This window comes from Gnatocerus cornutus, chromosome 10, assembly GCF_029298725.1.
Source record: "Gnatocerus cornutus isolate USDA-ARS CGAHR chromosome 10, icGnaCorn1.1, whole genome shotgun sequence".
Classification (NCBI taxonomy): domain Eukaryota; kingdom Metazoa; phylum Arthropoda; class Insecta; order Coleoptera; family Tenebrionidae; genus Gnatocerus; species Gnatocerus cornutus.
This window is the reverse complement of record NC_142242.1, coordinates 7,405,852-7,507,894: the sequence shown is the minus strand read 5'-3', so window position 1 is coordinate 7,507,894 and position 102,043 is coordinate 7,405,852. Positions and strand designations below refer to the sequence as shown.

Genomic DNA, 102,043 nt, shown 5'->3' with positions numbered 1-102,043 from the left:
AGAATGTAACCGAAAAACCTCTAGAGAATGTGAAAATGGAGTTGAAAAATCAGTTTGAGTAACTTCACACTTGCACGTCTTAGTAGCAACATATTACATCGTTTTAGCACAACATAATATGGTAATGCACTAGCGTGAAAACAATAAAGGAACGTGAGAATACATGATAAACATATAAATCTTAGTTATGAGAATGCGGCGAACGGTCATGATGAGATACACTTGAAGAAATGTATGTGTTGGACACACTGTCAAGATTTGAGTTAATTCAATGTTCTCTAAACTGTAAAATTTCTTTAACGAAGTTATCGACTGGGGCAATTTGAGAAGTACCTGAGAGTAGGGTTCGGATTTGATCTGCTGTTGAAATGTCCGAAAATTGTCATAGACAGAAGCTGAAGTTATTTAGCGTGAATAATTAGTGAATCCCGTCAGAAATTACATCATAGTTACAAAGAAGCCGTGTTTGTAAAAGCAACAAAGATTTTCTCCGGAACGGTATTTGAATTTTCCACTTTTCAATACTCGTGTAATAAAACACTTCCTGACTAACGAAGATCAAAATTTTAATTAAAATAATTTCAAATGAATTTCACGTTTCAAAAGTTTGAAATAACTTTAGCAATAATATTATTTGAATATTCAGAAGTTAAAGTTCAAATCGGCTAACAAAATCAAAAGAAGGTACCGATACTGATTCCGCATTCATTATCCTTTGAATTTTCGATGACGCGGCGCTGCTCAACTAAGAACAGACGCTGTGACACACCTAAAAACATTTTTTTAAATGTGATCATTGTCCTGGAAGCGGCTCCTTCATAAAATTCTATCGTGCCACTCTCGCTCCGTTGGTTATAACACGTGCGCCTTTTTCTGGGATTATTTAGGAAACTTATTATTAATAAATCATCTACATTTCGTTGTAATCAAATTAATCGTAATGGACCGCACTTGGCATAAATTTTAAGAGCCGAGAACGTGCTGTAATGTCAAATTAGGGGGAAATCGAGAAAAAATGAAATATAGTTTCATCCATTTATTCACAGGGGAAAATACGAAAACGGAGAAAGGGTCGGAATCGCACTTATAGATTTTTAAATTCAGTTTTCTACGTTTATTATGTCTAAACGGATAAGTTAATGCAATGTTTTAATATTAGACGTTATAACGAGGACCGTTCATCTTCCGTTACAGTTAGAGGCTGCTTTATCCTTTGGGAATACCGACAAACATCCCGGACCCACTTTCCCTGCAGTATAAATCGACCCGATTCCATTTTTCATAATTTATTTATTCTCATAATTCCCACAGATTAACTCAAATTATCGGAAAAACAAAACAAAGGTCAATTGATATTTTTCTAACAACACTATAATCCCATAAAATCCAAAAAAGTTTTTGCAGAAATTTTCCACAACTAAATTCAAAGTAATAATCTTCCCATGAATTTTTCAGTAAGTTTGTCAACATTATGTCACTATCACTCATGACGCTTTAACATCACGTCTCTTGCAAACAAAAAAACAGTGTTTCAGTAAAGTTTATAAAACTGATTTTAGTTTAATAGAAATGATTTTAATTAATATACGCGTAATTAAATAGACTCTTGTGAATGCTCCAAAACTTTTCTGCACAACAAAATTCGTGAACTAATTATAATATCATTGCCGTGTCTACAATAAATAAACATAAAAATGGTTCCCTGGTGGTAATTTCAAGCCACCCCTCAATTCAAAATTTTAACATGAACCTGTTTAACATAATACAAATGTGGAAAAAATTGGTGGATGCGCGGGGTAATTCAGAAAATTTGAAAAACCTTAAACCCGAAACGAGTTCAAGATAAGACCAAAAACCGTTTCTTCTTATCTGTTGTAGATGTCGAGTATTAAATATTTGAAAAATGAAAATCAATTATCCGAAACTTTAATCGGCCATAACACGTTATTTTGTTGTCGGTCCTGAATTTCAATCCCAGATTTGGAATCTGCGGAAAATTCTGCGTAAAATTATGTAAAAAACGCAAGTTTATTCCAAAAAATAAGCGAGATATCGATATCAAAATTTTGGCATAGTTTTAGTCATGAATTTTCGCGAAAAACTGCAACTTTTGACTTTTGGAAAAATCTAAGAACTATTTCTTATGTAAAAAATTGCGAGAAAAACGATGGTGCATAATGACATTGTACGTAAAACGAGGCATTGGCCAAAAACTGTTTTGACGAGATTATTTTGGGGTGATTTTCAATCACTGTTTTCAAAATTAAAACGACATTTAATACCTTTGTGTTATACATCAACCGAAAGAGAAGCTCGAAATCTATCTACTGGCCAAATTTGAGATCGATCGGACAGATATTTTACGAGTTATGGCCAAAAAACAAAAAATTAAAAAAAATTATCGTTTGAGTAGGAATTTTTTTACGCGAAAAATCGACTATCGAATTTTGGGCTTTTAAGAACATTTTCTAAGGTAAAATAAACCGGGAAAAACAATGGCGCAAACCGCATCTAACTATCTATCTAATATCTAACTATCTAATAGTCTCAGAGATATTTACCTTTCAAAATTGGGAAAAATTAAGAAAAATGAAAATTAACTATCCGAAACTTTGATCGGTCATAACTCAGTTATTTGTTGTCGGATTCTGCGTACACTGCTGTATAATAACCCCAAGTTTACTCCAAAAAATAAGCGAGATATCTAATCAGAATTTTGGCATAGTTTAAGATTTTCGCGAAAAACTGCAATTTTTGACTTTTGGAAAATCCAAGAACTATTTTTAATCTAGAAAATCGCGAGAAAAACGTTAGTGAAAACCGAATCTTTCTTTCTGCTGTAGGAAATACTAAGCTTCAAAAATTAAATAAAAAAAACTCCTTGAAATAATAAGTTGTCTTGAATAATTAATAACTGAAAATTGATAAGTTACGTTAACTGCCAGTCTGCTTGAAAATGAAAATGTCAGATAAGTCGGTGCAAAGAGGAAACAAACCGAAAACTCTAGAGGTTTCTCTAACAGAAAATAGAACCTGATGAAAATATGAAAGGACGGGAACAAGTGAACTAATTTAAACCTCAATTTTTTAAAATTAATAATTTTGCATAAGAACACGATTAAAAAATATTTACTGTAATCCCATGGCGCTGAATAAAATGTATCTTCGCATTGATCGAACACGCCGTTAATTAAAGCATTCCGCAGAAACGACAAATTAATGGGTGCTTACAAAAAGTTGGTCAATATTCCACCTAGCCATGTGAACAAATGTAAAGCAATATATTATTAATCGCTTTAGAAATTGAACTATTACATGCTTCGTAATTACAGTTGGTTAGAATCGCAGCTGCTTCTCCCATACAACGTCTAATTTGGTCGAGCGTTGATAATATCCAATCATAATCTATTCAATGTGTAATTACGTGATTGTTAATTTTAAATTTGACTAACAATTAATTGTAAATACGTAATGGGTGCTTAATTATTAGCGATCGGGTTCGTTAATAAATTATATGGATGAAATGAGATTTTTTTTAATAAAGAAAACTATTATTTAGAAAGAATATTTTGAATTGTGAGTATATGAAAAATGTGGAGCAAGACACAATCACTTTGCATGACAGAGCTTAAATAAATTGTAGTTGTGACTGGAGAATATTTTGAAATATTTATAACATAAAAGAGTGCAGTTCTTATCCACTCAACTGAATTAACTAGACTGTTTCCGGAGTGATCAATATTTTCACTTTCCCTATTTTACAAACTAAATTTCCGTTTCCTCGATTTGTCCCACCTAAAATAAATGTTTAAATTCTTCTTACTAAAGTTAGAGTAAGTGGAAGATTGGCGGCGAACGCATCATATCTCTCAGTATTTTGAAAAGTATCTAAGTAATGGCTATTATGTAAAGCGTCGCAGCGGCGTCCGTCGCGCCTGTACCAGCAAGCATGTACTAAATGTATGAATTCTGTATGTGAAGGTGGAGGTTCTGTGTGCCCGGAATCCAAGAAACTGTACCCGGGGGACTGCCGCCTCTTCTACAAATGCGTCCCGGTGCCAGAGTCGGCGCAAGCGTACGTTTGGGTGCCCTCTCGCTGCACTGCGGGCCTGGTGAGCCACATTCACAATACGCTAATATCTCCGTGTCGTCGCTGATCCCTGCCCTGACCCCGCGTCCTAATCAGGGCCGTACGCACATCCCAATTACCTCGGCACAACAGCTTTTTCCATCCACACTAATAATTACCGACATTAACAAAATAATTGCACTACTTTACTTCGCACGCGATAAGACGCAAATGACCCACAATGTTGCATCTTTCGAAAAATGCTTATTATTTTTCCACACAGGAAATCCCCACAAATCCAATAAAAATAAATTCAATTGTAGATTTGAATTATGTATCGCTAGCTCCATGTGGCGTTGTAAATATTTTTATAAAAGTTCATACAAGAGATTCGTTATTTCGGAGCAGATGCGTTTGAACACAATAGATAAAAGCGCAGTGTCCGTTTTCAATTTAATTGGCGATTAAAAATGTTTTGAAGTTTGTTTAAATCAATTTTAACGGTCAGACCGGAGTCACTTTTCTAAATTATTAACGCTGATGCAGACATTGTTCGAATCGTAAAAAAACATAAAATCATCTAAGTATTCCTTTTACATCCCATTTCGAATCCATTTCTATTGTCGGCATGTGCGCACAAACGACCATTTTAAGCAATATTTTTTTATTATAGAACCTGAAGGGCTGAGCAGAAGTTAGCGTAACTTACCCTTTTATTTTCAATACAATAATGAAACTGATACGCAAAGTTTAAAGTAAATAGAACAAAGAGAGTGGCTTTAGACCGCTCAGTATTAAATAAAACATAAGCAAAGTTTAATTTTATTTTGTCGTGTAATAAATTTTATCACGAAGCTTTGGGTACTGACATCTCGTTTCTTGCACAGAGCTATCGGCAATGGTAATAAACGGAAGCAAAAAGCCCAAATCGCTTGTTAATTCTCCAATGCCGCCAAGTTTTTGCATTGGGAGCATTAACACTGTATTTTTGAATTACTTTCATATCATTATGCAACGATATTCAAGAACATTAGCTACGATTATTTCTGACAAATTACCATAACGGAATGGCAATTTGGAATTCCAAGAAAATTACGTGTAACTCTCAGTTTACTATCGATCACACTAAGTACATTAAACAAAAATTTCACGCCGCCTCAAGGCATAGAATTAAGTGTTAAGCTCCTGGAAATACGTCAAGTTCCCAACGCAATTCTCTGATTAAGTTAAACTGAAATAAACTATTATCGCTGAAAAACTAATCTTTATTCCAACGAACAATTCCCCACTTTTCACCTACAATGTTTTCATTTAATTATTTTGTTCAATTTTTAAAATTTAGAAGCATATTTTATTCGTTTTTTTGGAAGTGCCTAAAATAAATTCATAAAAACAATACAATTACAATTCGCTCCGATTTTGATTTTTTTTGGCAAATCAACAATCCGAAATTTCCGTGCGAACTCACATAAGCTAATTCGCTGAAATTCAGCACTAAATATACCAGTTTAATGCAGATCAACGAAGCGTGAGAAGTCATGAAAATAGATGGGATTTATTTCCAGATTCAATATTTAGTTAATTACAAAGAACGAACTCAACGAGGAAAAACTGAAACTGAAAGGAAAAGTGTCGCACAATACGATGTTTTTTACCACAAACGATTTGCCATATTCTGTGTTTTTGTACTTTTTTCTGCTTTTTTTACTAAGCTGATCCTCCCAAGTCATCTTTTCCATGCGTTTATAATCACTAAAAACCCGATAAATCACTGTGTACAAGTCATGTTTTTTTTTTTAATTTCGGCAGCTTTATTTTGCAAATAAAAATAGGCTTGGACCCTAAAATACATTATAGATAAGACTTTTCCAAGAAAGAACTTCAAAAGTTCGCGCCTGCTGTGACGCCACCCCTATTGGACCCTATTAGCCTATTATTTGTAACAAAGGTCAATTCTAATCTCCCGATCATAATTATTGAAAAACTCAATTTTCCCTGTTAAAATGTTGATGAAGGTTTTTAGTGCAGCAGAGCATCGCGTGCTGGTCAATTTTCTGTCACATTTTAAAATATGGCGTTAATAGCATTGCTAGGAAAATAGCTACAGTACCGACAGTATTGCTCCGGGGTTAGATTCAGTGATTAAAGCATACGTTGGATGATTAGTGTGAAAGCTTTAACGCTCGTTGTGTGATAATGAGCGTTATAATTTCGGAATTCCTTCTGCTTTGCGTGCGCTATTTTATCATATCATATCAGTTTTGATGTTATTGATTTTCGTTGTAATATTATCTGACCGTGCACTCTTCATAATTAAGTCGCAGGCCTAGAAATATTGGAATATCCAGATTACGTGATGATGACACAATTTATAACAAAAGTTGGAAGAACTAAGTACATAAAAATGAGATAATGACCTTTGTTACATAGATGGTGTTAAAATTCAGTCCTTTTGGCCTATATTGCCAGAAATGTGTCTCACCTTCTTTAATGGGTCTCCCAGTGCACGCTCATGAAGAGTTGACATAGTAAGCAGAAATACTGGACTTTTTAATGGTGTTTGCTTTATACCTCGTTAAGATTCGTAAAGGCTTGCTAGCGTTAAATCGAATGAAGAGAACCTCAACTTTACATTTCAATATGAAAATATATCATATTGGATTTAAAAAAAACCAAACTATACAAATCTTTGAAAAATGTTAATTTTAAAAAGGCCGTTAAAAACAGACGTAAAATGCTTAAAACAAAGTGTTCTGAAAGGGCCTTACTAGTAGTATCAACGACTATTGTTTAAACAAAAATCCAATTACGAATTCATCATAATAGATGTATTATTATCCCACCTACCCACGTTACATTCGTATTGTACCAAAACAATCAGCATCAACGTCAAATCGCTTTGTTCTTTGTGACTTTGACGGCTGGTACATCTTTGTGTATGTATAAATGCATGAGGAAAGGTTAACAGTATCATATTACGTTAATATCGTTGTCATAGTTGGAATCCAGTGAATCTCATCTCTCATTAAAAACTCATAATTGTAAACTTTTTACTCATCTGACAACTCTCTGTCACAAAATGAAGCCGGTAACACTCGTTAAAATTTTATTTTAAAATATTTCCTCCATAAAATGTTGCGAGTCGTAATTTTTCTAATAAATCTTCATGTGAAAATCGTAAACATTTTTATTTCCCCAATTATTTAATCAAGAGTTGAACATCATAAAATTTTTGATCAAGCTGGAATCCATTCGGTTATTTACAATTTATTAGCCGTACAATGTACAATTTACCTAACCCTAATTAAACAAATATTTCATTTATTGATAAAATCACACATACCAAACACGAAAAACAACACACATATTATTCTAACTTTTCTGAAACTATTTTAGCCAATTAAACGATTCTCTTTTTCTACGCCTTGTTTGCTTAACTCGGCTGATTTATAGCTCCGCATATTATGTGATTGTGTGCACAACAGGATTCAACCTGCGGATTCTATTGTACATACATAAGCTTGTCATTATTCACCTCTGTAACAGCCAACCGACTCGATACAGACCATCAAAATTTCACCAGACGGAACTACAATAGAAGAAAATGTACACTGTCTAATCCATTTACACAGCTCAATCATCACAATTCAAGTAGAAAAAGCTGAATTTATCCAGTCCTTTCAACGTTGGTGCATTCTAAATATAGAATTCGACCAACGCTAGGGTGACGAAATTTATATTTCAAAGTTGTACGCTGAATTTTTGTACACTTTGATTGTGATTTTTGTCGACGCGAGACAAAGTCTGCACATAATTTATGGAACAATTCGTCCTAAAATAACTTTTTTTTGACAAAAATCGCTCGAATAACACTAGTCAACTATTTTTGAACGAAATTTTGAATCCGAAGCCCTGTTCAGTTTTTTTCAGTTCAGTCAAATTATATAACTTTAAAATACATCATTGAAATGGTATAGATATTTACATAACAAGTACGGAAAGTGACCAATTTCGCACGAGTGTAAAAGTAGATGCAAGACACTTTCCGACGAGTTATGTACACTATTTTTCCTACGACCTTTCATCATCAGGAAGAAACCATGAGTTTCGACAATAGTTCATTTCTTATCTATTTTAAATGCCATTTTTCTACAACCTCATAAAAAATGACGTATTTCACATATTTAGATGGTTCATATGTTTTTGTACATCCATTTCCGAAAGTAAAAGTCACTAGTGTGATATGAATATATCCGCACAGACCTGTCAAAACTGATTTGTCAAAAACGACCTAACCAACATTTTTACCATTATGCATGTTGTTTTAGAGTGAATCGTCTAGATATTTGAGACAAAAATTCAGAAGTTACATTTGTATTTGAAAATAACTGTCAATTTTGACAGGTCTGTGCGGATATATTCATATCACACTAGTGACTTTTACTTTCGGAAATGGATGTAGGAAAACATCAACTTTCGGAGTCATTTAACTGTGTGGAAAATGTCACTTTCATATGGGGTCATAGGAAAATTAAATAGGCTTCCCAGGGAACTATCGAAGTCGCCAGAAAAGTTAGTTTTGCCAAGATACAGTCGAACTTCCGTAACTCGAAAACTGAAGGGAAACCACAATTGGTTCGAATTAAAGAAAAAATTCGCGATGAAAATGTTCCGATACGACCTCTGGTGGCGCGTTTTAACACTACTGAGAAGCATATTTGTTGTGAAGGTGCATAAGAAATAATGCATTTGTCGCCCAAAAAATCATCTTTCTCAGGTGTATTAACATTTTCAAAGCAGCAGTTTAATTCCTTCTAATGTATTTTAATAGATTCATGTGTTACTAACGCATGGTTTAACGTTATTACGTTGAAATGGCTCGCATTACAAACCAGCAAATCAGCTAAACAATAATAACAGTGCTACCAGAAGGTTTTTATTGATAAATCTACTTTTAGATAAGTTAATCAAGGAATAGTGAACGGATACATGGTGGGTAATTCGTTCTTTGGGTATAGTAAATGATTGACAAAGTGCAAACGTAACCTCAAAGAAATGTTAAAAGAAAACCAGTTAAATCCCATTAAATACCCCAAGTATGATTAACAAACTCTTTGGGTGTCGGGGAACCAATGCATCCTGAATTAACAAGAGGAGTTAACAAAGTTTTATAATACAATGATTGTAGTTTGCAATTTTGTCTCAAAACGCTTTAAATCTGGTACACATCGGTTTGTAGGTTCACATATAACAACAATTACACCCAACGATGTAAATTGACACTGAATATTGTAGATAAATTCATGTTTTTCTAATAAACGACCACAAAAATACACTTTTTCAATAACAGATTATGCTTCTCCGCTGCCATCTTTGCAACGATCGCAGCGCCACCATCGGCCATTTTTTTCGCGAATTAAAATTTTGTTGAAGTATCCGTTTGTTTTTACATTAATCATTTTTTGTTAAGAACTATAAATATAGTCAGTAGCACAGTCATAGTAAAAAAAGAGTTTCAATACTTCACTTGTAAATGTAAATCTTCAAAATCTACATCGTTTTGAGTTTTATAATTTTCTGAAATTTTTGTTAAAGATCTGATTTTGATCTGATATTTTAAGATATTTTTCTTCTTGCACTTAGAAATCTAACACTTTTGATAAAATCCTAGATTTATGGTGGCATTTAATGACATTAATCGACGTCAGAAGTTTCAGAAAAGTTCAAGCTAATTCTGAGAAAATTTTCGAGTTATGGAAGTTTACAACATATCGTATGTTGGCAAAATTTAATTCGATTTATAGAAATTTTCGAGTTGTAGAGATTGAAATCACATGTAATATTAAGGAAAACGCAAGGGGATAAAATAAATTTTGAGTTGTAGAAAAATTCGAGTAACAGAAGTTCGAGTTGAGGAAGTTCGACTGTATTTGAGAATAACTGATAAAATTTCGAAAAATGAACGGTTTTGATACTTTGTGACACCTGTATATCGATCAATTTATCAATATTTAAATTTCGTGTCTTGGGACGTTAGATCAATATTAGCCAACGTTGTAAGGGAAGAAATATTTTCCTTCCGATGAAAGCATAAGTTGAAGTTTTTTTTTTCTCATTTTAAGATAAAGAATTAAAATGAGGCAAAACTATGCAGTAGTCCTGCTGCATTTCAATCGGATTATCTTTGCATGTGAGATGGTTTTGCACTTTGTGTAATTGAAACGTAGACTTACAATAAATGATAGATGTGCACTCGGCGATCAACTAATAAATTTCATTTTCAATTATGTGTATGAACCGCGACGGCGACGTTGCGTGCTTGAAGAAGAGGGTGGGATTGTGAACAGAAGGTAGAAGATTTTGGAGCGTCGTTTTATTCATTAAAGTGAAGCGCCAGTGTGGAAGATAGCAGGAAAATGACAGATTACTCCGCAGCATCAACTGTCCAGAGTGGCAGCTCAGTATCAGGATTTAAGGACGATGATAAGTCGAGGAAAATAAATTTCATCCCGACAGCACGAACGAGCCGACGAGCTCAAATAGATCGTTTAACGCAACTAATTAACAGCTTGAAAGCGACCTCTTTTACCCACAACGACTTCGGCTATTCAGAGCAAAAACCATTCAAGTCCTCCATTCAAGGAAGAAGCGCGTTTTCCTGTTCAACAACTTAATCCGGTGCAAATTTACGAAATAATGACCCAGTTAAGATCACAGACGGGCTATTCCAATAGACGCGGAACTAATCTCGACTTTGGTGAGACCACAGACTAAATACTGTGTATAGTAGACTTTGGCTGATCTGGTTAGTGTTTGGAAGTATTGGAGCTAAAACTTTCTTCAGAAAAAAATAGGATTTTTGTTGGGACAAAGGGCGAAGGTCATTGTGTTCAAAAGAAAGTTTGTCTATCAAAAGCATATTGTCATTAATGATATATTTTATGTACAAAAGTAGAATAGTAAAAAGGTATATCATATAATGTTGGTCAGAGTCGTCTTATATTACAAGGAACACTTATAGACAAGACGTTAAATATTGAATTTTAATTATATTTAGCGTCAATATTAGAATACATTAACATACATTTATATTAAAAAACAACAAGATTGATTTATACAGTTTTCTTTTTAATTGCTTAATGGGAAGAAATTTTCAACTGACACATATATCTGTGATTGGAATCTAGAAAAGTATCCGGTGAATTACAAAATATATAATATGTATATATTAACTATATTTTAACATAATCTTTCAAAATATTGGCAAGCGGTATTGCATTGCATCAATTGATTACCGCTGTTGTGCAAAAGGCAGGTGCGAAATAAGAGCATGAACCTCCACATACACAAAGCTAATCAGAAAGTTATCACAATTTCCAATTTCAACACTAATACTTGAAATCAGTTACAGTTCATAATAAAAATACAAATTCACTTAGGTAGAAGTGTGATTCTGGAAAAACGTTTCATATTGTTGGCACTTGGGAGATGGAATGCCATCTCACAGAGCCTAAGTCTACCACATTGCTAACGGAGTAAGCACCACAGTACTAAGAACTGTTGCGCTAAATCTACATCCATTTACAAGGACACCTAACACAATGAAAACTGGTACGTAATGAAGTGGTCATATTGTATATGCGGTTAGGATGTAGCGATCGCATGAAAAAAAGATTTTAATCATGCGAAGGCTTCAGTGCTTACTCCGAACTACCACAAAAAATCCACGATGTCTCGAGGAACCGTCCTTACTAGGCTTATACTAGATAGGAATATAAAACACCCTAAAAATGCTGTGGTCAAAGAAGTATTGTCCCGTCGATAGTCTTGGCTCAGAAGTAGCACATACCACTGATTCACAAATCGCTATCCCTATTTGACACCACATAATTGGCAGTAGATTTCAAAATACTCTATCACTAAATAGAATTGCATCTAGAGTCAATAACAACCTTGATTTTTTGGAAAAATTTAACCGACATATATTTTATAATTAATTACAAATACAATTACTTAAATATGTAATAAAAAGAATATACAGGGTTTAACTACCCTCCACTGGAAGAGGCTCTCCACGTCCGCACTTGCCTTCACGCTTACACACTTTGTCTTACAATTGTCTTTGAATCTTTAAATGTACTTTTTGGTTCCAAATCATTACATGTTTATAGAAGCACACAAATCTGTTTCTTTTTCTGTTTTTGTTTCTTCTCAGGTGATTTTTTGTTGATTTGTCGAACTAGATCATAAAATATCTGAAAAAAAACAACACGTTACAACATCAAACTACTTTAACTTCTCAACACTCACATCATTAACATTTATTTTAGCTTTGGCAGAGGTTTCCATGAAGGCACAGTTGAACTGGCGCGATAGGTTGTTTCCCTGTTCTTTGCCTACCACTCTCTCCTCTTCCAGATCACACTTATTTCCCACTAACACCATTGGTACATCATCAGTGTCCTGGATCAAAACAACATTTCAATAAACTAATAATATACTACCTGACAAACCACCACCACTTGACAAACGATTTTGCAATATTTGATCACGAAAAATCACCAAAAACCTCGTTAACTAATACTAAAGTTCAAGTTACAATGACGTAAAGTAAAGGTAACGATCAGAATCAAATTTCCATGACATGGTTGATTAGTTCCTAAAAGGCTCTCGCAGATTTTTTTTTTACGATTGATTAAAACAGCCTCTAGTAGGTCTGCAGTAAATTTCTAAGTTATAATTTTCTGACGAGACTAATTTATACATGTGCTAATGACTTCAACGTCTTAAATAGTCCTTAAGCAGAAAACAATAACACTCAATTATCTGGTAAAAGAAAACAGGTGTTTAATAAATGACGAATCACGAATGTTTTGAAAACAAGTGAATTGTTTGTCATCGTATCTTTGCCTGATTTTGTAAACTGTCATTAACACCACCTTATCGACTATCAACTTACTATTACTTATAGTTACGCAATCACTTTTGTGCGTTTACGGCTTTGACTTTGTAAATTACATTTTGTTAGGATGCAGATTGATTTTACTACACTGAAAATTATGCGTCTAAAGTAAAAAATTCATAGTATGTATTAACAATTTTTAAGAGAAGATTATTTTTAGTTACTTAGCAACGTTTCTGATCGGTAAATTTTAAATTGCGTCGTTTGTAATAGGTCAACTTTAACTTGCTCTAATTTATAATCGAATGAGTTTAGAATCTTTTTCGCAGATTCACTTTCAAAATTCAAGACAAAAATCTGTGACAGTTCTAGAACACCTGTATATGCAGTTCCAATATTCGTCGTAACAAAAATTGATAAGGAAACAATAGACAGTTAAAAAAAAATTACAAGTTTTTTGGTTAACTGTTCAGTTTAACCATAATTACACAAATATAGGTAAGGCCTGAGTAAGAATATTAAATTTTCTACATAAAAATAGGAAAACTACTGAATGTATCGACAACAAAGACATTCCTGAATGTTGATAAAATTGTTCGCTGAAAAATAACCATTACGAATCATTCCAGACGCCTGAATCAAACTTGATTACAAGGAAATTATGATTTTTTAATCTTGAATCATTAAATTTAATCGATGACTGGAAATTACGTGACAGAAAAAAGGGAAAACAATTTTTTGTGTGGCAACAACGAAAAAAATTGATTTCTTAATGATTTTAATTATACAGCGCCCATTATCATCATCAAAGTCATCAAAATCTACATGTAAATGAATTTTCGTCGTCAAACTTCAAAATTTAATAAGGAAATAAAACGATGTCAGACATTTGGTTCAATCAAAAGTGTCAAAAGTTAAGAGAGAAAAAACGTTTTCTAGTTACATAATTTAGCAGTTTTAGCGACCTGTTCCAAAAATAAAAGTGATTACATTATCACCGTAAAACTCGTTTCAATAAAAACAAGGTGAAATTGATTGTTTTAAAAACAATAAATAAAACGCTCAAAACCGATGTTCTGCAGATTGTAGGGAAAAACACCCACAAATTAGTAGTTATTACTAAAAATAAAATTAGGAAGCACAAACAGGCCTTGTGAATCACGTAAAATAACGAAAGCTACATCTGTTGTTTAATGGGGTGCTATTAAAAATATTTACATAAAAGTAAACAAAATAAAGGGTTTTGAGCGTAATAACGACTTGTAAGTAGTTGAAGGGTGAATTGAGTTGAGTTGAATTTTACATGCAGATTATAGAGTATAATAAATAGTGATCCATCTCAAGCTGACCTTGGTTTTATTTTGATAATAAATGTAACGTTGATATGGAAATTGTTTGATATGTGATGTTAACTCCTGTAGAACAAATATTCTACAGGAATCTGAATCATGGAACAATGACAATAATGAGCGTCTTAAAATAGACGTGTTTATGTGTAAAAATAAAAAACGTGATCTAAATTGTGACCTTACAGACGATTAGTCATACAATTCAAGTGTGTGTAATTAATATCAATTAAGCTGTACCTTGACTCTGAGAATTTGTTCCCGGAGGTCTTGCAGATCATTAAATGTTGATTGTGCGGTAATTGAATAAACCAAAACAAAACCTTGTCCATTTTTCATATACAAGTCCCTCATCGCCGTGAATTGTTCCTAAAGAGAAAAATGAATAAATTGTGGGTTTTGGGAGGGTTTTAGAATACATACTGTGCCTGCTGTATCTAAAATTTCAAGCATGCACTGCTGCCCATCGACTTCCACTTGCTTCCTGTAGCTATCTTCTATAGTAGGATCATATTTTTCGACGAAGATTCCTTGTACAAATTGCACTGTAAGCGCCGATTTGCCTACACCACCCGAACCTAACACCACAATCTTGTATTCGCGCATTTTCCTTGTTGCACCAAAACTTCAGGATAGCTGAAAGTAATTATAAGATAAGACTCTTGCACTGACTTGAAGGAAAGTAAGCGATCAACTACGAAAGCAGGCTAATCTTGGTGGTTACAGTCAACCACAGTTAACCACAACCCAACAGGATGCTTGCTAAATACTGCACATGGAGCACACAGTGATCAACCCGAAGACATGCAGACTTGGCAGTCACAGCTACCACAACATTACTCTACGATTCAGGGCACTAATGAGGCTGGATTTGCGCTGGGCACAGCTCTAATGGCCCCAAGACAATGCTAATGCCCTCCTGTCACCAGCAAGTCAAAAAATACGTACATTGCCGCACTTTTCCGGTTTCTGCAGGGGGCGGCGCTGCCTCTTCCACCAACAAATTTGTCCACTGCACAGTCCGTTTTTGGGTTTTAACGTCAGAACGGGTCCGTAAAGCACTTCAATTTACACTGTCATGGCTCAACGCTTCAACAAATACTCACTAGGTGAAACTATCTATTTCAGTTTTTTTCTGCACTGCCTTTTCGAGGATATTGTCATACTCTCTTAGGTGCTCTGGATGTTGGGTGTGATTTACATGAAAATGGACAACTTACCGTGGTTATTACACCGTTACTTCGGGATCGGGCGATGCCGTTGATGGTAGGTGTATAGCTGCTGGCAATTACTATGCTCCCCTTCCGTTTGCTCAGCTTAGCAGCGCATGCCACCATGCCGCACCCGAGACTCGAACGGTCGGTAAAACAGCACGCGTATGACTCTACTTACCAACATTGTCCACAGAGTACGCCACTTGTACACAGTCTTCTGCCCTAATTACGGTTTTTTATTACCGACAGAACCACCCTTACTCGACCAATCAAAACACACACCGCACGCGCCGAATTTTAAAACACATTAGAGTAAAACTACCAATAATCCGCACTATTAGCAGATTTCTCAACTTTAGTTTGTTGTAAAAATAGTTGGCAACCAGCAGATAATGTTAAAAAATCGTAAATCTTCAAAATTCACAAGACAGCACTAAGCTAATTATGGGCACCTTTTTTGCCATTAGTCGGCACCGCTCTCGACTAATAGTGGGCCCCATTTCAAAACACTCTAAAGGATTACCAAAATTGCATAATAATAGTCATTATTCTAACGAAAATGATTTATTGTAAAAGTCTTTTGTCCTAGTTTTTTCTTTTTGGCCCAGAATAGCACATTTGCTTTCTGCTTCTTTTCTCTCTCAATTGCCTTTGTCTTTTTCGACTTTTGGACTATTTTCTTTTTCGCTTTCTTTCTTTCGTTCTACAAACAGTGTTAAATAAATGTTAAATGTTAATTATTATTTGGGAATTTTATCATAAGTAGGCATGCTGGTTATTCAATAATCTTCACTGCCCATTATTAGTTATGTGGTGTGCCGAAATGTGGAAGAACACATGGAATAACAAAATAGATTTGGCAAATGATTTAGTAAACAAAAGTTAACTAAAAGAAAACTAAAAACTTCAAACGAATCGAAAAATATCGTCATCCAATAGTGGGCATTCCCGACTATAGAAAAATAAGTTAGATTTTATATAATACTGGGCACACCAAATACTAACACTATTATTTGATAAATTTAATTAAAAAGTATCGGAATGAAAAACTAGAACCTAGGACAACACGTTGTCACGAAGAACCCAAAAAAAGTACGGATTGCAGGTCAAAAAAAAAAAAAAATAGCAAACAATTAAAGACAGCTCACTTCTGGCAACGTATGATAACCATCGAGTAAAATATTTTTTTTAGCTGTCGTCATACTGCTTAGAGGTGTCTTAAAGTACCAAAGGACTTCCCAAAAAATAGGATTTCCGTTTAGAATGTTCGGCAGGCTTTTACAATACACCCAACTCTTATTTTCGAAAAAAAAAAACGTATGGCGGGTGCCGACTATTAGTAATTTTACCCTATGATAAAATACTCCATAACCTTTTTGAACTATAATTTTTTTACATTCAAAGACTAGGAAGAACACACTAAAATCTGTATAAAAATAATCTGTATAAAACTAAATCCTTTCTTAAAACGTTCAATTTTTGAATAATTTTTTAATTATGAATAATAAACTGCTGATTAATAAATGCGTCAATGAAAAACATGATTCCGTTGATACTGATAAAATCGTTCTTTGAAAAGTAATCAGTGAATCAGCATTCCAAGCGACTTAATCAAATATAATTACAAAGAAATTAGCGTTTTTCAATCTCGTTCCAGTCGCATTTTTAAGGGGCACAACCACTGTGCCCCTCTTAAAAGAAAGGTAAATTTTGGGAATTTTTTTAAAGAAAACTACTGCATGAAATGTTTTCAAATTTGGAGGATACATTTTTACATAAATAATGAAAAAAAGTTGAAATTTTCAGGTGAAAATATTTAATTCTGCCCGAGTTATTAAGGGGGTATATATAAGAGCACGACAAATATAAAGATTTTCCCGATAGAAAAACCCCGACTGATTAGTTGTTAATCAACGACAAATTTAAATAACTGAACGACAGAGTATGAACGATGAAAAGAGGTGAATGTCAGACATTAATAATAATTTTAGCGACAAAAAAATATGTGATCGACAATTATTAATGTTTTCTTTGACAGAATGGCTAAAATCGGCGACGAACAAACTTCACCTCACAACAAGTAAATAAATTACCAATCGTGCAATTTATTAAAAACGGCAAACTAATGTTTTCCAACTGTCGTGCACGATATTTTGAAAATTTGTTTGTCTGATTTTGAGTTTTTTTCTATCTCCTACGTTCGGCCGTTTGCTGGTTTTATTTTGTTGTTCTGCTGTGCCTGTCGAGAAATTAAAATTTATGTCGTTAAAAATTGTTTAGTCTGCCATTATTGCATTATTGCATTCTGTTGAAGTTATTAAACAACCAAGTGGAATCAATTAATTGCCTGGCGAATATCCTTATTGTCTTGATAAATATAACTTGCCGTCCGATTTTTTTATTTTACTGGGAAAGAAAATTTCACGTCGTTCAAGCTTTTATTTTGTCGTTCTATATAAATAGTGTCTTGCAACTAATAATTTGGTCGATTTTTCAATTGTTTCCATCGTTAATTTCATATTATCTGTCGTGCTGAAAAATGCCACTAGAAAAAAAAAGCTCTCCACTGCTGCAGTGTTTGCGGCCTTCACCCTTGTAAAAATTAAAAAAATAAAAAGATTATTAAACTAGAAGATATTTCCCGTGGGATGAAATTCAATAGTGGAAAAATTATGAACTTTAAAATATTTCAAATTTTTGTGTTATTTTTAAACGTATAGACTATCGAAATATGCAAAAAAAAACCAAACAATTTTTGGTGGCCCTTTAAAACGTTCAATTTTTTAATTATGTTTAATAAACTGCTGATTAATAAATGCGTCAATGAAAAACATGATTTCATTGATACTGATAAAATTGTTCTTTGAAAGGTAATCGGTGAATCAGCATTCCAAGCGACTTAATCAAATACAATTACAAGAAAATTATCATTTTTCAATTTCGTTCCAGTCGCAATTTGAAAATATGTAACGAAAAATTGTGACAAATCGTCATTATAGTTTAAAAAAAATCGAAATCAATTGGAAATACATACTGCGAATAAAGTATTTTTGTCAAGTCACAGATAAACTCCCAAACCAAATAAAAGCATCGATCGTTGCACGAAACTTGAACACACTTTTATCGATTGTGGTCACACTTATGAAAACTGAATTATGTATACTTTGGCCAATCTTCCGCCTGTAGCAATATTGCACCTGCAAATATTTGTATCTCCACGTTCTCCACAAGAAATTTTAATAAAGTTAAGTTAATTAAAAATTATCTCCCTTCAACGATGAGTTAAGTGGGGTGAAATAATTCGGCTGTAATTTCAGTGGAACAAGAAATTAGATCAAAAGTGAAGGGAGGAAATACTTTTCAATGAGAAAAAAAACTTAATCTTTTTTTAAGGCGAGTTATACAGCGATTCAGGCGAAAGCACTGTAATTATATAATGTATTAAAGTTATTCCAGTATACCTACACCAAACACTTCCGAAGAAACAACAAGGTAAACGTGACGATAATACTAATCAAAACGGGAGCGAATTAATACGGGTTTAGAGATCCAAGCAAAAAATCAGTAGAGGTAGTTCACCTCATTATACGTAAACGTATCTGTTTTTGCCACCGCCAGAAGAACATTAATTAAAAAGCAGTGAGGAATCTTCGTAAAATGTTAAATAATTGCCTGTAAAAGAAAGTCATTAAAATGTAACTCCGTTTAGAAATATTGATCGAAAACCTGAAAGAAGGGTGGAAAACTTGATTTGTGTAACTGGGGGAGATCAAGACAATCTCTCAAGAAAAGAGTTTAATAATATAATTCTCTTAAACATCAAAACTATGCCCACAAGTCAGCATTATTGACCAGTTCGCCTCTACTATCAAATTTATCTGGTAATGACAACCCTTGAAAGCTTTGTTTGCAACACACAAGTCACTTTATTCTCCTATATTTTCCGTTATTAAATCTTAATTTCAGTAGTTGTTTGTGTTTCTGACATTTCGATAGTCGCAATTAAACCGTAGTTTTGGGATTATTATTTAGTTGAGGGCGACCACGTGGTGAAGTTTCTAGTTAGTCACCACGATAAAAACTCTTTTATCACAAAAATATTTGGGAAATGTACTTCCCGGAAAACGTATCTTATCATTGAAAAATCGGGTTTTACCAACTCTGGATATTAAAATCTCTACAATGGAAAAATCTGTTTTATTACAAGAATCAATTGTGACATTCCTGGGATGGTCGTGATTCAGAAACGTTAATAGGTGATTCATAGATGGTTTCTATGAAATGTTCGTACAGAAATCGGATGAGATACCTTGCAGGAATTCATCATAAAATCGCAGCGAACGCATAATTTAATTTATAAAGGTTATTCAGCTGCAAAGTTCCTAATAAAAATCGCAAGTAAATTCCTCATATCGTGAAATATGTGTTCATCAAAAGAATGGCATGCCGATATCCTCGTCGTGAATAAAGTAGTGTAAAGCGGAATAAAAGCGTGTTATGATCAATGATTAAATAGAAATTCTCCCATTTATGAAATGCATCACAAAGAGATTGATCGTGTTTTATTAGACAGTTCCATAAAAATGACGACTTTGTAAACGAGGTAATGAAGACAACTGTGTATTTGACAGGTTGAAAACGGTTGTCAGTGTTATTGTGCGAAGTAGAAATTTCTTAATAAATTACTGCGGTTATTCCGCCTGAGCCACGAGATTGAAAACGTTACGTTAAACTGTTTTTAATTAGTTTTTTCAAAGACGGAAATTGCCATTGTGCTCCATTCTCTGACGCAAATAAGAATATCTTCAAAATGTCAACGTTTAACTGAGTAAAAAAAAGAATCTGATTGATCGCCTTTAATTCCAAGTTTTTAATAAAATTTTTATCAATTCCTAATCTATTAAGAAATCGTAGGATTTCGATTAGTTTATTACGTCTCCAACGTGATGCGAATTTGATGTAAGCGCGTAAAATGAGTACGCTATTTAAAACCAGTTCTTTAATTAGATTTTTCCATCACAATTCTTTAATTTCAACGCAAAGATGAGCAGGTAAACAAATAAATTAGCTTTATTTTGAAAGGTAAATACAGGAGTTTTTATTACTGTGTTATTAAACAGTATTCACGGAAGCTTCTATGAGCAAAATCGAGTAATTAACTTAGCTGGAATGTAAGTTTTCGAGGAAATGTACCGTTTTCGTCAAAGCAAATCTAATATTTGAGTAAGTAAGCGTAGCCATAATCCAAGTTAGAAATTCGGCTGCGGTATTATTTAAATTGTCGTAAACTGAAATGATCGAATTATGCGAGATGTGTTGAAATGTTCATTGTTAAGTCCAAACACATGCGCAGTTATTTTTATTTGTAAGTTTGAAGAACACATGCGCATCTAATGAGAATGAGTGAAGAGAGGGAGAGAGCGCGGTATAATTTACCTGGCGCCTCCACCATTTTTGTAAACAATCAACTTTTACTAGTTTGCAAATTCCCTTCAGATCAATAACAAGCTAGATCTGTTTGGTTAATTGAGTGATTAATAGAATTAAAAATAGCAATAATTAGTAATGGCAAGGGCGGTTGTTTAATGAATTAGCATTGACGAGAAGAAACGTGACATCCTGTGGCAAACACAATTAAACTGATTATGACTAGGTGGAGATTATGGAATTTATTGAATTTGTCGTGATGGGGAAGTTTTGCAAATAAAGAGAATGTGACATAACTGTCTTTGAATATTGGATATGATAAAAGACGTAACGCTCCCCAGCAGCGCTGCTTTTATGTTATTAATGTATGCAAAGAGGGCGTCCTTAAACGCGTCGCTAGGTGTATAATGTACGATATTTTCCTATCTGGTAATGTCAATGTCAATATGGTGGTAGATTGATGAGTAAAAATTGTGGCGTTCTGCAACGAGGGGATTTAAAATTCGAGCTAAAAGCGCAGTACTGCGACAATGTTAAGTCGGTACCGATGTTCTTTGAGAGTACTATAGGGCATAGATGGGGTGATCCGGTCACGCTGCGACAAGGGTGTACACATGCGCCGACACTCATTGATCTGCAAGAACAGCATCCGTAGGAAGCTGCAACGTGCGTAAGGCCATTCAAGTGGAAGTATTATTAGGAATGAAGCGATGACGAGGACGGTGAGCTAGAAAAGCAGGCGCAAGAGTGGTTCGTGCGCGGTCCATGTGACATACAGCATCCCTGCTGCTCTGGTTCGGGCAGTGGGCTCGCGGTAGCGCAGTAGCACTTTGACGGAGGAGCATCCGACTCGCAATGGCTTTAGTATACGAATGTGCAAAGTAGGCACGAGATAGTAAACATGAAGTAACTAAATCTAAACCTTCTGGCGGTAAAACTAAACTATATGTATATACATGTGTATGTATGGTAGCTCTTGTACTGATATACATAGGTATATATGTATACACGCTAAACTTAAACTCATGAACCGAATATTAAACTAATTGTGTATTAATAAATAACGCTGCAAACGCTAAACCCGACTAAATAATAAACGATTTTAATATGAAACCGCAATAAACCAAAACCTTAAACTGAAGTCTAAACGATCGTTAGAAAACAGCACTGGCGCGAGCTCTTCACTGCTAATATCGCTACCCATGGACAGTGGCATGCAGCAATGTCAATTCTACTGCGGCCCACGAGCACTGACGCTCTTTGTCCTCTTGCACATCTGCCTGTCGCTACCGAACGGTAGGATAGCCCTTGGTCTTGCTTTACTTTAGTCTTTAGTTTATACTTTTTCCCCATGTAACATATTTAACGATCCAATCAGTATTCCTCTCCCGCACTCTGCCTCATCATAACAACCCTCTCGCTGCAAAATAAACATTATGTCGAACTAGAGACGTTCTTCCTTCTCTAAGCATGTACCTAATCAAACACCAATTTGGACTTTCCCTTCGCATTTATATTCTCGGCTTGAATCAAGGTCACGTCTTAAATCATTAACCTTACGCAACTGATGCAGTGGCTTTCTTTACCCTTTTATTTTAGAATCTTTGGCGGGATACAACGAGAAACGACTTCTCCACAAACTGCTTGACCACTACAACGTTCTGGAACGGCCGGTGGCCAACGAGTCGGATCCTTTGCAACTCAGTTTCGGTTTAACTTTAATGCAAATCATCGATGTGGTAGGTGTCCTTTTTCAGGAGTTTACCTATTTGAGCATTTAACGTTTATCCTTGCAGGACGAAAAAAACCAGCTGCTCGTTACCAACATTTGGTTAAAACTGGTGAGTTGTTGTTGTTTGTTGTTGTGTTGTATGATTAGTATCTAGCCCTTTGTGGGCACACAATTCCAACGCGCTCATGTGAGTGTGAGTGTGAGTTTTGAGGAGTGGAAATGTCAACGACGATAAGTTGATCGGTGTGCGAATAATTTGACAATCGTTGAATGCGGAGGCGGGTCGGTCGCGCCCTAACATCGGTTGACAGGTGGCCTATCACCTTCCAGATCAGCGATTCACGTTGGTCCGTTTCAGGAATGGAATGACATGAACTTACGATGGAATGCATCGGAGTTCGGCGGCGTCAAGGACCTCCGCATACCTCCACATCGGTTGTGGAAGCCGGACGTTCTCATGTACAACAGGTAGAGAACTCTAAAAGACACCCCCTCGCCATTCATGAAAGCACGTTACGATTTTTCTTTCCTCCCCCTCAGTGCCGACGAAGGCTTCGATGGGACGTACCCGACGAACGTGGTCGTCCGCAACAACGGCAGCTGTCTGTACGTGCCTCCTGGGATCTTCAAGAGCACTTGCAAGATCGACATCACGTGGTTTCCGTTTGACGACCAACGATGCGAGATGAAGTTCGGGAGTTGGACTTATGATGGATTACAAGTAAATTTATTACAAGTCTATGGGTCAATTTAGTAATAACTTGTTTTCAGTTGGATCTACAATTACAAGACGATTCAGGAGGGGATATCAGCAGCTTTATAACAAACGGCGAATGGGATTTGCTAGGTGGGCGAAAAATAACACAACGGCGGATATTAATGACGGCTTATTGCAGGAGTTCCGGGCAAACGGAACGAAATCTACTATAATTGCTGCCCGGAACCGTACATCGATATCACATTCGTCATCATTATTCGACGACGGACACTGTACTACTTTTTTAACTTGATTGTACCGTGTGTGCTCATCGCTTCTATGGCAGTACTGGGGTTCACTCTACCCCCAGACTCTGGAGAAAAACTCTCTTTAGGAGTTACAATTCTACTCTCTTTGACGGTGTTTTTGAATATGGTCGCCGAGACAATGCCCGCTACCTCAGATGCAGTACCACTCTTGGGAACCTACTTCAACTGCATCATGTTCATGGTGGCATCGTCGGTGGTTTCGACCATTCTCATACTCAACTACCACCATCGCAATGCTGACACTCACGAGATGTCAGAATGGGTAACTCTAATGTTGAGCGTTTCTTCATTTTTTGTTTTGTTTTTTTTTTCTTTCTATAGATAAAAGTTGTTTTCCTGATATGGTTACCATGGCTTCTACGTATGAACAGACCACACGAACCGAGCGGTTGTGAGTATGGGCAACAGCCGAGTCGACCCGCATCTGTGGCAACAGATCGAAAACCGCTGCACTTCCAAGACGTGGAGTTGAAAGAGCGTTCTTCCAAAAGTTTGCTTGCCAACGTGTTAGACATAGACGACGACTTTAGACACAACCATCGAGGCGGCGGCACGCCGACGCCGTTACCGACAGCGACGTTTTTCCGAACAGTCTACAGGTAGATTGTTAAAAAAATTTGCTAGGAAAGGAAAATTGTGATCGAGCATGATTGATTCTAGGCAAAATGAAGACAACGGAAATGGAGGTCGACTACACGAATCGCTCGTGTCGAACCACTCTTGTCTAAGTGCGGATTACGAGCTGGCACTGATACTGAAAGAAATTCGCTTCATCACGGACCAGCTGCGTAAGGAAGACGAGGCCGCGGACATCACCAGAGATTGGAAATTCGCGGCCATGGTGGTCGACAGACTGTGCCTTATTATATTCACTCTGTTCACGATCATCGCCACGTTAGCAGTGCTGTTCTCAGCACCTCACATCATCGTATCGTAGCTACCCCGGCTCCTCGCAAAACCCTCCCCGAAGCTAGTTGAAATAGCTGCTGATGATGATTTCGGAAAGGCCTCCAGACCGTTTCGTCGACTGGAGACCGCATCCGTATCGATCCTGACGCTCGCGCCACCAAAACCCATCAATAGTTGGCAGTCGTTTTATACGGAAATTTGGTTTTGTATCGTGTTCTTTAGGGTATTAACACAATCATACTGTGATAAATCAAGTTAAATGTTGAGTTAGTCAGACGAGATCGTGAATCGGCGCGGTGGCTTCACGGAGCGTCCTAGTTTCCTGCGGAGCGATAGGGACCCAGGGGCCTGTCGTCGCCTCTTGTTAAGGGACTTCTCCCAGAGAGACTACGCCGTTTGCGAACCCGACAATAGTAATGTGCAATGTTTTGTCCGCGAAGAGAGGAGCACGATTGTTTCTGTCGCTGTTCCCCACTTCGTATTGTTACTTGACACATTGTTAATGGCGTTTTATATTGTATGACGTGTAGAACTATATTTTTCTCGTGGAATTTGAGATAATTTAAAATGATTAAAATCCATTACTAAAATTTATAAAACAAAACGAAATGTTGGTATGATTAGTCTTACTCGGATGAAGTCTTAGAAACTGCTTCATCGTTTTTCGTTTTTCGTTTATCTTTCCGTTTCTTTTTTATATATACTTATATTTTGTCCGTCTAGCATGCTACGTAGGTTGTAACTGTCATTTATGGACTTCTCTATCCTGTACATACAGAACCTAACTTAGGAGCATAGCTGGTGAAAGCACTTGAAATTCTAACATATCCTTTCAAAGTCATGTAACGTACAGAGTCGTGTGTAAAAATACTCATGTCTCAAGTGGGAAAACGTCGTGCGTGTTTCCGGTGTCGCGACAATCACGCGGGAGTGCCTGACATCGCATCGCATCGCGTTCTTGTTAATTTCATCCCGAACATTTTCTCATTTTGGTAAATGTGTTTCGCTGATCGCAAAAGCAACGTCCGGACTCTTCGTCGAAAGAAGGAAGTTGCTCAAATAATAATAAAACGCCGAAATTGACGTCGACTCGAAACTCGAAATTCGAGTCCGGGAGTCCGGATGTGGCGCGCGGATTGTTTGCCAGGGACCCGGAACGAATCTGTCGCAACAATACATCGCCAACGTTCTTCCACTGTCAAGCAAGACAATATCTCGTCAGTTAGGGCTATAATTCTTATTCTTAGTCTTTATTTACATCTTAATATAGCAAGAGGAAAATAAATTAAATGCGGTGATTACCAAATCCTTTGCGAGTGCGAGTCCTTACCCGTTTATATTTTAGGTTTTAGGCAAATTATGACGAATGGCAGTTCGATTGTTATTGCTGATTACGCAACGGCGGAAACGCTTAGCGTCATCTATCTCTCTTAATGGCTTAAAGAGGCTGGCAGCAAAAGCTACAGAAGGGCATCATCTTCGGACGGTTGCTTCCATCGAGAACTAACCGTCCGAATTCACGTGACAGCGTGCAAATCTCTTTCGATGATATACATAGCATTAAGTAATAAATCTCGCGTTCCATTGTTATATAAATAAGTACTTCCCAGAGAAATATTATTCACTAAAAAATGCTAATCGGATTAAACACTATTTTAAAGAAACTCGACAATCCATTATTGGTCGCTAATTAACGACACGAGAGGGCCTTTGGGACAGCAGAAGATCCAGCTGTTGGACGAGGTTGCGACGGCGGTGATGCAACAACAACAACAACAACAACAACAGCGTCCTTCGTCGCAGCCTCGATCGCATCAAAGCGACAAGTACTGTTTTCTACCGAAATTGTTGTAAATTGTATCACAATGGATTGTACTTTGTTAAATGAATTTCAATTAAACTTGCAAATGCAGACGCCTCTCTTATTTAGCATTTCATAGAGCTCAAGACTCTCTTCTCCTCATCCCGCCCAATTTTCCTCTCTGATCTAGTTAAAACAAACAAAATTTCTGGCATCGCTCGAAGAATGTCCCTGAATTCCCACAGAGCTAACAATCCTGCAGCGACGCATTCTTGGAATGTTAAACGCCCTTTCGCCGATTTATCAGTGGCGGACGGTGTCGGTTAGTTCGTTTTCTGTTAATGTCGAAAGGCGTCTCGGCGCCTCTGACGTCGCGGCGTACAAGACGCATGCTTTGCGCTTCTTTACCGGTCGATAATAAGGTGGGAAGCTGCACGGATTGGTCCACAGAACAGTCCTGCGCCCTCCTCACCTGCCATCTAGTCACGATACTCATAATTATTTCCGAGGGGGTGGTGTCGCGCTACGTCCACGCTGACTTTCTCAGAATGACTCGGAGGGTGTGTGCGTGCCCTTGCTTAAAACGCTGAGTGAAAGGACATGTTGCGGCGAGCGCAGGATGTTAGGAACGCGTAGAGAGTGTCCGAGAAGCGGAAACACGGTTACAGCGGTGCGACGCCAGGAAGCTCGCGTTCCGACGTCCGCCCAAGCCATGGACTTGAGCTGTCGCGCCAGATCTCGATGATCCTGTAAGCATCCTCGAGTGCTAAGCACCACCTCGCAATGTGGACCGCGGCAGCCTCTCAGCTGCTGGCCCTGCTTTTCATCTCATGTCTCATCGTCATAGGTAAGGGCGCCGGCACACCCACTGGCATGCTGAGTGACATGTAAACACAGCCCCTCCCCTCTGACCATTGTTTCAAACAAAGGATTCTGGCTTCGTAAGGCCGCATTGTAACTTCTAGCGCGCTTTTTACGCTTTTAACGACTACCCAACTTTGGAAATTCACGGAACACTTGCCCGAATTAACAACCCTTAACTACACCCATATTTTAGACTCTTCTAACGTCATCATCCTATCGCGTTTAATGCCCATAATCCCGATGCGATTAAATGCAAATCAGTCTTTCTCCTCAGGCAACTGTTCTGAAGATGAAGAGCGCTTAGTTCGAGATCTCTTCAGAGGATACAACAAGCTGATACGCCCCGTTCAAAACATGACCGAAAAAGTCGACGTCAGGTTTGGCCTAGCTTTCGTTCAACTCATTAACGTGGTACGTCTTCGACCGCATACATCATCCAATTCGATTTAATCAAAACTTGCTTTTCAGAACGAAAAAAATCAAATCATGAAGTCCAATGTTTGGCTCCGATTGGTAAGTCGATTCTCATTTCCATTCATAACTTTCTATTCTTTGATCGGCGTAGGTGTGGAACGACTATCAGCTTCAGTGGGACGAAGCTGATTATGGAGGAATTGCTGTACTCAGGTTACCCCCTGATAAAGTATGGAAACCTGATATAGTTTTATTCAATAAGTAAATTACATTTGCTAAAAACGGGAACACTAGACTAATTTTTAATGCTTTTAGTGCTGATGGCAACTACGAAGTGAGATACAAGTCTAATGTGTTAATTTACCCCAACGGCGAGGTGCTGTGGGTACCGCCCGCAATTTATCAGGTGCAAACATAAATTCGATCGGCGGCGGCGTTCAATTTTAATCTCCTCCTTTTATTTGCAGAGTTCTTGTACAATAGATGTCACTTATTTTCCGTTTGACCAACAGACTTGCATCATGAAGTTTGGATCTTGGACTTTTAACGGTGATCAAGTATCGCTAGCTTTATATAATGACAAAAACTTCGTGGACTTGTCAGATTACTGGAAGTCTGGAACGTGGGACATAATTGAAGTGCCCGCCTACCTCAATATATATGAGGGTAACCACCCTACAGAAACTGATATCACATTTTATATTATCATTCGCCGCAAGACTCTATTTTATACGGTCAATTTAATACTTCCAACAGTACTTATCTCGTTCCTTTGCGTACTTGTCTTTTATTTACCAGCAGAAGCCGGTGAAAAGGTAACAAAACAACTTCTTTTTTTTAACTCCTTTTTTGATTTTTATATATTTCTAGGTAACGTTGGGTATTAGTATTTTACTGTCACTTGTAGTGTTTTTATTGCTCGTTTCGAAAATCCTGCCACCGACTTCACTTGTGTTGCCGCTCATTGCAAAATATCTTCTCTTTACATTTATCATGAACACCGTCAGTATTCTCGTTACGGTAGTAATAATCAATTGGAACTTCAGAGGGCCTAGAACGCATAGGTAAATTTATCAATTACAAATATGAATCGAATCTTGAGTTTCTCTCGCAGGATGCCTTCATGGATTCGTTCTGTTTTCCTCAATTATCTACCGGCGATGTTGCTAATGAAGCGGCCACGAAAAACACGATTACGATGGATGATGGAAATGCCTGGAATGGGCGTGCCACCCCACCCTTACGGATCTCCAGCTGACATTCCAAAACACATAAGGTAATTTTTTTTCTGCAATCGAATCGCTTTTATCGTTCGTTTTAGTTCAATTGAACCGCAAAGCAAAGTCGAAGTAATGGAACTATCCGACTTGCACCATCCAAATTGTAAGATTAATAGAAAGTTAAACTCGGACCTAGGTGTAGGTGTAGGTTCCGAGAGTTGTAGACGAGAGAGCGAAAGCTCAGATTCTATTCTTTTATCACCTGAAGCTTCCAAAGCTACAGAAGCTGTTGAATTTATCGCAGAACATTTACGCAACGAAGATCTTTATATTCAAGTGAGTGGAACGAGAGGAGAGGGTAGTTTAGTGTGTTGGTTTTTGTTTTTGTTTGTATTTTTCAGACACGTGAAGACTGGAAGTACGTGGCCATGGTGATCGACCGTCTCCAGCTGTACATGTTCTTTATAGTGACCACTGCTGGTACAGTAGGAATCCTCATGGATGCTCCTCACATCTTTGAATATGTAGATCAAGACAGAATCATCGAAATATACCGCGGCAAATAAAATCTTGGCTTTCCCCATCGCTGGCTAACAAATCATGTGGCTTCCATGCGAGACCGCACAAGGCCTACCCGGTTTGGTGTTCGGTAAATAGTGACTGGGGCAACGTGACATTTTTTGGTCTAGCCCGTTTTTGGTTTTTCTTTTTGAGACACTACAGCGACAACGCTTGGTGATTGTTATAAACCCACGACGTACCGAAAATGATTTCTTTCGTTCCTTATATCGCCGAGTGACAATCGTTCTGATTCCGCGTGTGCTAGATAACGGAAGGCCTGAAAAAAAGGTGTATTATCGATATCGTTTCGTTGTGGTGCCACGTGAGAACCAGCTGGTCCTTACGTGCACTGAATCAGTTGTTAACGGTGGCAAAGATTCGCATTGTTAAAGACCTGAATCCGTAGTCAGCTCAAATGCCAGATTGTAAAGTCAGCCGGAGCCCTCACACGACCAGTGGACACCACACCCTTCGTCGAGGACAATAGAGATCCGTGCGCGAGCTCCAGCGACATCAGTCAAATATTAACACTGTCGTATGTTTAGATTAGAGTAGAATGGATGAGACTTGGGCAGTGTTATACTGTAATGTACTGCATAGCGTCGTGTCGGCGGCCTGATTTAAAGGAAGTTCCTGCCGCCTCGGCGCCAGGTCCAGGTTCATCCCTATAATAGTTACACAGGCCCTCGACAGCAGACAGCCCGATAGCCGTTGACACCAACTCCTTGTACATACGAACATGACTCTAATCAAGCACTATTTCTTTTCACATCATATACGTTTAGTTAGATTCACTCACTCCTGAGTCAAAGCTCGTTTAATATAGGCCTAATTTCCTGTTGATCATTTCAACTTGTTTTCAACTAAACGTAAAAAATTGCTCAAACTCGGATGTGTACCTATGCAATCATCAATATTCAATAGACAGATTCAATGTTTATATAAATATGTACAGTAATGTGATTGATCACTATAGGCACGTCTTCGACTACCTTTTTTTCAATTCGTTTCGGCTCATTTTGTTTGAAAATTCGATCAAACAATATTAAAATATCACTATTTCATAAATAATTAGAGGTAATAATAAATTCTTTGGTCAAGTTCGATGCATGAATGTGTATATTACTGAATGGTCTTCCAAAGTTTTAATATTGTTTTTTTGAATTTTCATACACGCATTTGCGACACACTTTTTTACGAACTTATATACGCAATAACGGGTCATAGCTGTACATTAGTTAGCTACACGTGCTAATAGTTATCAGATGTAAAATAACGTTGTTACTGATAGTTACTAATATAGGAATCTGTACCGTATAGCACTGCCTGCCCGTGTTTCAGCACATAATCGCTTGGAACACTTATTGACTATTTAATACAATAAATAATCATTTACCTGTTATAATGTTAATGTACCAGACAGATGCATTTACAATAAAAATACGCAGAATAATTGTTACTTCTTGATATTTATTATTATTCAACGTTCCACTTCCAAATGTACAGAAAAACGAAGTTCACATCAAATGCATTTAATTGTTATTTATTGATATATAATTTTTATCAACCTTTCTCACCCAAACTCACAAAAAAGAAGTTCAAATCGTAATTGTTTTATTTTCCTTACCAGCTCCACTACCCGCATGTAATTCATTCCCATAACAGTCCAACACTCTTTTTTTATTTTTTCCGAAGAAATCTCAACGGTTCTTCATAATTTCGACTTGATTGTATTATTGATTGAAGCGATTTTGGCAACAAGAAAAGAAAAATCAAAAGTCTGACTGCCCAATTTAATCAATTTAAGTGTAAATTTACGATTTTCATCGATCTCTTTCCGGTGTTTAATCTTAAGTCATAAAATTTTACATGTTTCTTGAGACCAATTTTTGCGTTTTCGACAATTGTCACTGCAATCTTCTAAGCAATGGCATTGTTTGTAGAGTAACATCGATTTTGAATGAATTTAAGGACTTTTTCAAGAAAAACTTCAGAAATACATTTTTTTTACAGCTGGTTTAGCCCGAAATCTGACATTAAGTTAAAGTTGCTATTTTTTTTTTTGAAAACTAGAGCTGATCTTGAAAAACCGATTAGTTTCGTAATCAAAACGCCCTGTATATCCAAAAACCTTTTTACATCTTTGAACAAAAAGTACTGTTGGGCAATTCGTTAATTATTAATTCACAAATTCTATTTATGCAAGATAACTTATTCTTCCTCAACTAAAAAAAATCTAAAATATTTATTATTTTCCTGACTAATTAATTGCAGTATTAACATTAAATTTCTAAATTAACAAATTTATTAACTAATTGATGAATTTTTGGGCCCTGAAGTGTCCTCGCAACTCGAATTGGGTGGCTAAAATTAGCCCCAGGAGCCAATTAATTTCCGGCTGTAAAGCCATCATCAGCCAGTAAATCACACAGTTTAATCCAAACAAACTAAACTAAATTTAATGCAGTAAAATAAACCAATGAAAGTTAAATCAACACCATTCAAAAGCTGCGTTTCAAACTTAGCGCTTTCAGTCGCTCATTTGTGCTGGGCGTTCGAGAACGGTGCTCTAGGGTTGATTTCACACAAATATTCGTTCGAATACACTTTGAGCGACCTTCTAGAACGTCACTTTGGAGGACGCTCAAATTAACCTAGTCTAGACTCGGCTAGAAATCACACCGATCGCGCCATATGATGAATTGTAGGATAAGTTTGTTTGTTGTTTTGCAAAACTTGTGCGGTTTTTGATGGAAAAAATGGAAAAACAAACCCTGATTAAAACAGATGATAGCCAGTTTTTAATTTATGACCCTAAAATTAAGGACTGTTTAGTCTCAATCTCAGTCTTGCGTCAACATCCTTAGCACTCCAAACTCTACAATCTTCCTTCCATGTCCTTCTTTTCTTTCTCCTTCCTAAAAGAAGTATGAAATAGTTTGTTTCATGAAGAAGATTTTTGTTCGTTTACCTGAAAACTCTTCAATGTTTATGTATAGAAACAGCTGGGACCGACTTTCTCACTTTCAATTGTTTGCGTCTATTTCTTGATCAAGAGTAGAACAAAGTCCTGTTCAGCTGCAACTGAGAGAAGGTCAGACCATGATGAATGAAGAGAAAAGAAAACGAACCTTCCATTTTTCCTGAACAAGCAGCAAAGCATTCAGCATTGTAGGATCTCAGGATCTCGCGTTTTCAAGAAACCAATGAAAATTCTCCATAAACTTCCGTTTCCTGTACTTGACAAAATAGTTCACAGCCTTTGTATTATTTTCTTTCTTGACAACTGCTTCTTTCCTTTGGGTCTTCTCTGGAGGGACACTCTTCGTGGTACTCGTTTTCCGCTCCGGTGTGAGGACGCTTGTAGACTCACTTTGAACATTTCCCAATCACTGAACAACATCTTTAACAACTGGAAAAAAACATTTGACTTCGATTCAAAACATGTTTGAATTTTACCTTTTTCATACACCTTTTTCGTGGTGTTATGCTCCTGGATCACTTCACTGTACTCTAGGAGCGCTCTGGGAGGAATTTCTTCAATTGTGCGCAAGAATTGCAGACTGCTTCGATATTGAGGGACGATAAGATGCTGCAAAGCAGTCGTCATGAGAAGACCATCATCATTCATAGAGCAAATTTCTTAGATTTATTTATGTTTTTACAATGTTATGAAAGAACCTTTCACGTAAAAATAGTTTTTCGTAATTTAATTTGGTTACATTCAATAGCCTCTGTTGAATTTTAAAGCTGACATTTTTAAACCAAAGAATGAACACAATGAATTTAGGGAAACAAAACAAACCTTCTACTGGTCTTGCTTAGTTTCAACAAGGTCGTTGAAATCACGTTTCTGAAAATAAGAATACCAATTAGTACTTCTTGTATGAACATCAACTTATACCAATGCAAAAATGTAAAAATAAAAAAACTAAATACAGGGTGTCTCAAAATTCGCGAATTCCGAGTTCAGAGCGTTGTAGACAATCACTTCAGTAGTTCAAATATAAAAAAAATAAACAAAGATTCGGGACTTCCCCACAAAGATTGATTTGAATGTCCACTCTTTCAACTGCATTTTCTTCAAATGCAGGATAAAAATTTCAGTTTTTATTGTTATTTAGATAGGTGTAGATATTGTGGATGATAATAATGTAAAACAATTTCTTGAAGAATCTGCTTTATTTGGTAGTAAAAAAATCTTAAATTTAAACGGCAACGTGACTAGAAATTAGTCTGTCACTATGGATGCAGGCAGCTATATGATGAACTATATAATGGATTTTTATCCAAATAATGAATACGCTGATATGTATTTGTTTATGGAGGCATTAGATAACAGACCTGTGATAGCTGCTCGCCTATACCATGAGCGATAGCCCAATCGACTGCGTCATCCAACTCTAGAAGTCTTTCGTCACTGGACGCGCAAGCATTATGATGATTTCACACATGGAAAAGCAGATTATTACTGCTTACTGCAACGATCCAAAAATTAGCACACGAAACTTGGGTCGTCAGTTAGATGTGCATCTTTTTTAGTGGGCAAGCTGCTTAAAAGCAGCAAAATTGACATTACTTAACAATGTCAGTTATGAGGTTTCAAACGTATCTAAGCAATACAAATAGAAATCATAAGATAGGTCAGGATGTGAGTGTTGCAATGTTGTCGCATTGAACAAAATTAATGTGCTTACACCTTCTTGAGAAAGTGCGAAAAAAATTTTTAGTAAGTATTTACGAGCACTAATTCGCTAATTTTGAGACACCCTGTAGAAGTGACTTGCCAATTAATGTTGTTATTATTTCCCTTCCATGTATTTTTTCATCTTGCTCAAATTGACTTGTACCTCTGCAGTAACAGAAATCTCACAGTAACACGAACTCAAGGAAGTGTTCTACGATTGCAGTAAGTATATTGTTGGTATGGAATTCTCGCAGCACATGCATTTGTAAATAATTTTTGCTGTTGTGTCTTCAGACAATTGTCAAATGATGCTTCATCCTTTGGCAGTTTAGATGTTCTCAACATGAAGTTGGTACCTAAAATACCACAAAGCATTTTAAAGCTGTGATTCAAACAATTTTCAGCAAACCTGCGTTTAAAAATTTCAACGATGAATTCACCAACACCAACTTCAAACGAACTTGCACAATTTCTTTCGTACCATTCCCAGAAAAACAAGAAAGTCGAGAGTGAAGACTTTAGTTGGTTTCTGATCCAAGCAGCATCGTTGTTAATCATTTGTACTCTGAAAACAAGTCTTGATTAGTAAAAATTGGCACCTCTAAAAATGCAGTACATAGGCAACCAAATATACACCATAGTGATATCGGGCTAGCACAGTGATATTTGTTTTCTCAAATAAGGTTAGATCAAATCACCTCGGTAACGGTAACTTCCACTTACACATAACACCAGACTCTAAACTCAAACACTTTTTAAAAAGCCCCAACAAGACTAATAATCGATTTGAAACCGCAACTCGATTTGTAAACATTGCGAGAAGTTTTTGCATAAAAGCCACCTAGCGGAATAACGCGAAAGTTGATAGTTGACGCGTCCTCTCAGCCTCTCACCGAATTTAGCCGAGATTCTAACCATATTTTTGGTTTTTGGAAAACGGAATAAACACAGCGAATAGAAAAGGCAAACCTTCTAGGTGTCGGCCAACACCAAGGTTACTAAAATTAACAGGTTTGCTACAAAGTTTTCAGCCAATAGAAGCAGGCCTCTTGAACTGGCGCGAATACGTCATCGGAAAGCTCTTTTAAATTCCGATTTAATTTTTTTTATTGCTATTATTATTTAAAACAGCAATAATTAATTCTCTGATGTTTCTACAAGAACTTTTTTAAGCAACAATGGCGATTAACATTGTTTTTACACCGCAAAACAAATGACAGAACTTTCTTGTGACGTCATTTATGGCCGCGAGTCCCTAGCAACCAAAAGGGGGTGGAGTTTCAGCCTTAGTAACGAGCAAACCTGCTTAATTTAGGAACCTTGGGCCAACACAACTTCGTACCTAGGAATACCACCGCGTCTTGATTAGTTTTAAAAAGGCTGTTTCTGCGTCCACATCCTAAACTCCCAAATTTTCCAGCTCGATGCATGCAATCTCCATAATTTGTTAATTTGTTAAAGCGTCTATTTTCACAGCTTTCAGCAGTTTCCATTGCGCCTGAAAATTTGAAATCAATAAAACCAATAAAATACAGCGACTTTCTTTCAAAGCGCGTATATCCTTTGCGTTCAACCAATCAGACGCGAGCATTTTTGGTGAAGTGGTTGGAAAAGAAGTGAGAGGGAAATTTAAAATTCATATTGAAGAGTTGGTAACAAGACTACCAAATTAAAGTCCGCACTCTCCCAACACTTTACAACCGGCAACGTCGTCGATGGTGACTTTTTGGTGATAAAATCAAATTGGTTAGTTGCCTAATTGACAATTTGACTCCACAAAAGGGCCTTTCAGGCTGTGGCGAGTCTTTTCACTATTAAATCCTTTAGTTTAATCATCGCTCTGATGATGATAGCATTGCTATCGAAACGCGCGTCAGCATTTTTTGTAAAAATTTGGTGTTTGGGAAAAAATTGTAATTTTAATAATTTGTCAACACCAAGAATTGATCCAATAAATTTTCTTTGATTAAATCCTTTGATTTGCAATCCAACAGGCTGTAAAAAAACATTTTAACGGAAATACTGCCTAATTTTCAGAAATGTCAAAAATTTAACAATAATTTTCTCACCAAAAATCTTCCTAGGCAACGTTGTCGGTTGTACTGCAGGAAAAGATTACGGTGTTGGTGGTTTTTAAAAAAAAACGGACTTTACTACTTCTCCCGACAACTTTAGTCTGCAGCCACGTTCATCAAAACAGAGCCTGAAAAAGTTTAAAAATAAATAGCAACAACAAAATCTTACAAAAAAGTGACAAGGCACATCTGAACTTGGTTTTTGTTCTATGACATATTTAATGTATAATAGTGTCTAAAGATTGTAGTATTCGACGTAGAACGTTATTTGGATTCATGACAAAAACAATGCGCCTTAAAAAGTTTTATCGATTCAACTGAAAACATTTGCATTTGGATGACATGACCCTCCGAAATAAACAATTTATTTTAGAATCTTAAATAAAATCTAAACTATTGATAAAATACCTAACGTTTTATGTAAAATCGGAGTCTAAAGTGTGGTTCATTGCTATCAGTTCACTCTCCTGTGTAAATTTTCGAAAATTCTTGGATGTAAATTAAGCTTTCAATTCTTTAGGGAGAAAATTAGGGAAAAATTGAATGTAGCGATTTTTTAGGTTAACACGTTGTTAAAGGTGAGTGTATTAATCAATATTTATTTAAAAATTTGCTTTTCAATATAGATTTAACAAGCTTTGACAATCTTGCGCAAGACGATTAGCTTCTGCGCATGCCAGTTAGATCAAGGTCAAACGCTATTGCTGCCAACTATTATCGATAAAAATTGCTAAGGGCTGCTGCCAACTTAACTTTTTAATGAGTGGACCGATAGTAATGAGCTCTGGTATAAAACTCAATCGAAATTTTTGTTGATTTGTTTTGTGTTGTGTAGTTCGTTTCAGATAGCAGAGTTCTGCAGAGTTTCTCTGGTCATTTGTTGCGCCCACTACACCAGGGCTGGCTTTAGCCGGTAGGTCTAATAAAATAAGTTGTTTCTAGTTCTAGAGCACAAACTTAATTAATTACTTGTGAAAAATGGTGAATGCGCCGGGATATTTTTTAGAATAGAAATCTTTACGCCATTGTCATCAAAGATGTATAACTTAAGTGACAAAAACACAGAGGTCGCCATCATCGATCGATGGCTCAACTGTGGTTCTGTCAAAAGTGACAGTGATATAACCCATAACCTATATTTAAAAAAAAGAAACATAAGATGATTATTTCCGAGTAAGTTTGTTTATTTGCAATAAAAAATGTGTGTTAATTTCTATTTTCAATTTTTAGCGAAGATGTAATCGCAGCGTTGTTAAAAGACGCAAAAAAGTTCAAAAGCAAATGGGAGTTGCATACAAACGAACCCACTCGCGCAAAGCCAAATGTTAATTTTCTTCAAAGAACATTGAAAAATGTCGTTAAAGTCAATCAGCATCGGATGCGAAAGGAGCAAGACACAGAAAGGGTCAATACTTCATCTGGTAGTAAAGAAGCAAAGGACTTGACGCCTTCAAGTTCAAAATCACCATCTCAAAGGAGTTCCAAATCAAAACATAAAAACCTGAAGGATTCCAAAACCGAAGCACTGTTTTCTGAAAAGTCCAAGAAGTCAAGGAAAGGATCAAAATATAAAGACACGCGTCGTAGAAGCGAGGCTAAGAAGTCAATTTAAGTATTTTTTACATTTTATTTTACAATAAATCGGTTCTTTACAAATTAATCTTGCTGTCCCGCCCAGTACCCATATAGTTGGACATTACAAATCAATCTGACGGATAAGAAATATAAAAGTTCCATCAAGGATAGGACTGAAAATCCTGTAAAGAGTCCAAGCAAGCCTCCAAAATTTGCCAAGAAGTCTGTTGGTCCATAAAGTTCATGTCTCTGTGATCTAAGAAAATTGTCAAATTTAAAGAAGATCGTCAACGACGAGAGATGAAACCTTGAAAGAAGTTTTGTCTTCAGTTGGTTTAATTTTATCCCATGAAAGAACTCACTTTTTTTTACTGCAGTGTTTGTGCATTCTTCTGTCTGCTCTTTTCTGTTTCTCCCATTCCCAATCAGTTTGCGAAATTTCGACATCGTAAGTCAAATCAGCACAAATAGGTAGACAGTCACAATCAACTTTTAACTTCTTTGTCTTGTTTTTGTGGTTTTCTAGATTGTTTAGTTGCCCTTGGAGGTGCTTGATTTGCATGGCTGCTAAAATAGAAACGAAAATTTTTCACGACTGATTCAGAAGACTTACATTCAGCGTCTCTCATGCAGTCCATTTGATCCGTTCCACAGATCTTTGTACCATTCTCTCCTACAAAAGAAGAATCAAACTGAATTTATATGGAATTTTACGATTACTCGGCATAAAGAAGTTAACGCATCCACAAACATGGAAGGTGTAATTCGTAAGACACTCCATCATACAATTCAAGGAGGTGTAGAGTTTGAAGAACTTCAAGTATCTTTCCATAGGAAAATAGCACTGTCTTCTTCTGGGATTGTACGTTTTAACAGAATCAGAAGTTGTTATCATGACGGGATTCACAGAAGCTAAGACATTCTGGTCTAGAGGAACTTGAAAATATTCTTGACTAGGCCGTGGAAGGCGCATTGGAGTATGAAGAACCACTCTATACCCTTGAAGTGAATTTTTGCACGCGTAGTCTAAATCTTGTTTGGAAGTTATCATGTTGAAACTAAAACCATTTAAAGCACCCGCTAGTAGAGCCCTTCGAGGATACGCTTCGATTCCTGCAGTTTCACTGTAACCATCTTCCATGGTCCACTGATGGGCTGTGTGTGGGACGAGATGGTAGTTCTTATAGTGGATTCTAAACAGAAATGGTACCAAAAGGTTATTTTTCTTCGAAAACTTACACTTCTCTTCGAAAAATTTCGTTTCTTTTTAACATGTTGAATGTGTAGCACACACCCTCGTCCGTTATAATTGGGGTGAAAAGTTCGCTACAGTTTCTCATTTTTCCTATGTACCGGCAATCGGCTATGTTAAATTCTGGTTTAACTCTGTCAAGAACATCGAAGAACTCTTCAGGAAACGTTCCCTTGATGGTGTAATTCAAACTGCGATAATTACAGACGAGAGACATGTATTCAAATTGTGTTTGTCTAAAAATAAGAATCCGTCTAACACATCGGGAGGGCTAAAAAACTCACTCGGTTTTGTTTAAAGTAATTCCGTCTTCCTTCCTTTGTAAGATTTTCGTGTAATTGAAAATTCCCTGAACTGATTTTGACTCCGGGCAGACAGTTATTGAAGGAAACGGAATGTGATAAATTGGAGTTCCTTTCGTTGCAAAACTTACAATAACTGGACTTCTATCCCATTTTTTATACACTGCGTATATAGTAATAGTACACGCACATAAAGAAATGAGAAAAACGGTAAACCACCAGAATCTAGAAGAAAATGGTTGTTTTACGTAATATTTTTTTAACTTACTTTTCAAAAATCGTCCTTTTTTCACCGAAATATCTGAAGCCATGAATGCTGCTACAAATACAATATTCACGAAAATAATTTTGGAAACTTTTATAAAAAGAGTTGAGTTTATGGTTGCGTTTTGATTCATCCATAGCGATATAAAGTTAATCTTTTAATGGGGTAAAAGGTCTCCGGAGAAATTATTTGCACGGAGTAAACAGAAAGGTATCACATTATAATGAAGGTACTCATTAGATGGAGTGGATGACTTTTTGAATTATTAGATTGTGGCCTCCAATATTATAAATCGATTTTGTTAAAAAAAACTTGGAAGTTTTTAGTAAAACGGGTTAAAATATTTGTATACTTTATTGTAAACAAATCATATACAACTCTCCCTACATTAAATTTGATGAAATAATATTATCATTGCAAATTAAGATATTGTTAAATAAATAAAATGTACATAATACACTCTTAATAAAAATACACAGCAAAATCCGCAATGAGGTCGTCAACAACGTCAACATGTTTGTATAAAAATTTTCTTAATTTTACATAGAGATCACAGATACTTTTGAAAATTACACAGTTAAGATGGATAAAACTGTTATCAGATAACAAAATGTTGGGCCTTGATGTTAAAGATATGTTCCCAAAATGGACGACAACAACTTAAAGGTGCGCAATATCATCAAAAAGGACCTACAGACAGATCACACACAAACCAAAATTCCTCCTTGACCAGATACAGTGAACCCTTAAGTGTATAACTACGCTATTGCTTGAAAACTCGACAACAACAAATATATCAGCCAATAATGAGTTACTCAACGGGTTAAAAATATTGTCTAGTTCTAAATTGACAAAAATATAAAACCCGTATTATTTAAAAAGGGCGGCAAGTTGGGCAATCATATGTTCTTGAGCAAGGGCAGCAAGTTCTTTCACCCATTCGTCCAACAAAACCGCACAAAGCGCAACATGTTGCTCTTCCGTAAATTTGGGGTAAATGACATTACTCTGGTATTCTTCAGTTGGTATAAGAGCGACGCCATTTTCAGCAAGCTGGCTCGGTCTGCGGCCAAACATACTTGTAATGGATGGAAGATTCAAACTTCTTCGTTTCGGTTCGTTACGTTGAAAAGGCTCCGGTTCGGTGCTAAAAGAAGACGTTTTCTCGAGGATGTTCCTTCGCGAGTTGAGCAACCTCGTTTCTCTATCAACGAGGAACTCCCTTGCAGCCTTTATCAGTGCCGGACTATCACCCCGCCTACTCATGTACTCATCAATACTTTGTTTCAATGAACCAATAATCTAAACAAACAATCATAAACGGACGAAGAAGAGATAAGGATGACTCACTTGGAATAACGATGGCACGTTTGGTTGCAGGACTAGACTATCATCTAACAGATAAGTCCTCAGGAGGGGTTGCGGATACACTGCTAATCTTGAAATGAGACCAGTCACATGCAGATTCGTGTAGAAAGAATTGGATAAGAAATTTTTCAACTTCTCGAGGAGGATTGTGAGAAAAGCGCCGGCGCTTCCTGAGCTATTCAACTGGTCGTTGTTGTCGACAACCACGGGGTTGCTTTTTCGGAGCTTATTCGAAGAAATCTGCCAAACTGGGATCGTTTCTTCGTCGATTTTGATTTTGAGACTCTCGTAACCGCTGCTTTCACCCAAAGACGATAAGCTGTTACAATTATCTTCTAAAAAAAAACAATGAAGACAATAATTAGACTTGAGGAAACTCACCGGTGTTGGAAGTATCTTGGACAATTTCGTCGCAGCCAGTGTACGAGTTATTCCACGATAAACAAGCGGATTGGCAACTCGAAATTTTATTCCTAGCATCGTAGAGGTATGCGTGGTATTTCCCGCAAAGACTCTGATGATTACCATAATGGTTCCAATGGATGTCGCTTCTGGGTGAACTGGGCAATTCGCAACAACTTGGTGCTAAATTTAACAATTTCTCAAAACTTTGGCAATGCGGATCTAGCGGCAACAACATTCGTCTTTGAGACAACATCAAATGCAGACACGGCTGTAAGTGTTGGAAAACTAACTCAAGCATCAAATCTTCACAGTTTAAATTGACCATCGTCTCGAACAAAGACAGCGAAACTAAACACAACTCGCGGTCTGAATGAATTCGTTGTATTAAAATTTCCAAAAGCCTATGACCGTCGTAATCCATATTAATCAAAAATTTTAACAAGGCGTATAAAAGGCCCGGTTGCGTAACTGTGCGTAAAATTAATTCTAAATAAGCAGTGGCCGCGACTTGCTCATTTACGTTAGTTTGTAACAAAGCAGGACCCAAAACGGGTATCAAAAAACCCCGAAACAAAAATTCTTGTAGTTGTTTCCTTATCATGGGATGTGCTACTTGTGCGACGGCGTTACTGAATTCCAAAGAAGTCACGAATGTGGATAAACCTTTAATATCGTTAACATCATCGGGGGTTAGTCGCCGCCAATCAGGTACTTGTATATCGTCTAAAATATTTGGTAACAACGAATATAAGCCGTTTAATCCGCTAGCCGCTAAAACCGCGAAATTTGAGTGTTCCACGATGTATGTCGCTACGTCTTTATTTTTCTTGGATAAAGACATACACAATAAAAGCCCATCGCGGGCTCGCATTCCTATAGAATCCTCACGGTGCACGAACGGTATCAACAAAATAAAAATTATAAACCTACAAAAAAATATAAGTGCCGGCTTATTAATATTCAATCCAATGATTACCTTGTTTGATGTTCAGTCCTTTGGAAAAAAAGGTCAATTAAATCTATATTTTGCATGAGAAGGGCACACAATTGGTTTAACAAATCCACCAATAACTTCTCAATTTCTTTAGAAAACAACTCGTCTTTACATGAGTTTAGCAGCTTTAGTAAAGGTCTAAGAAAAGGTTCATGGACCAATAAAACATGTCTAGATCTGCTGATCAGAACTTCATATAACTTCAACTGTTCACATCTCACGGCATCTTTAAATCTACAAAGCAACGTTGTACTGTGAGTAACTTCACGTTAGTTGTCTTACTTTCCAGCGCGGATGCCCCATTCATATAATTTCTCTAAAATGTTTTCTCCTAACATGAATTCTAGACATTTTGACGATGACGAAATTGGCACTCGTAACTGATCAATTCTTTTAACATCGTACAATAACAAAGTAACCATTTGCTCTAAATTGCTGACAACTCCAAGAACATCATCATTTTTGGGCAGTTGCTGAAAATTTGACATTTACAACTAACATAACCTTACTTGAAACAAAGCACAAACCTGTGTACGATTTATTATCTTTAAAGCTTGATCCCAATGCCCTTTAAAACTGTCGTAACAAGCTTGAGGATCACACTCTTCTTCAGTGCTGCTCATCAAAGCCCGCGGTTGCTTATTTAAAATGTGGTAACTGCGTAACCACTCCATTATGATTGGGTCTATTTACCTCGCAGAAAACTCATATTGCTGTGTTCCAGAAAATTTAATTAACTGCGCGAACGGTGTGGTTATTTATCTCATTTTCATACACTTTGATTAAAAGTTTGATAACACAAATGTTGGCATTTGGACATATGTGGCTGACAGCATCTGACAGTAACAACTTTCCCTGGTTTCTGGTTTGAGGATACACTAAATAAGATGCGCAGCGCAACGCCAACAATAGACAATTCGTACTTAGAAATGATTTATCTTGATTGTGACATCAGCGGAATTTAAATAATTTTATAGTTTCGACGGAATTCCGATATCTAAGGCGGATACCTTGATAACTGAAGTCCTTCATCTGATGCGCCACTTGAGAATGATAAACTACAAACAACAAAACCATTTTTATTTCAAAAGAAACGAGAATATTTGACGAATTTGAACGGGTTTTGGTCTATTTTAGTTGATTGGTCAAAAATATTTTTTAATGTACAGTAGGACATCGATTATACGAAACTTGATTTTTTTGTATAAGGGTTTTTTTTGGCACCATAAATTACATAATAGTCTCAAACATTATTAACAATTACCAAAATTAATCAATAAATGTACCTTCAAAAATGATATTTTCATTTTTTACCTTCAATTTATGCTTGATTGCGTAAAACGCGGTTAATTAAGCGAACATGCTGCACAGGTACAAGTATTCGCGGTTCCATTGTAATGCGTATAACTGGTTGCCTACGCAACGTTGCGTTTTAAACGAGAGCGCAAAATGAGTAGTTTTTTAACTGGTTTTACTGATAAGAAATAAAAGAAAAATGTACATTTCCAGTCATGTTTGAATCGATTTTTTGAGCGTCAGTGAAAGTTGTTACGGATAAGAAACAGCACTTTATTTAAAAGTGTTTTTTATTATTATTTTCATATTATCATCGGTCTGTTTTTTTGAAATAAAACTCTTCCGTTTTGTTAAATATTTAATTGCTTAAAACATAAAATATACATAAACTAAGGAATGTAATAGTCTCTTTTTATTAACCTAGAAAATTTGTACATTTTTATTCGCTAAAAATTGTAATTTTCCCTCTGTGTTGACTGCCACATAAAAAAAAATAATAGGCACTATAAAAGGCAACATGATACATTTTAGACCTACAATTCACAGCCAAACAGATTGAAATAATTTCATAATTTTAAAGTTTAAACTAAACAATTCATAGTTATTTACAATCGCATTTACATACATATATCTAGAGTTAGCAACAAAACAACGACAAAAATTCTGTACCAAAGAACCCGATGATAGTACGAAGTTTTTGAAAAACAGATAAATTTACGAAGCCTCTAAAACAGCCCCTTGGTACAAAAATTGGTACATATAAAAATTTCTTCTCTTCTGTTTAATACTTGACAATACTGTAAAAAATTGTTTCGATAGTATAAGTTAGGTCATATGCCTTTAGTGAGTATCACAAAACACAAGTTCCACAGTCATATATACATAAAATTACGAATAAAACATTAAAACGTAAATAAAACTTTACGTTGTAAACATTGAGCGTGAGTTGCTGCCATCCATTCTTGATAGTCATGGAAAATTACCCTCCAATCACCAAACCGTCTATCCCACTTGCAGGTACATGTAAGAAAAAAATCCGCGTTCCTAAATATAAGTCTTTTTAATTTTTTGTAAAGTTCCATCACTCGCTATATTCAAGTCTTTCCCGACGTCAAGGTTATCTTTTTTCGGGGGCGGCGAACTACTCGACACATTCACAACTAAATTTACTGCTTTATTTACGCGCGGCGTCAAGTACCCCGTCTGATTGGCGCTCAACCTGCAAAAAAAAACAGCAATAAATTTGTAAAAATAAGCGATGATATGTGTACCTCTCTAGATGATTGTGTTGCTCAATGAAAGGAGCCTCTGGATACTGCGAATGGGAGTGAAATCTCTTGGAAAACAAGTACCCTGCGATAAAGCCAAGAAGTAAGCCCACGATGCTGACGACAACCACAACAATATGCAAAGTCCCTGCTGTGTATATAACGAGCTGTTGTCGCACCGCACATCCTCCAATGCTGTTCTCACTCAATGGATCGCAATCTGGATTGTCATCAAGACCAGTTCGGATAATCGGATCGGAAGTGTCAATGTCCTTGTCGTCGAGTGAATTTGTGATAATTTCCTTCTTATCTTCGTCGAACTTCTTATCCGAAGAAGAGCAGCGACTGCCGTCACCGCGGACCACATCTTGGATTAGGAAACGGTACGAAGTGACCGCATCCAAACTCACGCAAGTACTTTGTTTAAGATCCCATGCACAGTGTGGGTCTTGCAAGCCGACACATTCGCTAAAAACAGACGCAATTAGAAAAAAGTCGCAAGCTGAGGTTTTTCAAGATTAGAAACGTTGAGATTTGTAGGATTTTTAAAAGTCCAAGTGAATACATAACGAACCCGGTTAATTGGCAGAAAAACCGCAGAGTCTTCGTTGATTTACTATCTATTTCCGTACCTGCATCGCGCAACGCTGGAACAATGGTTGAGCGTGGTAAGCCTGACTTCGTCTTTTCCAACGACGACAATTTTCCCATATCCCGGAGCTATCTTTAGCTGTTTCACAGCCGCACCGTGAGGAAACACGGTATTTTCTGATATAACAATGGCTTTAGCGGTGTCTCCATTCGGAATATTCACGGCTTTTAGAACCTTTCCATCATCTATAACGCCGACGCAATAAAACACCGCTACAACGAACACAACAAAACTCACCTGTTCCAATATACAATACATCCAGATTTTGATTATTAATAGTTTTGACTTGTGAATCGACAGTTATGGCTGTAAACCGATACTGCAAACTCACTCTGACCAAAACAGGTTTACCAAAGAGCGCCGGAACAGCTTCCTCCATCAAAGAATGGGTTTTGATAAAATTCACGTTCTTGTCCGGCAAAATTCTACTGTCGCGGACACACTGACCCGGTCTTGGTAAAGGGACAATGTTTTCAGGCACTGGCAACCAATTCGAGTTTATGGTTTCTTGGTGCTTGAAACTTCCTTCAAAGACACGTAAAATGTCCTCCATGCGATAGGCGCAGATCGCGGAACCGCCGATGGCATTAACGGGTGTTGTGAGGATACCATAAAGGATTTTTTCCTGCTCTTCAGAATTGTACTTTCCTTCAACGATATCGCTCGTTGATTCTGGGAAAAAATCAAATTATTATACTATCACCGACGATTGGTACAAACGTACGGATTTCATCGAAATAAAAGGGATATTTTCCAGGGATGGAACAGTTAAGTCTCGCTTTCAAAAACGACGTCCAACGGTCTCTGGATTGATGAGGGCCTCCTTTATCGTCTTTGCAAACTCTGGCGACTCTGGAATAAATGACTTTTCCGCAATTCATGTATTCTACTGCTGTTTCCCGGTAAAAGAAGAAGACGTAGTCTCCGTAAGGTAACGAACTAACATAATTTGGAGCTAAAATAAATAACAGATTTGATGACGTGTTTTATTTGGAGTTTGATGATTTACCATTTAATTGCTTGAGATCAAAAAGTTCCGTACGTTGAGGTTCTCGGTAGATTAAAGGATCGCCTCCTGAAAAGTCCGCTACAGTCGCTGAAAATAATTGGCCATTGTAGTACACAGATGTGCTATTGTGCTCCGGATTGTATGGACAAAGTCCTATTCCTTCCACTTCTTTCTCAACGGAATACTTTCCATCCTGCAATGTGTTGTAATTAATGATAGGAATCGGCCGTTTGTCGGTAAAACTAATTGCAAAAGAGAAGGATTTGCGACGCAAATTTCTTACCTTGGAGGAATACGTCCGACACAAAGGTTTATACGAATTGGTCCCGCAGACAACCAGTTGTCCAGTTTCTGTGGTGTACAGTATTCTGATGTAGTTTTGGCAGTCATCTTCTGTTTTCCCCTTCAGTATGCATAACTGGCCATGTGCATCGGACGATGGCCAGTCGATTCGACCCTCTTTCCTTTCGTGGAAATCGTAGATACTTAAATTATATATCCTATTTCTACCTCCGACGATAAGGGAGTTTTCGTCTTGATTCAAGACAATAAAATGATCAGGGAAAGTGGTGTTTCCAGGAAAACTTATACTTGAAACAGACTTGAAACTGTTCACTAATTTGGAAGAACTGTCCGGCATCCAAGCGTGGCATAACGCGATAAAGCATATCGAAGAAAGCAAAATCTTCACCACTACATAACTACATTGTAAAATCAACGGGAAAGCCAACATTTTCACGGCTGTTTACGCGTTTACAACGCGTTTCAAAGCTTCGTCTTCATTGTAGCCCCGTCGACGATCTGCAACAAAGAAAAATCCACTCAATTTTTTTCCCAAAATTAAACTAAAATCACCACACCCACCCAAACAAAAAAGATTACTCCTAAATCACCTATACCTTGAACTTTGCCAATTAATTAACGATTTGCATATTAATGATGACGTTTTATCAATTGCGTTTCGTGGTTTTCCCACGATATTTAAAACAGTTTTTATAAACATACGAAACCGCTTTGTGACTCATCGCTGCACTTTAAAAAATTAAAGACGTGGTAGTAGTCGTTACCTTTTTGAGTCGCTTGATACACGAACGTATACAATAGTGTATTCACATCCAATTAAATAGTAAATTTAATGATGCAGTGTCACATCCTCTGAAACTGGCTTGGAGTGTATCGAACTCAAGATTTTCACGGCAAGATCATTGCCAATTCAAAAATCGAATGGTGTCACGTTTGCCAAGAGACGCGGGTCGTTCTAGACTACACAGTCGCTAAAAATACAGCGAATAATGCAAATGCAGCGTTTTATAAACATTGTGCTTAGGTATGATTGCTGCCAATAAAGACGATTCGGACAATACGGTTTTTTACCGCAGTTTTGTGCCGAAGAAGATACGTGGCGTTTCTAGACTTTTCTTATAACACGTTTGAGATATTTGCAAAGAAAATATTATTTAAAAATTTTAGACCACAACAGACTAGCATTAAATTTTAGAAATTTAATTTACAATCGGGCACTAACGAAATTTTGCAAGGTTATCACTTTTGACTTTTGAAATTACAAATTTCTAGAGCAAAAGGGACACATTTTAGAAATTTTTATTTAAAGATCCTCCCTTTCATCGCAACAGAATGGAGAATGTGATTGAAATCGGAATAAAACACAAAAGAGAATTCGTTTATTGGCTGGAATTATATTTATCAAATAAGTTTTAAGAACAAAAAACACAGCCAAACAACCAACTCGATCGTAACTTTCATTGGCTGGATGTGCAAAACTTGCTGTTTATTGGATACATTTCTAAACTAATGAAGTCATTCATGAAAAAATCGATTTATTGGATGTGAAAACGAAAAATGCCTTAAACAAATTAAATCGAAGTGTAGATTTGCCTCCTAACTTTTTCATGGGCTTTTGTTTATTGAATGGAAAAGAGAAGAAAAGTGCCAGATTACAAAATTCCAGAGCAAAAGAGACAAATTTGTATTATTAAAGATTTGAAAAAAGGTAATTCTGGTTGTTTTATTACATATTGCCAGTAAGGAAATTTGGCACGCTTACTACTTTTGACATGTTTATTAAACGTGCCCAATTATAAACTTCTAGAGCCAAAAGAACACATTTTAGAAATTTTTATTTAAAGATCCACCCTTTCTTCGTAACAAAATGGAGAATGTGTTGAAATCGGATTAAAACACAAAAAAGAATTCGTTCATTGGCTGGAATTATATTTATCGAATAAGTTTTTATAACAAAAAACGCATCTAAACAATCAACTCGATTTTAACTTTCCGTTCATTGGCTGGATGTCTAAAACTTGTTTATTGGATAAATTTCTAAACTTATCAAGTCATTCACAAAAAAAACACAACGATTTATTGCATGTGATAACGAAAAATGCCCAAAACAAAAGAAATCGAAGTGTGAATTTGCCGCGTAATTTTTTTTATGGGCTTTTGTTTATAAAGGCAATAAAAGTGCCCGATTACAAAATTCCAGAGCAAAACATTTTTGTTATTTTAATTTATACGATGCTCAAAAATATTTTTTTTTAAGATTTGAAAAAATGTAATTCTGGTAATTTTAATAATTCAGTGGGAAAATTTGGCAGACTTATTACTTTTGACATGTTTATTAAACGTGCCCAATTATAAACTTCTAGAGCCAAAGGAACACATTTTAGAAATTTTTATTCAAAGATCTACTCTTTTTTCGTAACAAAATGGAGAATGTGACTAAAATCGGATTCAAACAGAAAAAAGAATTCGTTTATTGGCTGGAATTATATTTATCAAAGGAGTTTTTATAACAAAAAACGTACCGAAACACCCAACTCGATCGTAACTTTCCGTTCATTGGCTGGATGTTGAAAACTGTTTATTGGATAAATTTCTAAATTAATCAAGTTATGCGCAAAAAAAATCGATTCATTGGATGTTGATAAGGAAAAACGCCCAAAACAAAAGAAATTGAGGTGTGGATTATCCGCGTAACTTTTTCATGAAATTTTGTTTATTGTATGGAAAATTAATGCAACAATCACATTAATTTTAACCGTCATTATGTGCTCTTTTAGACAGAAAAAATTCGATGCACTTGACTCGAAGTTCGCTTTGACAAGGTTCAACTTTTACAAACTAAATTGATTTCCACCATATGTTCAAACCGGTTGTTCAGTTTAGACGATTTTTTTTTAAGTTGACACTAATCCATTTTTTGTGTCTAATAGTTATAGGTGTTATTTGGTTGTAATGAAGTTCTGTTTATATTGCGTCGCGTTAAAATTTAATGGCAAATGGGAGAAGGGTGATTTGAGCAATTCCCTACGTGCGCCGCCACTGAGCATGTATAATTTAGTGGGTAGACTGTGAGCACAGTTCCAATTCCCGTCACATTAAAAATTGAATAAATCAACACTTTCCATTAAAGTCAATTAAAATTTGTTAATTTCAGAAATTAAAGCTTACGTAAGAATTAACGAGTATTTAATAAAAGCGTGTCGGTCTAATGGATTCCATAGCAAAACTGTTTTCGTCTAGGCACGCTTGTTACCTTTTTAATATTTCATAATTATTTATTTCATGCATGAACGTCGAAAATTATTGTGAGTCGGTTAAGTTTCTCCGTCAAAGATCAAGTGCAGAAAAGAGAATGTTTTATGGTCGAAAATCATTGTTTCGATCGTGGCTTGCGGGTTTATTACCTTGAATTTTTCACTTTTAGTTTTTATAAAGACAAGTGACAACATCAATGACCTTAAGCAGTCTTATTATTTTATCTGGTTTTAATGATTTGTGTGTCTTTTCAATCAGTCTAATTACCAAAACATTTAGTCAGAATCAGTCTATGAGTGATTTATTTGAGTAAACAATAATAAGACCATGACTAAATAAATTACCAATTATCACCCATTACAATCTCCAAGTTTCAGGTTGAAAAGAAAATATACCCAGCGGTTATTAAACTACCGTACGGCCGTCTTTACGAGCAAAGTGTAAATTACAGATGGCGTTTTATGCAATACCACCATTGCTCAGCCTAGACTGTAAATACACTTCATCCCACAACAAAGCGTTATTGTTTACTATTCTTCACTCACGTAATTGGAGTGATGCAGGAGTTCGTGCTTTAATAGTCTGGATGTTGATGTGGGAGTACCAGCGCACGTCGTCACAAAAGCGCTCTTGTGGTCAAAGAATCGCTTTTCCCACTCCATCACCATTATAAGCCACATCTCTCCATGAATCGAGAAGAACTAGATCTTCTCTGATAACTGATGTACAGTCATCGCGAAAATCAACCTCCTCATTATAGTAGAAGGCCTAAACCTGTTCTCGGCGATCCCCAACGAGATTAGTACCAACGCTGCACACTACCAACGCAGCTGCCACATCTTGTTACCCATTGGCCGACCTAACACAATTTTTAACAATCCAATGCGGAGGACAAAAGACACTGCCGGTGCACGCTCACTTTCCCCTTTATAACCCATATAAATATCCTCAATCGTTTAACTCCGGATTTTTAAAAAGCCACACAGGACACGTGGCTTAAAAAAACACTTCCTTTATCCAAGTTTTTTAGAAATGTGGATAATTCTATATTGTTACTGAGAGTGATGTTAACTTCCGTTGTCGACAGGAAATTTACTGATTTAGTTTAATGTTCGACAGAAAAATTACTGCCATTACACTGATCTACGGATACTCGCATTTACATTTATATTAGTTATTCATAAAGTGCAGTCATGGAATCAAGTAATTAGCAGCAAAAGAAAATTGATTCGCTTTTTCGAACATCTAGAAATCACTTCTCTTTCATTCGCAGGAAACTATAACCCAAAAAACTACCGCCATTAACCTGAACGACAATTAGTTACGAGTATTTACTGATCCGAACTGATGCACCAACAAAGAAAGTTCATCTTAAAATAATGTCGGCGAAAGTTACATGATTGGCACTTTTACGAAATCTGTGTTGTCACATCTATTACTGCAAAGCTGTTGACTTTCCTATACGAGAATTTTTATTTCGACAAACAACATTGAATAAGTGCCAACTTGCAATGCACAATGTTGTTCTTGTAACTGATTTGCATGTTAATACTTTTGAATAATGGTGCCTGTCTTTGCGGGGCTTATATTATAATTTACGGACGCACATTGGCCACAGACAGAATTGACAATTGATGACAACCCAGAATGCAAATGACGCACACGTTCTGTTTGCGATTCCAAAACTAAAAGTTGCGACAAGCGAAGAGTGCCAAGTGCCAAAAGACGCGTTACACATTCGAATTTCTACGTCCCACGACAAAACGGTCGTTCTTAATTTTTGTTTGCACGATGATTAAATCAATGACCCGTAGGAATAAGAGGAAGCGTTTTCTCACCTACTCAACATCCTCCGGCGTTCCAAAATTCGCGCGTAGTTCCACTTATGGAAAGCGACAATACTGACGCAAATGCATTCGCTAATGTTTAAACATACTGTAACATTTGATGACCTATTTGATAGAGTTTATGATTTGGCTCGCTTTGTTTAGAGTGTCATCTTTTATTAATCGGCCTTGTTTATTTCCAGCGCGGAAATTATATTAGAAACTTAGATTATGCAAAGCGTATATGAATGATGGTGGTACCACTTTTGGTTTCTCGGAAATGTCGTCATCAGGTAAACTGAAGGAGCGTCGCCGTCGCGGCAACAGGGTGCCTCCGTCATGAGAGACCAGATGGGAAAGTATGACTAAGATCTTGATTGTAGTTCTTCGAATGAGTGATTAGCGGAATTGATTTCTAGGAGTCATCGGATGAGATTATGACTCTAAAACCGGTCACGAATATGTCAAAATCTCATTAGTTTCAGGAGCGATGCCCGAGGTGCTGCTCCAAAGCCATATAAGTTAGCATAGAGAGTGGTTCCCACCGGAAACTGAAGACATGTTTTATGTGGGCAGATAGCTGGATCGGTTATATCAGGTCGTCCGTGGGAGTTGGATAAGTGGTGCGAACTCCCTGAATTTACATAAATTACGTTAATACAAAGTTCTTCTAAGACAAGTAAAGCAGAACGTGCCGAGTGCGTTTACCTTTACGACGCGTACGCCGGACAACTTGTAGTACCAGTTCAACAGTTATAGTTGCTGACAAACCGCGATCATCATATACTGAAGATGGTCGAAGCAAGTGGCTTGAAAAACAATACCAACGTCTACACTGACGGATTTCACAACGGATTGGATTACGCGTGAACAAGAAAATAATGCTTGGATGAAAGAAGCCGGCGGATTTTTACAACAAACAGGAGATTTGAATATATTTATACACAATTATCTGAGGAATAATGATCAAATCGATGGTTTCCATGACATTAGAGAGATAAAGCAAATGTAAAACTTGAAAACCATTTAAATATTGACTGGTTATAAATGTCAGAAGTGTGGGTTTAATGAAACAAAGAGTTTACAGCTACTGTTTACGCTGGAACCGCCCATAACAACTAGTAACTAGTAAGATTTCATTTTCAAAATCGGTGCAGGTTCGTGAAGTGCGTTTGGAATTACGATAAGTAATTTCATATGCAGATGATGTGCACGGTACACGTGTCAGCGCCATGTTTAATGGCGGCCGTGGTTTAAAACGGTGCGAATCGTGAATCTACTGCGGAAGACTAATAGAATCAGAGTTCAATGACAATTGGTAAACTTTTACGCCTGAACTAGATATGACCATGTATAGCGGTTACATGATTATTTTAATTTTGAAAGTAAAACCTTGGAACTGACTGGTCAGCCGTGCATACATGTGATATATCGTAGATATAGTCGTTGCTTAGAGACCGTAACGCTTTAATCACATATTTTCAACAATTACATTTTTTAATACATGCGACATGGCAATCCCAACAGAAACAATTTATTTAACAATGTCCGACACCAAATAACAGTACTGGCGCATTTTGTTTGACAATCATCATAAAACCAACCAATTATCATTCGCTAAAGAGCGACAAAATTAATTCTAAATTCATGTAAATCTTCTCCATTTAAAATCTTTTTAATGTGTCTGGCAAAAAATCCAAACAGGTGTCTCGATCTATGATAATCCCATCAACGGTTATCGACACCAACATCGTTTGAATCGCCACCAATTATGCAATTTCCACCATCACATAAACTTTTTAAAAAATGACGTAACCACCTCACTTTTGCAGTTTCAAGGTTTTGCTTTTCCTGGGAGAGTCAATAATTACTATAACCACTTCTAATTAAATAAAAAACACGTACCACTGGTACGTGTCAGAATTCACACACAATAGTCACAATTGTTAGTAAAAATTTAAAAAGACACCTCTTATACAAACAGTTTTTTTTAAATTATCCAACCTCCAATTAGACCACATCTTAAATTTATGTTTTGCAAGACAGGTCAACGTATTCTTTTTTATTGTTAGAGTCCGAAGGGGGTCATAGCTAACAAGTGACAAATTGACGCTAAAAATCCTTTGAATGGGAACTAATTTAAATAAGTTACTTTGACAGGATGACGGCTTAAAAAAACTATGACTAACTACGATTAGTTTTGGAGTTTTGTTTCGTGTGTCGTCCTGCAGGTCAACAAATTTCCACAACCTCGAATATTAATTAGAAAAAATGACAATTTAAAAGTTACAATAAACAGCGAGCTGTTCACCATTTAACATGTCGTTATTTTAAATTAACTTAGTCAATAGAACGGTAGATTGGGCAATGAAATAAATTTACAGAAAAATGTTTGTATATGCTACTATTTATTAGCTTGGAATGTTTAATTTATTTGTTTTCATCATTCAAGCTAAACATTGTTTAATTACAACCTCCCCTGCAAGAAATCCACAATTGCTTTTAGCACATTATTAATTCCTGGTATATTTGGCAATTGAGTGGAAACCATGATTGTGATTCATGGGGTTAAACATTCCACACACTAATTTGGAAGTTCCGATTTATATTGCCTAAAATCAGTCACGATTCGTCTTGGTTCGAACTCATTAGCAATTTTTTTTCACTTAAATTAGGCTCGGTCTACCTAGCTAAAAGGTCATGATTCACGTCTCAAAGATGCTGTTTTTACAATTGCCAACCCAAACTTGACTGTGGTGGGACATGTTATTGAAAAAGAACACAATTTTATGGTCACTGCGATGTTTGTTTTGTTCATGCTGTTTCCATAATGGTTTTTACTGTTTTCATGGGAAGATGTACAATCGAAAATGACCCCGACAGCGTCATTAGCAAGAGAAAAAACGAAAAAATACTTTGGATTTTTCAAAGATGCTTTTGTTGGTAAAGTTTACCATGGTTGTAAATTATGACTATAAAATCGCTGTCTGTTATCGTTTTGAAGTTGCCGGTTCTAAGTTCTGAAAAAATTTACGATTGCTCATTAAAGTAATCGCAAGGTGCCCACGGAGGTGACAAATAAAAATATCTCAAACGGCGATTTGTGAAATTTATGAGGGTTCGGGAGGTTAAATAACTATTAAGCTGATGAGATGAGTGAAACTTTGAGGAACGCTGAGAATGAAAATTGTGATGTAATAATGTTACTAATAAAAGTGTGCGTGAGTAAGTTTTTAATTCTATTTGACGATAGACAAGAATCAATATTTATTCAGCACGTTCGAATTGATTTAACTAGTAATTATGAATCTTTACATTTAGAAAGTGGTCAAATTTTGTTAATTAGAAAATGAGCGGAAGTGTGGTTTCTCACAACACTCAAGTTCACATGAGTTTCACCGGTCATCACGCAAATCGCTAGTTTTGTCAACAACAAAGAATCAAGTAGACTGTGATTTTTTTACTACGTAAAGGAAAATCCTTGTAAGTTGCACAGATGTGCTCGATTAAAGATAATTTTCTAATGCTAATGGAACAAGTTTGTATAATGGGATAACTCGCGCAACGCAAATTCCATTGTTTACTTCTCACATGATGTAAATTTAGCCGCGTTAGAAATTTTGACGAAATATTCCGCGAAAAATGTCTGCGATCATTGACGCAAAATGCATGCGTGTGTATAATCATCATGGGCGTGTTATATATATTTTTGTAATCCTTGAGGATTAATTAGCCACTTCGTGATACGGGAAAATTTAAAATGGAATAACAAGTGTGTCCAGAGGCTATGGAATTAAGCGAGTGCACGAAACGCCCCGAGCTAATATACAAATCTAATGTAAAAATTATGAATTGTTCAATCTAGATCATTTCTGAAATTACTCGAGCCGTTTTGGCACGTTTACAAATTGTTGCGATTTATAACGGAAATAGCTTTGTTGCGATAAAATCACCGCTACTTACGACAAAACGTATTTCTTCGGGTTTGATTATATTTTCATCTTGAATGGTTATTGCCGGTTATTGCGTTCGCCCTTCAAGTGCACTTTGATGACCCCTAGAAGGGGTGCACTCAGACGACCCTCGTATTGATGTCACGGGGGACCCAGACTGTATATGTAAAATAAATTGCGTGCTGTCATGCATTTTAGCGTACGATATTTTACCTGCGAATAGCTTTTCTGGAGACTCAAATTTCTAATTTTAAATTTTATGTTTAATTACTACAACGAAGAATAGAAAGTTTTACTAAGCTCCTACTGAAATTACACCTCATTTCAATTTGATAAACTGTTTTCTCCGTAATCAGAAAATATTACAAGTTTAATTACGACACAGCTAATGGCTTCAACCAATAATTTCAGAGTGAAGAGGCAGTCTTACAAATGCAAATTAGCAAGATCCCTTCCTCTTTATAGCGGTATCCGTCGGTTTGTCTTTTCGCCATATCGAAACTATTTAACATACGCGATTACAATAATCAAAACCACACCGCCTCCCAAAACCATTATCCGATTCACCTCGGAAGACCTCACAAAAGTGTGACCCAAATTCAACGTAAATGTCAAAAATTCTCCTACCTCTGTCACCCAAATATGCATACCTTTGTCCCATCACACATGGTTCGCATGCTAAAATGTCAAGACTATAAAAATTTCACTCGGGTCAATTAGTAGCCAATAAACCACAGAATTTGGAAATTTGAAGTCATCCGGTCGTAAATTGAGATTTGTCGGTATCGCAATTGCCTCAGTATCGAGAAAAATTTACATAAAATTCTATTAAATCCACTTGACCATTTTTTCCTCTTCATTATTCTTTATTTGTTTCTTTCACGCTATTCACTTATTTCAATTTCACAGTAAAATCATTGGGTGGTCTGTACAGAGAACACTGTTTCATTTTGTTTGTTTCTTACATAAACAAGTTGAAAACTGAAAAGTATGAAAGGATTGTTGTCCTTCCTAAAGTCGTTAATCTTCAAGTGTACACCTCGCGTGCCAAAGGATATGTAATGCGACACTGATAATCTTTTTGCTTGCTAAGTGTCTTTAAAACAATCAGGCGTATAATTGCTGGGTCGAATTCCACCATTCAGCAGAAAAAAAATTGCGCGTTTCAAAAACTGCCGTCACTTTTCCTAGAAAGATCATACGGGTGTTCTACGTTCGGAAAACGTGACTTTAAAAGATTTTGCCCTCTTAAAACACCCTTTGTGTTCGAATATTTTCTCAGTTCGTGATCTAAATGTGGACCGTCTAAGCGACCTACTGCTGTTAATTGTTGTCGGTAAAAAGTTAATTTCCTCGAGAACACAATCTAACGAACTGAATCTCATTTATGTTCCCTGAGAACGAATCTTTCATTTTGTTATTTTTTTGTCGTTCTCGTGCTACTTTATATCATTTGAAAATGAAAACCTCATGGTGTCACGGGTGAAACTGGCCATCTGTGACTCTTTTAATAAATTTAGAAAAAGTGGAGGTCTTTCTGCATGGTTTGAGCAACTCATGACGAGATTCGGTGTCCCTGTAATGGCGACGTCACGGCATTGTTCGGGCACTTGTTCACATGTTTAGAATACAATTATTCAACAACGTAATATTTATTGGTCGTACCATGAAACGGGTGTCCTTTCCCAATTTAAAGGAATTTTTATGTGTGCTAAGATATAATTATAGGTACGAGTGAAAGTTGAAAAGGTCACGCAGATATTGTTTATTTATTTCGTATCGACATTTACAATAAAACATAAATATTTATATCAAAACGGATTTATTTGTTTTTAAAATAATTTCCACTAAAAGTGCTGATGGGAGATTCCGGAGTTTTGCAAGATGAGCTACTTATACGATTACTGTCCTGCAGGACATTTCACAACTGGTACTTTCACATTATATATGATATTTTTATGTTCATTTATATGCACGCCTCTAAGTCCAACCAGATCAGGCCTTTGATCAAACGACCAACACTTGTCGGAGAACAAGGTGGACAAAATCCCACGTAAGCAGAGTATCACAACCTACATTCAATAGACTTGAAGACGACATTTACCATAAAACGCTCTCTTCGTAATTGTGAAGATGAGACTATTAAGTGCTCTAGGCAAGCCGTGTTACATCACGATCGGCACACCTCGATTATTATTTTTCTTCGTTTATCCTTTTGCTAGTTGTATCGACCGGACATTGTGTTTGTTTTCGCACAAATGTCACTGCGTTATGCAAACAACTGTACTAAAAGAATCAATGCCAGGATTTGGATGCACTTCACTTAAATGCCACAGGACTCAGTGGGGTATTAAATTTGTCACTGCCCTCCGTGTATTACCACGCATTGATTTTTCCCAAACAAAGTTCAAGGAACCACCAAATCGAAAAAGTCTGCATGGTCGGTCTTTCAATACTTATCACGACCGAGCTGACATTTTATTAGTCTCATCGTTAATCTGAGAACTGAAAAAAACTTGTTAGAAATTCTTTTATAGTTTTTCAACGTGGATGATCGAATCCAGAACCGATTGGATTTCGAAAATCACAAACCGCTAAATTTATATAGAACTTTGTGTCAATGGGATCAAGTACTGTTAATTCGGAACGAATTATTCTTAGAAAATCAATGAATAGGGATTAATACGTTTTTCGTTTTTTCCTCCAAATTTTTATAATATGGTTGGTTGGTGTTGCACCCAGCGGGGAGGTTCATTCTGTCTTCTTGAAAAGACCGGATTATAATAAAATTACAGTAAACGTCTCAAGTAGTTGATTTATAACAGCACTTTTACAACTCAGATATTTGTGAGAGGAAAATAGGGATGTTATGGTGTTTAAAACGTCAAAATTCTTTCGACAATCAAAATTTTATGACATAATATTCGCGGTATGGCTAATTTACGCATACGCAGACGGCTATACTTACTCCAACCTCAATTCTATTTTTAATAGTTCACAACGTCTGGAAGCTGAAATTGTAAATTGACCACGTGGATATACAATCCACTTGAAAACATTTTTGATTAGTGCTTTAAAAGCAATTGAAAAAAATCGCTTATTTTTAGCTCTCTGCATGATCCGTACAATAAAAGATTTTATTGGCGTTGGGCCATGTATTTATTCATTTTGACCCGAAAACAAATCTGATGTTTGTCGAAAATACAACGGAAACGAACGTCATAATCCTTGAGAAAAGCGGTTTCGCCGAATATTTATTTTTGCAGTAAAATCGCTATTTCCTCCAAAAAATTCCTTCTCGCTGTACGTAGCAATAAATGTTTTATTTCTGCTGTTACATCGACACCACAGCTGCGCTTTTTAATATTCTCGTTAATTTTGAGGGTAAACAATTTAGAGGCGTGATGGACATGATCTAAAATACCACTCTTCTGGGGAGTTTTATTTTTAAAAACTCATTCAACTGTCTGCACTATATTTAATTTCGAGATACTTTAAGAACGCTTTTAATTTATCAGTGTTTTAAACCTGAATAATACTACGAGTCTGACGCAAATTTCTCATAATAAAGTGTCTCATTCGAAGTTTCCTGCATGTGCCACTTTCACGTTACGTTGCATACGAAACGCTTGAATAAAAAATAAAATTGTCGACGGACTTTTATTGCTCTATAATTACAACGAAAGCAAAAAGGAGTAGCCACAAATCGTGACAGAGTATTTTGTAATAGCTTTTGGTGTTACGGACTGAGGGTTAGACGTACAAGAAACTAATGCTCGCTTTAGAACCAACGTGGGTGAACGCGGTTAATTCAAGATCCTCTAATTGAACTGTCAAATTATCCTAGTTATCCCCTTAATGCGGCCAAATTGAATTAAGCAATAGGGCAATTGAGACCGCCAAGCACAATAAAGAAAAACATCAAGAACTCACATCACCAAGCCGAGGCAGCGGCCACGCTGAAAAAGTTATCCCAAATATGAGACCACAAACATTTTAAAAACCACTCAAAACAATTGTCACAACACAAACAACTTGGCAATTTGTTCACAACTTTTGTTTACGATGTATTTCAAAGTTTAAATGTACGCTCCGTAAACAACAACGCTCGAAAACTCGAAACTTGATACTAACAAACTTGGTGAACACGCCGCTCTAGGCTACCTAGCGGGACAACATCTACTGTTAAGTTGGCCTCTCTCGTGAACCGACTCGGGTTAACTCGTAACAACTTTCAAATCTACTGAACTGACCGCCACGAAGTCCACTTCCACTGCTTTCAGTACCATTGATAAGTTTATTCATTGTTTCAGACACACTGCTATATGTCAGAGCTTTTTTCATGGCGCTTTTATGCAATCAGACGACAAAGGAAATTTTCATTGCGAAGACTTGCTGCTAAACCGACAGCTGCCAGTAGACAAAGGCACTACCTAGCTACAAGCGGTACTAACTTCATACCCAAAAAAAATATTTCGAAGCTTTCCGTGAATTCTGCAATTAAATTGACAAGTTACTACTATTTATTTATTATTTAATTACCGGTTCAAGCGTAAATACTCAACTTCAACAGGTACACCATATCGTTTATTCCCAGTTATAAATTATAGAGTGAATTAATACACTCTATTAACGACCACCCACGTTTTTCACACGTCACATTAATAAGTTCACCTGATCCAAGAAAACTTCTGATTTCTATAAAATTTCCAACAAAATATTTCCCAATACCAATCACATCCTAATGCGATTTTAATTGTTAATATTCCTCGGTGTAAACTATGAACTTGAGTAAAACTACAAGCGACTAATAGCTAGTTAATGGCGGAACACGAATAATTTATAATTGTCCGGAGCCTTTTTAATTTTTTGTTAGAAAGCTGTAATAAAGACCACTTTCCTTACTCAATATTTGTTTTGTGGAAGTAAACAAATAAGATAAAAATTGAACCAGAAACCCTTTATTGTATTTTTTCGAAGCGAGTAATTGCTGTTAAAAATAAAATTCATGCAACTTTTCAGTGCCTGTTCAGTCACTTTATCGAAAAAATTCCGATGGCAGTAAATAATAAAACCAATCAAGCGCAATCCTGCTTAATCATCGCGTTAGCATTTTAACCACATGCAAAAAGACTGAAATTCAAAAGCCCAGAAAGAAGCTAATTACTTTATAATCTTTTAATTCAAATGAATTTTGGTGAAATCATAGAGTAGCGCCTACAAGATTTGTTTCTCACCTAATTTGAATAAATTTCTGATAATTAACACAATTTCTGTTCGTGAACACCTACCTTTTACTATTACGTATTTAAAGTTGAAAGTAAACGAAAAAAAAATCTTATTTGTTTTACATTAAATTTTTATGTACACATGGTTCAACGACGGTGCAGTGAATAATTCAATATTTGTTATACTCTTCTCCAAGCAAACACACGCGCTATTTTTGAAAAACAACAAGGATTTTTGTGCTCTTTATCATAGACAATATTCTCTTTCAAGATTATTGAATTGTAAATGAGCAGTGAAGGACTTGATGTTTTGATTCCTTAAATACACTCGATGGTTCATAATTAGTTCTAATTAGCAAAAAAAATCGAACCTGCGATAAAAAGTGAGTGGATGGTAAAATATTTCACTTTTGAACACAAAGGAGTGAATAATAACTAATTTCAAAGTCATGGTTAAAAATTAAAGTTGTAATAATAGCGCCAAATAGAAACTTTCTCAGCACATTTAGTTTACTTAGCACGGTACTAATAATAGTAATGTTAATAATGAGACTTGCATACTTATGTTATTAACCAACTCATACTAACAACGATGATACAATGACTAGTAATTGCGATTTACATCATAGATCAAATTTGAAACCTACCAACTATGGCTATAATATGAAGCTTTTCTTTGTTTTGTGAGCGATAAACATAGAAATGAAAAGTAATCGTTCTTTTTGTTCTGATGGCAGTACTGAGTTATGCAATGCCGTAACTACGGTAATTTAAATATCTCGAAGCAGTATTTTCAACAAAATAAATAATTTTCCGAGTTATTATTTGTTCACAATTAAATATGGCTTCCCTACCGTTTTATTATACAGGATGTGGAAAAATAACTACATATCCCAAGCAGGTGCATGGGGCTTAAAGCTGACCTGCAGAGATTATGTATCATTCCCGTGATTTGAATAATTCCTTTCTCATTTCAAAGTTTACTTATAAAAGATTGGGTTTGATCCAGATCGGTCACGTTTCAATTTAAACTCTCAAAAAAGGAGAAAATTGCCGAACCAGTATCTTGTTTAGTCAAGACGATTTGTGTACTGGGTGTTTACATGAGATAAAAAACAGTAATAAACATTGTGGTCACGAAATGTTGTTTTTGACCAAAATAAAGCCACAGGATCACCTGAGATAATTTTGCGAAGTAGATTCTGTTTTATGTGGGAAGTGAACGACAAGTGTTGGTTAAATATTAAAATTTTATTACCATGTGATTTCAATAGTGGTCAGCATAATTAAACCCAACACTAACCTTGATATTTCAAATCTGCCTTTATAGCAGGACAACATAATATGCTAATGATAAAAGTAGTTGGGGCGTTTAAGCGGGTTATCAAATCGGTGATGTTTTTAGCTTTCGGTTTCTGGTTAAGCTCTTGTTGATCTTCAGCCCATCATGTGACCGTGACAATTCTACCTGATGGAACCTGGTTTACCTGTTCTTCGTGCAGGTAACAATAAAAAAAAAATCACTTAAGAAGTATACTGGATCTAACCATCTTTCTTTAGCGCAGACAGAGAACTTCTCCTTCATCGTCATGCTGGTTTTTATAGTAGCCCCCGATATTTCTAGTATTGAAAATGATAGGAATTTGCATTTACCGGAAACGGACAGATTTGCACATTTAATCTGTACTTGGATAATGAAGAGGAAATTGGCGTAAATTATCTACATTAGCGAAATGTTTTTCAGTTTTCCTCTTCCGTGAAAAAACCCTCAATGATTAGAATTACGTTTGATGACACATTAAATTATTGACTGCATTGTCCAAGTCACTTTTATTTCTCATACTTCGTTGAATGGATACCAGTTTTTATTATGAAACCATTTGGAACATCTCCGTTAGAAAACTGCTCTTTAATTATACATTAATAAATATTTTACGATGTATCTCTGTGTCATTTTTACCAACTTAAGTGATAATTAATTACATAATACTTCAGCATTATCCACGGAACCATATTTCATCAGCGTTTGCATTACGCCATATAAGGACTCATAAATACACGTCATCACTGTTTGAATAGAAACAATTACGTACTCATTCCCAAATTTCATTTTCTGCATGATAACGATGTGTACTTACGATTTTCTCTCTTTCCCAATTTTCACCGACTTGTTACCAAACAGTATAATGTACGCAAAATGACTTTTGATGCTTGTATTATTGACTACACGCTGTTTGCTCATTTTGTACAGTTTTTTGTCACGCCACTGTTGAACACGCATGACACTCAAAACAGTTACATTTTGATGGGTTAATGAGAAGCTTTCAAAAATTGACAACCCATGAGATATTTTAATGTGCAAATATTATAACGACGTTTCATGTAAAAACCATAACATTTCTTATTTTGTATTTTTAGTATTGTCATAAACCTCATATGTGGTTGTAGTAAAAGTCATTGTGGCGATAAATATATACAGAGTGTTTTCTCACAGGCGCCACAACATTGTCTAATAAAAATAAGTTGCAGTAAATTCAGCGATTTGATGTGAAGATTCGATAAAAAATCTCAGTACCTACAGCGAAAAGCAATTGCATTATACATTAAGTTTTATATCGTAAAATTTTTATATCTGGATCGTTCAGTGCTCTCTTATCATTTACGACACAAGGTACATCCTGACAACGAAAAAGGAAAAGCAAGATTTTATTGGAATTATAAATTAACACAAGTTGTTGATCTAATTGCGTACGCTCACTTTTAGTACCATCTCATCTCAAAATGTCTTTTGGCAGAGGTTAAAACCATTCTTGTTTCTAAAGAATGGGGACATGAGTGCAAATTTTATTGAAATGATGCCACATCATGATGAGATAAATGACAATATCATATTGACAGACACGTCTGATTGGTAACGCACGCATGCGTTTTAACGCTACTATAATGCCACAAAACAAGTAGATAATAAGTGGGCAAAATAAAACTCGAAAGTGAACCAGTTGTAGAACCGGTCTATACAAAAAAATAAATGTAAGCACGTTATATGTCAACGTCTGAAAGCCGATTCAGTACTACAGACCAACACTGCCATATCCATATTGACTAAAATCAGTGCAAACCTGCCCCAAATTTCCATAATGTACTAATTTTACGATGAGACAGGTTTGGATGGGCGCAATAGCACACCTGTTCCACGACTTTGCAGTAATACTAATTTACAGAATTTGATTTCTTCAGAATAAATTACTGGAAGATAAATTCTCGTTTCATAAGTACAATTTTCCTATAGTATAATCGAGATATTACCCAATATTATCATTAAATCGGTTCAATAGGCTGCAGGCGGTATTTACATATTTATACAATAACTTTAGAGCGCCCAATTACGTTAGTTACGAATCTTTGTGTGTTATTGTCCTGAATTCTACTTTCAAAGCTAGTTCTTTAGATGTTTGAATAATTTTATCGTCTGTCCGTTGTCTGGTCAACTTTCTGTGCGAAATCTCATTCCAAATTCGACCGACATTCGATTATATAACGAGAAGAGTTCATGGGAGATTAGTAAAAATGAACAGTTTGCCAAGTCTTGGAGTTTTTTTCCAGAGAGTGATGACTTGTAACCATTAAGATAAAAATAGTGTGAACGTACAGTAACCATGGAGTCCATATTTATTTTATCAGGGTTAAAAATACGTGGTCGTTAAAACAGTATAGCCCTTGTGAAATATAACTGCTTTTAAGTATCGACCGACGAGAGATTAAAAGAAAAAACATGTAGATTGGAGAATAACCCTCTTATTGAAGTGCGTCTTGCGATGATTGAAGGGGTTCAAAGGTGATAATTTTGTTATTTATGGCAAATTATAGATGGAAATAACGTATTAGTGAAAGATTATGGAAACTTGGAAGGTACATGTTCAAGCAGCGTGACGATTAGATAATGGCGGTACTACTACAGTACTTGTTCAGACTAACATACGCTGATACTTAACAGATTTCTTAGTTATACAATCTCAGAGTTTGACCGAAGGCAGTAGTTAGACTGGAAAACAGAAAGCACCTGTCTAGATTGTGCGGTCGCTGATCTTGGTTCACTTCATTTATGTCCGTCAATGATGGGTTTCCATTGGATGCCGTCGGCGACACTAGATGAAGTGAGCGACAAACATAAAATATTACCGAAGTAACACCTTTTTATAGCGCTGCAAAAAGCTATTAATAATCACTCTAATCAAAATCTTGAAAAAAGCTATCTTCACACTTCTCAACGTACGCAAACAACTCCTTAGCAAAATATTTGTAAGGATTGTAAAAATCTGTCTGCGTTTATTTCCCATAGAGTTCAAGCCCCTGAGAAAAATTTACATAGAAAAAAATCATTGCTTGTAGCTCCACACGTGTAGACCAAAATAATTACCGTAACTTTCTAATAGCTCGGCTCCTCTACGTCTAGCAGGCACAAATTAAAATCGGTTTCCGGTGGCACCACAAACTAATAACCGAAACTTTCATGTAAGCAATTTGAAGTACAACTCATTAGATTTTACAGTCGTCGAAAAACAAGATTGAGCCAATTAACCGTAACGGCGCCGAAGAAATGGGCTAAGATGACCAAATTACGGACTTTCTTCACAGTTCACAGTAATGATTGAAAGCCACTTTCGGGCACAGATTACGATTGTGTGGTCTTAAGCCTTTTATATCATGTAAAATACTACACTGGTCGAGATAAAATTTGACATAGATTTCGACATGCTTTTTCGATTTGACCACGAAAAATTCCTAAATCAGCTCGAAAAATACCACCTACATTTTTGTGGTAATTAATTGACTAATTAAAGATCAATCAACATAAATTTTTCACAAAGAGTTCAACGAAATACGCAAAATCGAGTTTAGGATAGTCTATAAATTCTCTAAAAAAATCTATTTTTAATATTTGTACGGTGCTATCATAAGAAAATAAAGGTTACCTGAACTAAAACAGGTGGATTCCCAACTAATTATAATTGCTATGTTAATTTTTCAAATTTCAAGGTGGCCCGGAATAACTTAGTCTGCCATAAGTTTCACGGGCATATTTTGAATTAGATATTCTCTAAACTAAATAAATTTACATAAATTTGTCACCACCTTGTAAGGTAGACATCATGTCTTCTCATTTATCGATTTTATTTTTATAATTGTTCGACTTTTAATAGTATCCGTATTTTTCTTTCTTTTTTTTAATTCGAATTTGATGTTGTTGGGATTTGTGAGCGTAAGGTGAAATGTCAGAGACACTAATGTTGCGTTGGCAGTACTGGTGACAAATTATGTCACGTTTTAAAAACTTTTGAGTTTACGGTGCGATAGTCCTATGTCGAATACAAATATTATGCAACACGTGTATACAAAAGTGGCCAGTCCGGTTCTGCATTGAAATACACAAATCAAATATTTATTAGTTTCCTGTAGAGGGATATGGAGGCGTTTTTCATTCATAACAAAGGCACCAGATGGTTGAAATTGGGTTGTAATGCTGGAAAAATTGTCACCAAAATTGGTCATCTCGACTTCGCATAGTAACAGGAAGTTGACCCTTCCTGTGCATCGGATTAACCGTTAAACTATTACACTAATACGGTAAATTAATACGTTTTCAGCCAGAAGGTAAACTAATAGCAGATCGTCATTTTTAATTAATACTGTTATCGGTGTTGTATTTCAAGCATGATGGCTGACGAAACCCTACAAGACTTTAGAAAGGTGCGTGCCAGTCTGACTAAGAGCATTGCACGAAGGGTTAGAACCCTACTTCTGGTGAGTCAACAATTTATTAGACAATATGACTAAAACTTATTTTTATTTTTCCATTATCCTCGCGAAACCATTTAGATTGCATGTTGCTATTGTCATGGAAGGTGCGGCTGACAACCCAACCTACCACCACACGTTTTGTAACATTTGCATTTTTCGGTTTGTTTTTTACATTTACTTCTTGTTATTGTCCTCTCATACATCAATATTCAAATTAACACTTCACTTTCGAAGTCTACAGGGTTTTGACAGTCTTATCGACCTGACCTTGATCTAAATCACCACCGGCAAAAATTACCATTATTTTTATTGTTATTAAATCTGCATGTAAATCCAAAAGTCACGCCTTCTCATTCATTTCAAACACCCTTAAGGCTCGCGCACAGTGTCTACTCCTCTAATCATAAATAATTGACACTGCTGTGACAGTTACATTAACATTACTTACAGATTTAGCAAAAATGGTCATTGTTATTACAGCAAGTGCCAGGAAATGTAAGAAACTCAGACAAGGAAGCAATTCTGGTGGTCCGATTTCTCACCTTTGGTCCTCTAACTCTGAATTTTTGGCAACTGTCACGTTCCTCTCTAAAGGGCGCAAACGTGGCATTTTCTCCCTTTTTCAAGGTGTCACGTTTGTGCCCTGTGGCGAAACGCTTCGTGATAAAATTTGGATATTTTTTTTCAGAATGATGGTTCATCAAGAGAGATGTTATTGGGTACAGAAATTATGCTACGGGATGGGTCACGTCTATAATGATCTTTGCGCTGCGATGTGGTTTTCTTACACTTTGTTTTATCTGCAAATTGTTTTACAAATGGAAGCTAAAACCGCCGGTACTCTCATAATGACAGGTACGTTACTAATTGGGTTAAACTCGCTGAGTTAAGAAATCCGAAAAAGTCATTTGTCCAAAGTGGAAACCACAGACCTTGATTTTAAAGGTTTACTAAAATGGACACATCGGTGATATTTCCTACTTAAATTGATCAAGGTTGCAACATTTTAGTAAGAGAAAATGTTATTTTATCGTTTCGGAGAGAAACCCGCCATTGTCCGTGGCTTTTGAAATTTTCAGATCAACAAAAAATATTATGAAAGGTCTGATTTAGCAAACAATGATCCTACTTACGGTAGTATTGATTTAGTTACGTAAATTACGACGGCATTTGCAATATAAACGTATAATTATCATATGAATTGTTCGAACTTGTAGGCGCGATATTTTCATAAAATGATTTAAATAACTCACAATTTTCATATGATGAATAACAGCTGTACCTTTCCGATAAATGAAATCATAAAACAGAAGTAGCAAGGTTATCAAGTGAACACCTGCAAAATCTTTATTAAAATATAACAAACCCGAATTAATCATTCAAGGATAATGAGAATGAGCAATGTTTACATAAATCTATTGCCAGTTGTTGCAAATTCCTTTAGAGGTAAACAATATTAAATACCCACATTCTGTTGATTATCTATGAAATATATACGTCTTATTTCACAATTTGGTTCGCGGTTGTAATGTCAGATCAGGTTGTGTCCGCCGGAACATCCTGCAAATACAGGACTTCAATTACTTACCAGATCTGATAGGAAATGCGTACTTTATCCTCATACTGTGTGAACTTCCTTGCGTAATACTAGAAATACGTGTGAAACGAAATTTTAGTCGCAGACACCGTTTATTCAGGAAGTCAATACCCACTAAATATTTTTTTGCAAAATTTACGGTACGCGGTGTAATGAACGTGTCAACTGTTGACATAACATGAGTACAATCCAACCTGATTTAAATAAGTAGCTGACCATTCAATAGAGATAACTGTATTCGTTTGGCTTAACCTACAATTTAAACAAGTATACACGTTAACTGTCCTTAATACTAGAAAATGACATAAAGAAACACATACAATTTATGGTTGATCAGGCTGGTTTCTGTGTAATCAGAATTGCAAAACGTTTTTTCGAAAGTGAATTTAGTCTTGTTGTTCGGAACGGAATTTACCTGATTTTAATCAAATTACAGAACATTTTTCTTTATTTGTCAAGACAGAGATACGCTCCACAGAATTCATGTCGTTAATTCGCTTTGAGAATTTTACGCTGATCTTGTGTTGTAAGTCAAGTTGCGGCAAAGAACATAATAAAATTAACAATGATGTCAAAATTTTTCTAACAATGTCTTCCGCGTTTGGATGTTTGCTTATTTACGGCTATTGCTACACCTCATGCGGGTATTTAAATTTTTAGACGAAAACGACTATCGCTGAACGTAAACAGTATAAAATAGAGTTTTCGTTGAAATTTATGTAGTTGTTGAGAAAAAACAAGTTTTTAGGTTTGACACCAAATCAGAATAGTACAAATAAAATCCGACAAGGACCAAAACTCAATAATAAATCTATTGGAAAAATATGCCCACTGTTGCTTAACGATTTGTTTGTTTAATAATTACGCTTGAAGCTTGACGAAAGACGACGTAAGGTTAAGTGAAATATTGAAAAAAATTCACCGGTTAATACTTTTTCTTGGCAGTATTTACCACGGGCAATTACGTGAACATAAACCGCGAAAGCGCTCGATATTTCACTATTCTATTAATGTTTCTAATTTATATTAATGAGTTTCTCTCAGAAAAAACAAGATTTTGTGTACACTCATGAGTAATAGTGTTGTCTTTTATTTTAGGCCAGATTGTAGACTCGCTGGCTACTCCTCTTGTTGGTTGGGCTGTGGACCGATTTGGTTCCCGGAGGGCGTGGCATTTAGCAGGTGCGTCAAGTCATTATTCCGTCATCTTCAGGGTCATACATACAAGTCAGTGGCGTACGTCACAACCCTCCAGCTTATTTTTTATTATGCACATATATTACAATACTAAGAAATTTTTAATTTGTGTATATGTTATCTCCTCATAATATGGAAATTTATGCAAGTCTTCGATTGAATCGCGGCAGTTTCGGCAGCGTTTATATTGCATGTCCTATTGTCGCATTAATTCGCCTTAATCGACACACTAATTGTCAAGTCAAGAAATAAAAAACCTATTGACACAACTACAAAAACTTGTCTGTCTATATTAGCATATTTAAATGTATTTACATCTAAGCATTATGTTTCCAGGAACATTAGCGGTGTCTATTGGATTTACTTTGATTTATTGTTTAAAACCGACTTCACTAACCACAACGGTCCTCATTGACTATGGTTTGGTTATAAGTTTGTTCCAGATTGGGTGGGCTACTACCCAGATTTCACATTTATCTATTATTCCGGAAATAGCGACCACTCATAGATATACTTCTGATTTAACTTCAATTAGGTAACGTGAATCATCCATTGAAATCAGCACTTAATTGCATTGTAGTCATGCCACTGCTTCATCCAAGGCAGAGTTTCTCAAACATTCTCTGACAGCTTTCTTTAATGACACTTAAGTGATTAAAAGCACTCACTTATGATCAGAAGGTCCATGGGAACAAAGCGAGTACAACATTTCTTAAATTCAACAAACTCATTCCATTTCAAAAAAGAAATTGGGCTCGATTGATTAAGGGGATTCCAGTCGTATTTCGCGTATGGAAATTACAATTTAAAGTTATAACTGTAGTTACATATTTTGTCCGAATTCATATCGAGAATTAAGTGGTTGTTTTAATGTTTTTTTAATGAAAGTTGTAAATATTCTTTATAGGCCCATTTTCTAGACTTTGCTTAATTGGACCCATGTAGAACATTGTAAGCAAACTATAAAAAAATTCAATTTGCTGTCTTATACTTACTTCATAGTTTCTATCTCTAGAGTTTGCCAGGCTAAAAGGGATGATCATGTCAAAAATAAAAGGCATAATTATCTTAAAAATCCTCAAAATTGTTTGCAATCTTTTTCTCGTCCTTTTGTTGCTAAGAATTCGATTTTACATATCCTGAATTCGAAAATGCAATTATCTATTTCGATAGATATTTTGTTCGTAATTTTCGGTGTTTCATATCCCCGGAACTACGACGGTTAGGGAGACGCGGCATTTTGTTTGCTTAGATTTTTGGAACTTGAAACTTTTCTTTTTTTTTGAAAAAAATCTGACAAAAAATATGTAGAGCTAATTCGGTTGATATTTTGTTATTTTTTTGAGCAAATTTAGTTATAAGGCACTAATTTTACGCCGAGTTCAACTCAGTGCTCAAAATCCACAGAAGACAACAGAGTTATGGCGAATTAAAATTTCGGTTACATAGTTTGAAGAAATTTTCATGCTCAATATATTCGAAATTAACACTGATGTTTTGTTATTTAGAAGTCGTTCTCAGACACACAAATATCTATGGTCGTTTTTTTTGGGAGAAAAAAATCCGACTTAAACGATGAAAAAAAAATGAATTTTTTGTTTTGTGACCACCTATCCTAAACAATTTGTCTTACCGATTTGAAATTGGGCCTTAGAGCTGGTCTTACATATCCTTAATTCGAAAATTTAATTTTTTTAATTTATTTTAATTTTTGAAGCTTTATATCAGTTGCCGAATCCGAAATTTTAAATTTTTCGAAAAAATGATGTATCTAAATCTAATTCGGTCGATATCTCTTTTATTTGCGGAGCAATCTTAAATTATAGTGGTGCTCATGCGTAGAATGCAAAACTGTGCGAATTTTTTATGTACGTCTAAAAATAAAGGAATTAGCAGTGATTAAAATTTCAGATAGTAAATTTTTAGTTCGGAAACGTATAAAGCTCCATATTTCCGAAACTAAGACAGATAGAAAAATGCGGTTTTCACCATCGTTTTTCTTGCGATTCGTTGCTTAAATACAATTTTACAATATAGATTTACTTTCGTATATTTCGGTGCCGAACCACGACAGATAGAAAGATGCGGTTTTCACTATTGTTTCTTCGCATGTTAAGTCGACCAAAATTCGTGGCGTTTTCAAATTTACTGCGAACTTTCGAACAAAATTCCCTTTAAAGTCTTGAAGCCTAGGCTCTGACGATGCTGTTTGAGAAACTCTGACACTTAATTACTAGTTACACGAACTTAAACTATCAATATCAATGTTTCAGATACACGGCCACCGTTTGTTGCAGTATTTCCGTATACATAATAACTTTCTTTGTCTTGAAAAATGATGGAGACCCTGATAAAATTGGTCCTAGCGATTTTTACAAATTCAAGGTAATGTTGCGTGATTGATGTACCGCATAATTGTAACATCTGTTGCATGTGAAGGAAATCGCGTTGATTATAACATTAGTAGGGTTATTTTCATCGCTAATATTTTATTGTGGCACGTTTAATAAAGAGAGTAGAGGATACCAAACGATTCCGGAAAGCGACGAAGATTCCAATGGTTTAGTCACAGATGAAGATGTCACGCATTTTTTGAAATCATCAATTATATACAAGGTTTCGTTAATGTAAAAGAAGAAGATTATCGTAAAATAAATTTGTAAATTAATACTTTTCCATCAGGTATATGGCTTCAAGGCTATTCACGACGTTAACACTTATTTATATTCCATTGTATTTGGATGAAAAAGCAGCGAGTTCTGAAGACACGGGGGATGGGATTAGGCAGACAATAGCCAGTGTTCCTCTTGTCTGCTTCATCGCTTCGTTTTTGACTTCCATCATACTAAAATTTAGAATTAGGCGGTGTAGCGACAAAGTAATGTCGGCTTAATCTTGAAAATGGATTGTATATAAATTCGTTTTAGGTGGTTTATCTGACAGGGATTATTTTAGCTTTAATTGGAAGCGTTTGTGTAAAACTGGGGTTTTTGTTCCACTCGGATAGTCAATTATATGTAATTGCCTCGCTAATAGGTAATCGTCGGATCATTATCATATCTAAAATAATCTTGATCTGGCTGCAGGTATAAGTGGTTCTGCAACTATGGTTTCCAGTTTATGTTTAACAGCAGAATTTGTTAAAGTCAATGGCTATGGTGGGGCTTCTGTCTATAGCACAGTAACATTTACCGATAAATTAATCTCCGGCGGCGTCGTTCTTCTCGTACAAAACCTGTATGTTGGCTTTTTCTAATCTCATCTTATACATCGTTCTTATTTCAGGCAGTGCACACCGAAGGAGATGTGCCCACACTTTTACGAAGATGTTCTTTCATACGTTTGCGGTATTGTATCACTAATAGGTTTAATCTCACTAGCAACACTCCACTGCCGTTAATAAAAGACTTTTGATACTTTTCATGTGTTTATTATTTAAAAATCATAGACGTTCTCCAAACTCTTGGATTTGGGTAATGACATAGTCTACATCCGCATGAGTGGGAACAGGATGGCAAGTAGTAACCATGCGAAAAAAGTTGCACAAACCTTTATGGGCCAGAGGGGAATAACCGATCATCAATTTACCACTCTTCACCATTTTTTCTTTAATTGCAGGAGCCACCTAAAAAACGTCAATGACTTGTGTTTTAACATAAACCAACTTACATTGCTTATTTTTTTCCACCAGTCCTCATCCTCTTTTTTGCCGCGGAAACTCTTCGGGATATACCAAAAGCACACTGAACTTATCTCGAAATCATTTTGGACCAATCGGAAACCATCGAGCTTTTCAATTTTTGATTGAAAATACCTGGCGCACTCCACAGCGGTGTCGATAAGCTTTTCAAAGCCGGATAACCCTCGTGCTTTCCACATTACCCACAATTTAAAAGCATCGACCTTTCGACCACACTGTACGCTTTTATCCCCAGTATCGTAGGAGACATCGTAGAATTTATCTTGTTGGAATAAATATCTAGCCGATGCTGAATTACATTCATGAAGAATATTCTAAAAATAGCCCTGTTAATATAGGTACAATGAAATATTGCAACCTACGTTATGTCTTGTTATAAATATTGAGCATTGCAACGGAGCGCCTAACATTTTGTGTGGGTTCCAAGCAAACGAGTCTGATCTAGTAAAAATTGCACAAGCAAAAATGAAATCATGACTAATACAGTTTTACACTCACCTGTGTGATGCCGCCAGCCGGGATCTGTAATTTTTAGAAAGTAAAAGGGTGCCTCCATAACAAGCCTAAAACAAATTTAAATTTGCAACCTACACGACTCCACGCAGCCAAAATATAAATTACATCAATATGTAGCCATAAATCGTGTTTATCGCAAATATCAGATATTTTATCCAAAGGATCGATAGCTCCTAGAACAGTAGTACCGGCGGTGGCGTTAACAAAGAAAGGTACTTGTCCTTTCTTTTTGGCCTCGAGAATCTGCTTCTCCAAGTCTTCAGCTATCATTTTCCCACAATCATCTGTTTTTATTTTGATAACGTTATCGCTGCCAATACCTAACCAATGTGCAGATTTCACGAGAGAATAGTGTCCCTATAATTAAGTTCTTAACTAATCTTTCTTTGATAGTTTTATTTACTTGCTCCTTCTGAAGTGAAGGCCACGAGTACTGGCAATCCATGAAGACCCTTTGTTTTGACTTCTGGAAACTTTTGGTACCGTGCGAGTACCATTCCGTACATATTAGAAATACTTCCTCCAGGTGAAAAAATTCCATCCCCTTCTTCATAACCAATTAGTGCTTTAACTTGGTTAAGAATCTCCATCTCAATTAGTGAAAACGCGGGGGCGACTTCGAATGTGTACTGACTAGTGTTCAAGGCTTCCGACAACCAAGTCGCTCCAAGACCGAAAAGGTCCATTCCCCCAAAAAGTTGGTTGTGAAATTTCATACTGTTTGTTCTAATGCTGTATTTTATAACATTTCTGCAAATTGCCTCAAGCTCGTCCAAATTCGCGCACGGTTCAACCAAGGAGAAATCAATTTTGGTCTTAAAATTAATTACACATTTTATACCGAGACCAATAAATTTAACACATACCTTCAGGACCTCAGGATCTACATATTCAACAACTTTCGAGTCTTGGGGGTTTAACACGTTCTCCTCTTTCATCAGAGAGACAATTCTGTCCAGAAAATCTAATGTATCCATGGCAGGAACCATTCCACAACTAAAAGAGTGGGCCTGCATGTTAAATCAAATCAAGATGACAGGGACGTACTTAGAGATAAAATTTTGAATCGAAAAACGAGATTTTATCTAAAGATTTACCTATCGGCAAACCGAGGCCACAGTAATTGCAAGTGGGCGGTATCTTATCTCATTTATAAATTAGCAAAGTTTGCAAAAGAGTTTAGCCGAAAAATGTGTTGGCGTAAATCATCAAAGACAATAGTTACAAGCATACGTAGGAAAATGACATCATGACGAGGAAAATCAAAAAAGCTAGTCAGCATTGAAACAAAGTCACAGTTAAAAATTCATATGTTACAAACAATGTAAATTAAAATAATGGTAAAATGATGGGAAGTTTTGGATACAAAAGAATAAAAACGCCTCGGCATTGGGTTGGAGATAGCAAGGGAAAAAAATAAGGTCACTGTAAACACTGATTAGGGAAATTCACACAACGGACATTATAATAATGTGGATACAAATTATAAATATTAGTTTCAATAAAATTTAACGAATTGGTGCATTTAGATTGAAAACGAGTGTAGGTACATTATGTAATAGAATTTATTTTCTACACACGTTCATAGTTAACAAGAAAACCTCCAAAACATGTCTTGAAATTTAAACAGGTCGTAACACTTGATATAGTTGCAACAGTTTTAAGACTACGGAACAAAATAGATAAAAAAAAGGTTTAAACAGATAAAAACTAATTCACGCAAGAAAGTAAACGGCTTAAAACCTTCGCCAACCCTAAATATTTGTTTATGAATTTACTTTCATTGTTTAGAAAATCTTATCTTACCCATTTACGGTTTTTTGAGGGAAACTTGAATGCAGCACCATGTTGATCAATAGACGACACCCAAAATAATAGACTTATCTCTCAGACTAAAGTAATAAGTAAAGAATAAATAGGAAATTTTGATTACTGATAAATCTAGTTCACGATACCGCTCATATACAGGGATGTTCAAAGTTCAAATTATTGAAAACAACTGAAATTTTTCCAAGCGGTAATTTTCCGTATTTAGCAAGGTTCTAATTGGAGTTATCAATATTTACTTTACGAATTATTGTGGTACATTTCCGGTCAACTCAAATCATTTTATGTGAAGCACACTGTAAATAACAAAAACAACATGCTCACTTCGTGTGAGGTGGCTTTATCATATTTTTTTCATTCGTGATAAGTCCAGGATTGGCTGTGTAAGACCAACGCCAGCTTTAATTAATTTTGGGACCTGGAGTCCGATTAGATTAATTAATTGGATGGAAAAAAACAGGAAGACAGTAGTTTTATCAGTGTATATTTAGAGATAATTAATATTTCATACATTCGGTGAATATGGTGGGTAATATTTTGAATACACCCTGTATATAATTCAGTCTTTCATAAAAGATACGAGGCATTTCATAGAGCTTACGGGATTTCAGGATTTCCCGGTAAAATACTTGGCTTTTCTTCTCTGATTGCCAATAAAATTTCAAATAACTGAGATTCCAGGGTATTACTGGCGCTATTGGCAATTAAAAGGTTTTTCTCTCATTAATATTGTGTAGGAATGAGAGAGTATTTCGAACATTGGTAAAAATCTGCAGTAATTACAAATACCAGATTCTTAAAAACGATAACGATACCTGTGTGACCACCGTTCCGCGTTCAACAAAAAATAAAAAAAAAATAATAACTTCTGAAGCAATTTGGAAAAGTGGATTCCAGTTCCAGCAATTTCCACCAGTAGTAACTTATTTTAGCTGAAATTTAATTAAAAGTAAAAATATTTCTTCAGTGACCTGCGTTTCCCTTTTATCCCTAATTAAAAAAACATTAATTTACCTAATTATGAATGAGTGACTAACAGGGTGTTGGGTGTTCTGACATGCATGACAGTTGGTAGAATGACCAACCCAAAGATACAAAAATTGAGAATTTAAATAACGTAAAAATAATAAATTTACACGCACTGTAGTTGCCAGATCCTTACCAATTTATCCTAATCACAGAGGTTTAAAAAATGCGCCCATATGGTTGGATTCCAGGCAATTTTCAAAGCTTTTAAAATCAATTTAGGTTGGCGTCACTGTAATGTATTCGTTGCGTCTCTTTCTAACGATGACTGTTTTGATTGTGGTGATGGTACAATAAACGGTTGTTCTAATTTTTGTTGCCTTTATTATCTTATCTATGATTAGGATTATATGATTTGGTGAGTGATAAGTCTGATAAGTGTTTACAAACAAATTCCACCTGTATTCTTTGTATATTTATCTAATTGAGGTTACATTCTTCTGGTAGCCACCTGCCACTCCCACTGTTTTGGCGGATTTTAACACTAGAAAGTCCTGGTTTTTATTATAATGAATGATTTACAGGTATTATGTCCAGGCTGTATCTTCTTGGGTGCTGTGCACTCTTGGTTGCTGCACAAGATTCACAGTTTAACCAGGAGGGACAGCCCTATGACCCTCAGAATACTCAACTTAACGAACAAGGGACGTACAACCCACAAGGGCCGTATAATCAACAAGACTTGAATACTAACCAACTAGGAGGCCAATTTAATCAAGGCAACTACAACCAACAAGGTGGTTTATACAACCAGCAGGGTGGTTTGTACAATCAACAAGGCGATCCCAACCAGCAAGGTGGTTTATACAACCAACAAGGCGGTTTATATAACCAGCAAGGCGGTTTATATAACCAACAAGGTGGTTTAAACAACCAAGGGGGCGTCTATGGTCAGGATACACCGTACAACCAAAGACCGCAGTATGGGCAGAATAATCCAGGATATTTTAACAATGACCTAAGTAATGATATTTTTTATGATATCCATTGCCCAGAGCACTGGTTTCGGTTTTACCAGTCTTGTTACCGTTTTATTCGATCGCCGTTGCGGCCCTATGAAGACGCAAGACGGTTGTGTAAAGTATGACTTTTAATTTATCCTTATCAAAACGATGATAAATTTTATTTTAGACATACACTGTGGAGTCGGGAGGCTCAGATTTGGTTTCTATTGGCAGCTCAGAAGAACATGGTTTTTTGATCAATCAATTAAACGTGTTAGATCCGCAGCATCGCCGGTGGTACATTGGGGCCCACCAACAATCTGCTAACTATTGGAATAATGTCGATGGAACCCCATTCATCAACATGGAGAACGCTTTTCTCCCAGTCCCTGACCCGTATGGAAAAGATTTCCTCGCCTATAATTTTTCACGAGAACGAATGCATTGGGGTTTTCAACCCGTGCGAGGCGACGAGCACCTCCTTTTTATCTGTGAAGCAGACATTCGAAGCGTCCAGAGACTTGTTTCAGATGATCGCACCTACACGTACGGTATTGAAATTACAAATCCGGAGAGGATCCCCAGAGGACCATACTTCATTAAACAACCAGTGGATGCCACTTTTGACATGTCAAAACGCAAATTATATAACGACGTCAGTTTAAGTTGTCTGGCAGGAGGTTATCCTACTCCTACCTACGAGTGGTACAGAGAAGACTACGAAAACGATCGTCTTGTAGCCAAGAAAATCGATCCTCTTCTTGATTCTCGCTACACAACGAGTGGAGGAATGCTTATCATCAACGACCCTCAACAAAAACGTGACCACGCAACGTACCACTGCAAAGCCATAAACAAATTCGGCACAATCATCTCAGAGAGTGTCCAACTCAACTTTGGTTTCATATTAGAATTCGTATTGAAACGATCACCAGAAGCTGGGGACCAAAACTGGGGAAAATCAGTCTACTGTGATCCTCCTCATCATTTCCCTGCAGTTCGGTACTCTTGGTCCCGTGACTATTTCCCGAATTTCGTCGAAGAGGATAAGAGAGTGTTTGTTTCTTATGATGGCGCGTTATATTTTTCCGCTTTGGAAACGATAGATAAAGCAAATTACAGTTGTAGCGTCCAGTCTGCTTTTTCGGACGCCGGGAGAAACGGGCCGTTTTTCCCTCTAATGGTCAACCCTCACTGTGAGTTGAGTTCTTTTCTACGATTTTTGATTCATGGCGTTGATTTTAGCAAACTATCAACAACTGAAGTTTCCAAATAACTTTCCCAAAGCTTTTCCTGACGCACCAATCGCTGGGAAGGAAGTGAGAATGGAATGCATGGCATTTGGATAGTAAGATAAAAAATGAATCGTTTGATTTGATCTAATTCTTTTGTGTAGTCCTGTACCTAGTTATAACTGGACGAGAAAAGGAGCACCTCTTCCGAGATCTGCCAGACTTTCTAGTTATAACAGAGTTCTAACTATTCCTCACGTTCAGGTCGAAGATCAGGGCGAGTATGTTTGCCGGGCGTATAATGACAGGTCCAGCACTGAGAACAGTCTCATTCTAAATATTCAAGGTTTGATCATCAGAAATTTTGGCGAACTTATCTATTTAGGGGTTAATTGCAGCGGAGCCAAATTTCACGATTCCATTGACTGACAAACACGTCGATAGTAAAGGCGAAATGGTGTGGACTTGTGAAGCTTTTGGTATTCCAGACGTGAACTATACCTGGTGGAAAAACGGTCGGCAGTTAGTTATGGGTTACTTAGATCCTGAAGACCGGGATCGTATCCAAATTCAGGATAACGTCTTGAAGATTAATTACTTAAACCAAGAGCGAGATCCTGGAATGTACCAATGCAGAGCCTCAAACACTTTACGGACGAGGTACTCCTCTGCGCAACTGAGAGTTTTAGCGTTTAGACCGACGTTTAAAAAGCATCCTTTGGAGTCAGAGACTTACGCAGCTGAGCAAGGAGAAGTTGTCATAAAATGTAATCCAGAGGCAGCTCCAAGGCCGCGGTTTGTGTGGAAGAAAGATGGGAATGTCATAGGTAAAATAAATTCGGAAGTAGTCAAAGTTTACGCGGTTTGATTTAAGGGTCTGGAGGACACAGACGAATCTTAGAAAACGGCAATTTAGTTATAAAGTCTGTATCGCGAGATGATGAAGGGGTTTATACTTGCACTGCAAGTAACGAACTTGGAATGGACGAGTCGCGAGGTCGTTTAATTGTTTTACGTAAGTTTTATGACAAAAAATCTTTTATTGGTATAAATCCACAATTTAGGCGGCCCACGACTCATTGAGAATTTAAATCCTCGCATTGTAACCACCGTTGGTCGGTACTTCGAACTTAGATGTCTTGCAGAGACGGAAGAAATGTTAGATATCGCCTACACTTGGACCCACAACGGGATGAAAATTAGAGACTTAGATGTGAAGAACTCGAATAATAGATTGGTATGTTGAACGACTTCGGGGTTTAACTTTTTGATTCCTTTTCTCTAGAGAATCGATGGTGGATACTTGAGTGTCATCAACGCCACGTTTACCGACTCTGGTGAATACGAATGCGTGGTGAAGTCCACCGTTGGTAGAATCTCCTCCAAGTCAATCGTGATAATTGAAGGTCCTCCAGGTCCTCCTGGTGGTGTTCAAGTTACAATTCAAAAGAGCTCGGTCACTTTAACTTGGACAGATGGTGCAACTCATGGCTCTCAAATTAATAGTTACACAGTTAGTGGTCGAACGAACTGGAACCAAACTTGGACTAATATTAGCCACGGACTCTATGCCAGGGAGATTGATAGATACACTGGCCAGAAAGAGGCTATGATTGAGAATATTCTAACACCTTGGTCGACGTATGAATTTAGAATAGCCGCTTGGAATTCTTGGGGAATGGGATTATTCTCAGCACCGAGTCCACGACATTCTACTCCTCCAGATAGACCATACATCGCCCCATACAATATCGGTGGAGGTGGTGGTAAAATTGGTGATCTCACAATAACCTGGGCGCCATTAAAATCAGACGAACAGAATGGACCGGGGATTTATTACAAGATTTTCTGGAAGAGGAAAGACTTTGAGGCTGATTTCCAGAGTTTGGAGTTAAAAGAGTTCGGAAATACGGGGATGGCAGTCGTGCATATCCCCTTGGAATATTATTACACTGAATACGTGGTGAAAGTCCAAGCTATTAATGATATCGGTGTCGGGCCTATAAGTCCAGAATTTATGATTTATTCTGCAGAAGACATGCCACAAGTCGCACCTCAGTTGGTGGTGGCACGATCCTTCAACTCCACTGCACTTAATGTCAGTTGGGTACCTATTGAACAAACAAGGGAAAAAGTGCGAGGAAAACTCATTGGCCACCGTGTAAGTGGAGTTTTTACCAAAAAACTTTCGAAAATTGATGCTTTCTTTGCAGATCAAATACTGGAAAAAAGATGGCGCCGAACAGAGTGCAGTGTACTATTTATCGAGGACGACGAGACCTTGGGCTCTTATTGTCGGCTTGCAGCCCGACACGTACTACTTCGTTAAAGTTATGGCTTACAATGCAGCCGGTGAAGGACCCGAAAGTGAACGTTTCATTGGTCAGACTCTTAATTTCCTCCCTTAGTTTCTTCTAAATTTTTTTTACAGAACGTACCTTCAGAAAAGCGCCACAAAAACCGCCGTCATCGGTTCACGTCTTTGGTATCAACCCTTCGACGGTGAAGGTTGTATGGCGATACGTGCAACCATCCCTAGAAGAAGAACCTTTGAAGGGTTACAAGGTAAGTATCGAATTTCATTGACACCACAACTAATAAAATTCATTAGATTCGTATTTGGGAGTTTGATCAAGATCTAAGTACAGCAAATGACACAATTAAACCATTTGGTGGAAAACTTGAAGCGTACGTGGATAATCTACAACCCGGAAAAACGTACAGAATGCGTGTCCTTGCATTCTCTAATGGTGGAGATGGTCGCATGAGTTCGCCGGAAGTTAAATTTCGCATGGGTACGACTAGAACACGTTAATTTAACTTAGTTTGGCTTTGCTATGTTCATGTGCTTATTATGTGATTGTTTTGCAGGTCCTCTATCATATTACAGAAGTGCTTGTGAAGAGTTAAAACCATTGTCTGTAATAACCATCGCCATCGCATGTTTGCTGCATCATCTACTAACAACATGACATTTATTCTAGTGATAGTTATTTTGTTAATTTTTATATTTCTTACACTCACAGCCATTTCACCTTTTGATATTTTTTACTAAATTAAGATTTGAGTGCCTTAGTATTAACAGGACTGCTAAAGTATCGTTTGTACCTGTCTGAAAATTCTAGTAGGAATATTTTTTGAATGTGTTCAGGAAAACAGTCTAATTAATCATCATCATTGAATCCGTCCAACAAGGGTTGTAGATTTTTATATATTATAGAAAACAAATATACAGATTTTTTAAAATAAACTTGTGTCTTTTTTTCCACCCTTCAAACTGAGATGAACTCCAGACAGTTTCTAGTTTAAAACTCAGGACGCGCAGTAGATGGCGACACCACCTTAATAGTGAATAAATCTTCCTCTTCCAATAAAACGCGTCGTAAAATATCTCAATCTGGACGTAAACCAGTAAAATTTCAGTTTGTAAACGAAAAGTGATGTCGCTGTTGATTTGAAATGAGTCTCGCGCACACAATCACACTTTTATGACAACTTTATTGAGAAGGTGACAAACTTTCACCCTCGCTGTAAAATACGTACTCTAAAAAAGGTTTTTGATTTCATTAAAACGGAATGTGCATTAATTATTTTAAGAGACCGTTTCCCGGTGTCTTCTGAAAAGCAAACATTTATACATAATTATTCTGCTTTCAGTTTCAGATACGCGCTTTCGACGTAGCGTGTAACTACCTAACAAATTAGAATTGATTTAATTCAATATTTTTTCCAGACTGTTTAAATTTGCCCAACTTTGTTACTAGTTCTCGTGTTTTTGACGTTCCACGGCTCGTACTTTTTAATTATTTCTCGTACGTTGCAAGTAATTGAGCGAACAATGAGAGTAGAGTATATTTTATCTATTAAAAAAGCGCAAACATGTCTGTTTTAAAATGAGTTTTTTTTCCAACAGGATAAAACCGATCGTATCGATGATTGGAACTACACGAGTTAATTAAGGTTGCTGAAGGCTATAAATCGTATTTATAAGGAACAGTTTCTGTGCGGTTTTTGACCGTTAAAACAAATCACATTTCTAGTATAAATCGGTAATAAAAGCAGTGGATTGTTTAAATAACTTTGGATCCCCGAAAATTCCTCGAGTTGTCTGGTTTAAAGTTGGATCTATGGTTGTATGTTGTAAAACTTTACTACAAATGAAGCTTCGCGCAACTAAAGTTGTTACTTTTTAACTAGATTTTTGTGATAAAAGGACGATTCAATTAAAATTGCGAATACTCTCATTAATTTCCACAATGAAAGCTTTCCGAGAACTTTTCTGAAATATTGTATTATATGAAAACTAAACAGCGAATTTGATGTACAGATTGAATTACTAAAAGTTACTTTGTTGAGATGAAAGTGGATTTTCGGAGAAAACTGCAACGAGGGACGCTTTTTAAAATTTTATCGTGCGACCTCAGTAGGGCGTTTGTTTATGTTGTCCACACTCCACTACAAACTTTTTTATTGCGGTGCTGTAATTCTTAGAAACATATCTAGACGATTCAATAATAAAAAGTTACAAAGTTGCTCAAGACCCACAGTGGGATTTTTTCTGCCAACAACAAATTAAAATAACAAACGGCTCTAATTTGAGCAATCACTCTCAGACAATTTTCACTCGTGTCGTTTTTCATTAAAATCTCCCACCTGTTGACTTTATAAAAATAGAAGTTAAAATAAACTACTACTGTGCAATTTTATGAAACAATAAAACGCGAAACCGAAATCGTAATTTTAGATGAAAAGATAAAGGCGACAGGGGTTTGGATTTTTTCGGTTTTAATCATCATTGTAGTCTTTTAACTGGAGTTTTAGTCGTAATTTCGATTTGAAAATTTCAAATGAAAGACATCCAGAAGTTGCTGAAAAGAGTAATGTTTACGTAAGTTAAGTCAACTCGAGATCTTAATAACGCGTTTAATTCCTGAGAGATCTAGTTGAGCGCTTTGAAAATGTCAATATTGAAGCAACTCACAATAGAATAGTATTCCGTATTTGGTTCATCTCCTTGAAGGCATTATTTGACATTATTACATAATAAAGTTGTTAATGTGAATTCGCAAATACAATAACGTACTTTGTAAACAGAATTTTTTAATTTTTGCAAGTTAATTAATTTATTTTGTCCAAAAATGTTGTTTGAACACACACTTTTCTTCCAAGGAAGCAACAAACAATAAAAGAATGTAAATAACCATTTAGACTCATTTTAAAATTTTTCACGTCAAACGTTTCATTCAGACATCGTTTAATCATAGCAGCTTTGTTCTTTAGCTTCATATTTTTAATTTCGAACGTGATTTGTGCTCTAACGCCTCAAAGTACTCAAACGCTTTGATGTTTTACTTAAATGTATGTTTTACAAAAAATCGAAAAAGCTGAAAACGGGAACGTTGTACTCTGAGCGCCTTTGTATATTACCGTCAATTATTCTCACTCCCAAAACGAAAAAATATTTGGATGAGCCATTATTGGTTTATGCCACCATGGATCAAAATCGTAATTGAAGTTATTTTACCATCACTTCACCACAATAAACAATACTCGAATTAATGTGATTAGGATGTGGATTTCCGATTTTTGTGTCAACTGGCGATGTGTAATCTCCTGGATAATTAAATTAGGGACTACCTAACAATATAACAAATTTTTGGGGCCAAAAACTGAAAGTCTGACCTACATTTGAGTTGTTTTGTTATTAATATATTCTTGATGGTATTTCTGTGCGGCGATTGCAACTCGTGTTAGAAAGTGAAAGTACAGTGGAGGTGCAAAATCATTGATTGAATTGTAAAGTGGTGACAGGGGCAAGGGAGAAGAGAGTGAGCATGTCATACAGAATAGATGAACGAGGAGCTATCTGGAGCAAGAAATTGGGGCAGTAGGAACAGGGGAAACAGCTCAGTCAGATGCGCGTTGTCCATCTATTTGTAAAGTTAATACGGCGAACTTCGGATCGTTGTCTTAGCGAAGAATTAAATGAAGCATGCAATGTAAAATTTGCGTGTCTCAAAAGGAATACAACTATGTATGACCTTTGCTTGTTAAGATTCACGCTATGGGAGTAGTCTATACTTTTTATCCAAAATTTTTAAATAATTATGAAAATGGTCTGATTTGGAGCGTTAACAAACTCGCGAAAGTAACATCTCTTCAAATATTTAGTCACCTAAATAGATATTTGCATTTGATATCCAACTTAAATATTTATTTAGGCATCAAAATACTTAAATGAAAAACGTCACTTTTCAGGCATCGCGGTTAAATTTCTTCATATATAAGTATATTAAGGACGCTTCTTCCGTAAATGTTTTATGACGGAGAAATTTGTCCGTGGAAAATAAACAAAAATATTAAGACGTTGCGAATACGCTCGAGGGCTATCGATGAACGAACACCAAGACATCGAAATTAATGCAACATCAAGGACGCTTTTAAATTAATTACAAGACGCAGAAAATAATGAAATGATCGTAACGTCAATGCGAAGGGTCTTAACACGAAAGTGGAAGATCGAAAAATTATAATTTGCTACAATATAACGAGACGCTGTGGCCTTTACAATTAGAAATGCACAAATGTTCGGATGAGGAAATTAAAAACTAAAAGAAAAATTCTAAATTTCATATTCGCGAAATACTGCGAAGGGCAATTATTAGTTCCAATTAAAAAACTGAAATTTTATGTAAATTTTTCACAAAAGGTTTTCTCCTACAATTTTGATTGACTTTAAAATAATTTGCTTCGGGGGACGAGACTGATCGAAAGCGCAAAGTTAAATGACAACTGATTATAATTGATACGATTGCAGGTACAGCCAAACATCAAATAATTATCTCGTTAATTCCGCTAACTACATTAGTATGAAAAGCACGAATGATAACTAATTTATTCATAATTTAAAACTCTTTCCTTTAAATTTAACGATGCTCACGGTTTACTATAAAACACCCGAAAAAATAAAAAATTTATGCCGAAGAAAACTTCCACTTATCACCCTCACAAAATGAACGGTTTATCTTTAGACGAGTTTAAACGTGATTTTAACCTAACACGGATTTCAGCGTTCTGAAAACTGAGGACGTATATTTTTTATGATCGAGGGCAAGTTATTTGCGGACGGTGGCAATATTTTTAGAACGTAAATAAGGGCCTCTGTAGTTTGAGGAATTTAATTTATTTTTTCATCTAAATATTGCCAACAATAAACGAGTTGCATATAGGAAGTTGAAAATTCGTCCGTGGATAAATCTATTTATTTACATCAAAAAGTTTAATTTCCTTATGAGAACGTTTTCATGTCGGTTTTATTTATTCGAAATTTGGGGAAAAGTCACAGGATTGAGAACAATAAACAAGTCTAAATTGGGCATTAAAATGGTGGATGCGCCGGGTATTCAGTTGGAATTAATTCTGTTTTATATTAGTAATTTCCTCATGGTTTGTACGGATTTTCATGTAAATCATTGCAAAGTTGATATTTTTACAGTTGAGTAGTGTGGGTACAAGTTTTTGAAATTGATACATGTCATTTTCAGGATCGGAATTTATCAGTGCAGAAATATCAATTGGTTGTGACAGTGGCAAGTTTATGAAAATGGAATGTAAATAGTAAATAGGTATTCTGGAGACGATCGAAAATAGAAAATTGCAGTTGGATATTTATATATTAGTTGACAAATGAGATATGACGATATTAGCGGGAGTTGAATAGAAGGAATGCTGTTATGTGTGGTTGGAAATGACTAGAGGGGAAAGAAGGTTGGTTTATAGGTTGTCAGATACATTACCTACCACACATTTGAGTTGCGTTAGGAGTGTTATGTAAGGAATGCAATATTTCAGTACAAGAGTTGTATTGCAAGTCGGAAAAGCGGCAGTTCGCTTTAATATTAATTCTGGTTGGTAAATTTGAATGTGGGGTTGTAATCCTTTGTGTTGCGTTTTTCGAAGATTCGTCAAGTTTGGTTGCGACGAAGTTTCAGGGTGGTTGGTTCCGCAGTCGTGGCCGTAGGCAGTAGGGTTGGAGTTGCGCCTCTGGGGTCGTCTGTGTGCTGTGTGCGGCGGTGGTGTGTGCTGGCGGCGGCAGCCAGAATCGCATACCCGGGAGAAGCGCGCGCAGAGCCCCGGTATCGATCCGCCTTTGATGCGGAGTCGACCTGCTGAGCACGGTCAGAGCACCGAGCGGAGTCCGTATCTCGAGTGTTGGCGAGGTGTTGCAGCTGGTGTGCATTACCTCGTCTTGGTCCTCTGAAATGGCCAGTGTGGTTCCGCGAGTGGCGCCCGCCGAACTCAGCTAGTAGCAGTGGCCGCTGGGACGGTGGGCGTGTGTCTTCAGGACGCCCGGACGCCGACACTCCGGGGCATGACGGCCAAGTCCGGAGGATTGTCGCCGAAGACATGAGCAGCCCCACACCGAGCTAGGATGGTCCGGAGCGAGCAAGCGCTGGCGCTGCTGGCCACAGCCTTCCTGCTCTTCATCATGCCTCCAGGTAAACACTAACCATCAATCCCATTCAATTATTCACACCGACAAGCGCCTCCTTCGAGTCTCAACTCATCTACGATCTCATCTCATATTAACTCGGACGTTCTATACACAAAGCTGTCATCTGCAACGACCGCCCGACACAAAACATCTCAGAATCACGTCGGACTACCATAACACATACACTTTTAGTTCGGACTTTCTAGCGCGCTCCCTCATAAAGAATAATTAATAGTTTGGAGCAATAGAAGCATCACCTCACAAGATTGGCATGTGTCACGTACCGTTTAAATCACTTTCAACGTTTTCAGATCGATATAATCCCACAATCCCGTTCATGTAGGTCATACCCCATATTAACATCACTCACTGAAAAAGGGGAACTGAAAACTTTCAAAACGCTATTGATGAATTTGTCAACGTCGCGATTATAATTCCAAGCTCGAGTGCTATACGAAGTTAATTAGGCTTGACGTGATGGGACCAAGCAAGAAAGCCCCACTTTAAATTTTGTTTGGTTGCTGCTGTTATTAAAGTTCAGCAACTATTAGAAACTTTTCGATCTTTATGTGTCGTCGTAAATAAACAAATTCGACTTGAAGTTTTCGTGCCCCTTTCTTGGTTGCACCCGCGTTAAGACTCGTAATTACCTATGATTAACGATGTGCCCGTGTTTCTCCTAATGTGTACACTGTTCATAAATGATTCTAATATCCCAGTTGCTTGCGGAGCCGTCCAATAATCGTTTAAAGTCTCGGTCCTGCCCAATACTCGATTTCTTTGTTATTAAATTCAGTGTCGAGAAAATTTTACTCCAGCGATGTGACGTAATTTTTTCATGGTTGCGAGATCAAAGCCCATTGAGTAGCCTAAAATTAAGTCCACACGTTGAGCAGAGAGGGAGAATTGATTTGAAAATAGTTAATTTGTATTGTTGCGAATTTGTTGTGTTATCGATCGATTGTGATGATTTGTAATTTGTGAGAGTGAGGATTTCGGACTCGGTTGCAGGTTCGCAGCAGGGGCCGCACGAGAAGCGGCTACTGAACAACTTGTTGGGGCCCTATAATGTCTTGGAGAGACCCGTAGCCAACGAGTCAGAACCTCTTGAAGTCAAGTTCGGCCTAACTTTGCAGCAAATCATTGATGTGGTCAGTATACTTGTATTTTTGGCAGTAGTGATAATTTAAGAATAGGGCGTGAGAAAGTAAATGTAGAGAGACAGGAAATAAAGGAAGGGCGACACAATTAGTTGATAAGACGACATGAGGTATTGTTAATGGTTTCTCTGTTGTTTGGGGGTGAATGCTGTCTTATCGACGTATGTCGAGCCCGGATGGGTGCGATAGGACCTGTTCGGATGTAAATATGAATATCGGTCGATATCTGTTGGCGTTGTTAACGATAACCGATTAATTTGTAATAGTAGTCGTAAGAAGTAAAATACTCCACCAGAGAGGGTTCACTATAAGATACTGCCTTGTTGTTTTTATGATTGTTTTCCCCTGTGTAGGACGAAAAGAATCAGATTCTCACGACAAACGCGTGGTTGAATTTGGTAAGTGCCATGTGGTCCAGCCGGCCTCCGCAATGTTAAAAGCAGAGCGAACACTAGGTGCCCATGACTAGTGTTTGTCTCTGGGCTATGTGGCTATGGACGTATATATAGCTCCCACGACGGCGATGTTGACGTTCTTTCGGTCGTTCGATCATTCGGCCATTCCGTTGTCCGAAAGACTATTAACATCTCCGAGCACTGCCGACCGAGTTTCTGGATGTTGAGAAAAGACACCCTGAGACTCGACCGGTGTGTGCGATGCATGCCTTGTTATGTGACTAACTACCGATGTTTCCCTTTTATTGTTTTACCATAGGACGAGAAGAATCAACTCCTAATAACAAATATTTGGCTTTCTTTGGTAAGTGAAAACCAATTAAATAACTAAACATATCTACACACACGGCAGTTGGTTGGTTATGTTCAGTCTGTTTTCAATCTTCTTTCATTCCTTCTAGCTGGTCGAACCCACCCGAATGATGGTGTGCTCTCCTATCTGTATATATCGAGCTAGTAATTATTATTGTATTGCTGTGTCTCACGCCGGTCCCATTGGTCCTTCTAGCTGCGTATGCCAGTATGCCTCCTGTAAAGTTGAGTTAGTTGTTGCAGCATTGCCCGGTCCAGTAAAGTACAGTACCAGTCCAACCAGTACCAGAACCAGTGTCTTGAGTGTCACGGTTGCGTGCGGAATTGGACTCTCCAGTCCCTTTTGCCTGAGGCCGTTGCTGTCGAAGTCCGGCAAAACATCGCAGGCGATACCACGGTATCGGCAACGACAGCTTCGGCCGTAATGGTCCGAGTAGCGGTAGCGTAGTCGTAGCCGTAGCCGAGACCTGTAACTAGCGATATTCAGAAGAGTCGGTGTCGATGTGAGATCCGCTCGACACAGTATTTTTCATATCTGAAGCCGAAATTCATCAATTAATCCATTCAACAGAGTTCGTATGTTACTATGGTCTACTGCCGTGTGTGTGACATATTTTAAACTACATAACATAATTATGCTTCTTAACTAATCAACTGATTATGATGATTAGATTTAGGTGCGGTTTTGTTTTGTTCTTTAGCGATTCTGGTAAAAAATAGTTATAGAAATTTTCGTTTAGATATTTAGTTGAATTCGATTCTTCTGGGGCGCAATCCCGTCCATTTTCCATGTTTTAGTCCTTGGTTACCCCTTTACCTATTCTCGTTATACTTACATCCAGAAGATGATCGAGATGATTTTTGTGTTAATTTTGACCATATGCGGAAGACTAAACACCTTTGGTTACAATAAACTGAAACATTTCTGTAAAATTATACACTAAACATGAACCGCTAAAATCAAGATACTAAAACTACCCTCCCATGCATGTTGTCAGACCACTTCGTTAATGCTTGTTGCTAAGAAAAGAAGCCATTGTGCCAATTGTCTTTAGCTCCAGTTTCCAATTCGCATAATTTCAAATTCAGTGGAAACCGATGCTAGACAATAGTATTTACCACCACCAGCATGGAGCTTGAAGCCTTGTAACGCATTTGCCGAGCTTCCGACACTCGCAGAACTTGCACTAAATGTCGTCTCTATGTAGATGTCAAACAGGGAGCAGGCAACTTTGAGTATATTCCAGTAAAAAACGTATTTTCTTTCGGATAAAGGGATTCAACTCAGAGTTACCCGTACGTGTCTAGACCGTATCTGTAATAATTCAACATATTCCAAAGGCAAACGGAACAAAATTCTAATGCAATCGTATTGTTGGTTTTCATGCAGGAATGGAACGACTATAACCTTAAATGGAACGAATCGGAATACGGCGGGGTCAAAGACTTACGGATTACTCCAAACAAGCTGTGGAAGCCTGATGTTCTCATGTATAACAGGTAACAAGTTTAGTGGCATGTTTCGAATGGAGTTTTTGTTTCGAATCGTGTGTGCTTTTTAGTGTTTTAATTTTATATATGCTAACATCACTTTACTTCGAAATTATATGCATGGTCAGTAAGGCAGTGAGTTCTGAGAGTTGTTAAAACTTGTTGGTATCGATAGTTTGTAGGGAGTGTAGAGTAGTCGATACATCATTGCTGGGGATCGTCCTTCTCTACATTGCTTTTTATGCTCTTTTTTTGTTGTGTATGTTTTTAATTAGTCCAGTAGTGATGTAGGCAAGGACTTTTCCGTTTTCATGCGAGCTGGTATTTTGACCATACATGATCGGTGGTTCAATTTGAATTGAAAGTCTGCTCTGCCTGCTCTGTAAGGGTTTGAGAAGAGAAGATGATTTATGTTGTGACGCATTTAGTTAAGCTCGCGACAAAGGCAAAAGGCAACTGAACTGTCAATGTCGCTTGAGGAGCATGCAGATGCAAACGGCAGAGTGAAAGAATGCTTCGTCAGAGTGTGTGTTGCGAACGATGAAAATTGGGCGGGAAGTACACAGACAGCTAGCCGTTGCTGTAGGCCACAGCTACTTCCGACCCTCTGGAGTCGAACGACAGGTTGATACCTCAGCCGCACTCTTTTCGTTCTAATCTAGCTTAAATCACCCACTTTATGATCTATGTTACGATAGGTTGCATGTATACTAAAGTTCTGTTCTGTTTTTCTGCGGACGGTAGCAGCTTGAGACTTCGACTCCTGCTGGGCCGGAACGTCCCTGAAAACTCTCTCTCTAACAGCACTAAGTATAAACTACTAAAAACTTCATTAAACCCCAGAGAAGAAAAATTAAATCAGAAAGTAATTAACAGCGCGATTCTTTAATCCAAGATCTTAATACAAGTACTTAACTAAAGCAACAGCTAAAGGCCACGGGCCAACACATAAACCTGAAGGGTAAATGCATAAGATAAAGGACATAACTGCTTCCGGCTCCCCGGTGAGATGAATCTCGAGATAGTAACGGAGATGGCTAGCTTGGCCGCCGCAACCGCGATGTAGCTAAGATGTCGGACTAGCTGTTGTTGTTGTAATCACACCAGACTAAAGGTCCTGGTGGCAGCACTGGATGTTGTTGCATGTAGAACGACGCGCAATCTCTTCCCGACTCTGACACCTACCTGTCAGTTGGTAGTCGGTCTGTCGGTCTGGTGGTTTGACGGTCTCACGGTCTGACGATGCGACCAGCATGACTAAGTTTACAGCGGCGATGTTAACGTTTTATGTTGTTATGAAGTGCTGATGAGGGTTTCGACGGGACTTTCCAAACAAACGTTGTGGTCAAACATAACGGCAGCTGCTTGTACGTCCCTCCGGGTATCTTCAAGAGCACATGCAAGATAGACATTACGTGGTTCCCCTTTGATGACCAACACTGTGACATGAAGTTTGGTAGCTGGACCTATGACGGCAACCAGGTATTGCTGTAATGTTACATGTTTTTTGTTGCTACCACATCACACGCCTCACACTTCCCACACTGCACCGTTACACCCGCGCTGCCGTCTGGCCTGCCTGCTGGCCTGGCTCACCGGCCGTCGTAGTCACAATATTCTTCGATTTACCAGCTCGTTACCGCAACGACTGGTCGCTGTTTATGCCCTCTTAGACCTAGTGCACGTCTAGCTGCTCGGGTGGTCGTGTTCATGTTAGAATAGACCGACGATCGTCGCGGCTACGCGTTCTCGTTCCGGCCAAATTCTCTACAGACAGACTTTACATCTTCACATCAAATAGATTCTCTCCTGTGTCAATTATTACACTTCCTCTCTCTCTCTACACCACTGATTCGATTATCTAAACGTTCCATTGGTATCAAACAGGACACTTTCTCTCCTCCCGTCATCAGCAACTTTCCTTGTCGATTCTACTTGATGTGAAGATTAATGGTTGTTCTGTACGATTTCATCAACAACCATAGATACTTTGTAGCTACGCCAGGTTTTATCAGCGATCATTATTAGGTGCGACGGCCCTCACTGGGAACCATGTGACTGTATCGTTAGATTACTATTTTGCATGGAGCACATTTGCAATCAATGTCTCTGCTATTGACTTTACTGATCCGTGACCTGAATTTATACCGTCCACTTAATCCTAAGGCGACCGTTGGGCTCCCGATCTTTTGAGCCATTTCCTTCGATCCATGAGTTCGCCGTGAAGTTTTTAGCAGAGGTATTGACACTAGTTGCTTATGGCAGGGATGTGCAATCATGGTGCAAAACTACTCTTTTTTATGGGTGGCTCGAAGACAGGATCAATACTCGACTAAACAACAAATATAAAACGCTACACAAATTTCTCTTTGAGAGTTGGACACATTGTTGGAAACCAGAGCAAAGATAGAGAGCGTTCCTCGAATTTTAATTTCCCCGAACACGTTGATCGACACTTGTGCAAAACAATTTCCGGATCGACTATCAAAAAGCTTGTTGCGTGGAATTGGAGTTCCAGAAATTCGTGCTGTATCTCTCGAGCACACGTTCAACAGCCATAAAGTCTCTTTAACAGTTCGACCAGTGCCACAATGTTCCGGTGTCAAATCCAAATGATCCTTTCCTCGTAAAACTCGATCAACAAAATCCAATACTTTATCGCAAGTTGCACAAATGACCTTTCCACCGATTAGATGGCTAGTCGGGTGTAAATTTATGAAGAGAAAAGAGAATAACTTTGTTATGTCGAAGTTAAATTAATCAAATGTGGTACAGCAAAACGAGGAAAACACTGAATATAACCAGTGATTTGTGTCAGCACGCTTTGCGCTTTACGAAATATAAGTTAATGCGGATTAAAATGGTTGGCGAGGTTTCCATTTTAATTGTGTCTAAATGCTTTCTATGCGTCCCTTTTCTTATGTATAACTTGATGAAATGTGCTTCGCCTTTTATATTTGTTGTTTTATCTCCGACGTTTCCCTTCTTCTATGAAATCTGTCCGCTACTACTAAATAATCCAATGACAACCAAAAGAGAGTTACGTTTATTTCCTCAAGGGATTATACAGTGTTCTCCGTTTCTATATGTAAGGAGTGGTTGACTTAAGGGTGCATTTTGTGTTTTTTAACTATTTTTGTATTAGTTTTGATGCAGTAGAAAATAAAATCGATGTGATTTTGGACACAGATCCAGGAAAACTTACGTGTGTGCACCTTATTTAAAGCCATTTATGTTACAGTACGGTGAGCGGATAATTAGTATAGAAGAGTAACATAGGTATCCGAAGTTTTCACTTTTTGAATATATTATTACATCCCTTTAACGCATGGTCCGATTATGCATGTCTATCGAAATTGAATGGTAGGATTTTGAATAACGCGTCCACCCAACAACCCTAAATTGGGGGCCTTTATATTTGTGTAAGCATGCTGCTTCTGAGTCGATCATTTCGAACACTTCGCCTCATTCCGGTAGTCTATAACGCTCTTATTTCTACAGTGGCGCCCATTTATCGTAGAAAATTGCAAAGTTTTAATGTACAACGGATTTGTGGTGTTTATTTACTAACGAGATTTTAACTCCAGAAACGGATGTACCAATTTGGTCGGTTCGTGGAATTGTTGTTTTATTAAAATGAGTGGTATCATATTCACTTTTCAAATGATAGACAACGCAGTTTCAAAACAAGCTACTGCAGCTACCATTTGTGTATTATGTTGAACTAGTACAATTGAACTTGATAACTTTGGAATGACGTCTCCGTTTGAAATTACTGGTATTGACTGCTAAAATTTCTCATCTGTAATGGAAATTGTGATGTAATAAAGATGTACATTACGACTCCTGTTGTACGTCAAAACTAAAGCGACCTCGGTGTAGTTAGAGTAACGTTGTGGTCCCTTTAATTGTAGTTAGTACCCAATATCCATTACAATTCCACATTAAACTGTCGGGTAAATGATTTACAGGTGCATTCGAGGTGGGTTGAGTAGTGTACAATTTGGCAAGAAATATTCCGAGGTTTCTCAAACATCAGAATAGTTTTTGTCCTATAGTTTTTGTCAAGAGTAACATCGGCAGTTTGGTGTGGCAATTGTGGATCACGATCCCTTTTTTTTTGGATGTAGCTTGCAGGTCAGTCCCTTAAAGATATTTGATTAACTTGTATCGAAAGAAACAAGTTGGTCAAACTCTAGGGACAACCTATGACGTTCCCGTTACCGGCGAACCCCCGCACCAACGGCACGCAGCAATTCTGCACCTCCCGTGTTACCTCGTATCGTTAGATATATTGAAATCATCTTCCGGTGAGCCAAGTTTTCGCTTTTCTTGTATGGCAAATGCCCGTACATAACTCGACTCATACATCTAACATCCCCATTCCCATTTGCATGGTCGCGCGCATGTTCGACTAAAAGTAATCAAAATGTCGCACGTCGCCAGCGCCTAAGCGAACTAGCTAACTTAGCTCGACTGTCATCTGCATGTCTTGCTTACCACTGCAACCGACCACCAAACAAACCATGATGCTATTCGAGTAAGACCGAGATCAACCAGATACCCAGAATTCTGATAACATGACATACCACCTATAAGAAGATGGTGATGGAGACAACTGTCGTATATCCTTATATCAAGAAAGCCCGTAGAGAGTCCACCCGCTAAAACAACCATGCATTAAGATGTGTGACCGTGCATTCATGCATATGTATCCTGTAAACAAAATGTAGCACTCGCTAGATTTACCGCAACAGATCTGGCGAGCGTTACATGTATGAGTTTTCTGCAGCTCGACCTGGTCCTCAATTCCGAAAAAGGAGGCGATTTATCAGACTTCATTACAAACGGAGAATGGTATTTGATAGGTGGGTGCCGCACTTGCACGACGGTTATGATCGGAAAACGCCATCAAAGAAGGTGGCGTTTTTGCGATTTCGAACCGCGGTGCAAGTTGTTGGAGGCGGTGAAGAAATGAATTTTCTATGGCTGTTGTAGGGATGCCCGGGAAGAAGAACACCATAGTCTACGCATGTTGCCCCGAGCCGTATGTGGATGTGACATTCACCATTAAGATCCGGAGGCGGACGCTCTACTACTTTTTCAACCTCATAGTTCCTTGCGTGCTCATCTCCTCCATGGCGCTACTGGGCTTCACGTTGCCACCGGATTCAGGCGAGAAGCTCACATTAGGTACTGATCCTTGCTCTGTGTCGCACTGTGTGTGTTTGCACTCCTGTGTTGTGTGGGTGCCGCTTGACAACACTGCCATGCTAGATCACTCGCATCGCGCAGTGTCATAATGTTACATGGCTACAGTACAAACTGCATTTACACGGACCGTACGTACGTACGATCGACGTACAGATTCATACGAGCACATCATGTCACGGCCCAACACATCAACACTGTTGTAACATGAAAAAAAAAGTTATAAATAACCCGTTGCCACTCCGTCAGCTATAGCGAGTACAGTTCCTCCTAACCGGCCACCCGATGATACGATCCTGGACGGAACACAAACACGTTCAAAATTCGAAATCTTCATTTCAGGTGTCACCATACTTCTTTCATTGACTGTATTTCTCAACCTAGTAGCTGAAAAGATACCAACCACGTCCGATGCAGTTCCGTTGATAGGTATGCTAGGCCTCCTGGGAGCATCGTGTGTTTAAACGCCCTGTGTCCCTTGCCGGACTGCCTGTTGATACTTGGAGGGCCTTCGGCGTTTGTGCCCGTGCCAGCATGCAGTCCTCACACCAAGCCCCATCCGCACGTGACCCTTTTTTCCTAGCAATAGCCCACAAACGCGCCCCAGGTAAGTAGACGGAGGCGCGCCTCCTCACCCAGGACTTTAGCGCAAGCGTACCCATCTTTCATTATTATTAGTACCACCACCGAAGGCACTTAACGTTTCACGTTCCACGCATTGATCCGGGTACTTAGGTCACCGTCCGTTGCCCTATTCAAGCTGTGTTCTGTTGCAGGAGTGACCATCTTGCTCTCGTTGACTGTGTTCCTGAACCTCGTGGCAGAAACCTTGCCCCAAGTATCTGACGCCATTCCTTTGTTAGGTACCAACCGTTCTTTGTCTGACCTGCCTGTGCTGGCTACATCCTCAGTGCTGCCTGATGACATATGTGTTTCATTGTGTATATGTGATTGTTGTGTACGCGCGCGACTGTTTTAAGCCGATCGCTTTCATTAGTTTTATTTATTCGATGCGACCAAAGAAGAAATGTTTAAGGCAGTAGGTGGTGGCGGGCGAGTGCTGTCGTAGGATAACTAGTTTTATTCTCCTAAAAATAAATCGTTTTTGAATCGGCAAAATAGGACGGTCGCCGTAAACATTTCCTCTTTGTCTCGGTATCGTATCGGGACGAGCCGGATCGGATACTTGGATAGAAGGGACGGCAGTCGGCAGCTCGGCAGAACGGCAGTTGTGGGCTATAATTTCCGAAAATGATAGCCTTCGCGGTCTCGCGGCACAGGTCACAGGTCAGACGCCTCGCGTGACGCACTATCTGTTGCAGGTGTGACTATCCTGTTGTCACAGACTGTGTTCTCCCTGCTGGTGGCGCACGTGATAACCCAGACGTCCGACGCTGTGCCCCTGATAGGTTAGAGTCACGGATCAGTCCTTGATTATTTTTATTTGCAAAAACACACGGCGGGCGAGGGCGCGGGCCCGATCTACCTACTACGTTCTACGTCGACGACCGTTGTCTTCTGTTAAAACACCTCGAAAACGGGCCCGCGCTCTGCATGCGCTGCTGCTCTGCGATCTGCGAGCGTCGACCGTAACAGCACTTCGCCCAGCCACAGCCACAGCCACAGCCACACGAGTCACCTTTCTGACTAGAGCTTTTCTTACTGTGTTGGGGTGAATGGTTGGCTACTGCGCCGAGGCTAAAACTACCAACTTTCTAACTACTATTCGATAAATTCGTCGAGTTATAAAGCCGTCACGACGGCTCCGTACCCCTCCAGGTTCCTTTTTGGTCTAGTCACTCTTGTTCAGTCCTCTGTGTTATTCCAGTCACCACCACAATCCACTAGTCACCTGTGTTACAGGACGGCGTTGCGCCGCTCTATCAACCTGCGTCTCTTGCTGCTACTCAAACTCAGTCTTATTACTGCCTAGGCTGTCTAGGGTGCGCTCGTTCGTCGACTCACTCTTGTATGCCAATGACCTTCTTACCTCCAAGTATCAAATGGCTCTGTCCCACTAGGAGTATCTTATCTGTATGTTTTGTTGTTTGATATGTTTCATTTCCTATACTTACTGTTTGTATTTTACTTACTCTGTTTTTTTTTTATTATTTATATTATCTATGATGATTCGTTACCTCCTCGTTACATAACGTAATGGCGACCAGTAACTAGCAACTGAACTGAATCAACTAATCGATCTGTGCAATGTACGTAAAGTACACTGTACATCGCTAAACGATTCACTAAACAATTAAACATAAATATATCGATTACGTGGCAACCGGTGCTCAACGCCGGATTAAAATATCACGATCCGTTTATGCCCACATTACCATTCCTCCACACCTTGTCTCCGCCAAAGGAGGAGTTTTTCGTTCCTTGGAAAAAATTTTCTTCGGGCATAAGCGGGTTAATGTTTTAACAAATGACTAACTATGACCGTAACTAACATAACAAACTGTATGTTTGTGTTAAAGTAATGCAATGGTATATCGGTGCATGGAGTGGAGCCGTGGCTAGCCTAGCTAACGTCAGGCGAGCATCGCGGACCATAAAAAGGCCACGGCGACCACACCAGGTAATGTCATGCAGTCTTAAGCCAGACATAAACAAGCATTTTAATTAAACCGGTAGCAATGCGCCGTTCGTTCGATAACGTCACTTTTTTTCTTTTTCTCTTTGATCACTCGACATGTCCGTGTGCATCAGTCAGTACGCTTTGCCTGTCCTATTGGTCTGTTCTTTGGCTTTCATCCCATCTGAAACCTGATGAACTTAATTATTAATAAATCGGATCGATAAACTAATTTCATAACCGAAGAGCGCGTAAATAAGTTCGCGTGGCAGCGTCGGCGGTTGTCCATTGACCACGACTCTGCCGCGCCGACCTCGGCCTTTCTTCAGCCCTTGTGAAACAATTTGAGGAGGGTACGATCGTAGTTCACATTTACATTAGTGTATATCTAATGTGGATTGTTTGTGTGTGCGCGTTGTGTGCTTGTGAGTGTTTATAGTTTGATTATTGTGTATTACTGTAACTATTAGGTAAACTCATTCGTTAAATGTATAAGTACAATGTTAAGTAGCGATTCTGGAGAGTGTTTGTTTGTGCTTGGCGTAACGACTGTACATATATATCAATATTTTATTTGATTTCTCCTGTAGACTAGTTTTCGTTTCGTTCGTAGTGTAGTGTAAACGTAACTTTTGGTAGTCTTGTCGTAGTTAGTTGACATTATGACGTTGCGTCAGAGGACAGCCGCTCATAAATCGGCTGTTACAGGGACCTATTTCAACTGCATCATGTTCATGGTAGCGTCATCAGTGGTCTTGACCGTGGTGGTGCTAAATTACCATCACCGCACTGCAGATATCCACGAGATGCCTCAGTGGGTGAGTATCGAGATTTGTTTCGCGATGTAAATTTGGTGGATGCGCCGGGACTGACTACAATTGCCGTACTGCCAATAAGTTCTAGGATGGTGGACACTTGGTGCGTGCAAACGCGCTGATAAAATTAAAAGTCTTTTATGGCAGAGACAAAGGCCAACGCTTTTCAATAGCTTTCCCGGTTTTTTTTGCTCAACATGCGTCACGGAGATATTTTTAACTCGTTTAACCCATTATTTGTGGTCCTCGAACTTATGGAAGGCAGGATAAGGTGAGATTTTGACTTCTGTACTTGGGTCTGTTCAGATCAAGACGGTATTCTTGCAATGGTTACCGTGGATGCTGGGGATGAGTCGGCCGGGTAAGAAAATCACGCGCAAAACGATTTTGATGAACAGTCGAATGAAAGAACTGGAGCTGAAGGAACGATCTTCAAAAAGCCTTCTAGCAAACGTACTGGATATCGACGACGACTTCCGCAACGTGTCGACGGGTGGAAACAACGCCTCGATGACGACAAGTTTAGGTGGCACGTTTATGCGCCATCCGACAACGATCGAGGAAGCTGCAGTTCCCAGTTCGGGCACACAACGCGACCTTCAACACATACTGCGAGAGCTTCAATTCATCACCAACCGCATGAAGAAAGCCGACGAAGAAGCCGAAGTGATCAGCGATTGGAAGTTCGCCGCGATGGTGGTGGATCGGTTCTGTCTCATCATTTTCACAATGTTCACGATCATCGCCACGGTGGCCGTGCTGCTTTCGGCGCCGCACATAATCGTGCAATAGGCGCAGGGTGACTTTGAACGTTTACTGTGATACAAGCTTAGAAGAAAGAAGCAAGCAAACAAGCATAGAAACAAGCAGCGTATCGTGTCGGCACAGCAGCGTGTGCAAACAGCGAACGTGCCTTCCTGTGGAACATTTGAACTGACAACTAAAAGGCAGGCACCTATGTGCAGGCGCCCGCGCATTGCTGCTGCGGTTGCGACTGGGAGTCGCTCGATCGAAGCGAATCGAAATATGATGGTTCTTCCATCGTCCATCGTGCGTCAGTTACCAGCAACTGGGCAGTTCGCACCCTCCACGCTAATCACTCTAGAGCTAGACAGTACCACAGTACACAGTACTCACGCGCAAGTACGCAAGTAGCCAGTTGGTAGGGTACTCTTAGTTCGAGGTACACACGTGTCTGCCTTTTGTTCGCCCATTGATACAAATAAAAGGTGTCCACCTACATTAAAACAATTGTGATGAACTTCGCAAGTTAATTAATAAAGTAATCTAATGATCAGTTATAGATTAAATAGTATATATAAATGAGTCGTAACCGCGGGTAAGATGCGCCAAGCGCACGTTTTATACGGAAGGCGGCGCCGCCTCCGCAAGAACAAGTCAAACATGTTCACTTTCTTGCGGCGGATCAAAGCCTCTAACACGATGGACGCCGTGTGCGCGGCTCGTCCACCTCCTTGCTCACAGATTATTCAAGGAAATGATGTCGTCTTCCTACTACTATTTATTTTATAGTGTGTTTTGATCATCGTAATGGCCGAGCGCACGTCGTCCTCATTTTATATCATGTACCATTTTTAATATCATATTTAATAAACTTCGAATTTTTAATTACTATGCAAGTTTCTATACCAATTGTGGATAAGTGGGTTGCTAACCCAATAAATAATAACAATAATATTATTTAATTGATAATAATGAATGAATTAACAATAGAATTTAATACGATTTTAATAAAAATGTTTCTTTGGGCATTTTATAATTTGGACGAGTAGTAACATATCTGTCGATTACCTACACCCGGAAATCGGTCGCGTGGCGACAAACGACCTCATGGTCTGTCTCGTTCATCATTTTTACCATAGCAACCTCACCTAAATCTCGGATCGCTCGAACCGATTACTCGTTTCTTTTCCAAAAGTACCTCCTACTTACAAGACACGCACTGTTTCTGGAATGAGAGAGACGATCGAATGAAGCGACCAGATATAGTCTTTAGTATCCGCCAATTGTCCATTCTTACTTAGATTAGTATCGCAGAGATGTGTAGCCGATCTTTAGGAATTACGAAATATACTAGAGTAAAATGTTCTCCCACTTCCCGGCTTGTTTAATTTCACGTTACATAAATATAACAATTCATGCTCAATTTTCGACTCTTTTGTTCGCTATATAATATATTTATATTCTGTTATCCTGATGCTGGAATAAATAGATGAATTATGTCGAATAAATGTATATCGTATGGTTGAAATAATAAACGCAGAAAATTCAGTTTTAATTCAGTGTTTCATTTTATATACCATTAAATAAATTATTACGACATTAAATCTATTTTTCATATTACATTAAATAAGACTAACTATTGTAACTTGATTTTATTATTTTTTCAAGACACCTTTTTCAAAAATACTGGTGGTACCCTACTAAATTATAATTAGTTAATTTGTATTGACGCGTGTGTAAAATAACC

At 37.4% G+C, this 102,043-nt stretch overlaps 13 protein-coding genes and 1 long non-coding RNA gene across 27 annotated transcripts; 8 read left to right on the top strand and 6 right to left on the bottom strand.

Moving 5' to 3' along the window:
- Window positions 1-3,962: 3,962 nt before the first annotated feature.
- LOC148167566 (uncharacterized) lies at window positions 3,963-11,116 on the top strand. The gene is given in 7 exon segments (XM_088046913.1): window positions 3,963-4,111; window positions 10,357-10,388; window positions 10,391-10,682; window positions 10,720-10,822; window positions 10,824-10,850; window positions 10,914-11,012; window positions 11,060-11,116. Coding segments are annotated over 7 exon segments (759 nt in total).
- Rap1 (RAS oncogene family member Rap1) lies at window positions 10,990-15,629 on the bottom strand. 2 transcript variants are annotated; one of them, XM_088047720.1, is made up of 5 exons: window positions 15,538-15,629; window positions 14,741-14,953; window positions 14,558-14,686; window positions 12,380-12,532; window positions 10,990-12,324 (listed from the first exon to the last, which is right to left on the bottom strand). In XM_088047720.1, the coding sequence occupies exons 2-5, from the start codon at window positions 14,921-14,923 to the stop codon at window positions 12,235-12,237; spliced, it is 555 nt and encodes a 184-aa protein (XP_087903846.1). In that variant the 5' UTR covers window positions 14,924-14,953; window positions 15,538-15,629; the 3' UTR covers window positions 10,990-12,234. The 2 variants fall into 2 exon arrangements, with proteins under 2 accessions (XP_087903846.1, XP_087903845.1); XM_088047719.1 differs by lacking the exon at window positions 15,538-15,629 and adding an exon at window positions 15,266-15,464.
- Window positions 15,630-21,771: 6,142 nt separating this feature from the next.
- LOC148167564 (neuronal acetylcholine receptor subunit alpha-7-like) lies at window positions 21,772-24,993 on the top strand. Its single transcript, XM_088047165.1, has 9 exons — window positions 21,772-22,254; window positions 22,558-22,697; window positions 22,755-22,799; window positions 23,049-23,158; window positions 23,231-23,411; window positions 23,462-23,537; window positions 23,587-23,978; window positions 24,038-24,315; window positions 24,377-24,993. The coding sequence occupies exons 1-9, from the start codon at window positions 22,161-22,163 to the stop codon at window positions 24,651-24,653; spliced, it is 1,593 nt and encodes a 530-aa protein (XP_087903291.1). The 5' UTR covers window positions 21,772-22,160; the 3' UTR covers window positions 24,654-24,993.
- A 1,892-nt stretch (window positions 24,994-26,885) lies between these two features.
- Window positions 26,886-29,598, top strand: nAChRbeta1 (nicotinic acetylcholine receptor beta1). Its single transcript, XM_088047382.1, has 10 exons — window positions 26,886-27,273; window positions 27,565-27,701; window positions 27,759-27,803; window positions 27,856-27,965; window positions 28,020-28,110; window positions 28,172-28,519; window positions 28,575-28,768; window positions 28,819-28,980; window positions 29,026-29,260; window positions 29,326-29,598. The coding sequence occupies exons 1-10, from the start codon at window positions 27,210-27,212 to the stop codon at window positions 29,488-29,490; spliced, it is 1,551 nt and encodes a 516-aa protein (XP_087903508.1). The 5' UTR covers window positions 26,886-27,209; the 3' UTR covers window positions 29,491-29,598.
- Window positions 29,599-32,950: 3,352 nt separating this feature from the next.
- On the bottom strand, window positions 32,951-35,029 carry LOC148167562 (uncharacterized). 4 transcript variants are annotated; one of them, XR_015770866.1, is made up of 5 exons: window positions 34,871-35,029; window positions 34,582-34,737; window positions 33,830-34,528; window positions 33,291-33,338; window positions 32,951-33,077 (listed from the first exon to the last, which is right to left on the bottom strand). XR_015770866.1 is itself a non-coding variant. In XM_088047383.1 (3 exons), the coding sequence occupies exons 1-3, from the start codon at window positions 35,002-35,004 to the stop codon at window positions 34,501-34,503; spliced, it is 318 nt and encodes a 105-aa protein (XP_087903509.1). In that variant the 5' UTR covers window positions 35,005-35,029; the 3' UTR covers window positions 33,417-34,500. The 4 variants fall into 4 exon arrangements, 1 of the variants encoding a protein (XP_087903509.1); XR_015770865.1 differs by having other exon boundaries at window positions 34,273-34,528; XR_015770867.1 differs by having other exon boundaries at window positions 34,273-34,528; window positions 34,789-34,963.
- Window positions 35,030-37,209: 2,180 nt separating this feature from the next.
- Window positions 37,210-37,903, top strand: LOC148167561 (uncharacterized). Its single transcript, XM_088047593.1, has 2 exons — window positions 37,210-37,420; window positions 37,478-37,903. Exons 1-2 carry the CDS (start codon window positions 37,407-37,409, stop codon window positions 37,857-37,859), a joined length of 396 nt encoding a protein of 131 aa, XP_087903719.1. The 5' UTR covers window positions 37,210-37,406; the 3' UTR covers window positions 37,860-37,903.
- Window positions 37,859-39,778, bottom strand: LOC148167560 (pickpocket protein 28-like). The gene is made up of 7 exons (XM_088046912.1): window positions 39,645-39,778; window positions 39,359-39,601; window positions 39,062-39,310; window positions 38,543-39,015; window positions 38,436-38,495; window positions 38,185-38,389; window positions 37,859-38,129 (listed from the first exon to the last, which is right to left on the bottom strand). The coding sequence occupies exons 1-7, from the start codon at window positions 39,776-39,778 to the stop codon at window positions 37,904-37,906; spliced, it is 1,590 nt and encodes a 529-aa protein (XP_087903038.1). The 3' UTR covers window positions 37,859-37,903.
- A 203-nt stretch (window positions 39,779-39,981) lies between these two features.
- LOC148167559 (FHIP family protein AGAP011705) lies at window positions 39,982-43,484 on the bottom strand. Its single transcript, XM_088047903.1, has 6 exons — window positions 42,936-43,484; window positions 42,691-42,881; window positions 42,391-42,642; window positions 41,391-42,340; window positions 40,992-41,344; window positions 39,982-40,943 (listed from the first exon to the last, which is right to left on the bottom strand). The coding sequence occupies exons 1-6, from the start codon at window positions 43,080-43,082 to the stop codon at window positions 40,512-40,514; spliced, it is 2,325 nt and encodes a 774-aa protein (XP_087904029.1). The 5' UTR covers window positions 43,083-43,484; the 3' UTR covers window positions 39,982-40,511.
- Window positions 43,485-44,049: 565 nt separating this feature from the next.
- On the bottom strand, window positions 44,050-60,228 carry LOC148167558 (semaphorin-1A-like). 2 transcript variants are annotated; one of them, XM_088047439.1, is made up of 8 exons: window positions 59,904-60,228; window positions 46,917-47,434; window positions 46,634-46,826; window positions 46,349-46,579; window positions 45,862-46,296; window positions 45,605-45,809; window positions 44,976-45,440; window positions 44,050-44,923 (listed from the first exon to the last, which is right to left on the bottom strand). In XM_088047439.1, exons 2-8 carry the CDS (start codon window positions 47,364-47,366, stop codon window positions 44,749-44,751), a joined length of 2,154 nt encoding a protein of 717 aa, XP_087903565.1. In that variant the 5' UTR covers window positions 47,367-47,434; window positions 59,904-60,228; the 3' UTR covers window positions 44,050-44,748. The 2 variants fall into 2 exon arrangements, with proteins under 2 accessions (XP_087903565.1, XP_087903566.1); XM_088047440.1 differs by lacking the exon at window positions 59,904-60,228 and adding an exon at window positions 52,030-52,048.
- A 2,342-nt stretch (window positions 60,229-62,570) lies between these two features.
- On the top strand, window positions 62,571-62,962 carry LOC148167557 (uncharacterized). The gene is made up of 2 exons (XR_015770922.1): window positions 62,571-62,700; window positions 62,759-62,962. It is a non-coding gene; the product is annotated as an uncharacterized LOC148167557 (long non-coding RNA).
- Window positions 62,963-66,921: 3,959 nt separating this feature from the next.
- On the top strand, window positions 66,922-73,212 carry LOC148167556 (major facilitator superfamily domain-containing protein 12-like). 2 transcript variants are annotated; one of them, XM_088046879.1, is made up of 10 exons: window positions 66,922-67,000; window positions 67,686-67,852; window positions 69,693-69,776; window positions 70,128-70,326; window positions 72,065-72,176; window positions 72,231-72,418; window positions 72,474-72,669; window positions 72,719-72,827; window positions 72,878-73,028; window positions 73,077-73,212. In XM_088046879.1, the coding sequence occupies exons 2-10, from the start codon at window positions 67,687-67,689 to the stop codon at window positions 73,189-73,191; spliced, it is 1,320 nt and encodes a 439-aa protein (XP_087903005.1). In that variant the 5' UTR covers window positions 66,922-67,000; window position 67,686; the 3' UTR covers window positions 73,192-73,212. The 2 variants fall into 2 exon arrangements, with proteins under 2 accessions (XP_087903005.1, XP_087903006.1); XM_088046880.1 differs by lacking the exon at window positions 66,922-67,000 and having other exon boundaries at window positions 67,497-67,852.
- Window positions 73,200-75,924, bottom strand: LOC148167555 (cysteine sulfinic acid decarboxylase). The gene is made up of 8 exons (XM_088046878.1): window positions 75,814-75,924; window positions 74,874-75,003; window positions 74,415-74,822; window positions 74,113-74,364; window positions 73,990-74,054; window positions 73,854-73,932; window positions 73,461-73,805; window positions 73,200-73,416 (listed from the first exon to the last, which is right to left on the bottom strand). The coding sequence occupies exons 1-8, from the start codon at window positions 75,852-75,854 to the stop codon at window positions 73,234-73,236; spliced, it is 1,503 nt and encodes a 500-aa protein (XP_087903004.1). The 5' UTR covers window positions 75,855-75,924; the 3' UTR covers window positions 73,200-73,233.
- Window positions 75,925-77,081: 1,157 nt separating this feature from the next.
- Window positions 77,082-82,286, top strand: Cont (Contactin). Its single transcript, XM_088046877.1, has 13 exons — window positions 77,082-77,218; window positions 77,385-77,941; window positions 77,992-79,000; window positions 79,050-79,152; window positions 79,201-79,382; window positions 79,435-79,863; window positions 79,911-80,051; window positions 80,101-80,273; window positions 80,322-81,197; window positions 81,250-81,418; window positions 81,468-81,601; window positions 81,648-81,831; window positions 81,908-82,286. Exons 2-13 carry the CDS (start codon window positions 77,390-77,392, stop codon window positions 82,006-82,008), a joined length of 4,053 nt encoding a protein of 1,350 aa, XP_087903003.1. The 5' UTR covers window positions 77,082-77,218; window positions 77,385-77,389; the 3' UTR covers window positions 82,009-82,286.
- Window positions 82,287-87,449: 5,163 nt separating this feature from the next.
- nAChRalpha6 (nicotinic acetylcholine receptor alpha6) lies at window positions 87,450-100,369 on the top strand. 8 transcript variants are annotated; one of them, XM_088047940.1, is made up of 11 exons: window positions 87,450-87,534; window positions 88,542-88,681; window positions 89,044-89,088; window positions 89,405-89,449; window positions 90,848-90,957; window positions 92,250-92,430; window positions 95,741-95,816; window positions 95,947-96,141; window positions 96,936-97,022; window positions 99,446-99,555; window positions 99,859-100,369. In XM_088047940.1, exons 1-11 carry the CDS (start codon window positions 87,468-87,470, stop codon window positions 100,342-100,344), a joined length of 1,542 nt encoding a protein of 513 aa, XP_087904066.1. In that variant the 5' UTR covers window positions 87,450-87,467; the 3' UTR covers window positions 100,345-100,369. The 8 variants fall into 8 exon arrangements, with proteins under 8 accessions (XP_087904066.1, XP_087904067.1, XP_087904059.1 ...); XM_088047941.1 differs by lacking the exons at window positions 89,044-89,088; window positions 96,936-97,022 and adding an exon at window positions 97,482-97,568; XM_088047933.1 differs by lacking the exon at window positions 89,044-89,088.
- The last annotated feature ends 1,674 nt before the right edge of the window (window positions 100,370-102,043 follow it).

What these genes read in the sequence shown, in the direction of transcription:
- Rap1 (XM_088047720.1), bottom strand. Translation starts at nt 14,923, where the DNA reads ATGCGCGAATACAAGATTGTGGTGTTAGGTTCGGGTGGTGTAGGCAAA. An exon ending in AACAAATTCTCAGAGTCAAG is followed by an intron (nt 12,533 to 14,557) that starts GTACAGCTTAAT and finishes GTTTTGATCCAG; the next exon opens with GACACTGATGATGTACCAAT. An exon ending in CTAAAATAAATGTTAATGAT is followed by an intron (nt 12,325 to 12,379) that starts GTGAGTGTTGAG and finishes GTTTTTTTTCAG; the next exon opens with ATATTTTATGATCTAGTTCG.
- LOC148167564 (XM_088047165.1), top strand. Translation starts at nt 22,161, where the DNA reads ATGGACAGTGGCATGCAGCAATGTCAATTCTACTGCGGCCCACGAGCA. An exon ending in TAATGCAAATCATCGATGTG is followed by an intron (nt 22,698 to 22,754) that starts GTAGGTGTCCTT and finishes TTATCCTTGCAG; the next exon opens with GACGAAAAAAACCAGCTGCT. An exon ending in GGACTTATGATGGATTACAA is followed by an intron (nt 23,412 to 23,461) that starts GTAAATTTATTA and finishes ACTTGTTTTCAG; the next exon opens with TTGGATCTACAATTACAAGA.
- nAChRbeta1 (XM_088047382.1), top strand. Translation starts at nt 27,210, where the DNA reads ATGTGGACCGCGGCAGCCTCTCAGCTGCTGGCCCTGCTTTTCATCTCA. An exon ending in TCGTTCAACTCATTAACGTG is followed by an intron (nt 27,702 to 27,758) that starts GTACGTCTTCGA and finishes CTTGCTTTTCAG; the next exon opens with AACGAAAAAAATCAAATCAT. An exon ending in TACCGCCCGCAATTTATCAG is followed by an intron (nt 28,111 to 28,171) that starts GTGCAAACATAA and finishes TTTTATTTGCAG; the next exon opens with AGTTCTTGTACAATAGATGT.
- LOC148167562 (XM_088047383.1), bottom strand. Translation starts at nt 35,004, where the DNA reads ATGCAAAAACTTCTCGCAATGTTTACAAATCGAGTTGCGGTTTCAAAT. An exon ending in TGGAAGTTACCGTTACCGAG is followed by an intron (nt 34,738 to 34,870) that starts GTGATTTGATCT and finishes ACTTGTTTTCAG; the next exon opens with AGTACAAATGATTAACAACG. An exon ending in GTTGAAATTTTTAAACGCAG is followed by an intron (nt 34,529 to 34,581) that starts GTTTGCTGAAAA and finishes GTGGTATTTTAG; the next exon opens with GTACCAACTTCATGTTGAGA.
- LOC148167560 (XM_088046912.1), bottom strand. Translation starts at nt 39,778, where the DNA reads ATGGATGAATCAAAACGCAACCATAAACTCAACTCTTTTTATAAAAGT. An exon ending in ATTACTTTAAACAAAACCGA is followed by an intron (nt 39,311 to 39,358) that starts GTGAGTTTTTTA and finishes TCTTATTTTTAG; the next exon opens with ACAAACACAATTTGAATACA. An exon ending in CTGCATGAGAGACGCTGAAT is followed by an intron (nt 38,390 to 38,435) that starts GTAAGTCTTCTG and finishes TTTCTATTTTAG; the next exon opens with CAGCCATGCAAATCAAGCAC.
- LOC148167559 (XM_088047903.1), bottom strand. Translation starts at nt 43,082, where the DNA reads ATGGAGTGGTTACGCAGTTACCACATTTTAAATAAGCAACCGCGGGCT. An exon ending in CCAAGATACTTCCAACACCG is followed by an intron (nt 41,345 to 41,390) that starts GTGAGTTTCCTC and finishes GTTTTTTTTTAG; the next exon opens with AAGATAATTGTAACAGCTTA. An exon ending in ACGTGCCATCGTTATTCCAA is followed by an intron (nt 40,944 to 40,991) that starts GTGAGTCATCCT and finishes TTGTTTGTTTAG; the next exon opens with ATTATTGGTTCATTGAAACA.
- LOC148167558 (XM_088047439.1), bottom strand. Translation starts at nt 47,366, where the DNA reads ATGTTGGCTTTCCCGTTGATTTTACAATGTAGTTATGTAGTGGTGAAG. An exon ending in TCCAGCGTTGCGCGATGCAG is followed by an intron (nt 45,441 to 45,604) that starts GTACGGAAATAG and finishes GTCTGTTTTTAG; the next exon opens with CGAATGTGTCGGCTTGCAAG. An exon ending in CAACACAATCATCTAGAGAG is followed by an intron (nt 44,924 to 44,975) that starts GTACACATATCA and finishes TTTTTTTTGCAG; the next exon opens with GTTGAGCGCCAATCAGACGG.
- LOC148167556 (XM_088046879.1), top strand. Translation starts at nt 67,687, where the DNA reads ATGATGGTTCATCAAGAGAGATGTTATTGGGTACAGAAATTATGCTAC. An exon ending in CGGTACTCTCATAATGACAG is followed by an intron (nt 67,853 to 69,692) that starts GTACGTTACTAA and finishes CTTTTATTTTAG; the next exon opens with GCCAGATTGTAGACTCGCTG. An exon ending in TCTGATTTAACTTCAATTAG is followed by an intron (nt 70,327 to 72,064) that starts GTAACGTGAATC and finishes TCAATGTTTCAG; the next exon opens with ATACACGGCCACCGTTTGTT.
- LOC148167555 (XM_088046878.1), bottom strand. Translation starts at nt 75,854, where the DNA reads ATGGTGCTGCATTCAAGTTTCCCTCAAAAAACCGTAAATGG. An exon ending in CCTCAAAAAACCGTAAATGG is followed by an intron (nt 75,004 to 75,813) that starts GTAAGATAAGAT and finishes CCACTCTTTTAG; the next exon opens with TTGTGGAATGGTTCCTGCCA. An exon ending in ATTTATGGCTACATATTGAT is followed by an intron (nt 74,055 to 74,112) that starts GTAATTTATATT and finishes AATTTGTTTTAG; the next exon opens with GCTTGTTATGGAGGCACCCT.
- Cont (XM_088046877.1), top strand. Translation starts at nt 77,390, where the DNA reads ATGTCCAGGCTGTATCTTCTTGGGTGCTGTGCACTCTTGGTTGCTGCA. An exon ending in ACGCAAGACGGTTGTGTAAA is followed by an intron (nt 77,942 to 77,991) that starts GTATGACTTTTA and finishes ATTTTATTTTAG; the next exon opens with ACATACACTGTGGAGTCGGG. An exon ending in TCTAATGGTCAACCCTCACT is followed by an intron (nt 79,001 to 79,049) that starts GTGAGTTGAGTT and finishes CGTTGATTTTAG; the next exon opens with CAAACTATCAACAACTGAAG.
- nAChRalpha6 (XM_088047940.1), top strand. Translation starts at nt 87,468, where the DNA reads ATGGTCCGGAGCGAGCAAGCGCTGGCGCTGCTGGCCACAGCCTTCCTG. An exon ending in GATGTTCTCATGTATAACAG is followed by an intron (nt 90,958 to 92,249) that starts GTAACAAGTTTA and finishes GTTGTTATGAAG; the next exon opens with TGCTGATGAGGGTTTCGACG. An exon ending in AGGCGAGAAGCTCACATTAG is followed by an intron (nt 96,142 to 96,935) that starts GTACTGATCCTT and finishes GTTCTGTTGCAG; the next exon opens with GAGTGACCATCTTGCTCTCG.